Genomic DNA, 144,179 nt, shown 5'->3' with positions numbered 1-144,179 from the left:
ATGCCCCTAAGCCCTAATCCTAACCCTAGGTTGGTTTCTGAGCGGTCTGTCCCCAGAGCCTGGCGACAAATCCCCAAGGATTCGGGACACCCGAGCAATATCAAGGGACTCAGGCTGCCACCCAGAAGGAAACCGCACCATTGGGAACTCTGGAAAGCTTTCAGAGCAGGAGAATTCTGAATGCCCATCCCAGGGAACTCACAAATTTTGTGCCCTCTGATGACAAACCCTGAGCCTGACACTCAACCTGACCCGCCCTCAAGATGGACCCCCGGTAAGCAGGCCACAGTGCTGGCAGATTGGCCCTGTCGTGCCCCCAGGACCTAACCGTCACCCTATGAGGGCTTCTGAGGTGTCTGTCCCCAGAGCCTGGCTCCAAAGCCCCAGGGATTTCGGACACCTGACCAGCACCAGAGGACTCAGCCTGCCACCAAAAAGGAAAACATGCCATTTGGAACTCCAGAATGCATTCAGAGCAGCGAACTGTGCCGGTCCATCCCAACGAACCCCAAGTTCAACGTGCGCAGGCTGCAGTCCCTGAGCCTGACACTCCCCCGTGACCCACGGCCTCAACTCAGACCCCGGGGAGCTCATCACAGGGCTGGCACATCAGGCCTGTCATGCCCCTAAGCCCTAAGCCTAACCCTAGGTTGGCTTCTGAACAGTCTGTCCCCAGAGCCTGGCGACAAATCCCCAAGGATTCAGGACACCCGAGCAGTATTGAGTGACTCAGGCCGCCACCCAGAAGGACACCCCGGCATTTGGAACCCCGGAAAGCATTCATAGCAGGAGAAATCTGCATGCCCATCCAAGCGAAACTGCACTTTTAGGGGCCCCCTGGAGGCCAACCCTGAGCCTAACACTCCTCCTGACCCACGCCCTCAACTCAGAGCCCCGGGAAGCTCGCACAGCATGGGCAGATCTGGGCCAAAATGACCGGAGGCCCTAACCCTAACCCTAATTTGAGTTCTCAGGGGTCTGTGCGCAGAAGTCTGGCTCCAAAGCCACTGAGATGGGGACCCCTGAGCAAGACCAGAAGACTCAGCCTGTCACCCAGAAGGAAAACACACCTTTGGGAACTCCGGAATGCATTCAGAGCACAAGGATACTGCATGCCCAGCCCAGCGAACCCCCAGTATCATCGGCCCCTTGCCCGAAATCCATGAGCTTGACGCTCATCCTGATGAACGCCCTTAAGTCAAACCACCCGTATCTCACCACAGCGCCGGCACTTGGGGCCTGCCATGCCCCCAGGCCCTAACCGTCATCCTGTGGAGGCTTCTGAGGGGTCTGTCCCCAGAGGCCTGCCTCCAATCCCCAGTATTGAGGACACCTGACCAGTACCAGAGGACTCAGACTGCCCCTGAAACGGAAAACGCGCCATGTGGAACTCTGGAAAGGCTTCATAGCAGGAGTACACTGCATGCACATTAAAGCGTACATGCACTTTCATTGGCCCCCTGGCCGCAAACCATGAGCTTCACACTCACGCTGACCCATGCCCTCAACTCAGACCCCCAGGAAGCTAGCCATAGCGCCCGTAGATTCAACCTGCCAAGGCCCTAGGCCCTAACTGCAACCTAGCTTTGAGTCTCAGGAGTCGATCCTCAGAGGCCTGTTTCCAAAGCCCCAGGAATTGAGACCACCTGAGAAGTACCAGAAGACTCAGCCTGACACCCAGAAGGAAACCTTGCCATTTGGACTCCAGAAAGCATTCAGGGCAAGAGAAACCTGCATGCCCACCCCATCAATCTCCCACATTCAGCGGTCGGGCCTAAAATCCTCAGCCTGGCACTCACCCTGACCCACGCCCACAACACAGCCCCCCGGGAAGCTCGCCACAGTCCTGGTAGATCGGGCCTACCATGCACTTAAGCCCTAACCTTAACCCTATTTTGGCTTCTGAAGGGCCTGTCCCCAGAGATCTTCCTCTAAACTCCAAGGACTGGTGACAACTGAGCAATACCAGAGGACTCAGACTGCCACACAGAAGGAAACCTCGCCATTGGGAACTCCGTATGCCCATCCTAGCGAACCCCCGCTTTCAGCGGCACTCTGGCCAAAATCCCTAGCATGACATTCATCCTGATCGACGCCCTCAACTCAGTCCCCTGGAAAGCCTGCCACGGTGCTTGCAGATCGGACCTGTTATGCCCCTAGTCCCGAACCCTAACCCTGGCTTGGGTTCTGATGGCTTTGTCCTCAGAGTCCTGGATACAAAGCCCCAGGCACTGGGGACACCTGGGGAATAGGAGAGGACTCAGGCCACCACCCAGAAGGATCCCGTGCCATGTGGAACTTCGGAAAGGTCTATGACCTGGAGACATCTGCATGCCTATCCCAGCGAGCCCCCACATTCAGCTGTACCTCAACAAAAATACTTGACAGGTTCAATATACATTTGTGATAAAAACTCTAAACCATCTGGGTAGAGAGGGAACACCTCAAGACAACAAAGTCCATATATGAAAAGTTCACAACTGACATCATACTCAAGGCTGAAAAGCTGAAAACATTTCCACTAAGATCAAAAACAAGGCAAAGAGGCCCACTCTCATCACTTTCATTCAACACAGTATTGAAAGCCCTAGCCAAAGCAATTAGACAAAAAGAAAGAAAGAAAAAGAAAAGATGAAATCCAAATAGGAAAACTGTCAGTATTTGCAAATGACATAATACTATATATAGAAGTCCCTAAAGATTCCACCAAAAAACCGTTAGAATAAACAAATTCAGTAAAGCTGCAGAATACAAAGTCAATATACAGAGACCTGTTGCATTTCTTTTTTTTCAAGATTTTATTTATTTATTTGACACAGAGAGAGAGACAGCACAAGCAGGGTACGTGGGAGAGGGAGAGGGAGAAGCACACTCCCCACTGAGCAGGGAGCCCAGTGTGGGTCTCGATCCCAGGACCCCGGGATCATGACCTGAGCCAAAGGCAGACGCTTAACTGACTGAGCCACCCAGGCGCCCCAACTTGTTGCATTTCTGTGTACCGATGACAAACCTTCACAAACAGAAAATAAGAAGGCGATGCCATTTACAATTGCATCAAGAAAAAAAAAATCTAGGATTAAAAGTAACCAAGAATGAGAAAGAGCTGGTACACTGAACACATGGTGGAAAAGGAAGGAAAAACACGGGTGTGTTGACGGGGAATGGATGAGTCAAACAAACGGAGGACGACACAAATAAGTGAAAGCATACGCCATGCTCGTTAACCGAAGAGTAATCATGTTAGCATGTCCATCGCAACCAAAGTGATCTACAGATGTGATGAAATCCCTATCTGAATTCCAGTGGCATTATTCAAAGAAATAGAACACAGTCCTAAAATTCGTATGGAATCACAAAAGACACCAAATACCCAGAGCAATCAGGAGAAAGAAGAAGAGAGCAGGAGTCACCACACTCCCTCATTTCAAGCAAGATGACAAAGCTGTAGTCATCGAAACTGTATGGTACTGGCCTAGAAACACAGCTCAGTGGAACAGAAGAGAAAGCTCAGAAAATGATAATCATAGCACTTTTGGCAAAGTTTATTCATAGAGTCGGTACATTAAAGGTATATTTAAACTTAGTTCTGATACAATTATTATTAACTCTGAATGGGAATTAATATTTATGTCCTCTTTCAACAGCTGATGCCAATAAATGCATTTCTTTAAACTTGTTTTATATAAATATATATTATTAAATAAGGATGATTTAGAATCCATGTTTTTAAGAAATATTAAAATCGCTTTAATAAACCTATCATGGAAAAGGAAACAGAGATATCAATCAACACAACTGATTGCATCACAAAAGACGACCAGACACAGTCCCTTATCTGATGGAAGAATATAACATTTATTGAGTAGTTCTACCCAAATGTTAAACCTGTTGAAAGCTATAGATCCAGCAACTCATTGACAAAAACACACATGTCAGAGAAATGTCCTAACAAATAGTATGAACATGTAATCAAAAAAGTCCACACTGCATATATTCCAACAAGAAAAATACTTTCCCAAAAAATAAACTGTAAAACAAAAAAATAAAGGAGGACGAGAAGGAGGAAAAGGGGAAGAGGAAGGGGAAGGAGGAAGGGGAAGAGAAGAGGAGGAGGAGAAGAAGAACAAAAAGAAACCTGAGAAACTAACCCACACATATATGGTCTTAACTTACGACACAAGAGCGGAAAATATACAATGGAGAAAGGACTGTCTCTTCAGTGAATGGTACTGGAAAACTGGACACTAAAGGCAGAAGAATGGAACTAGATCACTTTCTTACAGCACACATAAAAATTTTAAATGGATGAATGACTTGAATATAAAATCTGAACCCATAAGCCTCCGAGAAGAAAACACAGGTAGTAAGTGTCTCCACATTGGTTTTGGCAAAGAGTCTTTTAGATCGCACGCCAAAAGCAAAGGCAACAAATGCAAAAATAAACAAGTGGAACGACATCAAACAAAAATTTCTATGTGGCAAAAGAAACCATCAAAACTTAAAAGGCGACCTACCCAATGAGAAAAAACAATCTGCAAATCATATGTGGGAGAAGAAACTAATATCCAAAATACACAAAACACTCCTACAAATCAAAAGACACAAACAAAAAAGACCTGTACAAAGAATGGGGAGAATATGTGAATACATACTTTCCAAAGATGGCACCCGCATGGCCAACAGACACAGAAAAAGTTGTTCAACATCACTAATCGTCGTCAAGAAAACCTATGTCAAAACCGCAATCAGCTATCATCTCACAACTGTAGGGATGACAATCATCCCAGAGACAGACACCAGGTGTGGTCAAGGGTGTGTAGACAAGGGGACCCTGTGCACTGTTGGTGGGAATGTAAACTGGTGCAGCCACTGTGACAAACAGTATGGAGTTTCCTGAAAAAATAAATACAACTATCACATGACCCAGGAATGGCTCTACTGAGTGGATTTCTTTGGAGAACACAAAAACACTACCTCGAAAAGACAGATGCATGTTCACTGCAGCATTATTCACAGTAACCAGACATTGAAACAGAGACCTTGGGAGCATTATGCTAAGTAACTCAGACACAGAAAGACAAATACCAGGTGCTGTCATGGACATTCCACACGGAAACAAAAATACTGAACGCATAGATACTGAGAACAGATGGGTGGTTGCCAGGTTCGGGGATGGGGGGGGCACGTGGGAAGGTGGTCAAAGGCACATGTTTGAGTGATAAAATGCGTAAGTCATGGAACGTTTTCTGCAGCATGGAGACTAAAGCTAACCCTGCAGGATGGGGTACAGGTCCCCCCGCTATTTGGAAGTACAGTGTTCCTAGGAAACCTTTCACAGCAGAAATGGTGTAAACCAAAGGAGGAATTACCATTCATTTATACAGAAAAAATAGTGAGCGTGCTCACACTCCAAAAATGACTTCTCTTTGGCTTTTCCTAGGCCTCAGGGCACAACTTCCTAAGGGATGCCCAAAATAAATGGAGATGAAACACAGCAGATGCTCACAGACACGATTCAAAGTGCTGAGGGCTGGACGCAGAGAGCGGTTCCCAGGAAGGAGCTGGTTGGGGTGCAGGCTGCCTCTGCAGTGGCTCCCCGCAAAACAGATGCTGAACGCGAGGCTCACTTTTCGACTTCTTTCATAAGACGGAAATCCTCTTCAGGTTTCTTCCTGTTACTGAAGCCGAGTAATGACGTAGATCTTTCAAAAAACCCAAATGTCTTACCATGAACTTTTAAAAAGTGGGGGATACTTGTACTTGAAAGTTGCTGCGGGAGGAGATGTTAAATGTTCTCCCGGACACACGCATCAGCAGATCCACCGTGAGAGGCACCTTCCTCAGCATGGGGAACACGGACTACCTCCTACCCCCAGAAACCTCCTCCTTCCCATTCCTCAGGACAACAAACCACAGCTGGGAGTTACCCCAATTCCTCCTTTCTGCCACTCCCAATATCTAATCCATTGGCAAATCCTGTGAGCTCCATCTTCAAAATGTACTCAGAATAGGACTAACCACTTCTTCCGAGACCACCTGTCTGGCCCACACTGGAGCCCATCTCTTGCCTGAATTCCTGGAAAAGCTTCATCATGGACCTCCCTTGCCCATCCTCAACCCTCTGTCACCTGTTCTCAGCACTGTAGCCAGGAAGGCCCAGTGAAACAGGGTCCCATGGGGTCACAGCCCTGCAGTGACTTTCTGTCTCCCTCTGTCCCCTCCCTGAGGCCATGTCCTAAGCTGTCTCCTGTGGCCACAGGGCCTTCTTGCTGCTCCTGGACATACCTGGTATGCTCCTGCCCCGGGGCCTTTGCACACGCTTTCCCTTCCGTTTAGAATGCGCTTGATGTGATATCACTCACCTTCTTTAGATCTTGACTCAAGGATCACCTTCCTAGTGAAGTCCCACCTGGCCCCTACGTGAATGGCAAGCACCACCCCCACCTCCCCTTCAGCATGCCAGCCCTGTCTCCTGCTCTATATTTCCACATATAGAACTTATCACAGTCACCAGTCCATCTCGGCAGGGCAGAAACGGAGGCCTACACGGATGGTTTCACCATGGACTACCTCCAATTTCCTGGTCCAAAGCCCCGGGGAAAAGGTGCCCCAGAGCTCTTGCACAGCCAGGATGCCCGGGACAAGGGGGTCCACCTACTGCACCCTGAACACCATCAGGAAAATGAGCCATACGAGGACTCCACCTGCCCATGAGACCTGAAACCAGACACTTTCCTCGATTACAGGTGAGCACACACACGTCCTCTCCTTGCCTGAGGTGCTCATCTGAGAAAGCTGAGCAGAGACCCGTCCCAGGACCCAAATCTCCCTTTGCCCAAGGTCCTGGGAAACAAACATCTCTCCTCCCTGCACCAACCACCTGTGATTAAAGTCCGGAATCCTCCTGTGGTCAAGCAGAGTGGTGCACCTGTCCCTCTTTCCTGTGATGTCATCACAAACCAAGCTTTGCTGCACAGGACATCTGCTGTGCCTCCTCTGAGGAAGCAGGGGGCACACTGCACAAGAATCGATAATGCTGCGAGTGAGCTGCTTCCCACCAACCACCCTGCTGAGCCAAGGGTTCGAGAACCAAACAGGAAGCAACTCTCTTATCACATCTGCAGCAGGAGGGCTGGCCAGGGAGGAGAGCCCAGTCCCTATCCCTGGAGCAAGCTGGCCTGCCCATCGTGAGCGATGGTCCACCACCACGGCGTCACAACCTCCCACCTATCTGATCCGACTACCCTGCCAGGCTCAGACCTGCTCACACAGAGAGTCATAAGACCCAGCGACTTCTTTCCACTCCAGCTCAATGCTTCTCACGGAGAAGCAAACTCCAGCCTCACATATGTGCTCATCGTTACCTCTGGAATTCCCTGGGTGGTGTCTACACTGGCCCACACAGCTGTCCCATCCAGGCCACTCCACAAATGCCCTAGGGTTTCAAGCCACTTCCAAGCTGCCCTTAGAAAGGCAGGAACTGGCCCGATGAGGCACACCAGCCAAGTGACTCCATGTGCTAGAAACTCGGACAACATCCTCGCTGAACACCAACGCTTCCGAGTCCGAGCTTCAAACATTCGCTCACTGGGCACTGAGCACCATGTCAACATCAACACTGCTCTTTCAATTCACTTGTCTCCCATTCCTTAAAGTCGGAAACCAAGCTCCAGTCACCGCTCTAGTTTCCCTTCAGAGAAATAAGGCAAATGAGAGAATAAAACACTATGTGTGCACAGCACACTTCTATCAAAATATAACTCCTTCGTCTTTCTCATACGGGCAGCCCTACATGACCCATACGAATGAGACATGCCACGAGTTGAGTCATTATATATATATATTTGACCTTGTGTTTTTCCTTTTGATATTTGTATCTCGAAGTCAATGTCTATATTGCTCTCTTAAAATAATAATAATAATAATGACATGGTCACATAAGGGTCTGGATCTCCATAGCCACACACCCTGGCTCTGGTCCAGATAAGGAGGAAGACACAACCTCAGCCCAGGAAGCGAGGCCCACACCCTCAGGGATCCCGACACGCCTCACGGGTGATGGGTTCCTTTGCGACATGCAGTTGTCCGAGCACAAAGGATGCAGGCACCCTCCAGGATTCCTTGTTTTCTTCATAAATTCCCCAGCTCAAGTCGCAAGCGATTCACGGGGTCAAGCTTCCAGAGCCCAAGATGGGCCACCAGGTAAGCAGCCCCATTGGGAAGGCTAACAGGGGGCTCGATTTCCTTTGGGAGCACGACGAGACACTCCCCAAGCTCCTAAAGAACCTACACTCCTTCTCCATGTGTCCCTCTCACAAAGGGCACCGTACCCTGTTACAGATCTGCGGCTGTGTTTTACTTTAAAACATAATTTCTAATATTGGAATGTGGTACATGGAACAGGAAAACATGAACACTCACAAAGGATTCTTTTAATATCTTTGAAGATTGTTTTCCCATTGTTTAATTAAAATGGGAAATAAAAACACACAGATAGCCCCTTCCACTAGCAAGAATGATTCTCTTTGGTGATTGAAAAAAAAGCAGGATAAAAAAATTTTTAAAAAAAAAAGTTGCTAAATAAAAAATTTAAAAAAAATTTTAAAAAAAGAAAAAAGAGCAGGAAATGAAAGAGTAACAGATGTTCTGACGACCCGTCATTTCCATAATCAAAGTTTTGAAACTTCACACACAAAGAAAGAAGCTCAAACAAACGTCTCGGCCTGGCAACTCTGAGACGTCTGAACTGGACTAACAGGGACAGATGATGAGGTTGTGTGTGTTGGGTGAGCCTGGTGGCAAAGAAGAAGGTGCTCGGCCAGCTCTCCACCTGGGCCTCACCTGTCCTCAGCCAGGAACCTGCTCACGGCCCTCACCTGTCACAACTCTCACACGGGAGACCCACAGCCAGCCCTGGAGCCCGCCCTGCCCACACCCTCCTGCATAATGCACTCAGCTCTCCTCTGAGGCCCCTGTCAGCTTTACCCAGACCTGGAACTCCCCCATCTGCTGCAGAGCTCCAGGATTCCCCCTCTTCTTCCAAAATGACACTGGCCCAAAGGTAGAAGGCTACTTAATGAATGGTTCACACCTACTTTCCCCTTCTGTCGTATTTCTCTCCATTTACCTTCCTACCTGTGCAAACTGTAAGTAACATATCAATGGAATATGAACATGCTCTGAGATCGGATTCTTTCACTGCAACCTTCTGAGGACTCCTTGTATAATAAAATACCATATCCTATGACGGGGGGATTAAAACTATTATTTACAGAATAATTCAGCCCAAATCACCTCAATTTTAATGGCTCTTCATTAGGCAGAACAGTTTCTGTGGAAAAAGACTTTCCATAGAGGGGCGCCTGGGTGGCTCAGTCGTTAGGCGTCTGCCTTCGGCTCAGGTGGTGATCTTGGGGTCCTGGGATCGAGCCCCGCATCAGGCTCCCTGTTCAGTGGGGAGCCTGCTTCTCCCTCTCCCACCCCTCCCCCCGCTTGTGTTCCCACTCGCTATCTCTCTCTGTCAAATAAATAAAATGTTTAAAAAAAAAGACGTTCCATAGATATTACCTTCCACAAATTTCATAAGGAGTCAACGGAAGCTCTGTGGGATAACCTGACGCACCTAGGCTCAGGCAAGCAGTTCCAGAACTCAACCCAGTGCTCCTGACACCAGCATACCTCCATCCAGAATTCCCAAACACTCTCCTTCTGACTCCATCACCAAAGAAACTACAGAGAAAATACGGCATGTCAAAATATCTAGATGATACATTTAGAAAAACTAGAAACTCAGGCTCAACTTTTAAACAGTAAAAGCCTGCTTTGAATAATTTTGATTTTTCCCTTGACCCTAACTGTAATTCTTCTGATGAAAACACTAATCAATTATGAAACATCACCTTTGACAAATGACAAGACATCATCCGAATCTGTATCTGACGACAAAAAGCCACCTAACTCTAGATGCTGGCCGCTCAACCATATCCTAGGCCCAATTGAATAAACGCTATTAGATTGAGGAACAAAAGATATCTTAAAAACACACAAAGAGTAAATTTCACCTTCCCTTTCTAATAAAAGTTACTTCTAGGAAACAGATGATCAGAATATATTTTGTAAGCAATAAATGAACAGAGAAAATCAGATCCCCTGCAATGTTCTACCCGCAGGGAAAGTAACTCTTGAACCAAATGGAGAATGCTGAGAGCTACTTAAGTTTTACTTCGTAGCTCAACTAGAAAAAAGAGGAAAGCCCAGGAGGTTTGGGGTTAATCAGAAGTTTTACCTCCAGTCCTGACTTGAAGATGACATTGTGCCAAATGGACCTGCTGCTCTCTCTGAATGCTGACGTCCTGTGACAAGCAGCATCACTGACTCACATGCTGATGTTCAAAACTTCGGGTCTCATGGAGCCAGAGGGGAGAAGTGCTGTCAGGTGGGGATAAGTAGGACCTCCGACCTATGGCAAGCACACCTGCTTCGGTTTCTGGGAGAAGGGGAAACACATACTTGTTTTTTAAGTACTAATTATCTTCATTCTAAAGTAGACCAATGACTTTGACATTTTTGGAAACGCGAAATGACTCTTCCAAATCAACACCTCAACTCATCTGTTCCTCATGCAACTTGAGTAGGGTCTAGTTTACTCCAGCCTCCAGGCCCCCACCTGGAGGACCCTCCTGCACAATCCTGACAGCCCATTACCACCATACCCGGGGAACATGGGGCACAATGCTAAGTTGGAGGACGGCTCTGGGGCTTGTTACCGCCACACCTGTGCCTGGGGGAACAGGGGACACCCTGCTGAACTCGGGGTGCTACTCAAGGTCCATTACCTGCACTCTGCCAGGGGACAGGGGGCACCCCACTGAACTTGGGGACTGTGTGCGGTCCTTACGTGCACTCTTCCAGGGGAACACGGGAAACCCTGAAATGTCCGCAACCCATCCCAAAAAAGCTCGGGTGAGCGGAGCCCTGGAGTTCACGGGGCTGGGGGATACGGCCCGTTGAAGGACTTTCAACGATTAGGAAACTCATCTGAGTTCGCGGGATTAGCTCGCTCCCCGCCTCCTTCGAGGACCCAACTCCCACCCGAGGTGCACCCTACCCCCGGGACCCCACCCCGGCCCACAGCGTGGTCTCACCCAGCCGGGAACTCTACAGGTGAACTCTCCGGGAGCTGGCCTTCTGCCCCACCTCTGCATCCGGGGCCGCTCCGGGTCCTCCCTCAGAGAGGTAACTCCACCCCCACGCGGTGATTGGTCGGGGAGGGTGGTGCCCCGAGCCCATTGGATGCCGCGCCTGCCTCTACCGGCCAACCCGCCCTCAGGCCCGCGGCTCCCTACGTCGGCAGGTGGTCCAGGAGGCCCGTCCTCACGCCAACACCTGCTTGGCGGCGCAGGCGTGGGCGGGGGCTATGGGAGGGGTCCGCCCCCCCCACACACACCCGGCCCATTCCGCGGCCGCCTCTGGCTGCAGACCACCCCCAGAGCCCTGCCCCTTCCCTTCCTGCACCAACCCCTGCCTGCAGAGCTGTTCCCGGCTCCCGGCAAGATCAGCTGCGCTCGGACCTTCTGAGGCTTTGGGCTTTAGGAAATGCAATGGTTTCACGCATTTCCAAGGCAGTTTTAAACCCAAAAACTAATGCTCTAAACGTGAAGAGCTTCGCCTTCTGGTCTCACCCATGGACTGGATAGTGCTTCTTGGACCTTCAAAGCATCCTTGTAGGATGAGCCCGTTTATGCTGGAATATATATACATATGCTTGGTTCTGCAGGGAAGCTCCAGGATGAAGAACAGCCGCCCTTCTCTGCTGTTGGAGTTGTGAACGAGGAACATTTATTTTTCACTTAAAAAGAAAACATATTGTTATTCTCGACACTGAATGAACAAACCCTTTTAAACACTTTAGAGAAAAAAGAAGAGAGTTTTATTCAAACCCAAGTCAGGACAGCTGCCTGCCTGGGAGACACAATCTTCACAAAAAAGGGAGTGCTCCGGGGAAGGAACATTTGAGGCAGGTTTATATATTTGTTCTGTGTTGATTTACATACAGAGTTACATATCATCATGAGGAAGAACATTCAAGAAAGTTACAGACTTTCTCTTATGTTTTCAGTTTGTACAAGTTGGTATGACTCTAATCTTATGGAAGCCAGAGAGGTTCTTTTGTTTTTCTTATCTTTATGTTTGCAATGGCATTTTGGGATTATCTTTTTCTTCTCAAACCAGATGTACAATATGTGCTTGGGACAGAAATAGGACCCATACTCTGAGGCTTGGCCCAGTCATTTTGACCTTGGTAAAATGTTAAAGGATAGCTTCTCTGGGAGCCCAGGATCCAGGCCCACGGATGGTAAAAGATAAAAATTTCCATTATCATTAGAATTGCTACTAAAGGGAGGAACTTGAGACAAAAGTACCTTTAACAATAGTGCCAAAAAATCAAAATGATGCCTAGAGAAGTTCACCTGTCCCACGGTCAACACAGGTAACAGAGGTGTTCACGATGAGGTTGTGTGTGTTGGGTGAGGCTGGTGGCACAGAAGAAGGTGCTCGGCCAGCTCTCCACCCGGGCCTCACCTGTCCTCAGCCAGGAACCTGCTCACGGCCCTCACGTGTCACAACTCTCACACGGGAGACCCACAGCCAACCCTGGAGCCCGCCCTGCCCACACCCTCCTGCAGAATGCACTCAGCTCTCCTGTGGGACCCCTGTCAGCTTTACCCAGACCTGGAACTCCCCCATCTGCTGCAGAGCTCCACGATTCCCCCTCTTCTTCCAAAATGACACTGGCCCAAGGCTCTCATTAGAAAGGTGGAAGGCTACCTAATGAATGGTTCACACCTACTTTCTCCTTCTGTCTTATTTCTCTCCACTTACCTTCCCACCTGTGCAAACTGTAAGTAACATATCAATGGAACATGAACATGCTCTGAGATCTAAATCTTTCATCGCAGCCTTCCGAGGACTAGTGTATCCTAAAACAGGGTGTTTTAAAACTATCATCTACAGAATAGTACAGCCAAAATCACTACATTTTAACCTCACTCTTCATGAAGCAGAACATTGTCTTTCTCTTTTCTTCTTTTACTTAAATTCCAGTTAGTTAACATGCAGTGTAATATTCACTTCAGGTGTAGGATCTAGTGAATCCTCACCTGTATATAACACCTGATGTTCATCCCAACAAATGCCCTAATACCCATCACCCATATAACCCTTCTCCCCACACATCTGCCCTCCAGCAACCCTCAGTTTGTTCTCTACGGTTGAGTCTGTTTCCTCGTTTGCCTCTCCCCCACCCCATGTTCATCTGTTTTCTTTCTGAAATTTGATATGAGTGAAATCATAGAGTATTTGTCTTTCTCTGACTTACTGATTTTGCTTAGCTTACTATACTCTAGATCCACCCACATCCTTGCAAATGGTAAGATTTAATTCTTTTTGAAGCTGGGTCATATTCATCATATATATATGTACCCCACATCTTCTTTATCCATTCATCAGTGCATGGACTTTGGGATTCTCTGCATAGTCTGGCTATTGTTGATAATGCTGCTATAAATATCACAGTGCTTGTACCCTTCGAATCTGCATTTTTGTATCCTTTGGGTAAATACCTAATAGTGCAATTGCTAGATCATATGGTTGTTCAATTTTTAACTTTTTGAGGAACCTCCACACTGTTTTCCAGAGTGGCTGCACCAGCCTGCATTCCCACCAACAGGATGGGAGGGTTCCTCTTTAAGCAGAACATTATCTGCCAGCAATTTCATGAGGAGGCAACAGAAACTCTGTGGGATGACCTGACTGACCCAGTGTCAGGCAAGCAATTCCAGAATTCACCCTGGGGCTCCTGACGCCAAGCCCCTCGAAGCCACCAGCATGCCTCTATCCAGGAGAATTCCCGAAGACTCTCCTTCTGACGCCACCACCAAAGAAACTACAGAGAAAATACGGCACCTCAAAATATCTAGATGATACATTTAGTAAAACTTGGAAGTCAAGCTCAACTTTAAAATGGTAAAGGCTACTTTGAATAATTTTGAATTTTCCCTCTATCCTAATTGTAACTCTTTTGATGGAAAGACTAATCAATTATGAACATCACCTTTGATAAATGACAAGACATCATCCAAGTCTGTATCCGACGACAAAAAGCCACCTAACTCCATATATTAGACACTAAACCAATATCCTAGGCCCAGCTGAATAAACACTGTTAGATTAAGGAACAAAGTAAATGTTAAAGAGGCACAAAGAGTAAATTTCATCTTCCCTTTCTAATAAGTTATTTCTAGGAAACAGATATTCAGAATACATTTTCTAAGCAATAAATGAACAGATAAAATGTTATACCCTGCAATGCTCTACCTGCAGGGAAATTAAGTAACTCTTGCACCAAATCCAGAAGGCTGACAGCTACTTAAGTTTTACTCTGTGGTTCAACTAGAGAAAAGAGAAAAGCTCAGGAGGTTTGGGGTTAATGAGAAGTTTTACCTCTAGCAAAAGTGAGTCCCTGACATGAAGATGACATTGTGCCAATTGTACCTGCTGCTTTCTCTGAACACTGTCGTCCTGTGACAAGCTGCATCACTGACTCACATGCTGATGTTCAAAACTTCGGGTCTCCTGGAGCCAGAGCAGAGAAATGCTGTCAGCTGGGGATAAGTAGGATTTCCCACCTATAGCCTGCACACCTGCTTCGGTTTCTGGGAGAAGGGGAAACACATACTTGTTTCTTAAGTAGTAATTATCTTCATTTTAAAGTAGACCAATGACTTTGTCTTTTTTGGAAAAGCAAAATTATTCTTCCAAATGAACGCCTCAACTCACCTGTTCCTCATGCAACTTGAGTGGGGTCTGGTTTACTCCAGCCTCCAGGCCTCCACCTGGAGGACCCTCCTGCACAATCCTGACAGCCCATTACCACTATCCCTGGGGGGACATAGGGCACAATGTTGAAGTTGGGGGACGGCTCTGGGGCTTGTACCGCCACACCTGTGCCTAGGGGAGCAGGAACCTGGAGAACCCTCCTGCACGAATCTGACATCCCATTACCACCATTCCTGGGCGGGGGGAGGGGCGGAATTCGGGGCACAATGCTGAAGTTGGGGGACGGCTCTGGGGCTTGTTGCCACCACACCTGTGCCTGGGGGAGCAGGAACCTGGAGGACCCTCCCAAACGATCCTGACGGACCATTACCACCATCCCCCTACGGACACGGAAGTTGGGGACTGTGTGCAGTCCTTACGTGCACTCTTCCCGGGGAACACGGGAAACCCTGAAATGTCTGCAACCCATCCCACAAAAGTTCGGGTGAACGGGCGCCCTGGAGTTCACGGGTCTAGGGGTACAGCCAGTTGACCAACATCGGCAGAAGAGACTTTCACGGGAAAAAGAAAACTCATCTGAGTCGCCACGCCCTTCGAGGACCCCGTCTCCCACCCAGGGTGCACCCTATCCCCAGGACCCCCACACCGGCCCACAGAGCGTACTCACCCAGCCGGGAACTCCACAGGTCCACTCTCTCAGAGCGCCTCTTCACCTGCCCCATCTCTGCATTCCGGGGCAGCTCCGGGTTACAGAGAGGTAGCTCCACCCCACAGAGAGGTAGCTCCGCCCCCATGCGGTGATTGGTCGGGAGGGTGGTGCCCCGAGCCCATTGGATGCTGCGCCTGCCTGTACTGGGCGACCCGCCCCTACTTCCGCGCTTCCCGGCGACTGCAGGTGGTCCAGGAGGCCCCTCCTCACGCCAACACCTGGCTTGGCGGCGCAGGCATGGGTGGGGTCGTGGGCAGGCCTCCCCTCCACGCCAGATATCCGGACCCTTCCGCGGACGCCTCTAGCTGCAGACCACCCCCAGAGCCCTGCCCCTTCCCTTTCTGCACCAACCTTGCCTGCAGAGCTGTTCCCGGCTCCCGGCAAGGTCAGCTGCACTCAGACCTTCCGAGGCTTGGGCTTTAGGAAATGCAATGGTTTCCCGCATTTCCAAGGCAATTTTAAGACCCAAAGTGGGAAGAGCTTCACCTTCTGGTCTCACCCATGGAGGGAATAGTGCTTCTTGGACCTTCAAAGCATCCTTCTAGGATGAGCCCGTTTGTGCTGGAATATATATACATACGCTTCGTTCTTCAGGGAAGCTCCAGGATGAAGAACAGCCGCCCTTCTGTGCTGTTGGAGTTGTGAACCAGGAACATTTATTTTTCACTTAAAAAGAAAACACATTGTTATTGTCGACACTGAATGTGCGAAACTTTTTAAATAGTTTAGAGAGAAAGGAAGAGAGTTTTATTCAAACCCAAGTCAGGACGGCGGCCTGGGAGACACAATCTTCACAAAGAAGGGAGTTCTCCGGGGAGGAACATTTGCGTCAGGTTTATATATTTGTTCTGTTTTGTTTTACATACAGAGTTATACATCATCATGAGGAAGAACATTCCAGAAAGTTACAGACTTCTTACGTTTTTAATGTGTGCAAGTTGGTATGACTTTAACCTTTTGGGAGCCAGAGAGGTTCTTTCGTTTTTCCTATCTTTATGTTTGCAATGGCTTTTCTTAAGTTATCTTTTTGTTCTTGAAGCAGATGTACAATATGTGCTTGGGCCAGAAATAGAGCCTATGTTTTGAGGTTTTGCCCAGTCATTTTGAGCTTGGTAAAATGTAGATGGACGTGCCATAGAACAAGGAGACCACTGTGATGTGGGACCCACATGTCCCAAACCTTTCCTCTGCCCTGCAGCTGACCTTCTTCTTAAGACAATCTGACTGTTGGAGAATGTCATTAATGCCACAGGTGTGAGGAGAATGATTACAGTGACAAGATCTCTGACTCATAAACAGTGGTGCCAACACAGGCAAGCCTGAGCAGCCAGGGGACCTTACAAAAAAAGTGATCTAGTTTATTTCTCCCACAAAGTGGTACAAGGATGATGAGCACTGTCTGCAGTGAGGAGTTGGCAAAACCAAGGAACCAGGATGCAGAAGCCAGCAAGGCACAGAGATGGGGGTGCATCATCACTGTGCTGTGCAGGGGCCTGCAGATGGCTGTGTAGCGGTCAAATGCCAGGACCCCTAAGAGAATGCAGTCTGTGCCTCTCAACCTTAGGGAGAGGAACAGCTGAACTACACACCCACCAAAGGAGACAGACTTGTTGACTCCACTGAGCTGAACCAGGAGCTGCGGGACAGTGCTGGTCGTGTAACACAAGCCCAGAAAGCTTAGATTGGAGAGGGAAAAGTACATGGAGTCTGAAGACGTGGGTCCAGTTGGGAAAATGCAATGACAGTGGTGTTTCCCAGCAGAGTAAACATATAGAAGATCAGGGCGCCTGGGTGGCTCAGTTGGTTAAGCGACTGCCTTCGGCTCAGGTCATGGTCCTGGAGTCCCGGGATCGAGTCCCGCATCGGGCTCCCTGCTCAGCAGGGGGTCTGCTTCCCCCTCTGCCCTCTTCCCTCTCGTGCTCTCTGTCTCTCATTCTCTCTCTCTCAAAAATAAATAAATAAAATCTTCAAAAAAAATATATATATATAGAAGATCAGAAAAACCACAAAGAGGACTAGCTCCAGTTGAGGCCGCTCAGAGAAACCCAGCAGGATAAACCCAGTGAAAGAGTGCCATTTTTCTGTTCCATCCTCTGTTAGCACATGTTTCCTGTCAAGACCAAGCATTTAGCTCCTTTCTCCTTTTTGCCACCATCCTGGTGTGTGTGGTTGACTGTTCCTCGCCATGTCTTCTCACAAGACTATCAGGATCAAGTGATTCCTGACCAAGAAACAAAAGCAGAATTGTCCCATTCCCCAGTGGATTTGGATGAAAACTGGTAATAAAATCAGGCACAACTCCAAGAGGAGGCACTGGAGAACCAGGGTTAGTCTATAAGGCATCGCACATCATGCGATGACACACCTAATTGGCACACATATTTAAGCTGCATGAAGATCACGTGTTCCTATCTTATCACTCTGTAAACATCCCTCCTACCTGGCCAATAGACATGTTTTATCAGGGAAATGATTTTTGTCTGTTACTGTGCCTCTACACCAGTAGGTGGGTTCAGTAATAAATGTGAGAACTTGGCCGAACAGCTGCTGTGTTCTGATTTGTGAAGTACTGAATTCCCCCTCATATCAGAGCTCACATATCACTGTCTCATAGAACTTTCTGCAGTGATAGAAATGTCCCTTGACAACCAAGTACTTAAAGTGTAGTTGGGGGTGCCTGGGTGGCTCAGTCGGTTAAGTGTTTGACTTCAACTCAGGTCATGATCTCGGGGTCCTGGGACCAGGCTCCTTGCTCCAGCGGTTGTCTGCTTGTCCCTGTCCCTCTGCCCCTCCCCCCGGCTCATGCTCTCTGTCTCTCTCAAACAAAATCTTGAAAAAAAAAACAACGAACATTTTGGGGCGACTGGGTGGCTCAGTCGTTAAGCGTTTGCCTTCGGCTCAGGTCATGATCCCAGAGTCCTGGGATCAAGCCCCACATCGGGCTCCCTGCTCAGCAGGAAGCCTGCTTCTCCCTCTCCCACTCTCCCCATTTGTGTTCCCTCTCTCACTGTGTCTCTGTCAAATAAATAAATAAAATCTTTAAAAAAAACAACAACAAGCATTTAGCAATTTATTTTCTAAAGATTTATTGATTTATTTTAGAGAGAGAGAGAGCACACAAGCAGGGGATGAGGCAGAAGCAGAGGGAGAGAATCTCAAGCAAGCTCTGACTCCCTGCTGAGCACCGAGCCCAACATGGGGCTCAATCTCACCACCCAGAGATCACAACCTGAGCCGAGATGAAGAGTTGGACGCTTCACCGACTAAGCCAAGCAAGAGTCCCAAGCATTTAGCAATTTTTAAAAGAAATCTTAAAAAAAAAAAAAAAAGGTGGGGCGGGTGGATTTATCGTAAGACATGGCCATGGGATTTCATCAGTAACTACTGAATAAATGATGTACTCATTGAAATTACATAGGTTATTACTAATTTAGTTCCACATTATCATAAAAAGGAAATCATTATGATTTAATATACAAAAAATCAAATAATGGACCTTGTGTTGGCATCAGTCATAGGTATAAAAGACCTTTCAGTCTGAGCTTAATAGGACTTAAAGTACTGTAAAAACATACATACATTTTAGAGAGAATGGGGATGAGGGAAAAAGAGGCAGAGCAATCAGAAAGAATCAGGAAGAGATGCAGACAGAGGGAGAGACTTTATTGTAAATATGTATCTCATGATTCTACACAACTGGATTTGCACATACCTCACATGCAATAAAACAGAATACAACATAATCTTGAAGAAAATACATTCAGAGATAGGAATTTATGACCTAGAATGTACTTATACAAAGAATTCAATTATGGGTAAAATATCACCACTAGTTCTTTATATAAACATTGTGTCAAAATTACCTCTAATGTATTTTTGAAAGCTACATGTTTGGTTTTTGTGTTTTTGTGTGGCAGTAAAACAATTAAATACTTGATCAGAGAGAACCTGAAAACAACACCATTCAATCACAGTGCTTAACTTTTGCCCAAAAGATGCTTAAAATTACCGTACCAATTTATCAGGAACTCTGAAAATTCATTGGCCCTATACCCTCAGTTGGAATCAGAACTTTCAAATGCAGTGGCCAACACTTTCCTCTTCCTTCTGCAGATTTCTGTTTCACACATTACCAAAGTAAAGTACATAAAATTCCTGAGTTTGGATTATTCACTATTAACATTTTTTTAAATTTTATTATGCTGTGTTAGTCACCATACATCATTAGTTTCTGATGTAGTGATCCATGATTCATTGTTTTCATATAACACCCAGTGCTCCATGCAGTATGTGCCCTCCTTAATACCCATCACCGGGCTAACCCATCCCCCCACCCCCCTCCCCTCTAAAACCCTGTTTGTTTCTCAGAGTCCATAGTCTCTCATGGTTCATCTCTCCCTCCGATTTCTCCCCCTTCATTTTTCCCTTCCTTCTCCTAATGTCTCCATGCTATTCCTTATGTTCCACAAATAAGTGAAACCATATGATAATTGGCTTTCTCTGCTTGACTTATTTCACTTAGCATAATCTCCTCCAGTCCCATCCATGTTGATGTAAAAGTTGGGTATTCATCCTTTCTGATGGCTGAGTAATATTCCATTGTATATATGGACCACATCTTCTTCATTCATTCATCTGTTGAAGGGCATCTCAGCTCTTTCCACTATTAACATTTTAATCAGAATAAACACTTTAACAAGTTATCCAGTTGAGTAATCTATGTACAAAGTGTAATATTGACATCACTCTCTATGATACAATAATTAAAATGGATAAGAACTTGGAGATAAAGACAGATACATTCTCAAAGCAATGACAGGTCAAAGCGCTATAATGCAAACTTTAAAGTACTATAAGGAAAGGTATAAAGAAAAGGATATTTTGGTATTATATGAATCTCAGACATCCATCAACATTAGGTTAATTATCATGTTTCTGAAAGCTATCTTGAAGAGTTAGTGACACTGGACTCAACAAATTGTCAGCTCTAAGGCAGGTCTGATGACCATTTTCATCCAGCTACTTAGTACTGAAGAAGCATAGTTATATACCAACCAAATAGACATCAGAGAATGAGCATTTCAGTTCCTTCATATGCAAATGTTCAGGAATACAGCACATTTTTAAGTATTCTAAGACTTTCAAAATCTGAATTGGGTTTGGGTGTAGACCCATTGATGTATGAAAGAAATTGATACAAAACTGGCCTAAAATAAATGTTCATAAAACGTGAATAGGAGATGTGGTATTTCACACTATTTTATACCTCCTTTGATTTCCTCTAAGGATGTGTTCTCTGGTATCCACAACAAAAATCTATGCTCAGAAAATTTCTTAATGGGATTAATTATAAAAGTATCTGAGACCATCTAAATGTGCAACAACAGGGTATATCCCCTGACTCACACCTGCTTGGAGGAGCAAATAAAAACAAACCATGGTTCAGTGTCATGCACATACACAGAGATACGGAGACACCTGTTTAAATAACTTCCTGACAGATTTTTAAATGGGCCTCATAAAGGAAGCATTCACCAAAGTGAAGGAGGGCAAAAATAAAATGCTAACTCTTCCAAGGAAAACACCAATATCATAATGCACCACTAGAATAAAGCAATGATATGTTTTAACATTATCCTATCAGTAAGAAATAAGAAGGTAGTTGAGAAAAGATAAAACCCTGGTGAGAGGAACTTGTACAAATGTTTTGCTGCTTTACAGGATTTTGTGTGTGTGTGTGTGTGTGTAATTATATAGATAGATGATAGATAGATGATAGATGATAGATAGATAGATAGATAGATAGATAGATAGATAGATAGATAGATAGAGATAGAGATATGAAGGAATGTTGAATAGCTACCTATCTTACAGGTATAAAAATGAAAACCATTTTAAGTTGAAAAACAAAATATCAGGCAAAGGAGATGCCCACTAAAAGAGAAAAACGAATGCAATTGTCTCCCTGTTACAATTGCTTCCAGTGCTCTGCTGGTGAGCACACTGGGAGGGAACTACCATACTCATGTCATAGTCTACAACCTTACTTTTTTTTTTCTCATCACATTCAGGAAAATTATTATCCTTTAGTAATGCTGGATATATGAGAAAGATCAGGCTGCAAATGGCATTTTCCCATCACTTCTCAAGAGTATGTTCTGCTGATCTAGGTCACTTTGCTCCCTTCTTCCTCCCCAACTAGGCATGCATCCCTCTTCAATCTCTGTGCACCACCACAGAAAGCAATCTTCCCAGAGAAAGGATAAGTCTTGAGTAAGATTAAATGAGAAATTTCATTTCATTTCCTTCTTATCATACTTAAAGAATTGTGTGAGTACAATGAGATACAACCTCAAACCGGTCACAGTGGCTAAAATGAACAACTCAGGAAACAACAGATATTGGCAAGGATGTGGAGAAAGGGGAACCCTCCTACACTGTTGGTGGGAATGCATGCTGGTGCAGCCACTCTGGAAAACAGTATGGAGGTTCCTCAAAAAGTTGAAAATAGAGCTACCCTACGACCCAGCAATTGCACTACTAGGTATTTATCCAAAAGATATAAACATAGTGATTCGAAGGGACACAGGCACCCCAATGTTTATAGCAGCAATGTCCACAATAGCCAAAACATGAAATGAGCCCAGATGTCCATTGACAGATGAATGGATAAAGAAGAGGTGGTATATATACAATGGAATACTACTCAGGCACTGAAAAGAATGAAATCTTGCCATTTGCAATGACATGGATGGAACTAGAGGGGATTATGCTAATCAAAATAAGTCAGTCAGAGAAAGACAAATACCATATGATTTCACTCATGTGGAATTTAAGAAACAAAATAGAGGATCATAGGGGAAGGGAGGGAAAAATAAAATAAGATGAAATCAGAGAGGGAGACAAACCACAAGAGATTCTTAACTCTAGGAAACAAAGGGAGGGTTGCTGGAGGGAAAGTTGGGGGGGGATGGGGTAATTGGGTAAAGGTCATTAAGGAGGGCACCTGAAATAATGAGCACTGGGTGTTATATGCAACTGATCAATCACTGAACTCTACCCCTGAAACTAATAATATACTGTATGCTAACTGAATTGAATTTAAGTAAAAAATTTCCAAAATGGGTGTACAAATATCTCTTATATACCCTGATTTTAATTATTATGGTTATATATCCAGAAGTGGAATTGCTGGATCATGTGGTGATTCTGTTGTCAAGTTTTTACAAACCCCCCTACTATCTTCCACAATGGCTGTGCCAGTTTACATTTCCTCCCAAAGTGCACGGATTCCAGTGTCTCCACATCCTCTCCAACACTTTTTATCTTCTGGGGTTTTGTGCTTAACTTTATTATTATTTTTGTGGGTTTTTTGATAGTAGCCTTTCTGATGGATGTGAGTTGATGGCAAATTGATTGTTGGCAAAGGTGCAAAAAGCAATTCAAAGAGAATTTGCTGAGCGGTCTTGTTCTCCACCTTTCTCTTCTTGTCGCTGAGGCTGTTCTGCTCTTGTCAGCCTCTGGCCTGCAGCCTCCTTGAGAGGGAGCACCATGCCTTCAATTAAGCTGCAGAGTTCTGATGGAGAGATATTGGAGGTTGATGTTGGAATTGCCAAACAGTCTGTGATTATCAAGACCCATTTTGGAAGATTTGGGAATGGATGAGGGAGGAGATAATGACCCAGTTCCTCTACCAAATGTCAACACAGCAATATTACAAAAGATCAATTCAGTGGTTCACACAACCACAAGGATGAACCTCCTCCCCCTGAGGATGATGAGAACAAAGAAAAGCAAACAGATGATATCCTTGTTTGGGACCCAGAATTCCTGAAAGTTGACCCAGAAACACTTTTTTAACTTATTCTGGCTGCGAGCTACTTAGACATCAAAGGTTTGCATGATATTCCATGCAAGACTGATGTCAATATGATCAAGGGGAAAACTTCTGAGGAGGTTCACGAGACCTTCAATATCAAGAATGACTTTACTGAAGAAGAGGAAGCTGAGGTAACAAAGAGAACCAGTGGCGTGAAGAGAAGTGAAGTGTGGGGCCTGACACTGTAACACTGTAAGGATAGTTCCAATTACTAGTTGCACTGCTCTGCTTATAATTGTTAATATTAGACAAATTAAAAAAAACCCAAAAATCAATAAAGGAATTTAGTGATTTGAAAATTCAAAAAAAAAAAATTAGACAAATAGTAGACAAATGCAGCAGAAAATCAGTTGCTTGAGCAAAATACTGTCTTCCTTGCATGTGTAGCTTGAATAGATTCCAAATTTATCGCTGAGTTTCTTCCAGTATGATCAAAAGTTTCTTTTTTATTTGCCCTGAATAAAACTGAACTATGGATTCTCTATAGAAGGTGGCATTTGGGGCTTTCCCTCTCTTTGTAGAGTGATTTCTGCCTCGTTTATTGTGTAGTTAACTTTAGTTTAATGACCTTTTTAAAGTTGGCATTGTAGATAAAATATGTTGCAAAACATTTTCTGAAATAGAATTAACAATGTATCTTTATTCATGAGTTGGAAACTGGAAGAAGGCTAATTGAGGTAAATGTTTTGAGTGGGGTTATTAGGTTGTCTTCCAGCTTCCTATGGTTAAGGAGTACCAGCAGAATCGATTAGCCTGTTATGTAACAAGGCTCCCTTAATTGGATCTAAGGACTTTTTGCATTTTTAATCTTCAGCTTTGAATATGTTGGTCGGAGACTCAGTGACTACTCAGTTTGTGGTTTGGAAGGAAATATAACTAGATAGTCTGTTAGCTTTTCAATTAAAAAAGATAGGGGCACTTGGGTGACACAGTCGATTAAGCGTCTGACTCTTGGTTTCCACTCAGGTCATGATCTCAGGGTCCTGGGATCCAGCCCTGCACTGGGGTCTGCAATCAGCGTGGAGTCTGCTTGAGACTCTCTCTCTCCCCCTGCCCCTCTCCAGCCAAAATAAAAATAAATCTTAAAAAAAAAAAAAGACAAATACCCCCTCCTCCCTGCCAAAAAATGAATTTGCCTTTGTAAAAATAGTGTTGTAACACAGGTCATCCTGGAACACAAATGAACCTTGACCTAAACCTCACTTTATACAAAAATTAACTAAAAATTTATCATAAACGTAAATGTAAGAGGTAAAATTACAATATTTTTTGAAGAAAACAGAGAAGAAAATCTTCATTACCTGACTTTAGGCAAGAAGTCCTTGAATATGATGTGAAAAGCCTGATCCATTCAATAATTGATAAATGGAACTTCATAAAATTAAAAACCTTTGCTCTGCACAATACACTGTTAGGAGAATAAAAAGACAAGCCACAGACTAGGGAAAATATTTGCAAATCCCTTATCTGGCAGAAACTAGTATCCAGAGTATGTAAAAACCTCTCAAATTACAACATTGGATAACAAAGACTTCAAGTAAAAAATATGCAAAAGACTTGAACAGATACTTCTTCAAAGAGGATATACAGATGGCAAATGAGCACATGAAAAGATTATCAACATCATCAGCCATCAGGGAAGTGCAAATAAAAACATACTGAGACCACACAACACTAGAAGGACCAAAGTAGAAAACACTGACATTACCAAGGGCTGTCAAGAATGTAGAGCGACTGGAATTGGCAGGAATTGCCAGTGTGAAGGCAAAATGGTGCAGCCACTCTAGAAAATGTTTCCCTACTTTTTAAGTAAAGCTAAACGTACACATACTATATGATCCAGGATCCTACTTCTAGGTATTTACCCAGGAAAAATGAAAACTTATGTTTACAAAAAACCTTGCACAGGAATGTTTCGTAGCAGCTTTACTTATAATATCCAAAAATAGGAAACAACTGAGAGCCCTTCGTGGGGGGAATGGATAAACAAATTATGGTGTAGCTGTAAGGGGCTTGCAGGGTTCTTGTCTCACCAAGTCCAAGAATGAATCTCACAGACACAAAAGGCTAAAGTGAAGCGAAAGTTTGTTGAATGAAGGTGAGAGCAGAAAGGAAAGGAAAAGCTCTCTAGAGTGACAGGGATCCCGAATGGGTGGCCACTGAGGGCTGTCACCGGTGGTCTTTATTGAGAACTGACCGGGAAACTTGTGGCCTCGAGATTCTGAGATTCTGGTGCCACCTTGGTCTGAGCAAGGACTGTTGATAACATCCTTAATGCCTTACTTCTCTGAGGTTTGGGCATCTTCTGTGATTACAATGCAGCTGCCAAAGAAAAATACTCCTTAACATCCAGGGCCGGGTGGTCTGGTCTATTCCCTTATCTCTTGTCTTAGCGCTTTTGCTGCCAGGGATAGTTTCAGAGCCTAGTAAGCACGCCCCCCACCCCCCCAAGTCTCCCTGCCTATACCTTAACCCTTTCCTTACTCATAGCCATCCAACGAATGGAATATGATTCAACAATAAAAGGAACCAACAACTTGACTGGATCTCAAAGACATAATGTTGATTGGAAAAAGCCAGTCTCAAAGGTTACATGCTACATGATTTCATTTACATGACAATCTCAAAAAGACAAAACTATAATGATGGAGAACTGACCAGAGGTTGCCAGGACTTTGGGGGAGAGTTTGTAGGAAGGGTGTGACTACAAAGGCGCGGTACCAGGGAATTTCTTAGGGTGATGGGTCTGTATCCTGATTATGGTGGTGACTATACAAATCTATATTTTAAAAAACTTATGGCATTGTGCACCCCCAAAGAGTTCAGTTTTACTGTAAATTAACTTTAAAAAATTAAATTATAGAACACAAAATAACAATAATAAATCTATTACATGTTAATATAAATAACACAGCTTGTGGAAAGTAGTTATATTGTAACAAGGAGAAACTGGGCATGTCTGACTCCATTTGTTTCTATTTCCCTTGGTGCTGTGACCTATAGCTTAGAAACCTCTGCTTAACCCTGCATGTAGGCCTGGTGTCATCAAAGGAATTTTGCTTGCAGCCATGAATTACAAAATTGATTTCTTACCCAAAACCTACCTCATCCAAGGAGGTAAGAAATTACACACAGAAAAGACTATGCTATGTTTAAGGTTTACGGGAATGACATGACCAGAATCCTGTAACAAAAATCAACTGACCCAAGACAAAGGAGCTACAAACCCTCCCTCAGTTGTCAACAGACATCAGTCACCCTTTGACTCCCACCCCTCCCACTTCCCTGCTCAAATCTCATGCTCAGGGAGATGGTTTTTTGGGACAATAGTCTGCCATCTCCTTGGTTTGCTAGCTTTCCAATTACAGTCTCTTTCCCTGCCCCAACATCTTGCCTCTCGACTGACTGGTGTGTTGTGTGGCAAGTAAAAAAGGCTTGGACTTGGTTACAATATTCCCAAAAGAAAAAAAAATGTAGTGAGAAAGTTGGCATTGTCTTACAATTTTGCAAATTTCTTTAATGTCTGCCTTGATAGATGACAATTGGATTCTCATATCTGCTTCTGCATTCAATCTCTTTTGGTTTTGCACATCATGTAGTCTCAGAAAAATTCAATTGTACACTCATAAGAGTAAATTAGACAAATATTAGTATTATTCTGAGAAGAGTCTGACCTCATGTTCCCCCAGAAAAGTGTTGGGGACCCTTTGGCTTCCCTAGACCACACTTTGAAAACCACTGGCCTATGTTATAACTTGGCATCAGAGGAAGTGCTTTTCTTTGTATGATTAATTTTCTAAAAAATATTCATCATTTAACATATTTATTGTGTGATTATGATATACAGTCATAATCTTTAAAGTCAAACTTCGATGTTTATTGTAGTTAGAGGAACACTTTGATTTATGATTTCCAGCAATGAATTGCCCAGGAACATGCCAAAGATGTTATTTTCATTTTATGGGATTAAGAATATTAATTATCTGCCATCAAAACTTTAACGCTGTCATTATTTGAGTAAGTAATATCTGTTGTAAGAAGAAATACTTGTAAGAAATAACTCACCTTGGGGCACCTGGGTGGCTCAGTCGTTAAGCGTCTGCCTTCAGCTCAGGTCATGATCCCAGGGTCCTGGGATTGAGCCCCGCATCAGGCTCCCTGCTCAGCAGGAAGCCTGCTTCTTCCTCTCCCACTCCCCCTTCTTGTGTTCCCTCTCTGGCTGTGTCTCTCTCTGTCAAATAAATAAAATCTTTAAAAAAAAAAAAAAAAGAAAGAACTCACCTTGGTTGAAAAGATGTTTCCATAACTGCAGGTCATAACTGCAATGTTATGTGGGCAGAACTGTTTTGCTTAGAACCCATTTACAGTCTGTAACTCAGAAAGCCTTACCTCCTCAGAAACTGTGAAATCAATAAGCAGCTTATTTGAGAATGGCATTAGGTAATCTGCATATATATAAATTGGGACTGATTGCAGCATCAGAAAGAACAGATTTCCCTGCCTCTGTGAATGTTGGGCAATGCAAAGTTAGGGCAGGTGCCAATGCCCTGGGGCTCTGACTTATCAGGTTTGCCTGGGTTTCAGCTCTGAAAGTTCACCACTGTCTCAGGTAACAAAGACTGTAACAAGATAATTTGACATAGTCTAAACTATATTTGGAGTTGTTTTTCCCCAGGAACCAGGCTCATTATCCAGGATTGGAAACTTACCATCTAGCTAACATTTACGGATGGTTCGACTGCATTTCCAGCCAATCTCACAAGAAGTCAAGGCAACCAGGCCTTCAGTGGAAAAGGAGAGAAAAGAAAGACTAGGCTAGCAAGACTCTCCTTTGTCCTAGAATATAGAGAATGAAGGGGAAGTTTTTCTTCTCTAACCAGTGTTGAGACACTTGAGAGTCTAGACTCCCAGGGAAGACTCCATGGCCCAAGATCTCCTTTAGAGGGAATCCTGGGTCTAGTATGCAGGATATGTCAAGAACTCTCACAGAATAGAATGGTGATTGCCAGGGGCAGCCAGATTGTGTGGGTGGTACAGGAAGTGGGAAGAGTTGATCAAAAGGCACAAACTGCAAGTGATGGGATGACTAAGTTCTGGGGATGTACTTCAGAGACAGTGACCACAGTTAGCAGTACTGTATTATGTACTTGAAAGCTGCTAAGAGTAAATCTTAAATGTTTCACCATACACCAAACAATGGTAATTACGTGAGGTGATGGAAGTGTTAGCTAACCTGATTGTGGTCATCATTTTGCAATATATACATGTATCAGGTTGATGCAGGCTGTCTGGGTCCAAGGACCCACAGGGGGTCCCACAGGACCCGCCAAGAGGGTGCTTGGCTTTGTGCAGGATGGAAATCAAATGTGAGCTGAGAGGAGGTGAGGGCAGAGTTTATGGAAGCTCTAGAAAGAGAGCAGATACAGACAGAGGGTCGGGGAGACTCAGAAAGGAAAGAAGAGTGAGTCTCATCTTCGCTTGGTATCTGGGGTTTCTATTGAGGGTTATGTTCTGGTGCACGTGTCCTCTCGCATCCAGCAGCAAAGACGAGTGTTTCGGTGTCCTCTGTAAGTCCTCCATAAGATCCCTGGAGCCAGGGGTCTGGTGAGTCAGTGGTCTTGGCATGATGACCCGCCTTGTCACTCCTTAGGTGTTCTCTATTGTGCTGGGAGACTTCAAAGAAATCATTAAACTCTTTGACCTTTACAAGGAGGACACACATTATCTGTCCTATAAGGCATGTGTAAGGTGGGGGTGCAGGTCCTAGCAAGGGAAGAAGCAGGAAAGGGAGCAAAAAAGCAGCCATTCATGGGGTCCCTTTAGTTTCCCTGCCTCAAAATCTCCTGTTGTACAACTTATACGATAGTATATATCAACTATATCTTAATAAATCTGGGAAAAATCATCTTTCAAGAATTAAAATAAAAGAGCCCCTACAAGTCAACAATAAAAGGACAAAGAACCCAATTAAGATGTGAACATAGACTTGAATGGACATTTCTCTGAAGAAGACCTACAAACACTCAACAATCCCATGAAAAGATGTACAGCATTATTAATCGTTAGGAAAATGAAAATCAAAGCCACAGTGAGGTACCATTTCACACACATAATAAGTGTCAGCATTAAAAATAAAAGAGCCGGTTACCATACTAGCAAAATGAGTTTATTCAGTAATAGCAGAGGAATTGCGATTTGGGACAAGCAAACTATGTAAACCGCGGGCAAGCCTGGAGAACAAAGGGAAGGTTAACTTTTTTTAAAAGATTTATTTATTTATTTGAGGGGGGAGGGGTAGGGGAAGAGAGAATCATAAGCACAGTCCACACTGAGTGGGGAGCCCACCACAGAGTTTGATCTCACGACCCTGAGATCATGACCTGAGCTGAAACCAAGAGTCGCACGCTTAAACGACTGCACCACCCAGGTGCCCCAGGAAGGTTAACCTTAACGAGGTTTTAAGAGGAAATTGGGGTAACTTGTTTTGAACAAAAGTTTATTTGAGAAGAATAAGACTCTGAGGTTGTGGTGGTTTCTCATCAGCAAGCAGTGATTAGTGTGCTGCTGGGGCAAGGAGAGAGCCTCCTTCTTTTTTTATGAAATTCCTACCTGTGTCCTCCCTTGTCGAGAAAGGAATTCTCCTCCTTCTTGCGGCTGGTTATGCAGGCAGCAGCAAGTGGTGCCCACCCAGGGCTTCCCAACTCCGTTCTTAACTGAGGCCTCTTTTTTTTTTTTTAAAGATTTTATTTACTTATTTGACCGAGAGAAACACAGCGAGAGAGGGAACACAAGCAGGGGGAGTGGGAGAGGGAGAAGCAGGCTCCCCGCTGAGCAGAGAGCCCGATGTGGGGCTTGATCCCAGGACCCTGGGATCATGACCTGAGCCGAAGGCAGACGCGTAACGACTGAGCCACCCAGGCGCCCCAACTGAGGCCTTCTTATCTGTTTTCACACAACTATAACAAAAATAAGAAAAACAGAAAATAAGTATGGGAGAGAGTGTGGAGAAATTGGAACCCTCTTACATGGCTGGCAGAAATTTAAATGGTGTAGCCAGTGTGGAAAACAGTTTGGAGGTTTCCCAAAAAGTTAAACATAGAATTATGAACCAGCAATTGCATTCCTAGGTATACCTGAAAGAACTGAAAAAACTTTGTACGCAAATGTTCATCGTAGCACTATCAATGACATTCGAAAGGTAGAAAAAGCCCAAACACCCATCACATGATACACAAATAAATAAATGTTGTATGTAAATACAATAGAATGTTATTTAGTTTAAAAAAAAACCAGAAAATTCTGCGATATGCTACAGCATGAATGAAACTTGAAAACATTGTGCTAAGTGAAATAGGCCATTCACACACATACACATACACACACTACTACATATTTCCATACAATTTATGAGCTTCCTAGAGTAGTCAGATTCATATAGACAGACAATAGAATGCTGGTTGTCACAGGCTGGGGGACAGAGAAGTGAGCAATTACTGCTGGGGAATGATTGCTTGATGGGAACCCAGTCACCTTTGGCGTAATACAAATGATGTGGAGCTGGGTAGAGGGGATGGTTGCACAACCTTCTGAATGTACTACATGCCACTGAACCCTATGCTTTATCTTTTTAAAGATTTATTTCTTTATTTTATAGAGATAGAGCGAGCGAGAATGAGAGCACAAGCAGGGGGAGGGGCAGAAGAAGAGGGAGAGAGAATCCCAAGCAGACTCCCCACTGAATGTGGAGCCAGACATAGGGCTTGATCCCACAAACCTGAGATCATGACCTGAGCCAAAATCAAGAGTCAGACGCTCAATCAACTGAACCACCCAGGTGCCCCTGAACTGTACACTTTAAAATGGCTAATTTTATGTTCCATAAATTTTACCTCAGCTTTAAAAAAATAGGTGGGGAGCGGGACAGGCTCCTTCATGGTGAGGAAAGGCCTGGAGATCAGTGCACAGATCATGAAAAAGAAAAGAAAAAAGAGATCTTTGGAACAATATAGGTGTGCAGGCTAGGAGCTGAGAAGAGGTCCCTCAGCCAGCCGGCCTCCCTTATTGAGCAGGCGTTGACCTTTGTCATCCTTATCTGAAACTCAGGTTTTATTTTGTTATTTTCTTATCATAAGTACCTAGTGTTATCCCCAAGTCTGTACTCCTGCTTTCTTCACTGTTGCAATCAATATCTTATCTTGAGAACGGAGATGCTTGGAAAACCAAGAAAAGGAATTGTGTATTGCACACAGCTTTGGCCTGGAGAAGAGGTGATATGCAGAAATGGAGCAAGAGTTGAAAGTAAGGATGCAGACAGCCTTCCGGAAAACCTGCGGGACAAGCACACATTCAGAGGCCTGAGAAAAGGCTAGACTTCCAGCATTCACTCAGGTGGGCTAAATAGACTCTTATTATGTGGAAATCTAGAGAACTTGGGGACATCTGGTTTATACTGAGATGCACACACATATGGCAGAAATCTGCCTGTGGAGTCGAATTCTGGAAAGGCTCATGGTCCAGAACATAGTGCATGCCTCCAGGTACAGCACCTGCCAATCCCGAGAAGACTGACAATTCTCTTGGCAACAACTCTCCCATCACGTTTAGGGAGAGGAATTCACACAAAGGTCAGACCAGCATCTCAAAATCTGGCTCACAATCCTTGCCTTTGAAATCCCAAAAGTTTCAGGAGAGATCATATGAAAAGGGCCACAGTAGGAGTTTCCTGGGAAGGCTGGAGCTTGGTAGAAACTCATTAGTTCTGGTTGGTGGCAGCCTGCCCTAGCACCATGCACATGGACTCTCTGGGGTATCCAGGATTGTTGGTGACGACACCAAAGTCCAGGTGGGGAGACCCATGGGACACAGGCTCCATGTGGATAGGATGTTGGCTAATACCAAGAACACTATCTGGCACGTAGGAGGTAATAAAAATACTGATATGTATCTGAGTGAGTGAGAGATAGAGAAGAGGGCTTGTTCCCAGCTGCAAAGGAAGAGACCTTATTGAACCCTCACATGCACGTCACTAGGGAGCACGGAAAAGAAAGCTGCTGAGTCAGAGCCCAACCCCATCTAAACCCAGAGTGGGGAGCATCACTGCAATTCCTTCATTATAATCCATTCAAATTGTTGTTGTTCTTTGGGGTTTTTTGGTAGGCTCCACACCCAGCATAGCTCCCAATGTAGAGTCCAACGTAGGGCTTGAATTCATGACCTTGAGATCAAGACCTGAGCAGAGATCAACAGTCAGAGGCTTAACCCACTGAGCCATCCAGGTGCCCCTGTTTTGGTTTGGTTTTAATCCTTCTATTTTCAGATACTAGTTTGTCACTTATGGTCCATAAAAATTCTCCACAAAAAATTTAAAAAGGAGTCAGAAAAACATGGCTTAAGGAGTTTTTTGTGTCTTCTTCTGGTAGTTTCTTGTATACTCCACAACAGTTTCACTTTTAATATTGGATAAGTACCAGCTGTGGGAATTGACTCCTAGGTGTCTTACTGCCCACACCCGGTGAAGGCCTAAATACTGAAATAGATAGAATGTACTCCAAATGCTAGGAGCTCACCGAGACCTCACATGATTGGCGCTAATTTGCCTTCACATGATTAGCCCTAATTAATGGGACCATCAGGAGCTTGCTAAATTCCTTTACAAAGTAGTGAAGGAAGCCTAAGATTAAGGACAAAACCCTTAAAAAAAAAAAAAAGACTTATGGATTTATTTATTTGCGAGAGCGCAAGAGAGCAGAAGCAGAGGGAGGGGCAGAGGCAGAGGGTGAAGGAAAAGCAAGCTCCCCACTGAGCACAGAGCCCCATCCCAGGACCCTGAGATCATGACTGGAGCCGACGCTTAACCGACTGAGCCACCTAGGTGCCCCAGGGACCAAATTCTTATCCAACAGACTATCAGCTGTCAGTTACTAGCATCCAGTGATGTACAATCCTGTGTAGTCGTAGGCTCTAAAACATCCTCTGCTCCCTTCTCAGCCAAAACATCTATATTTTCATAATAAACATTGTGCACAGAACATTAGTAAGCCCGTAAGATTTCCATGACTACATTTTTTGGAAGGCAACTTGACACTATTAATTAATTATAATTGACAACACATCTTTACACCCAGGCACCCATTTCAGGCACTATAAAAATGTATGTGCATACTGACTAATGATGTGCACACCCCCCACAAAAAAACACTCAAAAAATAAAAAACTGAAAAAAAATTAGAAACAAGTTAATGCCTACCCACAGGAGAAAGATGAGTTAAGTAAGGATGTATGCAGACTGAGATACGTGGATGCTCACCAGAGGGTCAGGGCCATGCCGGCTGCCCGGGCTTGGTTCTCTAGAGAATAACAACACCACCAGGGCATCGAACAACTTGGCAGTTGCTTCCTTGCTGAGACTGGTGAGCTCTGACCTCCATACTGTCCTCCTGTCCTGCTCCCCTTTGTCACAGCAGAGGATACCAGCATCCTTATATAGTGAAGATCCACATACTCTGCCTTGATCGGACTTGGCCTCACAGCCTAATCATCAGACGTTTCCTCTGAAACACTTTAGAATTCAGCTTACCATTCCCACGGTCATTTCTCACCTAGACCCTGGTAACGCCTCCTAACCAGTCCCTTTGTGTCCACTCTGCCCCTATATCCTATTTGCCACACGAGTATTGAAGAGGTCGTTTCACAACGCAAATTATTGTGTCATTCTTGAAACCTCTGATGGACTCCACCGCATTTGGAGAGAAGTTGACATTGCCTCATGGAGGCCACCCCTCTTGGCTTTATCTTCCTCTCTGTTGTTCTCAGTAGTCTCTCAGTCACCCCAAACTCATTCCCTTTCTGGGGGCCTTACACAGGCTGTTGCTTGTGTTCCCAACACTCATCTTTCAGATCTCCCCAGAGCTACTTCCTCATCATCATTCAGATCTTAAAGTATCTGCTTTTCAGAGAGGCCACCTCAAACATCAGATAAAAAGCACTTTCACAAATTCTTATCTTTCCCATGGTAGTTAGCAGTGCCCTTCAAGATCTTATATTTTTGTTTAAATGTTTATTCCTTATCTTTTCAGAAGAATATAAGCTCCTGTGGGCAGGACTCTGGCTTGTGATTAGAACAATGCCCAGCCCACAATGGGGAATCAAAACACGGAGGAAGAGAAAAAAGTAACAGAACAAATTGCTCACACTGGTTTCCCTGAGCATGGGGAAGGCAAGAAATATGAGAAAAAAATAAGATCGTAAAATTTTTTTAAATGTCCATGATAAGAATGAATATATAGGGATAACAGTTTTGCACATACATAAAACTGAGCATGTGTGAATGTGTGTTTATGTTATTAATGAAAAATTAGTTATGACTTTTGTTAAAGATAGTAAGGAAGACTTTATTTAAGGTGGCTACTACAACAGGGTTGTATTGTTGGGGGAGAGAGAGAGGGTTGACTCAGAATACAACAGAGAAAAATGGGAACTTATAGCCTAGCAAGTCAGTAGATAGAAAACTAAGAGGAAACATCAAGGGCAGAGGGGATTCTGGCCAAAGAGGATCCTGCTGAATCCTAACAGGATTCCTGCTGAAAGCAGGCCAGGGTGATCAGATATAACCTCAACACCCTTGAAGAGGCCATGCCTTGAGCGTCAGTAGTTGGCATAATCGTCAATGAGCTAAAAGCATGCTGAGAGCAAGTAGTCCCTGTAGGGGAGTGTCTGTGGGCATGAGTCAAGGAAATACGTGCAGGGGCCCTGCTGGGGGTAGGAGCCAAGGCTGTCGACAGTGAAGGCAAGAGTATCAAAGACAAAAGTCACCCAGGAGAGCCCTGCCCCAACTGCCCAGCAGCCTCTGCCTGCCCTCAGGAAGCAAGATCACCTGGAGTTATGGTTCCAATGAGGAGGTGGATGCCCCAGAGGTATGACTGATTCCTTAGCCCTCTCCACCATGCAGCTCTAGGACTGCCTGGGAGAACTTTACATGCAAGCATAAAAGTCCCAGGATAAACATGTATGAATCTTCCATACATTTTTTAAAAGATTTTATTTATTTATTTGACAAAGAGAGAGAGAGAGAGTGAGCACAAGCAGGGGGAGCAGCAGAGGGAGAGGGAGAAGCAGGCTCCCTGCTGAGGAAGGACCCCAACATGGGGCTCGATCCCTGACCTGAGACAAAGGCAGCTGCTTAACTGACTGAGACACTGAGGCGCCCCGAAACCACATCACTCTTTGAAAATTTGATAAAATCCCTGATAATTTCCCTGGCCATTCAATATTTTATTATCTATAATCTTTCAACACACCTATTTGGATGAAGTGTATTCAGTAATCAATGGATGGCGTATACATCCATTTTGGCAATTTAGATTGTATTTTCCGCTGAGTTTCTAGTCTCTGTTTTATGGGTTTCAATAGGGCCAATGGCTTTCAAGGTGGATTATAAGAAACCCTAGCTTTCTATACAGGGTACAATTGGCCATTGGTCTTAATTCAGAACATGGTAGTTACTTATTTATTTACTTCCGTTATAATAAACATACAGTGTTATGTTGGTTTCAGGTGTATATAGTTGCATTTTTATGGAAACAAAGCTGAACTTGGGATTGCACTCTAACCAAAGGCTCACTAACAACAAACAAATCATAACCTGTTAAGTAATGTCTTAAAGGCAAAAATACTGTAGTAATCCACCTTGAACATTTATGTTGGTCATGATCTCTGTCATTGTCTTTGAGATTATGAAAGAATAGTAGAATACAGATCATCCTTGTTTAATAGATAAGAACACTGTGTTTCATGGATATGAAGTAACTTGGTCAAAGTGACCCTGGTTTTAGTGGCTGAACTTTGAAAACTGGAAAATAATCAGAGCATTTCTGGAGATTTACAATGGTGTTGTGATCCAGTTTCAAGCTGTTAAGTCAATGTATGAGTGTGAGGACTTCATAAATACAAAAGAAAAAATGTTCTGATAGGAAATGAGAGAGAACTTTATTCAGCACTTTTTTTTGCAAAAGATTTAAAATAAGTATAAATGAGGTTGATGCACTCAGAGAACTATAGAATACTTTCATAATTTCTTAAGGAATTGTAGTGAAAACAGAGTATCCCAAGATTTCCCAGCTGTTAGTAACACAGTGCTCCCGTGTGAACATGAATGCCAATCTCACAGCTCTGAGCATCCTACCACCACAAACACCCGCTCACATCTGGATTCGATGTAAGCCCGTTGTACTCTAGGGCCTCTCTCAGGTGGTGGTATTTTTCACCGTGATGCTCTCATGCCCTTGAAGCCCTGGATGCAAGGCCAATGGTAGAGGTTCAGCTTCCTTGTTGCCCCACAGCTCTCAGATGAGATGAATGTTCCTCTCTTAATTCAGGTCACAGTGGGTCATCTGAGCCACAATCTTCCCAAAGCCTGTTGAAACCATATCCGTAACATGGAGCTGTTTTGTTCATTACTTATCCAATTCGAAAAATCCAATTTGTGAGATAATATCAAATTGTGGTAAGGAACTCCGGGGTCATTCTACCCCAGTTTGAGCCCTGGCAGCACCACTCATTATTGGTGGCATGGCTTTAAGTGCCATAACCAATCTATTTCTGCTTTCCTGCATTTTAAGTGCAGACAATGTCCACAGGTTTCTCCTGATGCTCCGACTGTGTATTAGTGGGTTAGTACAGGCTTGACATTCCCCAGTTAACTCTCAGTAAATGTGCTATTATTCTTTCTGTGTGTTGACACTGGCACAAATTGTGAATGAGACACAGACTTGTTCTTAAGATATTTCTAGTTCAGTTCAGCTTATTTGGGTCAGTTGAGTTTATTCCAATTCAACTATTTGTCAATGGATAATTATAAAAAGTATTTTTCTCAAAAAGATGAGAGTCTACAGAGAAATACAGGCTGTTTGGTAAACAAATAGTTGTAATGAGTACAATAAAAAAGAAGTGTGCACAAGGTAAAAGGTAGCAGCCACAGAGAAAGACACCAGGAACTTTAAATTTTATTGTAATGTTAACCTTAAAAATAAAACTGTCAGTTATTTTACCAGCAAAATGGTTTTATTTGGGAATAACAGAATCGCAATTCAGAACATGCAAGCTATAGCAAAACCAAAGGCGAGTCCAACAAACAGAGAACTATGATTTCATGAAGAAGATGGAGGAAGTTGGGAGGGGTTGTTTTGAATGAACATCCACTGAAGAAAAGCAAGAGTTCAAGGTGGTGAGTTTCTCACTGGCTGAGTTGCAGTGATAGTTGATTTCTTGGGGAGATGCAGTCAACATCTTTTTCTTTTGGGGCCTGAAATTGACAATTCTTTCCTGCTGAAGATTCTTCTGCTGGAGCCTGTAATTGACATTTCTTTCTATAATTAATGTTGAATAGTACTGCTCTCCCCTTGGAGCTTCCCCTTCCAGCCTCTCAAGTCTACTTTAGTGAGGTTTCCCTTTATTGATTTCCACAGTAATATGGGCGAGGCTACATTGGTTGACCTGCCCTTCCCAACCACACTCCACAGAAAGCCAGAATGGGATCAAGTCCTAGGAGCATTCTACTGTTCAACCAGAGACAGTGATAAATGGGGACAGAAAGGTGAGCTTTGAGCCAACATTCAGAGTGCTAAAGTCATATCGGTGGAGCTAAGATCAGCTGACCAGGCTGAGGGAAGAAGCAGCACTAAACAAGGAAAGCACCACAGTGCTCAGTGAGTCAACGGCAGGAAGATGAGGGTGTTGGCTATGGCGTCAGATGGAGTTTGGAGTTCTTGAATTTTCTTCCCAGGCAATTGGCTTCAGGGTTCTGATCTTGTTCCTTAAAGGAATGTTAAGTAACAAGCAAACAAACAACCTATTCAACACCACACACATTTTTAGGTTATTTAAATTTGCCTTATCCTTAGTTTACATATACAAAGAATTTATTTGCCAGGTATTGCAGACAGGCTTTTAACATAGTATTGTCAAACTCTTGGAACCAATTTGACTCGTCTGCTTTATAGAAAATAACCACCCTTTGACCTACTTGCTAAAGCCGGTCCTCATCGTCAAACCAATCAGCCAAATCCAACTCACGTTCTGACAGAAAAATCTTAATTTTTTTGTTTAATTCAAATGAACACGGTATTAAAAGTCTGTGACGGGAGACTTGACAAGAGCCTGTTGCTTAGATAAAACACTCTCTCAGGGGTGAGGCATTCTCAAACTATCCCCTTGTTTAGCCCTCAGAAGTATTTAAATCCATGCTCCACAATCAGATCTGGAATGGGTGAGGGGCTTTGGTGAAGTAGGAGAAAGATGGCTGTGGAAGCGAAGGTGAGAAAGAAGAACTTGCAAAACAGAGATGCTTTTTAGAGCAGGTTAGCTGTAGAAAAGAGTACACACCTAAGGTGAGAATCTGGAAATTGGTTATCTAAAAGCTATTCATGGCCATGGAACCTCTGGAAGTCTTCCCAAATCCCATGGGGTATACATATCCCTGTTTGAACACCAGTGACCTAAGTTCCCTTAAGTTTGTAGTGTGTGCCTGGATTGAGTGGATTAAAAAGTACACTATCAGAGTAGTCACTGATAGTGCTAGGAAAAATTTCCCCAACTTGGAAATTAAAAAGAGAGATGCCATATCCATCAACATTGTACTAGAAGACAATTGCTCAACAATCCCACCTAAGGGTCAGCTAACTCTCTAGGAAAAGAACTGATTATTTATTTTTAACTATTTATTATTGATTAGGCCCAGACATGTACAGCCCTGTAAAGTTAGAAGTTAGACTATAAGAAACTGATCAGTTGCTTTTTTCTATGGTGGGAAAATTAGATAACCCCAAATATTACAGTTTAATTGCCCTACAGGACATTAACTAAGGCTGCCTCTAATTTAGCAATCATTATTCCTTTTGTTCTCACTCACTTTTGTTCTCACCTACTTTTTCAGATTCTCTTCTGAACTCACTTTGTGTTCCCTTATTAATAAAATAAATGATTTCACTCATATGTGGAATTTAAGAAACAAAACAAACGAGCAAAGGGGGAAAAAAGAGAGAGAGAGTGAAACCAAGAAACAGACTCCCTTAATTATAGAGAACACACTGATGGTTAGCAGAAGGGAAGTGGGGGAGGGATGGGTGAAATAGGTGACGGGGAGTAAGGAGTGCACTTGTGAGGAGCACCGGCTGATGTATGGAAGTGTGGAATCACTATCTTGTACACCTGAAACTAACATAACACTGTATGTTAACTAACTGGAATTAAAATAAATGAAATATTGGCATGTGCTCACTAACCCTTTGGGTGAGAATTATGTTTTTAAACATTTAGACAATTACATGTTGGCAGAGAAATTTACCTTGCATAAAAATAGGATACCTTGAAGAATTTCTAGCAAGGAAATGACCTAAGATGGATTTGTATTGGAAATACCAGTTTTGTTTGAAGAGTGCATACATAGATGGAAGTAAACCCAAAGATAAAGACACTAAATTACTGAGAGATGAGAACATCTCTCAGTATTATGTGTTATGAACTAGGGCAGTGGCAGTGGGAGTGAGCAGGTGCAGAATGAACTTGAGATATAGAATAAATAGGGCATGATGGTTGCTTGGATGTGTGGGTAGGGAAAGAGAGGTAGGTGAGAAAGGCTGTAAGTAACATTCGATAACTGATTATGAGGGGGTGGCAAGGAAAAGGAGGAGCTGACCTACATCAGCAATAATTCCTGCGTTAGGCATAGAGATTGTATCAGGTGGCAGCAACACACATTTAGCATGTGAAACAGAGAGAAGTAGGGCAAGGAAGAAAGTCCTTAAGTTCCTCGCCTTTTACATAGTTCACACACATTATAGAATAAACTCTTTGTCTCCCTGGCTCACTCAAAATTCCATCCTTCCTTCTGAAATGTTTGCCTGTCCCATCTGATTTTGAATCATCCTAGTATCCACTACAGCCTAATATACACTTTTTTTCAAAAAGGTAAATCACGGGACACCTGGGTGGCTCAGTCAGTTAAGCATCTGCCTTCAGCTCAGGTCATGGTCCCAGGGTCCTGGGATCAAGTCCTGCATCAGGCTCCCTGCTCAGCGGGTAGCCTGCTTCTCCCTCAGCCTGCTGTCCGCCCCGCCCCCCCCCCACCCGCTTGTGCTCTCTCTCTTCTCCCTCTCTCTCTCTGACAAATAAATAAATAAATAAAATCTAAAAAAAAACGTTTAAAAAAAAACAAAAACAAAAGGTAAATCACATTTACCTTTTAACCAAATTTGCTAAATGGAATTACTCTGTAATGCAAGGAATTAGGAAGATTAATTAAGGATAGTTCTCCATGAAAAAAAGGGGGGACCAACTGAAGTGAATCCTTTCAAACAACAGACAGATATAGAAATACAGATATGTGCACACATGAAAGGGCCAAGATACATTGACACCTCAGTAGCAACAAGCACCCCACCACCCAAATCTTGGTTTTTAAGTACCACTCTAATAAAAGGAATCAGAAACAGCTGACTCCAGGGCTGGGCTGAGAAAATACAAGATGAAACTGGGGCATCTCGTAGTGTCGGAAAATAACAAAGTTCTTATTTAAAAAAGTGATTTCTCTAGAGGACATGGGAGAAAACCTGAAAGAGCCCCAGTGGCCAAAGATGAAACAACTTGAACAAAATAAATGTTAGAATTCTAGGTTGAGGTTGACCTTTCCTCTTCTTTCAATACTTTAAAAATATTGCTCCACTGTCTTCTAGCTTGCATTGTTACCAAGAAAAACATGCTCTCGTTCTCATTTTTGCTCTTCTGTATATGATGTGTCTCTTTCTGGGGGCTGCTTTTAAGATTTTCTGTTTATAATTAGTTTTAAACAATTTAATTATGATGTGCTTTGCTGTAGTTTTCTTCATGTTTCTTGTCCTTAGGGATTCTGGAGCTTCTTGGATCTGTGAGTTTATAGACTTCATCAAATTTGTAAAATTTTGGCTATTATTTCTTCAAACACTTTCCGTGCCCCTCGCATTCTCCTCTAGGGCCTTGAACTGTATTTTAAGCTAATGTGTGGATCTGCACACACCGAGGCGCTCCACTTTGTTTCCAGTTTCTGTTTTCAATCTGTGTTATTCTGCGTAGCCTCTATTGCTATTTTCAAGTTCACTACTCTTTTCTGCCAAGTCTAAAATGACATTAATCCCATCCAGGGCAATTTTTATCTTTGACATATTTTTTTTTTAAGATTTTTATTTATTTATTTAACAGAGATAGAGAGAGAACACAAGTAGGCAGAGCGGCAGACAGAGGGAGAGGGAGAAGCAGGCTCTCCGCCGAGCAGCGAGCCCGATGAGGGGCTCGATCCCAGGACCCTGGGATCATGACCTGAGCTGAAGGCAGCCGCTCAACCAACTGAGCCACTCAGGAGCCCCTCATCTTTGACATCTTATTATAAATTACTAACTCCAATGGAAACCACAGCAGGATTTCATTGTATAACCTGAATGGCTGATTCAGTTATTCTTCTTAGAAAATATATGGTATATAGAAGCTATTTCTTCAGAACTGGCATTTTACTAGGCACCTTGCCTTCAAAGACCTCTTCTAGGAGCTGCCTAGAAGAAATACTGCAAGTCTGTGTGTGCAGTTAAAGAAGTACTTTTTTTTTTTTAAAGATTTTATTTATTTATTTGAGAGAGAGAGAGAGAGAGAGCACATGGGGGGGAGGGTCAGAGGGAGAAGCAGACTCCCCGCTGAGCTGGGAGCCCGATGCGGAACTCGATCCTGGGACTCCAGGATCATGACCTGAGCCGAAGGCAGTCGCTTAACCAACTGAGCCACCCAGGCGCCCCTAAAGAAGTACTTTTGAGCAGGTGTGCACATATGCGTGTGTGTTAAGGGGAAGGTGATGTGGAGTGAGAAGGTATGCTGGGGTATCAAAGGAATTAAGTCTTGCACCGGTGATGGGATCCTAGTGTGTTTCACTCCTGCACTCCTGAGTACAGTTCCTTTTACTTTTTGTTTTCTTAATGTCTGCCATGGTGTTACACTCATAGAACCTCAGCAATTGCTCTATTTCGCTTTCAAGGCCCATGACCACCAGAAGCACCACTGTCTTTAGTAAGCAATTCCCAGACCCTAGTCTCAGTGAAAATCCCACCATTCTAGGTATTTCACTTGTGCACAGAGGATCTGAGCAACCCGGCTATTCTAAGCACACTGCTCCTATATCCAGTTTTTAAATAAGCCCTTTTGGTTCTGCCTCCAATCTGTATCTTTCCATCCCCACTGCCATCACCCTATTCAAGTCACCACCACAACTTACATGGACCACTGAAGTAGCCTCGTACCTGGTTCTCTTACTTTTGTTCTCACCCTTCTCAAATTCATTCCCTACAAAGCTATGGAATGATTGGGGGGAAGTCTATTTGTTTTATTATTTCCTTTGGGAATATTGATCGACTTCTGCATGTTGATTTTTGTGTCCTGCAACTTCACTGACTGTGTTTATTATTTTTTTAAGATTTTATTTATTTATTTGAGAGAGAGAGTGAGCACAAGTGGGGGAGGGGCAGAGGGAGATGGAGAGGGAGAAGCAGACTCCCCACTGAGCAGGGAGCCCAATGTGGGGCTCAATCCCAGGACCCTGGGATCATGACCTGTGCCAAAGGCAGGCCCTTAACTGACTGAGCCACCCAGGCACCCCGTGTTTATTATTTCTAATAGTTAATTTTGTTGTGTCATTAGGGTTTTCTCTATATAATATCATGTCATCTGCAAAGGTAATTTTACTTCACCTGTCATTTAGATGTCTTTTATTTCTTTTTCTTGTCAAGTTTCTCTGGCTAGGACTTCCAGTATTACATTAAAGAGAGGTGGCTAAAGTGGGCATCCTTGCCTTGTGCCAGATCTTAGATGGGAAGTTTTCATTTTTTCCCCGTTTGTTATGATGTTAAATTAGGGCTTTTCATATATGGTCTTTATTGAGTTAGGCTCCTTCTATGCCTATTTTGTTGAGTTTTAATGATGAAAGATACTGCATTTTGTCAAATGTTTTCTCTGTATCTGTTTAGATGATTATGTGGTGGGCTTTTTTTCTTTCATTTTGTTTATGTGGTGTTATCATATTTATTGTGTACATTGAACCATCCTTGTGTCCCAGGGATAAATTCCATTGGTCATGGTGTATGGTCCTTTTAATGTGCTCTTGAATTCAGTTTGCTAATATTTTACTGAGGAGTTTTGCATCTGTATTCATTAAGAATATTGGCCTGTACTTTAGGTGCTCAGATGCTGGGTGTGTATATTTTTGTAATTGTTGTATCTTACTGTTGAATTGACCATTTCATCATTATGACCTTGTCTTTAAAGACAGGTTTTGACTTAAAGTCTATTTTGTATAATATAATTATACCACCCCTACTTTCCATTGGTTACCGTTTGTATAGAATATTTTCCCCATCTTTTCTTTTTTTCTTTCTCTTTTAAAAAGTTTTGTTTAAAGATTTATTTTTTAAGTAATCTTCACATTCAAGCCCCATGAATTCATAATCCCAACATCAAGAGTTGCACCCTCTTCTGACTGAGCCAACTAGGCGCCCCTCCCATCCTTTCGCTCTTAGCCTATGTGTCTTTAAATCTAAAGGGGGGGTCCCTTGTAGACAGCATACCACTACATCATATTTTTTTAACCATTCAATCACTCTATGCCTTTTGACTGGTGTGCTTAATTCAAGTATATTTAATTATTGATAAATTAAGACTTAATATAGCCCATTTATTTACTTATTAAGATTTTATTTATTTAAGAGAGAGAAGGAGAGAACGAGCGAGAGAGCACAAGCAGGGGGAGCGGCAGAGGGAGAGGAAGAAGCAGGCTCACCACTGATCAGGGAGCCCAATGTGGGGCTCGATCCTAGGACCCTGGGATCATGACTTGAGGCCTAAGGCAGACGCTTAACAACTGAACAACCCTGGACCCCCATCCCTTTTATTTAAAAAAAATTTTTTTTTTTAAAGATTATTTATTTTATAGAGAGAGGGTGAGCGGGAGGGGCAGAGGGACAGGGAGAGAATCCTCAAGCGGACTCCCCGCTGAGCACGGAGCCAGACATGAGACTCAATCCCAGGACCCTGAGATCATGACCTGAGCCAAAATCAAGAGGGCCACTCAACCGACTGAGCCACCCAGGCGCCCCTCTTTTGTTTTGTTTCTCAGTTGTTTTGTCTCTCTCTTCCACTCTTGCTATCTTCCTTTGTTATTTGATGATTTTAGTGATTTTCTTTGATTCTTTTATCTTTTGTGTATTTACTATAGGTTTTTTCTTTGTAGTTAACTGGCGCGAGCCAAGCTACTCATGCTGTTTGATAAAGTCCAAGTATGGGGGACGATCCTGAAAACAGGAGACTCCACAGCTGGCTCCTGCTATTCTCTTTCATTTTGTTTATGGCAATCTTTATAATTGTGGGAATATTTCTGGGCTGGCTCCTGCTATTCTCTTTCATTTTGTTTATGGCAATCTTTATAATTGTAGGAATATTTCTGGGGTTTCATGATAAAATGACTACTCATCTTAGTTACGTCTATCTAAGCAATCATAATGAAACTAATTCCACGAAGATTTAGTTTCTATAGAACAAAATAAGATGGTCACGCTCTGTCTAGCACCTTTCTCTTTGCGTACTGTTTTTTAGTTTTAGCGAAAGCCAATAAGCGGAAATCAATAAAGGTCATGTTAATCATTACAAAGGAAAAATGAAAGAAGGCTATGGCTGTAATCCAGAAAATGATCTAAGATTTGGAAAAACAAAAATATCCTAACATATAAATAAAGTTCCTCCGAGGCTGTCAGGAGGAGATGCTTGCAACCTGATCCTGTGTCTGTGTCTCCTCATTCGCCGACGCCGTCCTTTCCTACGAGAGACCCACCCCGGCTGGAGCTGGACTCTGGCAGTTAACTTGAGGCTTGCATAGAATATCCTGTAGTTATAACCCTCGGTTTTAAATTTCAATTGCATACAAAAACTCTACACTTTTATCCTCCCCCACATACTTTGTGTTCTTGTACTCAGAGTTTACTTCATTTTATATTGTGTATCCATGAACAAATTTTTCTCTTAACCCTTAAGTTAGGGTTAAAAGTAATTTATAAATAACCATTACAGTGTACCATTTGTTGTATATTTACCTTTACCAGTGAGATTTAGGATTTCATGCTCCTGTTGAGCATGTTTTCATTTCAATTTGAAGACTCCTTTAAGCATTTCTTTTTTTTTTTTTTTTTTAAGATTTTTTTTTTGACACAGAGAGACAGCCAGAGAGGGAACACAAGCAGGGGTTGCGGGAGAGGGAGAAGCAGGCTTCCCGCAGAGCAGGGAGCCCGATGTGGGGCTCCTTTAAGCATTTCTTGTAAGGCTAGTGGTGATGAACTCCCTCAGTTTTTGTTTGTCTTGGAACGTCTTTATCACTCCTTCATTTTCAAAGGAAAATTTTGCTTCATTTCAAAGGTGTAGTTATTCTTGGTTGGCAGCTTTTTCTCTTAGTACTTTGAATATATCTTCCCATTCTCTCCTGGCTTGCAAGGTTTGTGCTGAGAAATCCACTGATAATATTAAAGGAGTTCCTTTATATGTGATGAATGGCTTTTCTCTTGTTGTTTTCAAAATACTATTTTTGTTCTTAATTTTTGGCAATATGATTTTATAATGTATCTTGGTCTATTCTTTGGATTTATCCTATTTGGAAACTTTTCAGCCTAATTAATTTGGATGTCTATTTCCCTCCCAAGATTTGGGAACATTTCAGCCATTATTTCTTTAAATACACTTTCTACCCCCTTTTCTCTCTTCTCCTTCTAGGATATATTGCATATCCCATATTCAAACATTTTTATTTTGTTGATGCTTTCCCATTAATATCACAGACTTTCTTCACTAATTTTCATTTTATCCCCTCTGAATGGATACTTTCAAATGACCTTTGAGGGTGCAGATTCTTTCTTCTTGAATGAGTCTGTTGTTGAAGGTCTCTCTTGTGTTTTTCATTTCATTCATTGTTTTCTTCAGCACCAGAATTTTAGTTCTCTTTTATAAATTCTGTCCCTCTGTGGAACTCATTTTACACATGTATTGTTTTCCTGATTTTGTTGTCTGTGTTCTTTTGTATGTTCACTGAACTTCTTTAAAATAATTATTTTTAATTCTTTCCCAGGAAATTCACAGATTTCCACTGGAGACTGTAAATGGAAAAATATTCTTTTTTTGTTGGTGGCTTCTTATGTCTTCATTTTTTTTTAAAAGATTTTCTTTATTAGGGAGAGAGAGAGAAAGCATAAGCAGGGGGCGTGGCACGCAGAGGGAGAAGCAGACTCCTTGCCACGCAGGGAGCCCAAAGTGGGACTCAATCCCAGGACCCTGAGATCATGACCTGAGCCGAAGGCAGATGCTTAACCGACTGAGCCACCCAGGCATCCCATTTCCTTGATTTTTTTGTGTGCGTGTGTGTTTCTTATAGCCTTACATTGATCACCTTGCATTTGAAGGAGAAGTCCCCTTTCCAGACTTTAGAGACTACCTTTACTGGGCAAAACAACTGAGAAACAAAACAAAAGAGGGGCGCCTGGGTGGCTCAGTCGGTTGAGTGGCCCTCTTGATTTTGGCTCAGGTCATGATCTCAGGGTCCTGGGATTGAGTCTCATGTCTGGCTCCGTGCTCAGCGGGGAGTCCGCTTGAGGATTCTCTCCCTGTCCCTCTGCCCCTCCCGCTCACCCTCTCTCTATAAAATAAATAATCTTTAAAAAAAATTTTTTTTTTAAATAAAAGGGATGGGGGTCCAGGGTTGTTCAGTTGTTAAGCGTCTGCCTTAGGCCTCGAGTCATGATCCCAGGGTCCTAGGATCGGGCCCCACATTGGGCTCCCTGATCAGTGGTGAGCCTGCTTCTTCCTCTCCCTCTGCCGCTCCCCCTGCTTGTGCTCTCTCGCTCATTCTCTCCTTCTCTCTCTTAAATAAATAAAATCTTAATAAGTAAATAAATGGGCTATATTAAGTCCTAATTTATCAATAATTAAATATACTTGAATTAAGCACACCAGTCAAAAGGCATAGAGTGATTGGGTGTGAGGGTGCTGGGTGAGGTGGGATTTGGCAGCTCCAGCTCTGGGAGAGTGTAGCAGTGTGGACTCTCGGTAGCTCTGTCAGCTGAGGTTAGCATCAGTGAATACTGTAGAGGTTGTTGGCAGTCAAGGCTGCAGATGAACATGGTAGCAGCAAGGACTGGGGGAGTCCTCAGTGACAAAGAATGATTGAATGGTTAAAAAAATATGATGTAGTGGTATGCTGTCTACAAGGGACCCTGAGATAATACCTGGGTGCTGACTTAAGCCCCTAAGTTTGTGGTAATTTGCTTTGTAACAATAGGAAACTAATAAAAAGTGTATAATTCATTGTATTTTTTTAGATTGGGAAATTGGTCTGTTTTCTTTTTCTTATTATAAAAGTATACTATTACATATTCATAGTCCTAAATCAGAAATTTATATGAAAAATATTCTTGATTCTAGAGCCAATCATTATTAAAAAAACACTTTCGTTCTTTTTTTGATTAATGTTTTTAAAAAGATCAGACATTGTTTTGCAATCTTTCTGTGCTACAGTATTGTATGCATATCTTTCTATATTTCATGTTCATGTATATCTTTAAAAATCAATAAAGAGGGCGCCTGGGTGGCTCAGTCGTTAAGCGTCTGCCTTCGGCTCAGGTCATGATCCCAGGGTCCTGGGATCGAGTCCCACATCGGGCTCCCTGCTCGGCGGGAAGCCTGCTACTCCCTCTCCCATTCCCCCTGCTTGTGTTCCTGCTCTCGCTATCTCTCTCTCTGTCAAATAAATAAATAAAATCTTAAAAAAAAAAAATCAATAAAGATAAAAAGGCAGCACTTCCCAAACTGTGTCCTACACATCTACAAGATATTAATCAGTGTTTCAAGAATAAAAATCTTTGAGAAACACTGCTTACTATATTTTCTCTTTGGACAATCAGGATACCCATCAGCATATTAAAACTAGAGGAAATCTGGCAATAAAAAAGAAAATATTTTAAATTTGTTATTATTTAACACACAAAGTTATTTCCTACCAGCTCTTGCATACCTATTAACAGAGGAGCATCTTTTCCTTAACAATATGATTTCAAACAATGGAGATATCTAAACCTTCTTGGATGAAACAAGGTATCACATGTATCTTTCAGTGAGCACCATTACTTTCCTAGAATCTAAGATGTTGAATTAAATTATGTGGACTCCCAAGTCTTTGACCTTGATTAGTACAGAATTAATTAAAAGGTAAGGATAATGGTCTATTTAATTCCTATGGTATAGCTGTCAACATAATGTAATTATACAATTCACCTCTTTATGAGTCTCCAGATCAAGAGACCTGACCTTACAGTATCATCATCAAATGCTATTTATAGTGTTATATTTTTGGCAATGCATTTTAAGTGGGATTTTCATAAACTGGTATGCGTTTGGAGGATAATCAGGAAAGATGGCAGGTTTATCTTGACATTTTAAACAACTGCAATTAGACATAGAAGGCAGAAGCAGAATCAAAGCACAGCTGAAAGAATCAAGCAGTCTTTAGCTCAAAAAAGAACATAATTCAAAAAAATGACAGCTATCCATAAGTGAACTGGGTGTATTTAACATTACCTCTTCTCTGGCTATATTTAAGTAGAGGTTAGATGACAACCTGCTTGAGATATTGTTGGGAAATTTCCTACTCTCAATTCAATGCTGTTGACTTCTAAAATCCAATCAGTCTCCTATTGTGAACTAAAGGGTCTTCAAGAAAGGCCAAGTAACAGTACAGTCCCTGCATTAAGGGGCAATCCAGGTTGGTTACTTGAGATCAAGAAAAGAACGGTGTTCTTTCAGGAAGAAAAGCCAGTTTTGGAGATCCATGTACTCTGGGAGACAATGTCTGAACAGTAAGTATAAATTAAGCTATAGCTCTGTACACCAAGGGCTATGAACTAAATTGTATCCTTCCCCAAAATTTAGATGTTGAAGCCTTAACCCCCAATGTGATGCTATTTGGAGAGGTAGTTAGGTTTAGATGAGATCATGTAGGCGGGAGTGCTCATGATGGGTTTGTGCCAACAGAGAGCTTGTCCTTGTGAGGACACAGTAAGGTGGCCATCTGTAAGCCAGGAAAAAAAGCTCTCATCAGAACCTGATTACTGGCGCCAAGCTCAGACTTCCAGCCACTGGAACTGTAAGAAATAAATTTCTGTTGTTTAAGCCATCCAGTCTATGGTATTTTGTTACGACAGCCTGCACTAAAACACCAAAGTTATACTAGCTCAAGTCCTGGGAGGGACCTAAGCCAGTGGGTAGACCAAGTCGGAGCACACAAAAATCTTTAGAATTGTGCATGAACTGTTTGGAATGTTAACTTTAAAAATAAAACTGCCAGTTATCTTACCAGCAAAATATCGGAGAACTGCAATCCAGCAAGAAAGCAATGTAGTGTCAAAACCATAGACAAGTCCCAAGAACCAAGGAGAGGAAGGTTCTCCTACAGAGGAAGTTGGGAGGGCTGTTACAAGCAAAAAGTCCACTGCAGTAAACCAGGGGTTTGAAGTATAATGGCTTTTCATTGGTTGGGCTGGTGGACGTGGGGAGAGAACCGTTCTTCCTCCTGCTGGAATAATATAGTAGCTAAAGCGCCGTGCACTTACAAGGTGAGTCTCTTCCTGCTGGGCCTGCAGATGACGGGAAGTGAAGGGCATGAGAGCTCGCCCTTCTGATTTACTAATTCTTACAGTAAATCAATGGTTGTAAATCAGTGGTGGACTGATTGGACTTTTTCCATTGTTAGTTAAGTCCATCTGGGTCTCCCTAATAAGGAGAAAGACATAAGGTCTTCAGGTTTTCAAGGTATTCCTCTTCTTTCAAGGAGGCATTGGATGCTCAACCATCTAGCAGAAAAAAATATTCTGACTATATTTGTACTCCAAATTGGTGCAACAGTCCTGTTTGTGACCTTAGCTTTGTAACTACCAAGTCACTTTCCTTTCGAAGCTTGGGTTGGCAACTGCAAAACAGGATGTGGTATCTCACAAGGTCCTTTAGGGCCAGTAACCACGATAGCAGCATTCATGAAGCCCAGATTAGGGTAGTTTGCTTCTGCACATCATCACCATACCCGGAGCAGGCTATTATTCCTACTTCTCACACGAAGCTCCGCTGCTGAGTAATCGGCTCATACCCTTCGGTTTGCCCCAGCGGGCGGCGTCTCAGGAAACAGAACGGCTGGGGAGGTCCTGGGAGATGACGTACTTCCGGCGCGCGGCGGGGGCCTGGCGCCCCGGCGGCTCCGGAGACGCGGAGGCGGGGCCCGGGGTGGGCGGGGCGCTGCTGGAGGCCTCGGGTGCGGGCGGGAGCTTGAGGCGGGAGCTGAGGCGCGGGGCGGGCGGAGCCTCTTGACCGTCCGGGGCAGCCGCGAGAGCCGCGGTCGTTGCGGCGGGTGCGGCCGGTGGCTTCTGCACCTGCGCTCCCTTCTTCGCCTCGTCAGCGACTCCAGCCCCAGCCGCCCTTCCAGCTCTCGGCGTCGCCGCTGGCGCCGCCGCCCGACCCGCAGGCCGCCGCGGGCCGCGGAGCCCATGAGGGCGCGGGCCCCGCCGCCGCGTCAGCGGCGTCGCCGTCGTCCCGGAGCGTCCCGAGCCGGCGCGGGCATGGCCGCGGCATGAGCGCGGAGCCGCCGCCGGAGCCAGAGAACAAGGCGGTGTCGGAGCCCGCGGCGGGAGCCATGCCAGAGAAGCGCCCGGGCGCGCAGGCCGCCGGCTGCGTCTCGGTGAGCGCGGGTGCGGGTCCCGGCCGCGGTGCTGAGCCCGAGGCCGGGGTCGGGGGAGGCTGGGCGGGGCCGGGCCGGCGCCTGCGGCCCCGGGGGTTTGGGGAGACGTGGGGCGTTGGCTCCGGCCCTCGGGAAGCCGGTCCTTTCCGGGGTCAGCCCTTGGATTCCTCCCTGGGCTTTGCTAGCGCCGCTGCTCTCCAGACAGAACTCGAGGGGCTTATTGTTTCAAACAGCGCCAGACACCGGGCCCCGAGGAGAAGTAGTTGAGTTGTTCAAGAATTTCCAGACGTGGGACTGGCGATACCATTTCCGTGGTGCAGTTTCTGGCCGAGCCTGCAGGGATGTGTGGGGGCCTCAACCGGGAAGTTGGCGGTGGAGGCTGGGCAGCACCCCAGCCGCTGCTTCCTTCTCCCGGCGGCCGTGCCGTCGGAGCGCAGGATCTCGGAGCAAGCTGGGGGTGCCAGGGCCCGGCTGCGGAACGCGTATAGGCCGGTCTCGCGCTCCGGTTGTACGCCAGGCTCGGGTGGCTTGCGAAGCCCTGACTTAATTGGCGCGGATTCGGCAGAACAGGCCTTGTCAGTGGCGCTTTGGTTTGTTGTGGTGGAATACTAAGCAGAGAGGGCCAGTCCTTTCTTAAAGAGGTTTTTTTTTGGTCTATTTAGGACAGGAAATACAGAAACGTTACAGTGAGTAGAAACTAACGCAAAGAAAACTAGAAATTTTAGGAAAAGTGTATGCAGTCAGCTTCGCATTTTAGCTTACGTGTCTATATTGCTTTTAAAAAATACTACATGATTATTCCTTGGTGATGTGAGTCCCCATTAGTAGAATTTGGCGGGTGGGTGAAGTAGAAGGAGCAGTAAGTAGAATGGAGCCAGAAGAGCTGGTTTCTAGTCTTGGTTCCGAGAACCAAGGAAGGTTCTCCACTGAAGAACCTTCAGGTTCTTGGCTAGGCAAGGTCCCGACACAACCCTGCCACTCAGTGCCTCACCTGTGGCAGGAGAGCTTAGTAATGTGGAAGGACCCTCCTTGCTCAAGTGAGTTCTAATTTTTAAAAAAGCATTAGGAGTTTTTTTTTTTTTTTTTAAGATCTTATTTATTCATTTGAGACACACAGAGAGAGCATGAGCAGGGAGAGAGGGAGAGGGAGAAGCAGGCTCCGCGCTGAGCCGGGAGCCCGATGTGGGGCTTGATCCCAGGACTGTGGGGTCATGAGCTGAGCCGAAGGCAGACGCTTAACCATCTGAGCAACCCAGGTGCCCCAGGAATTCCTCATTTCAAAGATAAGATTTCCGTAAAGGGAATTTTATCTTCAGTGGGGAAGATAAGAGAATAAGTTTTTCTCGTTTTGTTTTTGATTATTTAAAAAGTAGACTTGTCATCTTCCTCCTCCTCTAAACTAAACCAAACTGCCAGGTCCTCCTCCTGTCTTTGAATTGATAGACCATAATTACTAACCAGACGCCATACCAGTAACATGAGAGGTAGCCTCCTTCATTCCTTGCCATGCTTACAACATCCAGTACATTCCTAAGTCTAGCTAATTTTACCGGGCAAAGATTTTAGGTTTTTATTCTCTGCATCTCTATGGTTCATTTCCTTAGCATTTTGACTTAGATTTTGACTTATCTTTTGGGACCCTCGCTTACTTCACCATTGGTCTGCTGTCCACAATGTTGATCAGTGTGATCTAACATGTAAATATAATTACTGCTGTCCTTAAATTTTTTCATTGGCTCGCCTTGGTTTATAGGATAGAAAAAATAACCTGGCAGGTTGAAGCATTATAGCATAGTGATTAGGTGAGCATGCTCGGAATCCCAGTTCCCACCTTTTATTACCTACATAACTTTGGGCAAGTTACATAATATCTCTGAATTAATAATAGTATTTACCACAGAGGATTGTGAGGGTTACTGCAACCTTGCACCTAGTAAGTTCTCAATAAATATTAGCTGTTATTAGTTCTCAATATTTTTGGCATGAATGATTGGCCAGAGTGTATAGGTGATCCCTGTCAGTTATTCACTAAAAATTAAAGTTGCTAATTTTATGCGCTTAGAGCTAGAACTTTTGAGGGATGTTTACCCAAGGAAACTTAGACTCTTTATTCCCTGTTTCCTTCTCCTGTGGACCCTGATGCTAACCTAGTTTGGCACAAGTACAGTCCTGCTCAGTCTTCCCTTGTCTCTGAGGGTCCATGAGTCAGTACTGATAAACTGCTGTGAAACTGACTTGAGTTTTCTGATGCTTGCTGTACTTAGTGAGTGACCCTAGCATGGGCAGGTGGCACAGTTCAGACACTGGTGCTTTTTGGAGTGTGTGGTGGCTGGGAAAGCAAGTGAATGCCTTTAATCATACGGGTTCATGTTGTATGCCGGTACCCCAAAATTATGCGTCTTTCCTGCTTGCACTTTCTGTCTAGTATCACTTCCCAGGAGCTATGTTCTGTAGCCTCTGTGACTTGATTTCATTTTCATGTATTGGAATTTCCTTATAGCTTGAGTCCAGTGATACTCATGGTTTCAGGTTCTTAGATGCTAATAATTACAGGGAAAACTGCCCATACACAGGGAACCTGCTGGCAGCTTTTCAACCTTGTTTGGCAAAGAGATGTATTGACCTGAAAGAGATTGGCAGAGAGATGTATTGATCTGAGTAATAGAAGGGAATCAAGTATTTACTTCAAGGGATCATAGCCTTGTAGAAAAGGGATGTGTGTTTAGCAAGTAAGTTCTTGTTTTATTATTTCCTCTTTCCTCTTTCCTTCCCTAACTGTGTGTGCAAACAACTTGAGATGTTTCATCAGAATTGTTTGCATTATCATTAAATGTATGTTTTCCATCATACTTAACCTTCATAACCAGGTAAGGGGAAAGGTTTTTGTTGTTGTTGTTGTTGTGTTTTGGTTTTGGTTTTGGTTTTTTTTGGCATCATTTACCTGTGAGCATCTGATGAAAATTAAGGATTTGCTGCAAAGAAAACACAACTAAGTTTAGCATACTATTTCAGGATGTTTTTGGACTCCCAGAAGCCAATGCTCGGTAACGGGTTAAGAGCCCTGATATAAGGCCTCTCATGATCATTGTTGTTCTGGTGACATTTGATGTCTCTTAAGTTGATTTTCCTAAGACTGTTTCAGAGGGTTTTCCGTAAAGGCTAATTTTAATTCTGATTTTTGAGAACAAGAATATTATTTATTATGTAGGCAAAATGGAAATAATACTGAAGAGTAGCTTCAGAAAAAAAAAATGCTAAAATGACTCTGTTATGTTTATAGACATAAAAGAGGGTCTAGGCACATATTAGGGAAAATGAACTATAAGCTTTCAATTCTTTCTTGACACTGTTAGGGACCAGTATGATCATTTCAATAATAAAATAGTACTGGGACATTGGCATAGCAACTTCTCAAGTAAATTCTAGCAGATAAGGGGAGAAACTGAAAGCATTTGTGAGCATTTGATATACTGCAATTTAGAAAAGCCAATTGGTGGTGCTTTCATCGAAACATTTATTATGTTTCATATTTAGAATTATGCAAATTTCTAGTCAGCTCACTGTCATCACGGCTAGCCTTTGTCATAACACAGGCTTATCCTTGCTGTTGTGTTGTTCTTAGGCCTGGCATAGGCAGGATTTTGTAGACCTTGCTTCTTAGGATATTTGAGCATCCTTTTCCACCATTTTTCTTACTAGATTAAGTCTTTGAAGGTAGGGACTACAGCTGTGTATCTTTTAATCTGAAATAGTCTTTTGGGGATGATCAATAAATATTAATAAAGAAAGAAGTCATTCAGTGTAGCTTTAAGCCAGTTTTTTTGGCTTATTAATGACAACCTTGTCTTTTACCTTTTTTTTCCCTCTTATCATTTATATAATATGCTTTGGCCTTATAAAACAAGTTGAGGGGGAGACCTGGGTGGCTCAGTCATTAAGCGTCTGCCTTCGGCTCAGTCATAATCTCAGGGTCCTGGGATTGAGCCCTGCATCGGGCTCTCTGATCAGCGGGGAGCCTGCTTCTCCCTCTCCGGCTTCCCCTGCTTGTGTTCCCTCTCTCACTGTCTCTGTCTCTGTCAAAAAATAAATAAAATCTTAAAAAAAAAAAATGTTTGGTAGTTCTGGTTTCTTCTTTTCTCTGAAGATTTTGTGTATGGTAAGATAATTTTAGAACTTAATGGTTTTTAGGCTGGGGTAATGTAGTTGTATAACAGTCGAGGTTTTCTTTTTCTTTTTTTTTTTTTATTTAAAGATTTTATTTATTTGACAGAGAGAGACACACAGAGAGAGGGAACACAAGCAGGGGGAGCGGGAGAGGGTTAGAAGCAGGCTCCTGGCTGAGCAGGGAGCCCAATGCAGGGCTCGATCCCAGGACCCTGGTATCATGACCTGAGCCGAAGGCAGACGCTTAACGACTGAGTCACCCAGGCGCCCGAACAATCAAGGTTTTCTATTTGATTTTCTTTTTTTTCTGTTTTAGTAAGTTGTATTTTCTTAGGAATTTGTCCATTTCACCTTCAAATTAACTGGCATAAAGTTGTAATAGCCTCTTAGGCTTTTTTAAACTGCTATAAGATCCTTACTGTTTTTATTGCTGACATTGGTAATTTTCAACCTCATCTTTAAAAAAAAAAATAATAATTCTCCAGTGTATTCTGGGTAATCATCAGTTTTGCAAATGGGGATAATTTTGCGTCGTCTGTATTTCTGTGTTATATGAACTAGAATATCCAGGAAAAGGTTCGGTAGCAGTGGTGAAAGTTCACAACTTTCTCTTCATAACAGAAATACATCTTTTTCATTGTTAAGGATGGTGTAAACTATATGTATGAGATAAATAGGCTTTATTACATGACGGAAGCATCTTTTTATTCTTACTCTCTTTTTTGTATGTGTTCCCCTCTTCCCCACTCTTCCTCTTTGCCTCCCTCCCTCCCTTCCAGTCTCATAGAGCCTTTTCATAGAGCCTTCTCACAAATGGGCTACAAAGTCTGAGATGTCCCTTGGAGAAATAGGTTGTGGCATAGTAAGGGCATTGTTGTATGAGAATTGGAGAGAAATTTGACATTAATCCCTGTAATCAACTGTAATAAATAACCTGCTAAAACATATAATATCTGTGAATTATGTCAACTTCTTTCTAGCTGCCTGACTTTTTAATACATAGTTCTATATTTGCTTATAGTTCTAAAATAGCTTTATTGAAATAAAATTGACATAGTAAAAACTATATTTAGAGTGTACAGGTTTGTGTTTTGACATGTGTATACACTTGTGAAATCATTACCACAATCAAGATAGTGAATATATCCATCACTCCCAGAAGTTTCCTTGTGCCCATTTTTACATCCTCTCTCTCCACCTACTCCCTAGGCAAGCATTTATCTACTTTCTGTCACTTTATATTACTTTTAATTTTTTAGCATATACTCTTTTTGGTTTGACTTTATTTTTCCTCAGCATAAGTTATTTTGAGATTTATCCATATAGTATATAAATCAGTGCATTCTTCTTTTGTTGCTGAGTAGTACTCCGCTGCAGGGGTGTACCACAATTTGTCCATTCTGCATTGATGAACATTTGGTTTATCACCAAGTTTTGGCCAATATAAATAAAGTTGCTATGAGCATTTGTCTACCAGTCTTTGTGTGGGATATACTTTTATCAGAGTGGAATGGCTGAATCATAGGGTACGTGTATTGTTTAACTTTTTAAGAAAACTGCCAAACTGTTCTTTAAAGTTATCGTTCAGTTTTACATTGTCACTAGCACTGTGAGAGTTCCACCTCATCTACATCCTCAAAACTTAGTTTTAGCCCTTGTAATAGATCTGTAGTAGTGGTATCTTACTGTGTTTTTAATTTGCATGTCCCTGTGGCTAATGATGTTCAACATCTCTCCATAAATTTATTTGCCATCTTTATATCTTCTTGGTGAAGTGTCTGCTCAAGTCTTGCCTATTTTTGTTGTTGTTGTTGTTAGGTTGTTTATCATCTTAAAATTGATTTTTGAGAGTTCTTTATATATTTGGGATGGAAGTCCTTTATCAGATACATGCTTTGCAAATATTTTCTTCCAAGCTGTGCTTTTAGAAGAACAGTTTTTAATTTTCATGAAATTTAATTTATTAATTTGTTTTTTTTATGGATAGTTTTTGGTTTTACATCTAAGAAATGCTTGCCTAACTCATTATCACAAGGATTTCCTTCTCTGTTTTTAGAAGTTTTTTAGATTTTACAATTAGGTTTATGACCATTTTGAATTAGTTTATAATATGGTGCAAAGTGTGGGTGGAAATTTGTTTTTTGTGTATGGATAATTGATGCATGATTTGTTGAAAAGACTTTTTTTTTTAAGATTTTATTTATTTGAAAGAGAGAATGTGGGGGGGAGGGGCAGAGAGAGGGAGAGAGAGAGAATGTCAAGCAGATTCAGCGCTGAGCACAGAACCTGATGTGGGGCTCAAGCCCAAGATCATGACCTGAGCCAAAACTAAGAGTCCAGTGCTTAACCAACTGAGCCACCCACGCCCCCTGAAAAGACTTTTTTTCACTAAATTGTCTTTGCATTTTAGTCGAAATTCAGTTTCAGTTGTCCATATGTGTCAGTCTATTCTGGATTCTCTGTTTCATCTATTTGTCTTTATATCAATACCACTTAATCCTTATTACTGTAGGTACATAATACTTGAAACAAATAGTGTTAGGCTTCCAACTTTGTTTTCTTTTAAAAATGTTTTGGCTAAAGATGTCCATCAACAGATGAATGGATAAAGAAGATCTGGTATATATACACAATGGAATATTATGCAGCCATCAAAAGGAATGAGATCTTGCCATTTGCAATGACATGGATGGAACTGGAGGGTATTATGCTGAGCGAAATAAGTCAAACAGAGAAAGACATGTATCATATGACCTCACTGATATGAGGAATTCTTAATCGCAGGAAACAAACTGAGGGTTGCTGGACTGGGGGGTGGGGTGGGAGGGATGGGGTGACTGGGTGATAGACACTGGGGAGGGTATGTGCTCTGGTAAGCGCTGTGAATTGTGCAAGACTGTTGAATCTCAGTTCTGTACCTCTGAAACAAATAATGCAATATATGTTAAGAAAAAAAAAAAAAGAAGAAGAAGGTAGCGGGAGGGGAAGAATGAAGCGGGGGAAATTGGAGGGGTGGACGAACCATGAGAGACGATGGACTCTGAAAAACAAACTGAGGATTCTAGAGGGGAGGGAGGTGGGAGGATGGGTTAGCCTGGTGATGGGTATTGAGGAGGGCACGTTCTGCATGGAGCACTGGGTGTTATGCACAAACAATCATGGAACACTACATCTAAAACTAATGATGTAATGTATGGTGATTAACATAACAATAAAAACATTAAAAATAATAATAAATAATAAAAAAAGGGAAAAAAATGTTTTGGCTATTCTGGGTCCTTTGCATATTAGAACTACAGAATCAGATTGTCGACTTTTACAAAAATAACAAAAAACCCTGCTTATATTTTCATTGGGATTGTGTTGACTCTGAAGATCAGTTTGGGAAGAATTGAAGACAACATGGAGTCTCCTCATCCATGAAGGAGGTACTGCTCCATTTATTTTAGATCTTCTTTTAAATCTCCCACCTTTATTTTGTAGTTTTCAGTATATAGGTCTTTCACATCATTTGTCAGATTATACCCTATTTCATATTTTTTGATGCTATTGTACATAATAGTGTAAATGTATTAAAAATGTGAACTCTTAAAAAATTCAGATTCATAATTGTTTGTTGCCAGTATATAGAAATATAGTTAAGAAATTCCTAACATTGTGATATAATACACGTAACACAGAATTGACTATTTTAACCTTTTTTTTTTTAAAGATTTTATTTATTTTTGACAGAGAGAGAGAGAGAGAGGGAGTACAAGCAAGGGAAGCAGCAGGCAGAGGGAGAGGGAGAAGCAGACTCCCTGCTCAGCAGGGAGCCGGATGCGGGGCTTGATCCTAGAACCCTAGGATCATGACCCAAGCCGAAGGCAGACGCTTAACCGTCTGAGCCACCCAGGTGCCCACCCAGGTGCCCTTTTTTTTAAGTGGGCTCCATGCTGGGCCCAGTATGGGGCTTGAACTCACAACTCTGAGATCAAGACCTGAGCTGAGATCAAGAGTTGGATGCTTAAATCACTGGGCCAACCAGGCACCCCTTTACCTTTTTTTTTTTTTTAAGATTATTTATTTATTTATTTGAGAGAGTGAGTGAGAGAGCACGAGCAGGTGGAGGGGGAGGGAGAGGGAGAAGCAGACTCCACACTGAGCAGGGAGCCCAACATGGGGCTCGATCCTAGGACCCCGGGATCATGATCCGAGCCAAAGGCAGACACTTAACCACCTGAGCCACCCAGGTGCCCCAACCCCTTAACCATTTTTTAGCATGCAGTTTAGTAGTGTTAAATATATTAACATATATAGAAACCAATCTCTAGAACTTTTTCAGTTTGTAAAACTAAGCCTTTACATCCATCACACAGACTTTACCCTGTCCCCTGTTCCCTAATAACCACCTTTGTGCTTTTAGTTTCTGTAAGTTTGACTACTCTAGATACCTCATATAAGTGGAATCATAGTCTTGTTGTGACCATCAGCATAATGTCCTCAATGTTGTTGTTGACACATGTTGAAATATGTTGTCTTTAAGATTGTTGAAGACGTGTAGTGTGCCTCAGAATTTCCTTCAAGACTGAATAGTATTCCATTTTATGTATATACCACATTTTGTTTCTCCATTTATCGGTTGAGTATTTCATTGTTTCTGGGTTTGTTTGTTTTACTATTGCAAATAATGCCTTTGTGAACATGATTGTACAAATAAATATCTCTTTGAGAGCCTGCTTTCAATTCTTTTGGATACCTACCCAGAAGTGGAATCACTGGATCATTGGATAATTCCATTTTTAATTTTTGAGGCACCGCCATGCTGTTTCCCTTTGTGGCTGCACCATTTTAAATTCCTACCAACATTACACAAGGGTTCCAGTATCTTTACATCCTCACCACACCTGTCATTTTCTGGTTTTTGTTTTGTTTTGGAGAGTAACCATCCTGATGAGTGTGGAGGGATATCTCATTTTGATTTCGCATTTCACTAATGATTAGTGATTTTGAGCATCTTTTCATATGTTTATTGGACATCTGTATATCTTCTTCAGAGAAATGATAGTCCTTTGCTCATTTTCAAATTGGGTTGTTGTTGTTATTTTGAGTTGTAGAGGTTCTTGATAAATTCTGGAAATTACCTTCTTATCAGATAATGCATTGCAAATATTTTCTCCAGAGGTTGCCTTTTCATCTGTTGATTGTATCCTTTGATGTGCAGAAGTTTTAAATTTTGGTAACATCCAGCTTACCTGTTTTTACTTTTGTTGTCTTTGTTTTTTGGTGTCATATCAAGATATCATTGTCAAATCCAGTGTTATGAAGCTTTCCCCTTTTGTCATTTTGTAAGAGTTTTATGTCTTACATTTAGGGTTTTGGTTCATTTTAAAAGTTTCTGATTTTGATGAGGCCCAATATCTACTTTTTCTTTTGTTGCTTGTTTCTTTTTGTTCCTTTGAGTCATGTCTAAGAATCTATGACTAAATCCAAGATTTACCTCTGTTTTCTTCCAGGAGCTTTGTGGTTTTAGCTTAGATCATTTATCTGGTCTGAGTTAACTTTTGTATATGGGGTGAGGTAGAGTTCCAGCTTCATTCTTTATATGAGGAAATTCAGTTGTCTCTGCCTCATTTGTTGAGGAAACTGTTCTTTCCCTTTTGAATGGATTTGGCACTTTTGCCAAAAATCAGCAGGACATAGATGTATGGGTTTATTTGTGGAAACTCAGTTCTAGTCTGCTGGTGTATATGACAGCCTCTGTCTCTTCTGCTCCCATGTTGGCAGCTCACTGATGTTTTCTGTGTACTGTGATCTTTGAGTTGGGGATCATGTTTGGGACAAACGGGAGTAGCTTTCAACCTTACCTTTTTCCAGTTGAAGGCAGATGACCTGATGGACGAAAGCCAGATGCTCTAGTTCATTTGATGTTTTCAGGTCACGTTGATAAAGCAAGTGAGGGGTTTAGTGGAGATTGTTGTTTTGCCCAGATACACACTAGCCAGGCCAGACTCCTTAGTGTGGGAAAGTGGGGGTGGTGGGTGAGTAAAGGGCTGCACTTCACCTGAAGAACTGTCTGCATTTGGCTCCTGTCACCTATTACTTAGGTTGCTGCAGTCCAGGCTACCTGTCATACGTATGTGCTGATTCTGTTTGTAGAGAACTTTGGGCTCTAAGAAAGGAGTAAGTAGTGTAAGTAGTACAGTGGTTAGTCACGTACACTCTGGAGGTAAGTGATTGTCTGGATGGAATACCAGCTTAGGCACTTAGTAACTGCAAGATGAGCAAGTTACTTGAATTCTCTGCATCTGAGTTTTGTCACCCACAAAATGGGAATAATAATAGTTTCTATCTCAAAGAATTCAGTGAAGATAAAATGGTAGGATCTGTGATAGGCTTTCATCAGGTCTTGGCATGGTATCTGTTGTTGCTTCTGCTGCTACTGTAGGATAGTTTTTGCCTAAGTATAGCTTAGGATCTTTTGTGGTAGACCGTCCCTAACCTGTGTCCTTGTTCTTTAGAGTGTTTATTTCCATTTAAAATTTTATATTCCATGAAACAGGAACAGGGATAGTATCCTCTGTTGATACCATTGCCCCCAGCATCTAACTGACATAATGGGACTCAACAAACATATGTTGAGTAAATTAACCACTTGGAATTGAATATTTTCATTCTTTTTTTTTTTTTTTAGATTTTTATTTATTTGACAGAGAGAGACACAGCGAGAGAGGGAACACAAGCAGGGGGAGCGGGAGAGGGAGAAGCAGGCTTCCCGTGGAGCAGGGAGCCCGACGTGGGGCTCGATCCCAGGACCCTGGGACCATGACCTGAGCCGAAGGCAGACGCTTAACGACTGAGCCACCCAGGCGCCCCGAATATTTTCATTCTTAAAGAAGATTGATAGAAATAGAAATATTTACAAAAGCAGTCCTTGGCATCTTGGTTTGCTTTAAGTCGGGTGGTGGTTGGTAAATTATAGAGTTTGAAAAGTTGAGTTAGAAGCAGTTATCTTACAAATGTTTAATGAATGCTTAATCTCTCCAACATCATAGTCATTGCATTTATTCAACTATTTAATGCAGTGCTGAGAAAATTTTCATAATTTTTATGGAAAAGTTATTTCATCTAAAGAAGCCGTAAAATTGTTTTTCCTACTGGCATTCCAGTATTAGGAGGATGAAAGCAAAACTTTCAGGTATAATCCTTTATTTGTTTTAAAACTATTTGTGTTTTTCATCTTTGTGTTTATATTTTAAAAGATTTCTGATAAAGAATTTATTGTTGATGGAGCATTTTACTAACCAGATAAATACAAATGATGTAGGCAAGAAGTATTAAATGTCTGAATTATTAAAATACTAAGAGCTTATAGTGAAACATACTTCTCATAAATGTCTTCAGTAGTACTGCTGAGATGACTTTGAATCTTATGGCAGTACATTCCAACTGTGGAGTACCAGTTTTCAATTAAAATGTATTTTAAAATAATTTTTCTGCTTAGAAGTACAATGGAGCCAACAGTTTACAGTTACAGCCTTAGTTGCTTAGCTTATCCATAAAAATCAAACTCAAATATTTCATTTTTAATAGCTTAACATTGTTCATGGTGTAATGATACACTTGATGATAAAGGGAATTTTTATTGCACATAATAGGAAATACAGGAATTGTGTGCTTATTTTAGCAGTTTAATATCACCAAAGACCTAGTGGGCTCATTACATTCATATGCTCTGCTCTTCCCAGGGTGCTAGTTTTTGGTCTTTAGGATTGACCACATATGGTCTCAAGTTGGCTGACGTTGCTAAGTATCACATGCTTACACAACAGTGCCGTCACACTGGAAACAGTAATGTTTTGATATTGTCCCTAGAAGAATGAAGGAAAGTCCATAAACCCTCCCACATATTTCCCCTCATATCTCCCTGGCCATAATGTGGTCATGTGGTTCATTCCTTTTTTTTATTTTTTTTTAAAGATTTTATTTATTTATTTGACAGAGAGAGGCACAGCGAGAGAAGGAACACAAGCAGGGGGAGTGGAAGAGGGAGAAGCAGGCTTCCTGCCTGAGCAGAGAACCTGATGCGGGGCTCGATCCCAGGACTCTGGGATCTTGACCTGAGTCAAAGGCAGACGCTTAACAACTGAGCCACCCAGGCGCCCTACTCCATCAGATCCTTAACAGAAAAATGTTTGCTGGCCCCAGTGTGAGTAAGTGGAATACAAAGGGGTGTTCATAGATATCAGTAACCCGATAAAATATCTGAGAAGCTGCTGACATTCCTTAACTACCCTGAGCAGAGGCGGGTCCTTCCCTACCAAATCCCTGTAGCCTTTTTTCCACATACAACTAGTCTCCTATACTACACAACACTTCTCGAAGGCAAGGATCTTAATAGTATTCCTCTAAATGTACCCTGAACTCCGAATATAACAGGCTTTTGTGACAGAAAAAGTTGACTTCCCATACCATCCAAGACATTTGCTAATAAATTCCCAACGGTGTTAATGTTTCAGCAACTGTGTGCATAAAGAGACTGTAGTCACCTTCTGACACTGCAGGCTTGAGAACTCTTCAGGTCCAGAAGTTGAATCTTAACAAGCCAACTTGACCAGGATAATTCAATGACTTAAAATAGGAATGAACCGGGGCGCCTGGGTGGCTCCATCATTAAGTGTCTGCCTTCCGCTCAGGTCATGATCCCGGGGTCCTGGGATCGAGCCCCGCATCGGGCTCCCTGATCCGCGGGAAGCCTGCTTCTCCCTCTCCCACTCCCCCTCCCCTGCTTGTGTTCCCTCTCTCACTATCTCTTTCTCTGTCAAAAAATAAATAAAATCTTAAAAAAAAAAAAAAAAGCAGCCGTAGACATACATACATGAATGAGCACTGCTGAATTTCAGTAGAACAATTTACAAAAACTGGTGGTAGATTTAGACTGTGGGCTATAGTTAGCCAGCCCCTGCTGTAGTGTTTCCCATACTCTTTACTTTCCTCCTTCAGGATGTGTTTTTGATATTCTTGTCCATTTATTTTTTAAAACTTTATTTTAGGGGCGTCTGGGTGACTCAGTCAGTTAAGTGTCTGCATTCGGCTAGTCATGATCCCAGGGTCCTAGGATTGAGCCCCGCATCGGGCTCCCCGCTTGGCAGGGAGTCAGCTTCTCCCTCTGCCTGCCGCTCCCCCTGCTTGTGCTCTCTCTCTCTGACAGATAAATAAAATCTTTAAAAAAAAAATAAATAAATAAAACTTTATTTTAGGGTAGTTTAGACTTACAGAACAATTGCAGAGATTGTATAGAGAGGTTTCATAAACCCCACACCCGTTTCCTTCTATTATTAGCATCTTATATTAGTATGGTATATTTGTCAAAATTAATGAACCAGTATCCATACTTTACCATCATCTAAAGTCTACACTTTATTCACATTTTGCTGGTTTTTACTGAATGCCCGTTTTCTGTTCCAGTATTTCTTTACATTTAGTTGTCATGTCTCCTTAGGTTCTTCTGGGCTGTGATAGTTTCTCTGACTTTCCTTGTTTTTGATGACCTTCACAATTTTCATGAATCCTGGTTAGATATTTTGTAGAATGTCCCTCAGGTGGGATTCATCTAATGTTTTCCTCAATATTAGGGTGAGATTATGGGTTTGGGGGAGGAAGCCCACAAAAGTGAAGTGCCATTTTCATTACATCAAATCAAGGATACAAATCACTGTTGATGTTTGTCACCTTTCTTTATAAAGTTACTCTTTTCCCCCTCTTCCTATACTGTGCTCTTTGGAAGAGTATGTGCAGCCCACATTTGAAGAATGGGAAGTTATGCTTCACTTTCTTGAGTACAAAGAACCTATGTAAATTATTTGGAATTCCTCTGCATAGGAGATTTGTCTGTTCTCCCCCTTTTGTTTACTACATCATCTTATTAGTATAAACTTAGAAATATTTATTTTATAATTTGGTTATAATCCAGTACTGCTTTGTTCATATTGTTCCAGCTTTAGCCATTGGGAGTTCTTTGACATATCCCCATGTTTTTGTCACTGTGTTAGGTTTTGTTTATTTGTTGTTTTTTGTTGTTATTGTTTTAGCACTTATATTCTGGCACTACAAGATGCTCCAGGTTCCTCTTGTATATTTCCTGCCTTAGTCCTAGAATTAGCCATTTCTCCAAGGAGCCCTGGCTCCTTTTGTTGGAAAATTGTATTTGAAACCAAGACCTGGGTACCAGATACTTAAAGTGCTGTTGGGCTGCCACGGTGTCATTACTTTTAGGTTCTCAGGTGACAGGTCAAGGAAAATATATGTGTGTATATTAGCCTGTGTATATACATATATCTATAAATATTTCTATATGTGGTCGCCTGTATCATTGTAAAGCTAGAATGAGGTCATAATGATACCCAAATCTAATCTGTTAGCACATGGCTCATTCTGTCTCTCCCCCCTTGTTTATTTATAACCTTCCACTGGGGCGGTGAAAAAAGTAACTCCCACCATTTGTCATCCGTTTACTTAATTGTTCAGTTCCAGGACACTGGTTTCAGAATTGTTGTCTGTACCATTGTGGGGAACATATTTATCAATTAGAGTACAGTGCTTATGTGAGGTTCCTTTTGCCTTCAGTCTTGCAGACTACTCATTCCTAATGTTATTTAGATCACTAACTTTCCCCCCATTCTTTTCAATGAAGTTGAGTCATGCATTCTTTTTTTTTTTTTTTTTTTTTAAAGATTCTATTTATTTATTTGACAGAGAGAGACACAGCGAGAGAGGGAACACAAACAGGGGGAGTGGGAGAGGGAGAAGCAGTCTTCCCGCGGAGCAGGGAGCCCGATGTGGGACTTGATCCCAGGGCCCTGGGATCATGACCTGAGCCAAAGGCAGACGTTTAATGACTGAGCCACCCAGGCTCCCTGAGTCATGCATTCTTAATACAGTTAGCTCTTTGTCACATTCTGCAGTCCATGCTGAGATTCTCTGCCCTCTTAAACATTTTTTTTTTTTAAATTAACATGTACTAAGGTTCACTCTGTGTTCCGAAAGTCTGTGGGTTTTGACAAATACATAGCGCCACTTATCATCTACCATTACAGTGTTATACATAAGTTTCACTACCTGAAAAAGTCCTTTGTGCTTCAACTGTTTAACCTTACCTCTTCCACCCCTAGCAACCACTGATCTGTTTACCACCTCTGTAGTTTTACCTGGAATCATACACCATATAGCCTTCCAGACTTGCTTCTTTTCACTTAGCAATGTGCATTTAAATTCTGCCATCCAGCAATTGCATTGTTTTAATTTGCATTTTTAAATGATATATGCTGAGCATCTTCTCATATAGTTATTTGCCATGTCAGTTTTGGTTAGGAGTCTGTTCAGAACTCCCCCCCCAACCCTGTTTTATAATTAGGGGATTTATTAACTCATTTAACAAGAAATCTGATGGAAAGACAGTTTCAGGATTGGTTCATTTAGCATGTAAGCAGTATAATCAAGGACCCAGGTCCTTTGTGTTTTCTGTGTATTGACTTGTCTGGCTCTTCTTGTCTCAAGGTGGCTGTCATTGTTCCAGCCTTCACACACCATCAGCAAAGTCCAGAGGCAGCCAAGAGACAGAGTCAGCCTCTTTGTTTGTCTTTCTCTCATCTCTTTTTTTACCACTGCATTTTTTTATTGAGATATACTCACATAAAATTGACTGTATTCCAGTGTACAATTTTTAGTATATTCACAAGTTTATGCAGCCGTCACCACTGTCAGAACATGTTCGTCTCCCCAAAATGAAACCCAGTACCCATTAGCAGTCACTCTTCATTTTCCCCTGCTCTCAAGCCTTGGTGACCACTAAGCTGCTCCTTCCCTTTGGAATTGTGTAGTCTGGGCATTTCACTTAAACGGAATGATACTATATGTTGTTGCCTTTCCTCTTGGCTTTTCTCACTTAGCATTATGTTTTCAAAGTTCCTCCATGTTGTAGCATGAATTTATACTTTATTTCTTTTTATAGCTGAATAATACCGTATTGTATGGATATACCACTTTTTCTTTATTTATTCAATCAGTTGGTAGACATATGGGTTGTTTCCACACTTGGTTACTGTGAATAATGTTGTATGAACATTTGTTTACAAGTTTCTGTATGAACGTATATTTTCAGTCATCTTGGGTATTGGAGTACAATTGCTGATAATTATATGGTAACTGTTGAACATTTTGAGGAACTGCCAAACTGTTTTCCACAGTGGTTGTACCGTTTTAAATTCCCAACAGTTCTGTATGAGGGCTCCAATTTAATTCCTCATCAATGCTTGTTATTATTATTTTTTTTATTACACCCATTCTAGTGGTTCTGAAGTGGTACATCACTGTGGTTTTGATATTCATTTCCCTGGTGGCTAATGATGTTGAACATCTTTTCATGTGTTTATTGATCACTTGTATATGTTCTTTCTTTTTAAGATTTCATTTATTTATTTGACACAGAGAGAGAGACAGCTAGAGCGGGAACCCAAGCAGGGGGAGCGGGAGAGGGAGAAGCAGGCTCCTGGCAGAGCAGGGAGCCCGATGCGGGGCTCGATCCCAGGACCCCGGGATCATGACCTGAGCCGAAGGCAGACGCTTAACGACTGAGCCACCCAGGTGCCCCGCCCCTGTATATCTTCTTTCAAGCAATGTTTGTACAAGTCCTTTGCCCGTTTTTAAATTGGGTTACTTGTTATTTTATAAGTGAGTTGTAAGAGCTCTTGATTCAAGTCCCTTATCAGGTATGAGTTTTGCAAATAATTTCTTTGACTCTATGGCTTTTCTTTTTGTTCTTTCAGCAGTGTTTTTCACAGAGTGTAAGTTTTTAATTTTAATGGAGTTCAACATATCAACTTTTTCTTACATGGATAGTGACATTAGTGCCGTATATACAAACTCATTGTGAAACTAAGGGACCTCCTTTTAGTTCTGTGATCTATTTTGAGTTCCTTTTTTTTTTTTTAATTGTGGTAAAATATACGTAACGCAAAATTCACCAATTTAGGCATTTTTAAGTGTACAGTTCAGTGACATTTAAGTACATTAACATTGTTGTGCAACCATTACCATTGTCCATCTCCAGAACTTTTCATCATTTGAAACTGAACTCTGTACCCATTAAAAAATAATTTACTGTTTCCCTTTCTCTCTATTCCCGGATGACCATCATTCTACTTTCTGTCTCTTTGAATCTCATATAACAGAATCATACAGTATCTGTCCTTGTATGACTGGCTTATTTGACTTAGCATGATGTCATCAATATTTAGCCATGTTGTAGCGCTTATCAGAATTTCCTTGTTTCATGGCTGAATAATAGTCCATTGTATGCACATACTATATTTTGTTTATAAATTTATTTGTCAGTGGACATTTGGATGGCTTCCACCTTTTGGCTACTATAAATAACGATGGTATCAACATGGGTGTACAAATATCTCCTTGAGATCCTGCTTTCAATTCTTTTGGATATGCACCCAGAAGTGGAATTACTGGATATTTGGTAATTCTATTTTTAATTTTTTAGGAACCCCCATGCTGTTTTTCACATTGGCTGTACCATTTTACAGTACCACCAACAGTGCACAAGGGTTCCAGTTTCTCTACATCCTTGACAACACTTGCTGTTTTCAGGTTTTTAAATATTTTTTCTTTTTAATCATAGCCATCCTAATGAGCACAAGGTACTATCCTTGTTGTTTAACTTTGCATTTTCCTAATGATAAGTGATGTGGAGCATGTTTTCATGTGTTTTTTTTGTCCTTTGCCCATTTTTTAATCAGTTTGGTTTCTTGGTCCTTGAATTGTAGGAGTTTTTTATATATATAATCTGGGTAATCCTCATTGGATATATGATTTGCAAATATTTTCTTCCATTTTGTGGGTTGCCTTTTCACTCTGTTGATAAGACCCCTTGATGCACAAAAGGTTTTCTTTTTGATTAATAAGATTATCTGTTTTTTTCTTTTGTTGCCTGTTCTTTTGGTGACATTGAGGAAAGCATTGTCAAATCCAACGTCAGGAAATTTTCCTCCTATGTTGTCTTCTAAGAGTTTGTAGTTTTACCTTTTACATTTAGGGCTTTGATCCATTTTGAATTAATTTTTTGTACATGATGTGAGGTTAGGTCCAGCTTTATTATTTTGCATATTATGAATGTCCGGTGTTCCCAGCACCATGTGTTGAAGAGACTACTCTTTCTCCACTGAATGGTCTTCGCACTCTTGTTGCAAATCATTTGGCAGGTGCTTATTTCTGGACTCTCTCTTATTATATTCCATTGGTTTATGCTAGTACCACACAGTTTTGATGACTTTGTAGTATGCTTTGAAAGCACGAAATGTGAGTACTGCAGTTTTGTTCTTTTGTAAGATTGTTTGGCTGTTATTTCAGGGTCCCTTGAGATCCCATGTGAATTTTAGAATGGGTTTTTCTGTTTTTGCAAAAAATGTAATTGGGATTTTTGTAGGAATGACATTGAATCCATAGATCATTTAGGGCTATTCACATCTGGACAACATTAAGTTTCCTGATTCCTGAACATGGAATGTCTTTCTGTTTATTTTTGGTCTTCTTAATTCCTTTCAGCAATGTTTTGTAGTTCTCAGTGTTGAAGTATTTTGCCTGCCTGGTTCATTTTTCCTGAGAATTTATTCTTTTTGATGCTATTGTGAAAGGAATTGTTTTTGTAATTTCCTTTTGGATTGTTCATTGTTAGGGTATAGAAATGCAACTGAGGGGTGGCTCAGTCAGTTAAGTGGCTGCCTTAGGCTCAGGTCATAATGTCAGGGTCCTGGGATTGAGCCCTGGGTCAGGCTCCCTGCTGAGCAGGGAGCCTTCTGCCCCACCCCTTCCTCGCTCTTGCGGTCAGTCTCTCAAATAAATAAATAAAATCTTTTAAAAAATGCAACTGATACTTGCATGGTTTTTTGTTTGTTTTGGTCCTGCAATTTTGCTGAATTCATTTATTAGCTCTAAAGTTTTTTTTGTAACCTTTAGGGTTTTCTATATGTAAGATGATGGCATCCCCAAACAGAAATGATTTTACTTCTTCGTTTCCAGTTTGGATACTTTTTTTTCTTATGTAATTATTGTGGCTAGAACTCCCAGTACTACGTTGTATAAAAGTGTTGAAAGCAGGCATCCTTTCCCTGTTCCTGATCTTAAAGGAAAAGTTTTTTCAGCCTTTCACTATTGACTGTGATGTTAGGTGTGGATTTTTCATATGTGCCATTTATCATATTGAGATAATTTCCTTCTATCCCTTTAAAGATTTTTTTTTTATCATGAAAGGCTGTTAAGTTTGTCAGATGCTTTTTCTGCATCAGTGGAGATGATCATGTGTTTTCCCCCCTTCATTTTAATGTGGTGTGTTCCATTGATTGATTTTCATATGTGAACTTTTCTTACATTCCAGGAGTAAATGTCACTTGGCCATGGTATTAGAACCCTTTTAATAGGCTGCTGAATTTAATTTGCTAGTATCGTGTTAAGGATTTTTGTATCGTTAGCATAAGGGAAATTAATCTGCAGTTGTCTTTTCTTGTAGTACCTTTTTCTTTGGCACAGGTAAATACTTTCTTCATAGAATGTTTTAGGAAGTGTTCCCTCCTCTTCATTGAGAGTGATTGATTTTAATTCTTCTTTAAATGTTTGGTAGAATTTACCATTGAAGCTGTGAGGGCCAGGGCTTTTCTTTGTTGGGAGGTTTTTGATCACTGATCCAATACCCTTACTAGTTCTAGGTATATTCAGATATTCTATTTCTTCATGATTCAGTCTTAGTAGATTGGGTGCTTCTAGATATTTGTCCCATTTCATGTAGTTTATCCAATCCATTGTCCTACAGTTGCTCATAATACTCCTTTATAACCTCCCTTTCGTTTCCAATTCTAGTAATTTAAATCTTCCCTCTATATTTCATAGTCAGTTTCACTAAAGATTTGTTAATTTTTTGATGGTTTGAGGATTCTTTGTTGCTTTTCTGTTCAGTATTGCATTTATTTCTGCTCTAAGCCTTTATTATTTCTTTCCTTTTTCTTGCTTTGCTTTAGATTTGCTTTTCTAGTTTCTTACAGTGAAAAGTTAGGTTATCGAAAGCAGATTTTTTTTTTTTATAATAAGGCATTTACAGCTAAAAACTTACCTGTAAGCACTGCTTTAACAGCATTCATCAAGCTTTGATATGTTGTGTTTTCATTTTTGTTCATCTGAAAGTTTTGTGATCTTCCTTGTGATTTCTTATTTGACCTATGGTTATTTAGGTGTCTGTTGTTTAATATCCACGTATTTGTAAATTTTCCATATTTTTTATGTTACTGATTTCTAGTTTCATTACATTGTGGTCAAGAGAACATAGTTTATACGATTTCAATCCTTTTAATTTATTTAGACTTGTTTTATGATATTTCTGTGTACACATGAGAAGAATATACTGCTGTAGTTGGAGTGTTCAGGTAAATGTTTGTTAGGTCTAGTTAGTGTAGTGTTACTAAAATCTTTCCTTCCTTGTTGATCTTCTAATTGTTCTATTCATTACTAGAAGTGGGTATGGAAGTCTCCAGCTATTATTATTGAATTGTCTATTTGTACCTTTTATTTTATTTTATTTTATTTTTTTAATTTTTTTAAAAGATTTTAACAGAGAGAGAGATAGCGAGAGCAGGAACACAAGCAGGGGGAGTGGGAGGGGGAGAAGCAGGCTTCCCGCCGAGCAGGGAGCCCGATGTGGGACTCGATCCCAGGACCCTGGGATCATGACCTGAGCTGAAGGCAGATGCTTAACGACTGAGCCACCCAGGCGCCCTGTACCTTTTATTTTTAAAGGGTATTACAGTTCTGAATAGCTAGAGTGATGTTAAACCTCTAGTCACTTCTCTTTGGGAGAGAATTATGGTCAGCTTAGTTAACAGGACTGGGTCTAGAAGTTGTTTTCCCTTTCAGGCAATACAATGTTAATTCCTCAAATTAGAAAAAAAAAAAATTCAGTGCTTCAGTATTTCCTGTGATGCATAGTATACAGACAGTCTTTTAAACAGAATGCTGGGGACCATGTGTTTTATTCACCTACCGGCTAACTTCAGTATGCTAGGAAAATCATCAGTTTGCACCCTGGAGCGAGGGCCTTCTGGCTCCATTTTAGGGCGGTTTCCCTTTATTGATTTTCATGGTTATATGTGGACCGTGGGATGAGATTGGAGAACTACAAAAGGGATCTCAAGAAAGTTTTGAGTTTAAACTTAATCATGAGGGCAAAGGGGGGGCGGTTGTATCACTTAATGATTGCTACATAAGAAACTACCCCCAAATTTAGTGTTTTTAAAACAGCAACCATTGGGCTCCTGGGTGGCTCAGATGGTTAAGCCTCTGCCTTCGGCTCAGGTCATGATCCCAGCGTCCTGGGATCGAGTCCTGCATCGGGCTCCCTGCTCCTTGGGAGCCTGCTTCTCCCTCTGCCTCTCTCTCTCTCTGTGTCTCTCATGAATAAATGGATAAAATCTTTAAAAAAAAATAAAATAAAATAAAACAGCAACCATTTATGACAATTCTTTGGGCTAGGGTCAGCTTGGGGTTCTTCACTGGATTTGTTTGGAGTTACTCATGCTTCCGTAGTCATCTGCAGGCTTGATGGAGTTGGGTGATCTAAGACAGCCTTGTTCCTCTGTCAAGCAGCTGGTAATGGCTATTCACTCGTTGGCCTAGGTGGCCTGAATAGGGAGGACTTAATATGCTTGTGCCAAGAAGGCATTTGCATGTGGTCTTGAAGACCTCTGGAGGCCTTGGTTCAGAAGTCCATGTTGTCACTTCACTTGACATCTCTTGGTTTGAGTCAAGTTGTTAAGCCTGCCCAGATCCAGGGAAGTGGAGAAATAGACTCTACCTTTTGATGGCATAGGCAGCACATATTGCAAAAAGATTATGTGCACAGGAATGAGATTCAGAAATTGTAGCTCAGTTTTTGCAGTCTTCTGCAGGTGCCATAGGAAAACATAGGTATTTTAGAATGATCACTCTGAGTATGGTATCAAGAAAGATTTGAAGAAGGAAGGGAAGAGAAGTCAAGTTAGAGTTAAGAGGCCATTGCAGTCCTCTGTAGGAGAGATAGTCGTATGAGTGAATAAAGACATCACCACATACTTATCATCTAAACATCTCAGGTTGTTCCATACTGATTTATAAAGGGGCAAATGGAGAGAGGAGACGTTGAACTGATCCAGAGAGGCTGCACTAGATCAGGCTCAACTGGAAATAATTGGTTAGGTTGTATTAAAGTTTTTCTGATTAGCTCAGATAACTTAAGGGAGAAACTTGTGATCCTTTTTTTTCATCAGCATCCTGGCCACCAAGAGCTTAGGAAGAATTGGAAGGAAGGCAGATTTATTTGTGTCACCTTCTTATATCCAGTTGCCCACACTAAGTTCCCACCGTACCAAGGCCTGCCTGCCTGTCATAGTACATTTCTCTCATGTATCACTGGTACTGGCTAGGAATAGTTGATAGTTCAATTAAAGTAATTTATGTAGAGGTGAGAATAAGAAAGTGTTTGCATTTTAGAAGAGATGCTTGTTAAACAACTTCTAATTGATACATCTAAGCATATAATATATAAACAAAATGTAGGTTGTCTGGTTTTTTTTTTGCAAGGTGTTAAAATAGCATAATGTCCTAAAATATATCACACAGATTAAAGTGTGTATCTGTTTTTATGTTTAATCAGCATTGCCACTACATGGATCTCTATCCCAGTGGTCTCCATAAATAGAACTTTATTGCCTACAAAAGCACCAAACCCTGGAAACTGCAAATGAGAAATAAGAGTTACCTTCTTATGCTTCCTATGCGCTGTTCTCAGAGTTTTTTGAGATTCTTGTATGCATGATGCTTAATAAATAAAATGATTCAAGAGCAGTATTGGGCTATTTATTGACATGCTCACCCAGTGTTCAGAAGCAATTGTTTTGTAGTGTGGAGTTGGTGACTATCAGAATTTTTACCCAAATAACTAGAAATTATTAGTAAGTGCATATAGGCTACTTTACTTTTTTAAAATTCATTTTTGCCACTGCTTCTAGTTTTTTTTTTCTGTAGATTTTAAAACAGATTCCAAACATGCTGTCAGTTCACAAACAAATGCATTAGTGTGTATCTCTAAGAGATAAGGATCTTTAAAAAACACACCTTACTTCAATACCATTATGTTACAAAGAGTATAATTCTTTAGTATCATCTAATATCCAGTTCATTTTCAAATTTCCATGATTGTCTCAGAATTGTCTTTTTTCCAGATAGTTTGAGTCAAACCCCAAAGTCCCAGAATATTGCTTGTGGTTAATATTTCTTAGATTTCTTTTAATCTATATACTAACATAGTTCTCCCTCCTTTTTCTTTTTTTCTTTGACCATACCATTTCCTTGTTGAAGAAACTGGGCCATCTGCTTCAAATTTTTTTCTACATTTTGGGTTTTGCTGTTTAAAAGATCAGAGAAAAGATGTTAGTCTCTGAAGAAGAGATCCTTCTTCCATCTCATAAATTTTGTAGAGTGCTTACTACTATAGTGGGGTGAGAGAAGGGCTATTTGGATACATCATTGAACAAAGACAAAAATCCTTTCCTTCATAGCATTTAAATTACCATTCCATGGGCAGTAGACAAAAATGAATCCTAAAGTTTGTTGGAAATCCTCTAGGAAACAGTAAGAGCATAACAAAAGGGGATAGGGAGGTGTGGGACCTCCTTGGACTAGTGGTATGTGGGGCTAACTGCCCTGGAAGTCTAAGAGGGTGGAGCAGAGGAATTGCTGGGATCTGATTTACATTTAAATGGGGGCACTGTGGCTGCAGTGCAGTGGGTGAAGGAGCAAGGGTGGAAAGCTACTCAGTAACCTGGGCAAGAGGTGGTAGAGGATTAGATGGAGGGCAGTGTGGGGAGAGCCAAGGGTGATGGCAAAGTTTCTGTCTCTAGCGGCTAGAACGACTTAACGAAGAGGGTCTCAGAAAGCTTAATCACAGGCAGAGGCTGAATAGTTGCTGCCATTTCCATTCACTATTCTGTTGGTAAAGGACTATTGAAAACTATTCCTTTTTGGAAGATTATGTTAAAGGCCTTTTGGTTTGGAGGGGGTGAGTTGTTAGATGCTTAAATTTTTTTTTTAACTTTGTAAAATGCTTTCTGTTTTTGCAAATGTCTTATTTAATGGCATTTAAAGGTACTTTTCATTGGACATGGCAAAAATTTAGAAATTCACGAGTTTGTATTTTTAGTAACATTTGTTCTTGACTCTTTGAAAATTTTCAAAACTACAAAAAAAAGTCAAAAGTAAAATTATATTCCCTTCATCTAAATTCAGCAGTTGGCATTTATTAACATTTGCTTTAGGAAGTATGTATGTATCTTTTCCGTTTTTTTTGTTGTTGTTGTTTTGCCAAACCGTTTGACGGTAAGTTGCAGACATCAAGAATACCCAAATGATTAATATAAAGTCCATATTCATATTTTATCCTTTTGTTCCCTTTTCCTCCAGGATCCCCCATTTTGTTGTGTGACTCTCGCCTCCTTCAATATGTATGAGTCTCCTGACCTTTACTTTCATCTTTTATGACATTGGCATTTTTAAGGAGACCACGCCTGTTATCTTGTAGAATGTCCCACAATCTGGATTTGTCTGATTATTTCCTTACGATTAAATTCCAGTGAAATGTAGATTTACTTCTACCTTTTAAAGACTTAAAAATATAAGCATAAGAATAGTGAGGGCTTTACAGAGTCTTTTGCAAGCATCACTTTCAGTTACTACCAAATGGTAGCAAGGTGCCTAATCTTGTAATAAGCGTTGTCACAGAATCAACATTAAGTTGAAGGGAATTTTAGATTTATCTCCAGAAGTCATAAACTGCAGACAACTGGCAGAATAGATACAGTCTTAAAATGTAACAAACAGAAAGTTGGATTTTGACCCCCTGGTATGGACTGTGTTTTCCTTATTGTTCTTCCTCCCCCATCATTTAAATCATCTCTGCTGCTCCTGAAGCTTTTGAGCAAGTGACCCACATGCCCACCTCTCTCTTTACAAAGCTAGAGAAACCAGGCTTAGTAAGGCCAAGTTTCTGAGGGACACAATTAGTAAGAGACAGAATAGTCAGGTCTTGGAACCTCAGTCTCTTAAAGACCCAGTTGATTCTCAACCAAAGCTCAGTTATTTGCAGTCATGGGACAAGTGAAAAAGTTTATAACTTTGCCACCTTCTGTGATTAGGCAAGGAATCAGGGATGCCACAGAATGAAGTTTTATCATATATAATACAGGTAGGTCCTAAGCTTACTTTATACAGTCTTTATTTTGTGTGTTAGATACCATTTTAGCAAAATTGATTACTTTTATCTGTCTACTATTTTTCATAATAACTTTCTTCCTTTTTTAGCTACAAGGCTTTGGCAGACCAAGTGTATATCATGCTGCTATTGTCATCTTCCTAGAATTCTTTGCGTGGGGCTTGTTGACAACTCCAATGTTAACTGTAAGTATTGCTGAACAGGTCTTTGTTTATGAAAGCAAAACAGAGGTTCTTAAGCATATATCCCCAGGGCCAAATGTTTAGGTATGTGTTTGAGAGAATCTCTTGACAGCGATTTAAGACTGCTTATTCCACTGTGCTGTTTCCACTGTGTAGACTAAGAACTACCTGCAACAAAACACCTGGGCTGCACCGTTAAATATTCTTGGGTAGCAAGGCACTCCCACTGAGCCAGAATCTTAGAAGTGCTGTGAGTGAACTGTAGGTATTTAGGAAGACCATAAGGATGCACAAGGGGAAATTATTGCAAAGCTTTGTTGAACTTTGTAACTTACTTTGTATGGATGTAATGGCCTTTGACTAAGAACATAGGAAATAGATTGGTAAGTACCTTGTAACAGTGATCATTGTCATATTTGGTAGCTAACTTACTGTAGCCACTTCTTTGCAGAGGCTGTACTGAATTTCTTAGCAAGAACCTGGATATTTGATACGTGTTGTGGTTAAAGGGAAGGGAAATGCTTAAGAAAGGTTTGGCATGTAGATTTGGGGTGCTTAATTACTTTTTATTTTATTTTTTTAGAAGATTTTATTTGAGAAAGTGCACATGCACGTGTGTGCACGAGCAGGGGGAGTAACAGAGAGAGCGAGAGAATCCCAAGTGGACTGAGGACAGAGTCCGACACAGGGCTCAATTTCAGGACCCTGAGATCATGACCTGAGCCAAAATCAAGAGTCAGACACTTACTCGACTGAGCCACCCAGGTGCACCCCAATCAGTAACAATTCTAATAAAAATATTTTAAAATTGAAGAAAAAGGTATTTTTAAATTGGCTTTACATTTCAGTTGTCTTAAAAATCATTGGTGGTTAACTCTTCCCAATCACCATTTTGCCTTACTGGAGAATCCCTTTGGATACAGATAAACTCTGGTCGCAAATTAGCTTTAGAAAACAGGCAACTGTAAAGGGTGACTGTTAGCCTTACATAAGACTTTGCTATTTTTAATTCTTCTGGTGCATTTAAAATAAAATTTGATTTAATTAAAATGACAGCTTGGATGGAGCAGTCAACTTAAAAGGTTGCCTGTGTTTTTAAACCTCTATTTTATTCTTTCTCATTATACTACGTTTTCCTTCCTAATGCTTTACTACAGAAGGTAATTGGTTATTAGTTAATGGGGGTAAGTGGTCCCTGCTTTAAGTTTCATGAGCCTGCTGTGTTCACCCCTGTTTGGGCTGCCTATGACACAGTTGGTGCTCAATAGATATTTTCTTTGAATAATAAGTATATGAACTGTAGGCACACGTGTGTGTCCTTGAGGGATTGTTTCTTTGAGACCTATTTTCAGTATGAATATAGACACACCAGGCTACTGATTGTAAGGAACTATGTTACTTAATTTTTGGTCTAGGCTCTCTGGCTCTGTCCATGTCCATGTCCCCCCAACCCCCATGTGTTAAGCGTTTTAAATAGTTTAAATAGTATTTTTCTAAGGCAACCAGAAATCTGCCGTAGTGGTTCAGCAGGTTTCTCAATATAGAGTTAATCCTATAATCATGCTCTAGTAAGAATTCAAAGTGAAGAATACTTTAATACTTTTGAGGCCTTGTTAGAAATTCTGAAACCACCTTCCAGACAGTTAAAATCTTTGGGGACCTTTTTGGCCCTAGACCAGGTTGTCAGATCTCTTTTAATTTTAATTAATTAGTTAATTAATTTTAATATGCATGCAAAGACTGATGTGCCTTTTTTCTTACTGCCCAATGCAGATAATTTTCCTAGGGGTTCTTTGTCCTCGTTAGACCCTGGAATGCAGCCTTAGAAGCCAGCTAAAATGCTGCTTTATTTTCTCTTTGCAGTTTCTGAGCAGTTGTGCTGCTTTCAAAGATTTGGTTACAATAAACCTGTGAGGAGTACAGCGTTCCTCTGACACACTATACTGTCATAGAAAAAGTGTTGCTGAGTCAATAGATGGGCTCATTCTCTTTTTTCTGAGCTCTTGGTGTTGCTAAATTAAGCTAAATGTCCTTTACTGTCCTATCTCCCTTAGCCTTTACATCACAGTTTGCTACCTCTGTTTTTGTTCTGATGTGGCAGGGCTGGTTCCTTTCACCTTTTTTACGGGGGGCAGGAGGGGGAGATTTTCTCTGGCATATCCCCTCCACTTTCTGCCTTTTCTGGTTGTACAGAAAACTGATAATGTTAGGTTGTTTGATAAGGAAGGGACAGAATTAGGGTTTGTTTATTACAGCAGGAGTTCGTTTATCCTCTTCCTTTATGTTGGGGTTTACTGTTGTCAGATAACTAGTTCTTGGCATCCTGCATCTATCACCCACTATGGTGTAACTGTTAGGATGATGGTTCATGTGTGGGTTTTTTTTCCTTGCTATAACTAGTGGACAGCACTCTGTCCTGTTCCATCAGGTGAGAAAAACAGTCTGAAATAAGGATTTGGAGATACAGAACAGTACCTACATATTAGTATTTTGTCCAGTCAGACTGTCTGCATCCTAGCACTCATTAGAAGTGCTCTGTTTGAAGTAGTACAGAATTGGAGACTTTCCAGGATGGCGGAGAAGTTGGAGACCTTAGTTTTGTCAGGTCCCAGGAATTCAGCTAGATTGCTATCAAATCAATCTAAACACCTGTAAACTCATCCAGAGATCTAAGAAAAGAATTGCTACAATTCTACAAATAGAAAAGAGACCACGTTCTGCAAGAATGACAAGACAGAAAAACTCACCTCAAAAAAGAACAAGAGAGGGTACTGACAGCCAGAGACCTAATCAATATGGATATAAGTAAGATGTCAGAACTAGAGTTTAGAATAACGATTATAAAGATACTAGCTGGGCTTGAAAAAAGCATAGAAGACACTAGAGAATCCCTTTCTGGAGAAGTAAAAGAACTAAAATCTAATTAAGGCAAAATAAAAAGGGCTATGAATGAGATGCAATAAAAAATGGAGGCTCTAATTGCTGGGATAAAGGAGGCAGATAGATGCCATTCCCATTGGAAATATGGACTTGGCCCTGCTTATAGTCATTCCCACCCCATTGCTGCTTTTCTAACTAGGTCTTAGTTTGCATTTCAGGGCCTTGGGGCTGTTACTTACACAGCCAGGGTGCCAAGACTGGTGGCAAGTTCCCAGTCAGTCCCTGAACGCTTGGTGCTTAGCTGGCTAGGGTATTCATGGGGATGGGTAAAGATTGAATTTTCTGTTACACTGGTACATGAAACAATTTGTGTTTTGACCTTGTGTCTAGTGATTTTGCTGAATTCACTTATTAATACTAAGTGTTTATCTGCAGATTTTTACATACATGTTCATATATTTTGTGAGTGACAGTTTTTAAACCCTTCCAGTCCTTTTTCTTTTTCTTTTTCTTACTGTATTGCTGTGACATCCAGTACAGTGTTGAATAGAAGAGATCATAGTAGGCATCCTTATCTCACAGATGATCTCTGTTGGAAAGTGATCTAAAATTTAAAATTCACCACTAAGTATGTTATTTGCTATAGATATGTTTTTGTAGATACTCTTTGTCAGAGAAAGGGAGTTCTCCTCTATTCCTGTTTTGCTTAGGTGTTAAATTTTATCAAATGAATTTTCTGCATATAACCAGATAACAACTAGATTTTTCCTTTATTTGAGTAATGTTGTCAGTTATATTGATTTTTTTAATTAAAAGATTTTATTTGAGAGAGAGAGATTACAAGAAAGGGGGTGTAGAGGGAGAAGCAGGCTCCCCGCTGAGCAGGGAGCCTGACGCAAAAACTGGATCCCAGGACTCCGGGATCATGACCTGAGCCGAAAGCAGACGTGTAACCGACCGAGCCACCCAGGTGCCCAGTTACACTGATTTTTGAATATTAGGCCACCCTTGCATAAATCCCACTCACTTAGTTTTGTTATATATTTATAACTAGAAGCTTGTACTTTTTTTCATCCCCTTCACCCATTTCACCCACCGTCCCCTGCCTCTGGCAACCACCAGTCTGTTCTCTGTATCTGTGAGCTTGTTTATTTTGTTTTGTTTTGTTTGCTTCCACATATAAATGAGATAATATGATATTAGTCTTTTTCTGTTTGACTTATTTCTCTTAGTGATATGCTCTCAGGGTCCATTAATGTTGTCTCAAGTGGCAGAATTTCCTTCCTTTTTATGGCTGAATAATATTCCCGTGTGTGTGTGTGTGTGTGTGTGTGTGTGTGTGTGTGTGACCGTTTCGTTTATTTTTAATTGAAGTACAGTATGATACATTAGTTTCAGGTGTACAACATTGTGATTTGACAGTTCTGTACGTTACAAAATGCTCACTGTGATAGTTACCATCTGTCACCATACAGAATTATTACAGTCTTAATGACTCTATTCCCTATGGTCATAGATTGTTGCATGTATATTATCTTAATTTCTAAACATTTGGGGACTTTTCTAGATTGTATTATCAGAGATCATATTATGAATTATTTCAGTTCTTCAAAATTTGTTGAAGCTTGTTTTGTATACTTGCATATGGTTAATTCTGATAAATTTTCCATATGATCTGAAAAGAACAAGTATTCCCTGGAGTAGTGTTCTCTGTGTGGTAAGTATGTTAAATTTGTTAATTATGTTTGATGTCTTTTATATATTCACTCATGTCTTTTGTCTGCCTGTTCTGGCATCCTTCAAGAGAGATGTATTTCTCTTCCACTTTTTACATTATTGTTGTGCAGCTAAATTCTGTATTTTTTTAAACACTACAGTACATTGTAATATTTTATACAGTCAGTATTTACCCTGATACTTATCCATTCTGATGTTCTTACTTTTTCTGTATTTCTGTGCTTTCTCCTATAATCAGTTCTTGAAGACTTTTTTTTTACTTGTTTTGCTTTGGTGCAGGTCCCTGTGCAGCACATTGTTTTTAATGTGCATAGCATTTTTTGGAATGTCTTGGAGGACACTTACTTATTTTAAAACTTTCTTCTGTTTCCTACCATAATTTGGTTATTTAGCAGTGAGGCAGATTATCTTTTCCTGTTTGTGTTCTTTTTGTGCCTTTCAGTGATTTTCAGATTTGTTACTGAATTTTATACATGCTTATATTTACAAATGAGGGGGTAGATCAGAGATTGTGAAAACAAATTTTTCTGGGGCTAGGCAAGTAATGTAAATGTCAGAAGTGGGATAGGAATGTTGTCGTTGGAATACATGCTCCTTCAGCTGTGGCAGCCACTGTCTGCTTACTCAGCTAATCAGTGATGTGGCAACTGAAGCCCCATGTTTTGAAATCTTCTGACTTCCTGTAACATGCTAGAAAATCATATGGAGTATGATTTTTCCTAAAATATACACACTGACAATTATCACACTTGGGAAAACACAAATACAAGTCAGAAAGAATATCAGCTTGCCAATTTGCTGCCTGTGCCCTATACACCTCTGGTAGTTGGAGTACTGCCCAGGTGGAAAGGCCTGTTCCTCAGAATTGAATGCAAGCATTGCTTGTAGGAGCTCCTGATTGATGCCAGTGTGGTTGTTCAGAGATCCCTGTATAAGGATGAAGTAGTTTATTGTGTGATTGTAGGGCTTTATGCTACTCTTGGCAAACATAAGGAACCTGGGGCATTATCATTTTTTTAATCCTACCCATTTGATTCTGCAAGTATCCCCTTTAGTAATGTCAGTTCAGAGAATGTGCTGTTTGATTCTTATGTTGGGCACAGATACGGAGGTCAGCAGCCTTGAGAGCAAGATACCAGGAGCTCATTTTATAACCTTTTAAAAACCTCTTCAACTGTGGATGTTTTTCCTCCTCCTCCAGTTCTGAATCTTCTTTTTTTTGTTTTAGTTTTTTTCCTGGACTCTGGGAAATTTACGTTTTCAAAGATCTTTTTTTTTTCCCCTACCTTCACATGTTATTGTTGCTTCAACTCTTCCAGGGTTTCCCGTCTGCTGTGTATCATCCAGAAGTACTTCACTATTCTTAGCTTCTCAGGAATACTGTAAATTTAGTTTCCTATCAGTGGAATTTTAGGCAGAAGTACAGAAATACAGCTGTGTGTGTGTGTGTGTGTGTAATGTGTAAGCATATATACATACTTATGCGGTTATTAGCTTCATTGTACTAGAAGTCAGTTCAACTCTCTAAACTTTCAGTTATTAGGAAATACTATTATAGGGGCGCCTGGGTGGCTCAGTTGGTTAAGCGTCTGCCTTCAGCTCAGGTCATGATCCCGGGGTCCTGGGATTGAGCCCCACATCAGGCTCCTTGCTCAGTGGGGAGTTTGCTTCTCCCTCTGCTGCTTCCCCTTCTGCGAAATAAATAAATAAATAAATAAATAAATAAATAAATAAATAAATATCTTTTTTAAAAAAAGGAAATACCATTATATTTAATGCTTATAATAGTTTTGAAGAATAAAGGCAATATATTCCTTAGGTTTTTTTTTTTAATTTTTTAATTCTTATGTTAATCCCCATACATTACATCATTAGTTTTAGATGTAGTGTTCCATGATTCATTGTTTGTGCATAACACCCAGTGCTCCATGCAGAATGTGCCCTCCTCAATACCCATCACCAGGCTAACCCATCCTCCCACCCCCCTCCCCTCTAGAACCCTGTTTGTTTTTCAGAGTCCATAGTCTCTCATGGTTCGTCTACCCCTCCGATTTCCCCCCTTCATTCTTCCCTTCCTGCTACCTTCTTCTTCTTCTTTTTTTTTTTCTCAACATATATTGCATTATTTCTTTCAGAGGTACAGATCTGAGATTCAACAGTCTTGCACAATTCACAGCGCTTACCAGAGCACATACCCTCCCCAGTGTCTATCACCCAGTCACCCCATCCCTCCCACCCCACCCCCCACTCCAGCAACCCTCCGTTTGTTTCCTGCGATTAAGAATTCCTCATATCAGTGAGGTCATATGATACATGTCTTTCTCTGTTTGACTTACTTCGCTCAACATAATACCCTCCAGTTCCATCCACGTCATTGCAAATGGCAAGATCTCATTCCTTTTGGTGGCTGCATAATATTCCATTGTATATATATATACCACATCTTCTTTATCCATTCATCTGTCGATGGACATCTTGGCTCTTTCCACTGTTTGGCTATTGTGGACATTGCTGCTATAAACATCGGGGTGCACGTACCCTTTTGGATCCCTACTTTTGTATCTTTGGGGTAAATAGTAGTGCAATTGCTGGATCATATGGTAGCTCTATTTTCAACTCTTTGAGGAACCTCCATCCTGTTTTCCAGAGTGGCTGCACCAGCTTGCATTCCCACCAACAGTGTAGGAGGGTTCCCCTTTCTCCGCATCCCCGCCAACATCTGTCGTTTCCTGACTTGTTAATTTTAGCCATTCTGACTGGTGTGTGGTGGTATCTCATTGAGATTTTGATTTGGATTTCCCTGATGCCGAGCGATATTGAGCACTTCTTCATGTGTCTGTTGGCCATTTGGATGTCTTCTTTGGAAAAATGTCTGTTCATGTCTTCTGCCCATTTCTTGATTGGATTCTTTATTCTTTGGGTGTTGAGTTTGATGAGTTCTTTATAGATTTTGGATACTAGCCCTTTATCTGATATGTCATTTGCAAATATCTTCTCCCATTCTGTCGGTTGTCTTTTGGTTTTGTTGACTGTTTCCTTTGCTGTGCAAAAGCTTTTTATCTTGATGAAGTCCCAATAGTTCATTTTTGCCCTTGCTTCCCTTGCCTTTGGCGATGTTTCTAGGAAGAAGTTGCTTTGGCTGAGGTTGAAGAGGTTGCTGCCTGTATTCTCCTTTAGGATTTGGATGGACTCCTGTCTCACACTGAGGTCTTTCAACCATTTGGAGTCTATTTTTGTGTGTGGTGTAAGGAAATGGTCCAGTTTCATTCTTCTGCATGTAGCTATCCAATTTTCCCAACACCATTTGTTGAAGAGACTGTCTTTTTTCCATTGGACATTCTTTCCTGCTTTGTCAAAGATTAGTTGACCATAGAGTTGAGGGTCCATTTCTGGGCTCTATTCTGTTCCATTGATCTATGTGCCTGTTTTTGTGCCAGTACCATACTGTCTTGATGATGACAGCTTTGTAATAGAGCTGGAAGTCCGGAATTGTGGTGCCGCCAGCTTTGCTTTTCTTTATCAACATTCCTCTGGCTATGCGGGATCTTTTCTGGTTCCATACGGATTTTAGGATTATTTGTTCCATTTCTTTGAAAAAAGTGGATGGTATTTTGATGGGGATTACATTGAATGTGTAGATTGCTCTAGGTAGCATTGACATCTTCACAATATTTGTTCTTCCAATCCATGAGCATGGAACATTTTTCCATTTCTTTGTGTCTTCCTCAGTTTCTTTCATGCGTATTTTATAGTTTTCTGAGTACAGATCCTTTGCCTCTTTGGTTAGATTTATTCCTAGATATCTTATGGTTTTGGGTGCAATTGTAAATGGGATCGACTCCTTAATTTCTCTTTCTTCTGTCTTGTTGTTGGTGTATAGGAATGCCACTGATTTCTGTGCACTGATTTTATATCCTGGCACTTTACTGAATTCCTGTATGAGTTTTAGCAGTTTTGGGGTGGAGTCTTTGGTGTTTTCCACATAAAGTATCATGTCATCTGCAAAGAGTGAGAGTTTGACTTCTTTGCCGATTTGGATGCCTTTTATTTCTTTTTGTTGTCTGATTGCTGTGGCTAGGACTTCCAATACTATGTTGAATAGCAGTGGTAATAGTGGACATCCCTGCCACGTTCCTGACCTTAGGGGGAAAGCTCTCAGTTTTTCCCCATTGAGAATGATATTTGCTGTGGGTTTTTCATAGATGGCTTTTATGATATTGAGGTATGTACCCTCTCTGCCTATACTCTGAAGAGTTTTGATCAAGAAAGGATGCTGTACTTTGTCAAATGCTTTTTCTGCATCTATTGAGAGGATCATGTGATTCTTGTTCTTTCTTTTGTTAATGTATTGTATCACGTTGATTGATTTGCGGATGTTGAACCAACCTTGCAGCCCAGGGATAAATCCCACTTGGTCGTGGTGAATAATCCTTTTAATGTACTGTTGGATCCTATTGGCTAGTATTTTGGTGAGAATTTTTGCATCCATGTTCATCAAGGATATTGGTCTGTAATTCTCCTTTTTGATGGGGTCTTTGTCTGGTTTTGGGATCAAGGTAATGCTGGCCTCATAAAATGAGTTTGGAAGTTTTCCTTCCATTTCTATTTTTTGGAACAGTTTCAGAAGAATAGGTATTAATGCTTCTTGAAATGTTTGGTAGAATTCCCCTGGGAAGCCATCTGGCCCTGGGCTTTTGTTTTTTGGGAGATTTTTGATGACTGCTTCAATTTCCTTAGTGGTCATAGGTCTGTTCAGGTTTTCTATTTCTTCCTGGTTCAGTTTTGGTAGTTGATACATCTCTAGGAATGCCTCCATTTCTTCCAGGTTATCGAATTTGCTGGCATAGAGTTGCTCATAATATGTTCTTATAATTGTTTGTATTTCTTTGGTGTTGGTTTTGATCTCTCCTCTTTCATTCATGATTTTGTTGATTTGGGTCATTTCTCTTTTCTTTTTGATAAGTCTGGCCAGGGGTTTATCAATCTTGTTAATTCTTTCAAAGAACCAGCTCCTAGTTTCGTTGATCTGTTCTACTGTTCTTTTAGTTTCTATTTCATTGATTTCTGCTCTGATCTTTATTATTTCTCTTCTCCTGCTGTGTTTAGGCTTTATTTGCTGTTCTTTCTCCAGCTCCTTTAGGTGTAGGGTTAGGTTGTGTACTTGAGACCTTTCTTGTTTCTTGAGAAAGGCTTGTATTGCTATATACTTTCCTCTTAGGACTGCCTTTGCTGCATCCCAAAGATTTTGAATAGTTGTGTTTTCATTTTCATTGGTTTCCATGAATTTTTTTAATTCTTCTTTAATTTCCTGGTTGACCCATTCATTCTTCAGTAGGATGCTCTTTAGCCTCCATGCATTTGAGTTCTTTCCGACTTTCCTCTTGTGATTGAGTTCTAGTTTCAAAGCATTGTGGTCTGAAAGTAGGCAGGGAATGATCCCAATCTTTTGGTACCGGTTGAGACCTGATTTATGACCTAGGATGTGATCTATTCTGGAGAATGTTCCATGGGCACTAGAGAAGAATGTGTATTCCGTTGCTTTGGGATGGAATGTTCTGAATATGTCTGTGAAGTCCATTTGGTCCAGTGTGTCATTTAAAGTCTTTATTTCCTTGTTGATCTTTTGCTTAGACGATCTGTCCATTTCAGTGAGGGAGGTGTTAAAGTCCCCCACTATTATTGTATTGTTGTCGATGTGTTTCTTTGCTTTTGTTATTAATTGCCTTATATAATTGGCTGCTCCCATGTTAGGGGCATAGATATTTATAATTGTTAGATCTTCTTGTTGGATAGACCCTTTAAGTAGGATATAGTGTCCTTCCTCATCTCTTATTACAGTCTTTGGTTTAAAATCTAATTTGTCTGATACAAGGATTGCCACCCCAGCTTTCTTTTGGTGTCCATTAGCATGGTAAATGGTTTTCCACCCCCTCACTTTCAATCTGGGGGTGTCTTTGGGTGTAAAATGAGTCTCTTGCAGACAGCATATCGATGGGTCTTGTTTTTTCATCCAATCTGATAGCCTGTGTCTTTTGATTGGGGCATTTAGCCCATTTACATTCAGGGTAACTATTGAAAGATAGGAATTTAGTGCCATTGTATTGCCTGTAAGGTGACTTTTACTGTATGTTGTCTGTGTCCTTTCTGGTCTATGTTGCTTTTAGGCTCTCTCTTTGCTTAGAGGACCCCTTTCAAGATTTCCTGTAGGGCTGGTTTTGTGTTTGCAAATTCCTTTAGTTTTTGTTTGTCCTGGAAGCTTTTTATCTCTCCTTCAATTTTCAATGACAGCCTAGCTGGATATAGTATTCTTGGCTGCATATTTTTCTCATTTAGTGCTCTGAATATATCCTGTCAGTCCTTTCTAGCCTGCCAGGTCTCTGTGGATAGGTCTGTTGCCAATCTAATGTTTCTACCATTTTAGGTTACATATCTCTTCTCCCTAGCTGCTTTCAGGATTTTCTCTTTGTCTATGAGACTCATAAGTTTTACTATTAGATGTCGGGGTGTTGACCTATTTTTATTGATTTTGAGAGGGGTTCTCTGTGCTTCCTGGATTTTGATGCCTGTTTCCTTCCCCAAATTAGGGAAGTTCTCTGCTATAATTTGCTCCATTATACCTTCTGCCCCTCTCTCTCTTTCTTCTTCTTCTGGGATCCCAATTATTCTAATGTTGTTTCGTCTTATGGTATCACTTATCTCTCGAATTCTGCCCTCGTGATCCAGTAGTTGTTTATCTCTCTTTTTCTCAGCTTCTTTATTTTCCATCATTTGGTCTTCTATATCACTGATTCTCTCTTCTGCCTCATTTATCCTAGCAGTTAGTGCCCCCATATTTGATTGCACCTCATTAATAGCCTTTTTGATTTCAACTTGGTTAGATTTTAGTTCTTTTACTTCTCCAGAAAGGGTTTCTCTAATAACTTCCATGCTTTTCTCAAGCCCAGCTAGTATCTTTAAAGTGATGATTCTGAACTCTAGATCCGACATCGTACTAATGTCCGTATTAAGTAGGTCCCTGGCAGTCGGTACTACCTCTTGTTCTTTTTGTTGAGGTGATTTTTTCCGTCTTGTCATTTTGTGCAGAGAATAGATTAATGAGAGAACAAAATGCTAGCAGAGTAACAACGTCCCCAGAAAATATACTCTAAACAAATCAGAAAAGACCTGAAACAGTGGGAAAAGAAAGGGAAAGAGAGAAAAAAGAAAAAGAAAAAGATAAAGATAAAAACAAACAAAAACAGAACAAAACAAAACAACAACAAAAAAACAGAATGTGATCAAATATGATCAGGCTGGTATATAGATCAGTGCCACACACTAGATTTTGGGTGTATTTTGGTCTGTTAGAAGAAAGTGCCTCCCAAAATTTTAAAGAAAGAAAAACTTATATATGTACAAAAATAAGGGTTCATATGATGAAGGGATGGAATATGACTGTAAAGATAGAAATTATAAAAAATTTTATAAAAGGAATTGATAAGTTGTTTGAAAAAAGAAAGAAGAGGATTTAAAAAAAAAAGGAAAAGGGAGAGAATGTGATCAGGCAGGGGAGTAGGAAAAAACCATATACTAGAGATTTAGGGTATATTTTGATCTGTTAGAAGAAACTATCTCAAAATTTTAAAGAGAGAACAACTTATATATATATGCCAAAAATACGGGTAACTACTATGAAGGGATAGAATATGACTCTAAAAATGAAAAATAAAAATGTTTTTTTAAAAAAGGGGTTGATAAGATGTTGGTTGAAAAAGGGAAAAAGAAAAATTCAAAAAAAAAGAAAAAAAGACAGTTAAAAAAAAAATGAACTTTGAAAGACTAAAGAATCATGGTAAAAAAGCCATGAATTCTATGTGTAGTATTCCCCTAGCGCTGGAGTTCTGCCGTTCTCATTGATCGGTAAACTTGGTCTTGGCTGGCTGTTCTCGCTGATCTTCTGGGGGAGGGGCCTGTTGCCGTGGTTTCCAAATGTCTTTGCCAGAGGTGGAATTGCCCCCCCACCGCCCGGTCCGGGCTAAGTAATCTGCTCGGGTTGCTCTCCAGAGCTTTTGTTCCCTGTGAGCTTTAGGTACAGCTTTGGAGGCGGAGAGTGGAAATGGCGGCCTCCCAATCTCCGCCTCGGAGGAGCCGAGAACTCGGGCATCGCTCCTCAGTGAGGCCCCAGAGAAAAGCAGTCAGTCACTCCCGTCTCCCCGGTCTCCGGCCGCACTCCGTGCTCACCCGGCCTGTGACCGCGCGTTTCTATCTCTGGCCCCCGACCCCGTGTGGAGTCTCCAAACCCAGTAGATCCCTGCAGTGCCCTCCCGCGCGGCTCCTCCAGGGGCAGGGAGGTGAGTCTCCCCGGATCGGCCGCTTGTTGGGTCCCTGCTGGAGGAGCAGTGGCCCGACTGTGCCGCGGATCACGATTTATGGCAACCCCGAGCTGAGAGCCCGTGCCTGGGCTCCGCCTCTGCAGCCGACTTCCCTGCTCCGTTACCTGGGAGCTCTGCCGCCCTCAGGCACCCCTGGTCTTTCTGTGACCCCGAGGGTCCTGAGACCACACCGTCCCGCAAGGTTTCCACCCCCCGCTTAGCCACCGGAGTGACGTCCCTCAGCGGAGCAGGCTTTTAAAAGTTCCGATTTTGTGCTCAGTGGCTCTCTCACTTGCCAGAAGCGGCCTACGGATGCCCCTCCCCCGCCGTCTATCCTCCCGAATATCGCCTCGGATTCACCTCTCCGCTCGTCCTACCTTCCAGAAAGTGGTCGCTTTTCTGATGAGAGAGTTGTTGCTCTTCTTTTCTTCGATCTCCTGTTGAGTTTGTAGGTGTTCAGAATGGTTTGATCCCTATCCAGCTGAATTCCTGAGAGGAGACGAAATCCAGGTCTCCTACTCCTCCACCATCTTGCTCCGCCCCCCTTAAGTTTTATTTTATATAGGAAGATGTTAAAAATGAAAGCTTTGATTTTTATCAGAAATGTTTAATAAACTTTTTATCGTCAGGTTAAATTATATACTGTATTTAATTTTTTTTAAATTTATAAAATGGGTAGAATATTGCTGTTTTCTTTACAGCTGCTTTATTTTATGAAGATTTGGCTTTTATTGACTTGTTTTGTTTTACTTATTTATCCAATAAGATTTAACTGCTTTCTTCTCCACCCCCACCCCCCATTAGGAAAATGTAGAAGAATTTTGGAAAGCACAGATTGAAAATTCTTAGAGGAACTTCCTGCATCATGGCACTGTTGCCCAGAAATGGTCCCTCACATAGCCAGGCATCCCATTAGATCTCTTCAGTTTAATGTACAGCCCAATAAATGCATACTTCATTGTTTATACATGCTGATGGTTTTGCCAGATTTAAGTGGTTGTCTCCTGTTTCTGGATTGCATCACCTGCACAAATGAATGCATGTTTGGGTCGTTTTGAGGGTAGAGTTGTTTTAGGGGAGATCAGAGGACAGAGCCGGAGACAGTGGAGGATCAGCACCGGTGCCCCTTTGACAGCAAGCAGGCAGCCCTGGAGTTGGTGTAGTATTCACGGCACTTCTCCACCTCTCTTTCACCCTCAGAAACTGTGAGGAAGCCTCTGCTCAAGGGGAGTCCGAGAAATGTCTGTATGCTCTCAGCCTCAGTTTGACAGAATATATAAGGGGAGAACAGAGGGTTGTGAGACAGTAGATACCCACACCCAGTGGCACACCCAGGATTAGAGAAACGTTTTTTAAAATATACTTTCTTGTGTTTTGCTGTTTCGCCATATTTTTGTGATGCATGTAACAAATGAAACTGTTAAGGAGTTCTGATAGTGATTTGCATTCCATTTTCTTTAAAGGAAATTTTTATATCTCTGTATCCTATGAAGTATGTTATTTTTGAGATTTTTCTGAGAACTCTAAAGATTTTTAACTTGTGATATTTGCTGTCCTTTATCTACTTTCCTATTATTCCAGTATAAATAGGTAGAGTTCAAATGCACCTAGCTGAGATGACAAACCTTTTCTAAATCTTAGGAATAATCTTGTTAAGGGAAAGGTTGGAAATAATTTCTGTGAATACATTTTACTTTCATAGCATTCCATGCAAACTTACTGAAGTCTAATGTTAGTATCTTCACCCTCATCCAGGACAGCAGTGTCAGCACGAATGAGGTGAAGGAATGTAAACACTTCGTTTAGTTACCTCGTTTATTCTAATGTCATTAAGTCTTCTAATTCCACACAATTAAAAAAACCTACAGGACACATCATTTTGTTGGGTGCATCAATGTTCATTTATATTCACCATTTTCTTTGCCGTTTATTTCATGTTGCATCTCACATCTTAGTCTAGATTATTTTCCTTCTTTTGGAAGTACATTTTTTTATATCTCATTAGGTGGAGTCCATAAGTTAGTAGACTCACTACTGTAAGTTTTTGCTAGGTTAAAAATTGTGCTCAAAGCACATTTTAACCAGGTATAGAATTGTAGGTTGGCATTTGTCTTTCTTTCCTTGTTATGTTGATGATAGGATAGCATGCTTCTTGTCTGGGCTCCACTGTTACTCTTACGAAGACATCTTAAATGCTGCTCATAAATAGCCAGTCTATTTCTCTTGCTGCTTTTAAGTTTTTGTTTGTTTGGTTTGGTTTGGTTTTCTGATTGTGAGTTTGGATTTCTTTTTATATTGCTTAAAATTCATTATGTTGCTTTAATATCTTCCCTGATGTCTTGTCATTGGTTCTAGTACATTCTCAGCCATTGGCTCCTGAAATGTTGTGTTTGCCTCATTCTCATTACAAGACAAGTTTAATTGAAGTTGTGTCATATTTTCTTATAGGATCCTCTGTGTCTTTTACTTTCTCTTTTATTTTTTGTCTTTTTGTCTCTCTATGCTGCATTCTGGATAGTTTCTATTGATCTACTTTTGGGTTCAGTAATTCTCAGCCATGTCTAATCTTGTCAAACATCTCCATTGAGTGAGTTCCTGACTTAAGTCAATACATTTTTTCTGTTTTGGAATTTCTTTTCTTTTTAAAATCTGTGGACTTTCTTACAGCTTCTAGTTCAAAAATTTCAAGCTTATTTTCTATATCTTGGAACATAGTAAGCATATTTTTTTTTAATTTTATTTATTTGAGAGAAAGAGAGCATGCACGTACCAGTGGGGGGAAGGGGCACAGAGAGAGAGGGTCAAGCAGACTCCCTGCTGAATGAGGAGCCCGACACAGGGCTTGATCCCAGGACCCCAAGATCATGACCTGAGCCAAAGTCAGATGCTTAACCGACTGAGCTGCCTAGGTGCCCCAAGCATACTCTTTTTACATGATTTCTGTTAAGTAATTCCAGAATGTGAAGTTGTTGAGAGTCTGTTTCTGTTATATACATATTCTTTGTTGCTGTTTCTTGCTTATGGTGTCATATTTCATTTTGTATCTGATTACCTTTGATTATGTCCTGGTCATTATATTTGAAAAAAAATATATGTATGGTTGATTTGAAACCTAGATGATGCCATTTCAGGATTGATTTTAGATTTTTTCTGTTAGATATCCAGAGGTGCTACCAGTCTGGAATCACTGAGATCCAAATTGAAGGCTTGAGGTTTCCTGGACTACCTAGGTCACATGAAGCTGGGCTGCAGGTTCATACTTGAGCTTATATAACCTTTCGTGGCACCTGCTTAAAATTGTTGGTGGTGAAGGGTGTAGCCCATTAACAGTTTGTGTTTGCTGCAAATGCTTTTGTAAGAAAAGCACCTGAGTGCCCCTGTGTATGTTCTTGCCTTATTTAGATTTCTGCGTCATTATTTTTTACCTTTTCATACTTTAAGGATATTTTCCATATATCGCTGATACTTAAAATGTTTTCATTCCAGGGTTCATCTTATTTACCTAACCTAACATTAACAGAAGCAAAATCTTTCTCTTTAATTTGTTTTTGAATTTCTCTTGATGTTTGTTTGCTTTTTGTAGGTTCTACATGAAACATTCCCTCAACACACATTCCTCATGAATGGTCTCATTCAAGGTGTAAAGGTAAGAACAGTTTTTGTGTGGTTCACAAGGAACCAAAGGCAGGAATCCTTTAGTAGTTTAAGTCTGGAAGTTTAAGTGGGAAGTAGGGAAATAATCACTGTTTGTTCTGGAGCCCTACATCTAAACTTCTACCTGGATTATTAATGTCAAAATGAAACACAACCCAAGCCCATAAGGCATAGAATGGTTTACTGGTAAAAGCAGTATTTCATTTTTATTAACATGTATACAGCAGTTTATAAAGAGTTTAATTATGTGAGGCTTTTAATTGCCTTGCCTATCATATTCTTGTCTGCTTTTGAGATTGACTTTGATATTGAGGAAGAAGGCAGCACCAAGATTTCATCAGCTATATGGTCTTTTGTCAAAGCTTGTTTGTGTTCTAGTCACAGCTAAGTTCTCAACCATGTAATTAATTAGCCTAATTCATTGTTTAAATTTTAATGTGATATTTATCAGAAAAGCTTATGAAAGATTAAAATAGAATGTTATGTTCCAGTCCCACTTCACAGTATAGTTAGTCTATGGGAATAGTGTCCTGTGTGTCCCTCCCAGCTTAGATGGTATTGATCTGTGAGCTGAGGAGCACACAAAATTATACTGTAGTAATTTGCTGAATTTATAGCTGGGAGCAGCATTATTTGTAATGAATGCTATTTATTCTTTTTCCTAGTTTCAAAAAGAATTTGATAATGCTTACAATAATGGCATTTTATTTTTTATTTTTTTAAAGATTTATTTATGTTAGAGAGCAAGCATGAGCAGGGGAGGGCCAGAGGGAGAGGGGGAGAGAGAGAGAGAGAATTTCCAGGAGACTTCCCACTGAGCCTGATGTGGGCTCGATCTCACCACCCTGAGATCATGACCTGAGCAAAATCAAGTCGGACACTCAACTGACTGAGCCACCCAGGTGCCCCTAAAATGGCATTTTAAATAAAGGTTGAAGCAAGAAGTTTTTAGTACTCATTGAGAAGAGGAGTATTATCAAGAATCTGGCATGTGGTCATTTAAGCACCTGTTTGTGATCAGCATAGATTAAAAGAAAAGTGAGAGAAAGCATTGATAAAAATATAACATAAATTTATCTTTATAGTAGATTCTTGGGGAAGTTACTCCATAGACCTTTTTATCTTATGGACTAGCTAATAAAATGTGTTTTAGTCTGGTTCTGCAAAATAAAACCAGCTAGATCTGTACTCTGAAGCCGAGCAGTGTGCTACACTTGGACCTAGAGACACCTCCAATGTTATTCTAAAAAAATGTAAACACAAGGTATTTGGATTGATTCAGGGGCTTGGACAGTGGCTTATTCCACTTCAGTATATACGAACTTCGGCTCATTAAGCTTTATAGGACTTCTGTCCTGTAATGATAGGTTATTGTGTCAGGGGTAGGGATAAAATGACAGCACCTACAGCAAAGTGTAGCCCTATTAAGATAGTTTAATGTGAGTGTGAGCACAGTGAAGGGAATGTGGCTTCACACTGTGGGATCAAGCCCCGTGTTGGTCTCCACACTTAGTGAGGAGTCTGCTTGAGATTCTCTCTCCTTTCTCACCCTCCCCTTGTGCTCGCTCGCTCTCTCACATAAAAAAAACAAAGTCTTGGGGCGCCTGGGTGGCTCAGTCGTCAAGCGTCTGCCTTCGGCTCAGGTCATGATCCCAGGGTCCCGGGATCGAGCCCCGCATCAGGCTCCCTGCTCAGCAGGAGGCCTGCTTCTCCCTCTCCCACTCCCCCTGCTTGTGTTCCCTCTCTCGCTGTGCCTCTCTCTGTCAAATAAATAAAATCTTAAAAAAAAAAATCTTTAAAAATAAATAAATAAAAGATCTTTCTAACCACGGTGATTATTACAGATTAAATGAACTAATGTATGTAAACCTATTAGCACAATATCTTCCTGTGCTGACTAAAATGTTACAAGGAGAAATATGTAAAAAACAAAAACTATTAGAAGGAAATCTTGGTGACCATTTTCTTACCAGTTTGGGAAAAGATTTTCTTTTCTTAGAAAAAGAATTTATAAAGGAAAAGATTGAGGCATTTACATCAGTATTTTAACTTTGGTAAGTCAAAACCACCATCATAAAAATTAAGACAAATGACAAAAAGTTATTTGCAGCATGTGAAATAGAAGGAGAAATACATAAAAGTGCTCTCAAAGTAAAATGTTATGAAAATGATTGATATCCTAGAGGGGAAGGAAGGACATAAACTAGCAGTTTACAAAAGATGTCAGTGTAGAAATAGGTTTATCACTAGTAAGCAGTGAATCCCAAATGAAAGGAGATTATATTTTCTTTTTTTTTTTTTTTTAAGATTTTATTTATTTATTTGACAGTGAGAGAGAGAGAGAGACAGAGGGCAAGCACAAGCAGGGGAAACAGCAGGTAGGGGAGAAGCAGGCTCCCCGCTGAACAAGGGCCCGATGTGGGGCTCAGTCCCAGAACCATGGGATCATGACTTGAGCCAAAGGCAGCTGCTTAACTGATTGAGCCACCCTGGTGCCCCGAGATTATATTTTCACGTAGACATTGGTAGAAAAGTTTAAACTGACAATAACTAGTTCATTTTGTGGTAAATTGGGTCCCATACATGGTTGATGGAGGATAAATTGGTATAGCTTTCCTGGAAGGCAGTGTTTAAAGAACCTCAAAATAGGGGCACTTGGGTGGCTCAGTCGTGAGGCGTCTGCCTTCAGCTCAGGTCATGGCCCCAGGGTCCTGGAATTTAGCCCCATATTGGGCTTCTTGCTCAGCGGGGAGCCTGCTGCTCCCTCTCCCACTCCCCCTGCTTGTGTTCCCTCTCTCGCTGTCTCTCTCTGTCAAATAAATAAAAATCTTAAAAAAAAAAAAAGAACCTCAAAATATTCACTTACTTTAACAAAGCAATTCCATTTCTAGAAAATTGTTCTAATCAAATAGTTATTCAGAGATTCAGGTAAAGGGCTGTTTGTAATAGTAAACATGGAAGCAATTAAAATGCCTTAAAATTAGAAGAAGTACTTTGTGGCACAGCCGTATGATGTAATACGGGTACATGAAGAACACATTTTTGAAGAATACTACATAATGTGTGAGCCAAAAAGGTTGTAAAACTAGAGTATGGCTTTGGTTTTGTTTTTACCAAAATACGTGTGTATAAGCAGGGGGAAACGTGATTAAAACAGAGTCCCCTGAAGTGTGAAAGCATATGGATTTATGGATGATTCGCAGTTTTCTTCTTTACGTTCGTTCTTTGTAGATTTTCCACAGTTACTTGTACTTTGTAAGTTTACTGTTGTAATGCATGGGTGAGAAAGCTCATATTTGGGGTGAGCACCCATAAAAGATACAAGAGGAAACAAATCTGTGAATTCTCCAGTTTCAGGTTTTTTCCTCTGGCAGCTTTATTCAGATGAAATTCATATACCATGCAAGTCACCCAGTAAAAGTGTACATTCCATGGGTTTAGTGTGTTCACAGACTTGTACAGCCATCAGCACAGATCTCCTTTCTGCTTCTATAGATTTGCCTGTTCTGGACATTTCATATAAATGGAGTCATACTGGGACGCCTGGGTGTCTGTTGGTTAAGCGTCCAGCCTTGGTTTTGGCTCAGGTCTTGATCTCAGGGTCACGCTCAGCATGGAGTCTGCTTGTCCTTCCTGCCTCTGCGTGCTCTCTCTCTCCCTCTCTCTCTCTCTCAAATAAATAAAATCTTAAAACACTTAAAAAAAAAATGGAGTCATACTGTAAAATAGTCTTTTGTGACTGTCCTTCACTTCCACGATATCATCCAGGCCCACCTTGTTGCAGCACATGTTAGTACTTCATTTTTTTATGGCCAAATAATATTCTGTTGTGTGAACATGCAAGTTCATCTGTTCATTAGTGATGGACATTTGTATTTCTTCCACTTCTTGGCCTGAGTAATGATACTGCTGTGAACATTACATTTGTGTACAAATTTTCATGCGGCCCTATGTTTTCACTTTGCCCTAAGAATACACCGAGGGGTACTAGAATTGCTGGATCATATGATAACTTGATTGTTTTAATTTTGTTTTCAAATTAACATCTTTCCTAACCCTCTCTCTGGCAAGTCATATGTGTTCCTCATCCCCTAGACTTCCGAAATACGAATGACTCAAGCCTTGGACAACAGTTTCTTCTAACTCTACACTCGTTTCCTGGATGACATTATCAGACTTACCACTTTCAGCTCTCAAATATCTTCCTAGACCTTAGTCCAGAACTCCAGATTTATATACCCAGTTGCCTTATTGTGACACCTCTATTTCCTGGTCTGATAAGCATCTCAAAGTTAACATGCCAAAACTAATTCCTGATCTTCCCCTTTGGCCTGACCTGCTCCCAGGCCTTACTTATTTCAGTTACTGGTCATGCCATTCTCACTCAGACCAAAATCCCTGGAGTAAGTGTTGACTCCTTTCTCTTCCCAAAACCATTCCATCAGCAGATTCTGTGGTTGTGCCTTCAAAATAGATCTATAATGAGAAGACTCCCTGGTTTCCTTTCAGTAGAGATCCTGATAAAATATAAGCCAGCTTGTGGCATTCTTAACCAATCCCATCCCCACTCCATTTTCTCCTCTGGCATCATCCCTGTGCTCCCTGCTGACCTAGCTCCAAGCAAGCCTGTGTATGCCTGAGGGCTTTGCCAGTTCTGTTTTTTTCTGCTTGATTGCTTTCCCCCCAGATACTGACCTCACTCCATAACCCTTAGCTTTTCACCCAGATGTCATTTTTTAGTAAAGCCTTTACTGACTATTGTCTTGAATAATGTAACCTGTTCTCATCACTTCAGTCCCTCTTCTCTGTTTTTTCTCCAAAAGCATTATAATTTCACCTCTGACATGCTGTGTTATTTTGCTTTATGTTGTTATTGTGTGTCCTTCTCAACCTTTCTCTTTTAGACTAGAACCTTCTTAAAGGCATGAATTTTTGTCTGCTTTGCTTACTGCTGTCCTCAGCACCTAGAACAGTTCTCAGCAAATGACAGGTGTTCAGTAAGTATTGTTGACTTACTATTTTTTTCCAGTCTTTTTCTATGCATTTTTAAATAGTCAAGATCCAGCTTACACGGAGACTGTAACAATTTATCTTTGTTCTTGTATCAGCAATCACTAATTATATCATCATAATTTCTCTATGACATTAAAAACTCCATTAAGTATAGGCAGTCCTCTTTTTGCACATTACAGTATGCACAAATTTCAGTTGTATCTAGTTCAGTTAAAAAATACCAGCTCCCTACAACAATACAGCTCACATTTCCATTACCGTGGTGTAGTGATTATGAGTAATCGCATAAAGTACGGACTGCTCCTAGCTCCTCAGGCCACAGAACACTGCATACGTCACAGATGGCATCATGCTCAGTGACCAGTGATGCCACTTCTTGCAGAGTCTGTTGGGGACCGGTCACTGCACATCTCAGTTCGTGCACAGACAGCAGAGCATGTAGCTGTGTTGCCTCCTTGTCTCCAGTGATAAACCTACATGACAGTTCACAAAAATAGATCATTGAAAAGGAACTGGCCAATGAGGGTGGAAACGCAGTGAAGAAGATAATGCTAGAAGTGAGATTCAGATAGAACCTCTGCAGAGTTACGGAAGAAATGAGCTGGTAATCAGAGTAGAGGAGAGCAGTGTGATGAAGAAGATGTCCCAGGGGAAGTGATGTCAGCAAAATGCTTCACCTTGAAGGAGCTCTCAGAGATGGTATTTCATGACACTGAAAACACAAAGGACAAAATGTTGGAAGTTGATTCAGATTTAGAAAGGTGTCTGACAGTTTGCCAATACACAGAAGATACTCCTTGCACATCATATGTTATAGGTTCTATGTTAGTAGGAAGGCAAGCACTGTTCAGGTGACTCTTGTAAGTTTTTTATAAGGAAATAAAATGCTTTCTTAAGGTTTTCAATTACAGTGTAAATAAATATTAGTAAATATTTTGGGTTTTTTTCCTTTTCATTAGTATTAAGAGATTAATAACATTAAAAGATTTATTTTAAGAAATGGACTCACATGATTTGGGGGCTAGCAAGTCTGAATGAAATATGTAGGTCAGGCTGAACTCAGGCAAGGGTTGATGCTGCAGTCCCAAGGCAGAACTCTGTCTTCTGGAAACCTCAGATTTTGCCCTTAAGGCCATCAACTAATTGGAAGAGCCTCCCCCCCCCATATTATTGAGGGCAATACCCTTTACTTTAAAACCAACTGCAACAAAATACCTTCACAGGAACACCCACACGCACTTGATTAAATAACTGGATACTATAGCCTAGCCAAGGTGACACCATCACAGTAGTTTTAGCTACACTTTATCCAAAATGTAACACCAGACTGAGACGCCATGGTGTGACTTGGCAGATGAAGTCTAGTTATGATGCTGGTTAATAGCAGGTGGAGAGTGACTGTAATCATTTTCATCATTAAAACCAATTGGTCTGGGGCGCCTGGGTGGCTCGGTTAGTTGGGCGTCTGCCTTCAGCTCGGGTCGTGGTCCCAGAGTCCTGGGATCGAGCCCCGCATCGGGCTCACTGCTCCGAGGGAAGCCTGCTTCTCCCTCTCCCACTCCCCCTGCTTGTGTTCCCTCTCTCACTGTCTCTCTCTCTCTCTCAAATAAATAAAATCATTAAAAAAAAACAAAAAACAAAAAAGGGTCTGATGACCCAGTGTCTGCCTTGTAACTTCTTGAAACTTTTTTCTTTAGCAGCTATGTTTTATATTTATTACAAAATTAGACATCTTTATCAGTGTCCCAAACTCAGCAGGTCATGTGTCCAAGGTTGGTTTATGCCTAGAGTGATCAGTATGAAGAGGGTGGCTCTAAAGCAGGGAAGTGATAATCTTGTCTAGCTTTGATGTCACAGTGAAGGCTTGGGAAAGGGGAGAAAGTAGAAGACCCAGCAGGCCAGCTAATGGGGTAGACCCTCTGCCAGGATGCTCTTCCAGGGGTATTTAATACGTCATGTCTGTAGTCCCAGGAGTTGCTGCTCAACTGTCTCATCCTGCTGTTTAAATGAGTTAAATCATCAAGCAGTGCTTAGAGTAGCTTAGCATAAGGACACACGGAAACTTTTGGTTGATTTGTTTTTTTTTAATGTTGATTTATTTATTTGAGAAAGAGAGTGCACAGGAGCAGGGGGAGGGGCGGAGGCGGAGAGAGAATCTCAAGCAAACTCCCTGCTGAGTGTGGAGCCTGGCGCGGGGCTCAATCTTAGGACCCTGAGATCATGACCAGAGCCGAAATCAAGAGTCAGACCCAGGCACTTCTTGTTCGATGTTTTTAAGAATTAAAAAACGAGATACCTTTAAAGTTCCCTCAAACTACTCTTTGGTATTAGTAAGTACAGAATGGTTTCCCTACACACACACACACACACACGCGTGCGGAATAATTTTTAATTTGCACAACAATTTAAAGATTATCCTTTTTATTATCTGTAAATAAAATTATTAGACAACCTACTTGAGAAATGACTTCATAAGTTTTAAGTAGTCTTTTCACGACAGACTGCTAATTTATCCATTTAATAAAACAGGTGTGGGGCACCTGGGTGGCACAGTCCGTGAAGCAGCCAGCTCTTGGTTTCAGCTCAGGTCATAATCTCATAGTCGTGGGATAGAGCCCTGCATCAGGCTCCACACTCAGCATGGAGTCTGCATGGGGTTCTCTGCCCCTCCTGCTTGTGTGCTCTCTCTCACTCTCCCTCCCGCCCCCCTCTCTCTAAAATAAATAAATTGGTAAGATAAAATAAGCATGTAAGAGTGCCCACAAGTAGAAAAGACTAGTACTTTATGTGCTTTAGGTTGGAGACCCTGAAATGTTAACAGATTAGTTTAATAATGGGTTTGAATTGTGGGCTGAGGGGTTAGGACTCAGGTTCTGGAGCCACCTCACATCTGAGCTGAATCCTGCCTCTCTGCTGCTTCTGAGCCTTGGGCTAGCTGTATACCCTAATAGAACCTACCTCACAGTGTAAGGGCATGTGTGTGAAAGGCATGGAAGAGTTTGGCATAGGTGAATGCTAGCTATTACTGTTATTATTACTTTAAAACATACACTGAGCTTTCTTGGAGTCAGAATTTATAGTGGCCCTACTACTTCTAAGATTAAGGAAAAGTCTGTTATATTTTAATTAAAACAATTTAATTTCACTTTCATCTGCTTTTTGTTTCTTCTTTCTTTTAGTGAATCTTCCCTCCTTCTCTCCCTTTACCTCAGAACAAAACTACATGCCCTAGCCCTCCTGCCCATTTCGTTCTTTCCTTGACGTTTTGGGCACCAACTGTTTTTTGACCCTTCTCCAGCTTTGCAGATTCCCTTTTCCAAACTTTAATTGAATTAAAATCACCTTATATGTCACATTTCTCATTTGCCCTCTTGCACTCATTGATAACGTTCCCTGTGAAGGGAAGCTGTGTACTGTGCAGGGTCTCAGTGGGCCCCAGGTCAGAGAGGTGACCCTGTGTTAATATTGTTTTTATGTGAAAATATTTGTACTAGTCAACTATACAAATAAAAACATGGTTCCATTGGTGTATGATTTTCTCTTTGATCTTTTTGAGATAAAAGTCATTATTAGTAAATTACTATATGAAAGATCAAAATGAACAAATCTAATTTTGGGGTAACCAAGTCTACATGTTGCAAGTTCCTCAGAGCTTATTGAAGAATACTGAAAATTTCTTACAGTATGTGAGCTTTTTCATGGAAAAGTGAGAATTTTCAGAAGTAGTTAAATGACCTTGTACGCTATTCTTCAGTGGAGCCATTGCTCACTCACATTCATTTGCAAAGTTAATTACGCTATTTGGGAAAAAAATTTTTTTTAGTTTTAAAAATATTGACCCAACTGTTCTAGTCAAATATTTGCCAACCACCTATGTTAAGGAAAACGTATGCTTAAAGCTTTTATGATGGCTCTATGAAGTGTAACAGTCTTGTGTGTTTGCTTCAGGTAAGTTGTATTTGTCATTGTGTGCTTTAAAATGTTTATTGGATAATTGCATTTAATTGAACAGTAAACTCTAATTAGAGCCTATAAGTCATGTCAGAAATACTGGCCAGGGCACCTGGGTGGCTTAAGTCAGTTAAGTGTCTGCCTTCGGCTCAGGTCATGATCCCAGGGTCCTGGGATCGAGCCCCGCATCGGGCTCCCTGCTCAGCCGGGAGCCTGCTTCTCAGCCTCTCCCTCTGCTGCTCCCCCTGCTTGTGCACTTATGTGCTCTCTCTCTCTCTCTCTCTCCCTCCCTCTGTCAAATAAATAAAATCTTAAAAAAAAAAAAAGAAATACTGGCCAATTAATTATGCCACCTTAAACACCATGTCTGCTGGGAAGTTAGCGAACTAGTGACTGTGTGAACCATTGGTGAGTTTCGCCGTCTGCACCTGGACTCCTGCACACCATGTTGCACCTACTCTGGTTGGGCTGTGATAGTGTAGTAACCGTTGATCCTCACTATGTTTGGATTTCGTAGTTGCGAATCCACCCACTCACTGAGTTTATCTGTAATCCCAGATCAGCACAGTGCTCTTGTGGTCATTCGTGCACCCAGGTGGGGGGGGAGCGTGAGTTAACAGCCAACTCGTTTCTAGCTGAGGTCGAATTTCTGTCTCCTTGTTTGAGGTCTTATACTGTACATGTGTCCTTTTTGTGGTCCATACTTAGTGCCACATTTTTTGCATCTTTGTGTCTTTTGTTGGTGAATTAGCTGTTTAAAATGTCCCCAAGTGTAGTGCTGAAGTACTGACTAGTATCTCTAGTGCAGGAGGTCTGCGATGTGCCTTACCCAGAATATGCTGTCAGATAAGCCTCATTCAAGGCATGAGTCATGGTGCTGTTGACTGAGAGTTCAATGTTCATAAGCCAACAATGTATATTAAATAAAGTGTCTTTAAACAGAAACACACATAAATCATGGTTGTGTATTGATCGGTTAATGAAAATAGGTGACCAGAGCCTTGCTAACACTGTGTTTCCCTAAGGAGCAGTGGTTCCACATTCTCTAATTCAGTGCTTGTGGTAGCCTTATAGAACATAACTAGTGTGGGTAGTGAGAATCAGTGATATTTCTTTTTTCTTTTTTTTTTTAAAGATTTTATTTATTTATTTGACAGACCGTGAGAGAGGGAACACAAGCAGGGGGAGTGGGAGAGGGAGAAGCAGGCTTCCTGCTGAGCAGGGAGCCTGATGCAGGGCTCGATCCCAGGACACCGGGATCACGACCTGAGCCAAAGGCAGACACTTAACGACTGAGCCATCCAGGCGCCCCTGTGTGTGGATTTTTGACTACACGAGGTAGAGCGTGTTGGTGCCCCAACCCTCGTGTTCTTCAGGGGTCAGCTGTATGAGATTGTATGTTAGCATCTTAATAAAAAAGTAGGTTGTCCCAGAAGATGTTTTCAGTATCTATTATTGTCACTCAGAATTTGATTTAAATAATATTTTTAATGGATAGATTAAATTACCATTTAAAATCCATAATCTGGAAGATAGTATATTTTTTCTGTAAAAACTGTATTATTTTAAATATAACTTTAATGCTTGGCCTTTTTTTTTTTTTAAGATTTTACTTATTTACTTGTCAGAAAGAGAGAGAGAGCACAAGTGGAGGGTGGAGGGTGGGGGGCGGCAGGCAGAGGGAGAAGCAGGCTCCCCGCTGAGCAAGGAGCCCGATGTGGGACTCAGTCCCAGGACCCCAGGATCATGACCTGAGCTGAAGGCAGATACTTAACCAACTGAGCCCACCCAGGCATCCTCCTTCTCATTTTTTTGTTTAAAAATGGCATACATTCCATATTTTAAAGCATTGTGTGAAGTCTGGAATTAGAACTGTCCAACTTTCCCAGAGTTCTTTGTGGTTTAAAGAGTTTTAGTTACCATTCTTGTGGTGGTGGTGATTTTTACTCTCTTGTTCTCTTAAGTTTCTTTACATATTTTTGTTGACCAGTACTCTACTGCCCACATATTCTGGTACTTGAGATTTTGAGAGAATTTTGAAGCAACATAAAAGATTATCTTTCCTAAAATTCATAAAACCGATAGTCACAAGTCCTGAATTTAAGCCCCACTTTCTGCAGTTACTTGGCTCTTTGTTAAGGGAAAATCATTTAATCCTTGATCTGTTACTTTCTTGACACAAGGACAGGCTAAATGGAAATCCACTGTGGCTTAGAAATTACATTACAGGGTTTGATTCCTGGGCATGGATTGATACTTTATTTCAGAAGAACTAAAAAGCTTTTCTTCTCACCCTGCCATCAAGTCTCCCTCTTACCTCCCCTTACTTCAGTTTGCCTGACACCTAGTTGGTGGACTCTAGGTTTACTGATGGCTGATAGGAGATTGGAATCCTGTACCCCTTCTTCCCCGCTGTGTGACTTTGGTTTCCTCTTAAAGTTCAGTTCACCAGACCTTTTGAAAGCCCTTACCAGGCTTGTGGTAGGCACCAAGGGTACAGAGATGTGAAGAAACCATCCCTCTGACATTAATCTCCATTTTGAATCGGAGAGAGAAGATGGACAAATAACAAGTGTTGAAATCACAGTAGAAGAGAGAGATATGTACCAGGCAGGAGGAGTTTGTTTCGTACCCCACAAAAACTAGTGTGATTAATTCTGTTTGTGTAGCTAAGAGAATAGATAGAGGAGGAAGTTGGGAAGAATGACTAGTAGTTTACCCAGTCTAAGTGTGGGAAATGTACGCAGGCACAGCGAAGGCCAGTTGGCAAAAAGGAAAATAGTTTGCTCAGAAAACTAAGAAGTACTCCATACAGCCAAAGCATACAATGTGTCTTAGGTGCCAGATTTTGGAGGGTACTGTTTGTGTGCGATGCTGAGCAATTTCAGATAAACGACAGTAGAAAATGTAATGAACACCCTTGTACTTATCACCCAGTTTCATTATCAACGTTTTCCTACTCTTGTCTCCTCTGTCTGTTTTCCCCCACCCATTTTTTTTTATAAAAGCAAAGTTCAGAAACTCATTATTTCACCCATAAGTACCCGCTGAAAAATTTAAACTGCACAGTGGAGACCACAGCATGGTTTTAAAGAATTTTTATTATTATTTTAGAACAAGTGTGAGTGAGGGGGGGAGAGCAGAAGGGAGGAAGAGGAAGAGAATCTGAAGTGGACCCTGCGCTGAGCGGAGAGCTTGATGCGGGACTCAATCTCACGATCCCAAGATCATGATACAAGCTGAAACCAAGGGTCTGATGCTTAACTGACTGAGCCACCCACGTGCCCCAAGACCATACCAGGGCATTAAAGAAGGGATCAGGACAGAGGTTTGCAGCTCATCAAGGGGAGCACATAATTGTAGGGAGGACCAGGGTTGGGGCCAAGTAGGCAAGAAAGTGTCTTCAGTGCAGCAGATGATTTGGAACTATGCATATTTATTAAACTGAATTAAGTTTCTGGCCTCTTCCTGTATGCTTGGTGTGTGTTCATCTCATGGGCCATCTGTAGGTATACATAGTTCATATCCCTGCTTCTCCAGAAAAACAAGCTCTTTCCCCCACTTTTCCGTTTTCTAACAGCATGCTTAGAAATTCATTAGAATTTTTTTTTTTTTTTAATTTCCAATCCTGCTCTTTTGTTTGGGCAATAAACATGAAATTTTAGTGATAAATTGATTGCTCTGTCTTGGGCTGTTAGACATGGACATGCTAATGGGCTGACTTGCAATTATGTGGGGTTTTTTTTTTTGGTTCAGTTAGCCACTGTATATGTACATCATTAGTTGTTTGTTTTTTTATTTTTTTTTTTTTTAGATTTTATTTATTTGAGAGAGAGACAGAGAGCACAAGTGGGGAGGAGAGGGAGAAGCAGGCTGCCCACAGAGCAGGGAGCCCGATGCGGGACTCAATCCCAGGACCCTGGGATCATGACCTGAGCCGAAGGCAGACGCCCAAGCAACTGAGCCACCCAGGTGCCCACATCCTTAGTTTTTGGTGTAGTGTTCAATGATTCAGTAGTTGCATAGAACACCCAGTGCTCATCACAACACGTGCCCTCCTTAATACCCATTACCCGGCTACCCCATCCCCCCACCCCCCTCCCCTCGAAACCGTCGGATTATTTCCTGGAGTCCATAGTTTCTCATGGTTAGTCTCCCTCTCTGACTTTTCCCCCTTCAGTTTTCCCTCCCTTCCCCTGTGGTCCTCCATGCTATTCCTTATGTTCCACATCTGAGTGAAACCATATGATAATTGTCTTTCTCTGCTTGACTTATTTCATTAGAATGTTTTTAAATGACAGTTTGTATTTAATGCTTCAAATTATTCTCTTTGGGGGCCAGTAAAAGAAATGGAGCATTTAGAAAGGAAAAATTGCAAGTCATTGGGGGACCATGATGTAAATTTGAACTTTGTTGCTACTTTCCTCTGCAGGGCCTGCTGTCTTTTCTGAGTGCCCCCCTCATAGGCGCTCTGTCTGATGTGTGGGGGAGGAAACCCTTTCTCCTTGGCACCGTGTTCTTCACCTGCTTCCCAATTCCACTGATGAGGATCAGCCCTTGGTGAGTGGCTTGGCCCTGTACCATCATGACTGCCTGTTTTGGGTCACATGTGAATAATACATCTGCAAAGCATTTCTTAACCATTTCAGAGCAGTCGATACCTGTATTTTTATTTGATATCTTTTGGTAATACTGAAAGCCAGTTTGGGTTCTAAGATGTTTAAAGATGTCGCTAAGGGCAGCTGTTGTTGCCATCAGGTCACTTAAAGGATTGGGTCCTGGGAGGGGGCTGACGGTCCCTGTACGCACCCCTGCGGCTCAGCTGACTGCAGGTGTGTTGTCATCTCACTGCTCTAGGGTACCAGAGGAACATAGTTTACACCAAAAGACTTTTGAGTACATGGTAGTTAGACCAAGAGCCTGTTCTATCTAAATCATGATATGAATTTGAATTTGATCTTATCTTTTCATGATAAATAGGGAGAGAATATTTAACATATAACCAAGTACCAGAGATGGTTTGGAATTTGCACCTGATCTGTACCTTAGTTGTTTTTCTTGGTTCCAGAAGATGGTATGTGGCCAAAATTTCTGTTGCTGAGATGCTCGTCCTAAGGTGTGAAGAACACACCTTAAAATGGAAGGTTTTTTTGTGTGTGTCTATGTTTTTATACATTAATATTTCTTTTTTGGCTCATGTGAAAATGTCATCATTTGATTATCTGATAATTTTATGTCAATATTTGTTACATTGTAAATATGTTGGTTACCCATAGTGGATCATTTTATTTTCTACCAGATGATGAAGTTTTATCAAATACTTTTTGGTATTGACTCTTTCCAAGAACAAGTCATGCTTTTCCAATAAATGAGGGCTTTTTTTTTAATGTCCTCTCAATATTTTAAAATATTTTTTCTTTAGATTTTGAAATGATTTTGCCTCTTCCCTTCCAGTTTTCATGCTGTTGCTTTTGCACTGCTAAGTAAAAGTGATAATGGACTTAACATCTCATGTATATAAAGGGAATGTTGTGATTTTTCATCATTCGAGTGTTAAGGTAGCTTTTGCATTGAAAAATATTATGTTACAAGGGGCACCTGGGTGGCTCAGTCGTTAAGCGTCTGCCTTCGGCTCAGGTCATGATCTCAGGGTCCTGGGATCGAGCCCCGCATTGGGCTCCCTGTTCTGCGAGAGCCTGCTTCTCCCTCTCCCACTCCCCCTATTTGTGTTCCCTCTCTCGCTGTGTCTGTCAAATAAATAAATTAAATCTTAAAAAAAAGAAAAATATGTTACTATGAAGAATTATATTAATAGATTTTCTAATAGTGAAATATCCTTATGTCCTAGGATAAGCCCTACTTTTTGTTCTGGGGAATTTTGTTTGGTAGTATCTTAACTAGATTTTTTTTTTTTTAAGCACCTGTGCATATGATTGAAGTTTTAGTTTTAAATACATTAATATTTTTTGTTGTGATTTCTGCTTTTGTGTAGCTCTTTTATTTATTTTTAAGATTTTACATATTTGAGATGAGCGTGAGCACATGTGCACACAAGGGCCAGGGGAAGGGCAGAGGGAGAGGAGAGTTAGACTCCCCTGAGCAGGGGGCCCCACATGGGGCTCAGTCCCAGGACCCTGGGATCATGATCTGAGCCGAAGGCAGACACTTAACCAGCTAAGCCACCCAGGCGCCCCTGTAGCTCTTTTAAAGGTACTTGCTGTATGTGTCTTTTTCTTAGCTAAAGCTAAGAAATTTTAAGTTTTTCTCTTCTGTTGGCTGCCTTTAAAACTATATCTTTACTTAATCCCCTTATTCTTTCATTTTTTTCAACTGCATGTACTGACACCCTTTAAGCAATTACAGACTTGGTGTGTTTCTTCTTCCCCATCTTGATTATCATTTTATTAGTTGTCCGTTCTATCTTTAAATATACAATACATGTATTTGTTCTTAAATTTATTTCTTGGTTTATAATCTTTACATGATAATCTTTGGGTCTGGTTATAAAAGTGTATGTACACTACCTCTCTCCCAGGTAATTAAAATAATCTCTTTATAGGTGGTACTTTGCGATGATTTCTGTGTCTGGAGTCTTCTCGGTCACGTTCTCTGTGATATTTGCCTATGTAGCTGATGTCACTCAAGAACACGAGCGAAGTACTGCTTATGGATGGGTAAGATTATAGTTTATGTTTTTTAACCAGAGAAGTAATTAGGGTTCTATTTAAAAATGTACTGGAAAGCAAGATTTAAAATAAATTACAAATACTGACTTACATAAGAGAAAATCTAAAGCAATTGAAATCAGAAAAGGAGATCTATGAAGTTTAAAATAGTAAGATGGAAATTACTAGTAATGTATCCTCTGGTTTTAGGGTGAGTTGTCAGCTGCAAAAGTGTTTCAAAAGTGTTGATTTGGTTCATATTGGCTTATCTCTTGAGGAACCATAAACAGTAAACAGGTGCTAAGCACAGAAGTCCCTGTGCACCTCGTTCATATTGGAGGTGCTGCACCTCAGCCCTGTTAATCCACTGTTACTGTATTGCTGGTTGTGTATCTCAGGCACTTATTTGGGACATGGTACTGTAGAAGAAGGACTACATTTATTTGGCAATTAATTTTTGAGTGCATAACAAAAGTTATAGGAGACCTTGTTTTGGATAATTGAGTATTAGAAAATCTAATTTTCTGAGGTGTAATTATGGCTTTGTGGTTCTGTTGGGGAAGAAAGACTCACAGGATGGCAGGCTGAAGCCCTTGAGGTGTGTCATGACTAAAGTTGTTTTGGGGGGCGGGACAATGCCATGTGAGCAATCTGTGGGTATGTGTCCAGTGCATGAAATTGCTGAGTCATGTGGGTGTTTTTGAGGGGGGAAATTTTCCCTTCTTCCCTTCTAGGTTCTTTGGCTACCCTAATAATAATTAAATTGACATAGATTAACAGGAGGGAAACATTTAATTTTGTACAGAGCTCCACAAAGACCTGAGAGAGCCAAGGGCATTTGGACAGTTGAAGCTTATATGCCATCCTTAGCATTAAGGAAAAAGGGGGTAGAGGTCTGGGACTTCAGAGGGGACGAAAGCCATTCACAGGAAGATGAGAAGAGCAAATGTTTGGTAAATAAATGTTTGCCATGCCATGCAAATAAATCTTTCTGATAGAAAGTTATCTCTGGCGATAGCTCTCTTCCTGATACAGGCCCCCATCGAAATTCTTTTAGGCTCTGAAAGAGAGGCAAAAAATCTTACCCTGAGTGTGCTGGGTCTTAATTGCCTTCAACCAAAACAGTCTACGTGCAAAGGGGTATAGTTGGGGTGCTGCATTCTCCCCTTCAGCATGCACTGTGCTCTTCTTTCAACTTCCCTGTGTTGGAAAATGTTTACAGTGAGAAAAGGTGGAAGAAGAAAACTGGCTGGGTTGTTGAACAGGTTGGAGGAGGACTGAAGGCCAGAAACCCAGGTTACTTCTCTCCTTTCCCAAGCCTTTCTCTTCCCTGTAAATCCTACATCCTGGAAGACAGGAAGGAGTCATAACTGCACAAAGATCAGTTGTTGCTGTTCCATAAAACACAACAGCAGCTTTCACTTTGTTGACTTTAGACATTAGTTTAAAAACAACTTCTTCAACATTACTTCCCCTCTACCTACTACCTGCTTTCCCCTCCCATTCATCTTCCCTGCTACCCTGAATGTCTCTCATAGCACATCCTAAGACTGTCTCCATCTGCCGTCCCCACAATGCCGTGGAAGAGGACACAGGGAGGGGCTCTAGGAAGCCTTCAAAGGAGGCAGGGGTGTGCAGGGTGGCTCATAACAGTCAGCCAGAAGCTTCACTTACCACATTTGTGCAGCTTTTCTGTACATGATGGGAAATACCCATGGAGATATTAATTCCCCTCCAGTTTAAAAACAATCTGTGTTCTTTGCTTTCAGCGAAAACAAACAAACAAACAAAAACCACTCACAAAGCTGTGGCCTAGCATTAATGCTTTCAGGACAGGGTTCAGAGAAAGAGCATGACTTAGGCACCCTTGCTAGCACACTTCATCTGTAAGATGGCGGTGACGCTTAGGGTGTTCATCGGGCTGCCGAGAGGAATGCGAGAGAGGAGAGCTGGCTGTGCGGTCGGCCAGCGGGTAAGGTGCCTGGACTTGGTCACAGGAGTCAGGGTGTTGGCCCGTGACCTTTACGTGTGCCCTAACTCGTCAGATGTGAAGATGACAGAACTAAAAAAAAAAAGGAAAGGAAAAAAGCTTGCAGGCTGCTGCGTATCTTAGAGATAAAGGAGGATTTATGGCCAGTTATTTACGAGATTGTCAATCAAGTCTAGCTGGGGTTTTAGAGCCGTTAAAGAATGTATAAAGTATGTACACCTTCCTTCCTTAATGAAACTCCTCCACTACACCAAGAAGGTGGCAGTTCTTTCAGGGCTGCAGCAAGGAATAGTCCTATTAACTGAGTTAATGTTCACTGAGAGATTGTGGTGGTGAAGTCAACCTTTAGATTTATTTACCAGAGCCATGCTGAGCGTGAGGTGAATTAGGGATTTAGATAAATACTAAGATAATACTTGCAAACTAAGCAACAGTGCGGCTCTGAGTTTTAAGTTACTGCATTTTATATAGAAGTTCATGGGGTCACAGATCCCAGAAACTCAGTCATCCAGCAAGTATTGAGCCTCGGCTGTTGGAGAGGAACAAAACTGATCGGATGGAACAATTTAGGGAACTGCGGCTGCTCTCCACCCTTTCTGATACTTGAAACTTGGCAACTAGCTTTTTACTTTTATTTCCATATTCCACATGATTAAATTGGCTCTCAGAATATTCACTGTTATTACATAGAGGTTTTCACACTAAATTCTGTTTCTCACTATGAAATACATCTCTATGTTTATTTTTCGCATATTTGAAGAAACTGATCTCTCAAGTGCTCTACCTGGTTCGGTGTCCCACTTAGGGAGGAAAAAAATATAGGTGCACGGCAGCAGAGGGGTTGATGGCAGGAGGGAGTCCTGAGCGCTGAGGGACCTAACGAATCAGGGCTGCATTAGGAGGACTGGTAGGCCTGCCCCTCTGTGTCTAAGAACATCTGCCCTGCTGTCTAAGTCATTTTATGGGGCTTTCAGCTCTTCAGATACATAGACTCTGAAGTCCTAAACTCATTTCTTTTTCTTTTTTTTTTTAAGATTTATTTTATTTTAGAGAGAGAGAGGACGAGAGGGGGAGAGGGGGAGAGAGAGAGAAGCAGACTCCCGTCTGAGCAAGGAGCCCCACGCAGGGCTCGATACCACCACCCTGAGATCATGACCTGAGCTGAAATCAAGAGTCAGACACTTAACCGACTGAGCCATCCAGGTGCCCCCTAAACTCATTTCTTAACCTCTGTTTTGAAAGCTTAAAAGAAAAATTCTCATCAAGATTTCTGCCTATGCCAATTTCAGGTTTTCTCTGTAGCAGTTTACAAATAAATTATGGAAATACTAGAAAACAGAGCACTTCTTTCTCAGAGCAGTGTTGCAGGGTACATCACATGGATGGGAAAGATGAATTAAAAAGTTTGCCATGGTTTGGAGTGCATGCATTACTTATTAATGAGCATTAATCTCACTACATCCAAAGTAGCTACTGTATCCCTTCCAAAATTTTCTGAGGGGGAGCTTAGTAGAATGCAGTCATTTTCCATTCAAAACTCATGTATCAAATGTATTCTTATATATTAAATCATTGTTCTGGAATAATAAATTTAATTCCATCGTTTGTAATGACTGAATCTTGAGTTATTGAAAAGTTTTTATTTTATAAAATGTCCATTTGGCTAGAAGACAATTAACGATGGTAGATTTAGAAATGCCATTTTGACAAATAATGAAATAAATTCTTTAAACTCGAGTGATTATTAGATCCTTTAGACTTGGAATGCTGTGGGATTATAAAAACCAGTTTCAGCTGAAATTAAGCAGCTGTAAGTCTAACTGTACGTTTTGGTGGGAAAGATGATTTTCGAGATTAGAAAATGGCTTCTCATTTTTGCTTATCATATGAACTTGAGTTATTTAACTTTTCTATTGCTGTTTATTTGTACATTGAGTAGTAATCTTGTTTACATGCAGAAATGTGGTGAAGATTAAGGAAATGAAAAACTTACTAATGAATGACTTATTGACCCATTTTGTGCAGAAATGAGGTGGTTAGGCGCTGGAGGACCCTGTGGCAGTGCTCCCATAGCTGCCTGCATGTCACTGCCATTTATAATGTGACTTATGTGACTGCCTTGATCTTTTCAAATAATATGGAAAAACCTGAAGGGCAGGAGCTCTGTCTTCTTTTTCATCAGGTACAGAGTGGGTACTTAGTAAATACTGAACCAAGACATTCCTGTTCCCCAAGTTGGAATTCTCTATGCCTCCTTTTCTCCCCCAGACAGTTGTTATTGGACTTTTGGCTTCTATAGTATTTTTAGTATAATACTAAGATCAGGTATATTGTATTTTCACATTCGTTTGCGGGTGCTGGGTGAAGGAAGAATGTCATTGGCTAACCAGGTGTTGTCATAATTTTGAGCACAGGTAATGATTTCAGTGGTTTCTTTTAAAACCCATTGGAAGTTTAGATAACCAGTTTATAAGTCTATTTTTGGCATTCAATCTGGTTATAATTTGGAGACTGTCCATTTAAGCTTCTGAACATTCAGATTACATTCCAAGACAAAGGAGGCGCTCTACATTAGGAAAACCATGTGAAGAGGCTCCACATGGATTCAGGTGCAAATGTGTCTCTGGTATAGAATGGAGGTGGGGAGTGACAGAAAGTAACAGCCCAGGGATCTCAAGGTAAAAAGCTTCAACGGTCTCTCAACAGATCTTTGTTGTTGTTGTTACAGCTTTTTCTCTAAGAATATCAGGGATTTTTTTTTTTCCCTTCTCTGTGCTAATGCAATGGTCACCAATAATAAAATGGTAAAACTGTGCATGTTTTTAGACTATGAAATCAACACAGTCCCTGAGTAATTTTTAGGTTTTACCATTAGCCCTGCAGACATTGTTTTTTCATGCCTTTCTCCCCACATCCCTGTTTTCCAATTAAAGAAGACTAAAGTGTGTATGTTTTATTCATGGGGAAGTTTTTCTCAATTTTTATTTCTAATAAGATATTTTTTTACTCTTGTAGCTTTTCAGGATATCTGCAGTTAGTTCATAGTTTGGGAACAAGTCCTTAAAAGGAAATGACTTTCTCTTTCATTCTTAAAATGTATGTGCAACACGTTCCTTTTGTTTTCTTTAAAGCCAGGGAGGGATGGCTATAGGTACATATCTGTGGGACCCTGCGTAAGAAGCAGGAACATAGGTGTGCACCTGCGGCAGGTGGGGTGAGTGAGTGTGCGCTTTCTGCATGTGCGTGTGGTAGAGGATGGGACCCAGGGTGAGAGAGTGCTTTTCCACAGGTCTCAGCCACCTTTGCAGCCAGTCTGGTCAGCAGCCCAGCCATTGGAGCATACCTTTCAGCCAGTTATGGAGACCGCCTTGTTGTGCTGGTGGCCACAGTGGTGGCTTTTCTGGACATCTGCTTCATCTTATTGGCTGTTCCAGAATCTCTGCCAGAGAAAATGAGACCGCTTTCCTGGGGAGCTAAGATTTCTTGGAAACAAGCAGACCCTTTTGCGGTAAATATCCATTTCTTTCTCCAGTAAAAATAAAAAAAAAAATTTGCACATAAGACCTGAAGGTGTTTGTGCACCAAGGAATATATAGAATTTATATTTCTTTCCTTTTTTCATTTTTTTTATTAGGGAGGAAGAGAGGGATGGGCAGAGGGAAAGTGAGAGAATCTTACGTGTTCCATGCCCAGCGTGGAGCTCAACTTGGGGCTCAATCTCATGAGTCAGACACTTAACCGACACCAGGCACCCCTAGAATTTATTTTTAAGTCAAGTGTGTGGTAGGTATCCTAAGGAAGGAGAGAAAAAAGGTCCACTTAATCCCTGATGAGGGTGTAGGAAGGAAGTTGTTTTTTTCTTATTGCATGGTTTTTTGGGGTTTTTTTGTAAACAAAACGAAGGTGGCCGCTTGAATTGTTCATTTTATTCACTTAAATTCAGAAAAGATGAATAGATTCGGTCTGACTAGTTATTTTCTAGTTTGTTAATATATATCCACTTTGACCAGAGGCTTTGAACTTGTATTTTCCAAGTTGAATGGATTCTTTGTTTCCTGTAACTTTTTAAAATTTTTGGCATTTAAAAATTTTTTTTGGAAGGATTCTATTAAGAAAAAGTACTGAGAAGAAGAATCTTATCCCTCCCCTTTTCCCACTTTATCTGACTTGAAATTGTTCTTGAAGAAAATACGTGCAGAAAAAAATAACCAGAGATTTGATTGCTGTTTTTAAACACCCAAGTTTACTTTTTTAGGAAAAATGTGTAAAAGAAAAATAACTCATCAAATTCTTTTCTAAAAAGGTCCCTCAGGTCATGACCTGCGGACCCTGCTCGTTTTGTTTGTGCCATGATGTCAGACATTGAGAAGGAGGTACTTAGAGAATGGACCCGGGCGCCCGTCAGGCCTCCCATTTTCTTGTCATGTAGTGATCAAGTTATGTGTGGAAACTCCCGACTGCTGCCGTGTACTCTTTCAGGCCTACTGCAGGGATTACAGTAAATTAACTAGTCTCGTGTCTGGTGTGCAGCCAGTCCCCATAGACATGAGCTGCTTTTGCTGTTCACACATGAAGGTTACAATTACGGTGACCCTAGAATGCACTGAAGCACTCTCCAGTCCTTAGAAAACCACACACTTCTTGGTCTTCTCAGCAATTCTGTGTAAAAAGGGATGTAAGAAGGACTTTCAGACAAAGTTGTAACATTCAAAAGTTACTGGTCAGAGAATCTTGTCACTGACCCCATGACGAGCATACTTCTTTCTCTACCAGTTTTACAGGCAAATTGAATATTATTAACATCTTAAAGAATATAGTAAATTTATATATTGTAAAAACCCTGAACTGTTTATGGATTTAAAAGGGTTACATTATGAATGAGAGAGATGAGATTTTCTTAAAAGGTTCTGGAACAATGTTTTTTCAGGGTCTGTTCATAGGATGTGAACCAGTATGGTTAACAAAGATGAGCAAGTATTTGTGGGGGAAACTTGTTTTGGTTTTAAGCTGTAATACTTTAAACATAGAGGACTTGTAACCATAGAGTTAATGTTTACCTGCTTTTGTAATCCCTTCAACTTTTATAATTCACCTTAACAGAACAAAACAATGAAGCCAATATCCTGGAATATCAGTGACTTTAGTGTTGCCTGCTTTTTACATGTTTCTTTCTGCTTATTCCTAGTCACTGAAGAAAGTTGGAAAAGATTCTACCGTCTTATTAATTTGCATCACTGTGTTTCTTTCATACCTTCCTGAAGCTGGACAGTATTCAAGTTTTTTTCTCTATCTCAGACAGGTGGGTAATGTGTGCCTAGTAGGTTTAGAACATGAAGAAAACCAAAGGTTAGGATCTTTTAAAAAGTATTGTGGGGAAAACGGTATATAGAGAAAAAAAATGTGTGGAGTTGCTTCTAGTTATAGTAAGTATAGGCACTGATGTATAATTAGCAGTCGGGGGACCTATAATATGATGTTATATTAAAATATTGTAAAATGTTTAATCTGGGAAAAATTTCCTTGAGAATTAGCATAAACAAAGTTTATCATAATGTTTTAAATCTTCATTAAATTTCAGAGAGAGGTCAGGTTTGTTTGATGTGACCTGACCTGGGACATCTTCAGTAGGCCATATAACTCAATGCTGCCGTAGACTTCAAGGGGGCTCACAAGCAATAATCATAGCAGTTGACTTAAGGCAATTTAAGAACAAGCTCCCTTTCCAACTGTTGTTTCAGTTCTCTGGGATTGCAGAGACACAAGGTGCCTTCCATAGCAATCCTGCCCTGGTCTTTTACTGATTTCCCTGTAAGTCCTTCTAGGGGCTTACTCCACGTGGCAGAGCAGGCCTCCTCCTAAGATAAATTCCTCTATTTCTGGAGATATCTTTAGTTGAAACTTGTTAAATTCACCAATCTCACAGTTTTCCTGAAAGTGTGAGACTACTATTTTATATGGTGACATATAAGTAAAACTGTTTTTCAACCAGTCCTTTTTCCGTTTTGCTCATTTGGGGTGGGCAGATGCTGGAGATTTAGTGGGAAGACTGGTGAGGTAGCATGTTTAATGTAGAAAATTATATGTGCATTTGTAATTATGCATTAAATTAATTGTACATTTAATGTAGGAAAAATGGGAAAGCTTAGGGAAGTGAAAAATCCTCTCATTCCTTCAGAAAAAACAACTACGGATATTTTCTTTTTCTACCTTTTCCTATACATATTGCTTATGTCACTACCACCAGCACTTAACAGTAAATCAGAATCATTTTCTGTTGTTTTATATTTGTGCTTTTAAGAGCAGTTCACACCCACACATTTGAGTTAAAATTGCATTTGGTATTTGTAAATCATATATCTGATAAGGAACTTGTATCAAGTATTAACTTTTGTAAGTGAAGAATAAAAAGACAACCGAACTGAAAAAATTCAGAAAAAGATTGAATAGATACCCGTCCAAGGAAGCACATGAAAAGATGCTTAACATTAGCCATCAAGGAAATGCAAATCAAAACGAGATACTTCTTCACACCTGCTAAATAAGATGGCTGTAATCAAAGACAGACAGAGTTATGGAGAAATGCAAACTCTCACACATGGCTGGTGGGAATGTAAAATGGGGTGGAAGAGAGTTCGGCAGTCCCTCAAGGTGTTCAAACTAGGGTTTCCAGCAAATCTATTCCTACGTAAATAGCCAAGAGAAATGAAAACACATTGTCTATGTAGAAACTTTTTTTTTTTTTAAAGATTTTATTTATTTATTTGACAGAGAGAGAGACAGAGAGGGAACACAAGCAGGGGGAGTGGGAGAGGGAGAAGCAGGCTCCCCGCGGAGCAGGGAGTCCGATGCGGGGCTCGATCCCGGGACTCTGGGATCATGACCTGAGCCGAAGGCAGACGCCTAACGACTGAGCCACCCAGGCGCCCCTATGTAGAAACTTATACAAATATTTATAATAGCCAAAAAGTAGAAGCAGCTGATGAAATGTATTGACAAATGATCTGTATGGCAGGATGTTACTGTTTGGCAATAAAAAGCAGTAAAGTGCTGGTACCTGCTGCAGCATGGACAGCCTTTCAAAACATGCTAAATGAAAGAATCCAGGACCATATATTGTTTGATTCCATTTATATGAAAGGCTCAGAAAAAACACAGGCAGAGACAGGGAAGTGTATCACTGGCTGAACAGAGGAACAGGCTGGAGGAGTGGGACTCCTGATGGGGTACCATGTTTCTTTGAGGAGCGATGACATTTTCTACAATTGACTGTGGTGATGGTTGCCCAACTCTGTGAATATTCTCAAACCACCGAATTGTATACTTCTAATGGGTGAATTGTAGGATACCCAAGTTCTTTCTTGATAAAGCTGCTTTAAATATGTATATGTTTATGTTTATATTTATATTTACAAATACAGGCTGAAAAATAAGGCTACTTCTCAGGTTCCAGTTTTTTTTAGTTGGGTTTCATTAGCAAGTAATAGGCTTATTTGTCAGCATCACTGACTTGGGAACCTGAGATTCTAGCTCTTTTATTAGCTAGTTGTAGGGGTGCCTGGGTGGTTCAGTCGTTAAGCGTCTGCCTTCGGCTCAGGTGGGATCGAGCCCCGCATCGGGCTGCCACTCACCCTGCTTGTGCTCTCTCTCGCTGTGTCTCTCTCTCTCTCTCAAATAAATAAAATCTTAAAAAAAAAAAAGATTATTAGCTAGTTGTGTGACTGGAAGCAAGACACTCATTTATTAAATGAATAGAATGCATACAATAATGTTTAAGTCCTTTTCCTGATTTTTATAGGATTTCAATAGAGGGCAAAAATATTTGACTTTTTAAAAACTTGATATTTAAAACCTAAAGTTTTAGGCCTTTCAGAGCTTCTGTTAAGGTTGAGAGGCTTAGAAATTATTGCCAGCTCACTTTAATTGCTTCTAGAATCACCATGGAAGCTTTTTAAAATATGCCTGTGCCTGGGCCCAGAGAGTCTGATTTAATTAGTCTCAAGTGGGTTACAGCATTTCATTGCTTACCCCCCTCCCTTTCTGTGTTGCCCACATGATTTTAATGTGCAGCCAAGGTTGACAGCCATTGACTTGGCTAATGAGCAGATTCTCTTGGTAGTACCAAAAGTCAGATCATTTTCTTCATGTTCTCTCTAGTGTTTGGTGATGTTGTATTTGTCTCTTGGTGGGTTGGAGATGGGGATTATTTTTTATAGTATCTATAAAGCGTTTTCTTTCCATTTCCACAGGTCATAGGTTTTGGATCTGTTAAGATTGCGGCATTCATAGCTATGGTAGGAATTCTGTCTATTGTGGCTCAGGTGAGTGTCATTTCATCCATTTTTTTCTTTATCATTTTTATTTGGAAATAACTAGATTTACAGTAACTGCAAAGAAATAAATGTTCATAGGGAACCCTGGCACCCCTCTGTCAGTACTCCCCTCCTCCCCTGCCATGGTAACATCTCTTATATCTGTGGTACAATATCAGACCCAGTAAACAGGCATGGATACAGTCTACAGAAGCATCTTTTTTTTTTTTTTTTTTTTGAGAGAGAGAGAGGCAGCCCGGGGTGGGGGGTGGGGTGGGCAGAGGCAGAGAGAATCTCTAACAGACTCCACACTGAGCTCAGAGCCCAACACAGGGCTCGATCTCACGACACCAGTCATGACTTGAGCCAAAATCAACAGCTGGATTCTCAACTGACTGAGCCACCCAGGCACCCCAGAACTTCTGCATCATTTTTAATAGAATGTTGAGATTGTAATTTAGGAGGAATTTAATACAGCTTTTCAGTACTTTTTAGGATACCTGTTACCTCTACTGGTCATTTCAGCAAATAACAATTTGCTTTTACAACCACCAATAGTCTAACTCCATATACTGCAAAATAAGCTTAAAATAAAGAAGCACTCTCCTGGTTAATGAGGAAAGTTTAGTTAGCAGTGGGAAACAGAAATGAAATCAGCAACTGTTCCCAACCCTGCTATCCCCAGGACTGAAGAGATGTGGTAATGAGTGCATTAGAATATATGAAATGAGTAAACATTAAACATTTCCCCACCTATTATAAATAGAAGACCACAAAAGGCAGGGTATATGACCTTTAAATGAACTCACTGACATGCCTGGGTGCACTCACAGTATCACATGGGACTGCCTAGAGGCTACTCCCTCAGACGGCTTCATGCTGCTTTATAGCATGGGGCCCAGCAGAGTGCTCTTCAAGGAGAAACAAGAAGGCTCTGAAACGGTTTTGCCCGAACGTTAGAACTGACAAGGCTCAAAGGACTGCATCAAGGCAAAAAAGCCTTTTATTTTTTCTTACCGAACTTTTTAGTGAATGTAAAGTATGTTGAACTTTCAAGTTGCTCATGATTTTGGTTTGCATTTATAGCAACTCTGGTTAGTCAGTTAGCCAGAACTCATCTTTTATCCTCTGCCTTTACAGACTGTATATCTGTTAAAGTCAAATTCATATTAGTCCAACTTTCTGACACCGGTAACTTCCAGCAGAATCCCACATAGTCTGTAAATGTTCAACAGGGGTTTGCTCTTCCCTGGTGGTTAAGTGATTGGCATTTCTCCAAAGCGTCTGCGTCATGTGCTTCTCAATCATGATAATGGGTGAACAGCTATGACGACCTTTGGAAAGTGCTAGCAAAGCATTAGATAAACAGGCTTTGGAGAGGGCTCTGAAGGCCCTGAGCCCCAGGTTAGCCTTGGAACCCCCACAGCTCGACTCGAAAGCTCCGTCAGTATTGCGTGGCTTCCCCACTCTCAGGCCAGGCTGTGTACCCATAGAGGCCCCTGGTCATTGTAAATGGGCTCCCCTCATCAAGCTTGCATCGAATCTGTGCACTCACATGGTTTCTCAAGATTATCTCCTTTGTTTTTACAGACCGTCTTTCTTACCATCTTGATGAGATCATTAGGGAATAAGAATACTGTCCTCCTAGGCTTGGGCTTCCAGATGTTCCAGTTAGCCTGGTATGGTTTTGGATCTCAGGCCTGGTAAGCCTCTCCTTTGAATCCTCATAAAGTAATAGACGGAAGCATCTTTTAGAACTTGAGTTGGTTGAATGTGATGTGAAGGAAGGATTATTTTGCTGGTTTGGTGTACTCAGTATTTCAAAAAGGATGTTCAGACTTAATGTGGGGAAGGATGGAGTTGGTAAGTACTTTCAGATTTTTGTTAAATTGCCTTTGCCTCATCGGTGAAGTTCTTATTTAATTGGATGTGTGTGCGTCCTCCAACGCCTCAAGAAAGTTTTATGTCTGCTTTTTAAACACATTTGTCAATTTTTATTTTTTATTTATTTTTTTTTTTAAAGATTTTATTTATTTATTTGAGAGAGAGAATGAGATAGAGAGCATGAGAGGGGGGAGGGTCAGAGAGAGAAGCAGACTCCCTGCTGAGCAGGGAGCCCGACATGGGACTCGATCCCGGGACTCCAGGATCATGACCTGAGCTGAAGACAGTCGCTTAACCAACTGAGCCACCCAGGCGCCCACATTTGTCAATTTTTAGTGACCTCACATAGTCCACAAGAAGAAAAAATGACTGGTTATGATGGGGTTCACTGCCATAATCAGCTGAGTGACTTTGGGTAGTGACCTAACCTTTGTAACATAAAGCATCTGAGTTAGACAAACACAGAGATCTCCAAAACCATGTGTGCCCTGAGGCAGTTATTACTGCTAGCACATTAGATGCCCACAAACAGGAAGGAAGTTCAAAATAAGCCCTGAGGAGTTAAGAGGAAATACATGTGCCTGCTTACCAAATACCAGATTTTCTATCTCTGTTTTACATACGAGAATTGATCCTCACTTTACACATGCTTAGAGGAGCTAGAAATGTGGTCAGTGGTTCAATGGTTGATTCTTCTTGTTCTTGAAGATTCCGGTCCTGTGAACTTTGGTTCAATAGCTGATTCGGTCAGACCTGTGCTATGTTTCAAAGATTTTGTTGACATGCAGGGGTTTTTCTTTTCAGTAAGGACGTGCACATTAGCCTCCCCAAGGAAAGTCTGGCCAAACAGGTTTTCAGCCTGATTAGGGCCTCACTTTGCTCACACTCTAGTTTCTTTTGTAGTGACCCTGAACTTCAGGTCTCTGTTGTTTCCGTTGGTGGCACATGACACTTGCTTGAGGGGTGGCAAACTGAGCAGCCCGAGGGCAGTGTGAAGGTGAGAAACACAGAGAGAAAAGTGGAAAATCAGTGAGGAAGATGTGGTGTTTATAGAAACAAATCCTTTTGAACTTCATTGAGCTTATACATCTTAAAGATGGTAATGGGCAAACAAGGAGGAAGAACGGATTTCGAAGGAGGTAACATAAAATAATGAAATCTTCCCAGCTGTGAAGTAATCATTATTAACAGTATGATGTAGGACCTTCCAGGTTTAAAAAAAAAACAAAAACAAAAAACCATTTTTTAAAGAGGGAAAAATAAATACAACCTAACAGAAAGCTTTTTGTGATTCTGTCAGATTGTACTCTGAACGGTAAGCTCCTTAGGGCTGGCCTGCCACCTGACTGCAGTCGCTCTTGTCATTGCAGGATGATGTGGGCAGCAGGGACGGTGGCCGCCATGTCCAGCATCACATTTCCAGCAGTCAGCGCCCTTGTCTCTCGGAACGCGGAGTCAGATCAGCAAGGTGAGGTCACTGTCCCCTTCCTGTTTTCCTCCTTTAGCTAAGATATACTCCAGGTCATGGAGCAGGTGATAGCCATGTGGTCCCTTCTCAGCAATTACAGCTTTCTCTTTTCCCTCCTGCTTCTGGACTTTCAGAATACTAAGGATTAGAAATAGAACTATCCAAAATAAAAACAAAAAACAAAACCAAAACTATCCATTTTCTCTCTTCAGTTTTGAGTCTTTTACCACCAGAATCATTTTAACAGATGTATGTCAAATTAGGAAAGACTGGTTAGTAAAGCAATGAGTTCTTTATTTAATCACCATAATTACTGAAATTTCTTTAATTTGGAATCAAAGTCCATTAGCTTAAATTAGGAAATGATTTTTTGAGGGGATAAATAAGTAAATATGTATACTTTGGAAACAAAATGGAGACGACCATGTGGAGAATAGCGCTCTACCGTCTAGACTCATCATGAACCTCTGGCTTCTGTCAGGCAGTTCCCACTGCCAGAATTAATCCTTTCCTTCTCCATCTGTTAATGGCTCACCTAAAGTAGGCAGGAAGTAGTGAATTTTAGAAGGAAAATCTTTTAAATTCACTAGAGCCTTTTTAAAAGTTCTAACAAAAACTGGACTGGAAAAGATTAATTCATTGCACCTACTTTTCCACATCAGAAATTAGCCATCTTATTCATACCCATTTTTAAAGTGTCACTTGAAGACGACAGATTCTGTGTCACCCTGTTTCCCTTGGCTATGTGTCCTTGGGGAGGTGTTATGTCTGAAGAAGTGAGACAGCTGTGGGCACTGCCTTGACGTCTGACAGGCACCATCTGGCCTTTCATGACATGAATTCTCTTTGGCTCTTATTATGCTTGTATGTTCTAATACAGAGGTTTCTAAATGTCAGCGTACAACATTACTGGAACACATTAAGTTGAATCATATTTGAACAATTTTGACTTGTGGAAACATCCATTTTCATATGATTCAAGCTAATATTTTATCTGCCACGTTAGAAACCAGAGATATCTAGAAGTTGGTACTTCTGGGATTTTTCAGTGCAGGTCACCATGAGGAGCAGTGTCTGTGTGAATGTGCCGCGAGTACACAACTTTGGGACTGCTATGGACTCACACACAGGGCTCCAGGAGACAGGGCAGATTTTTCCTGTAAAAGGACCATTAGATGAGTAGAGGAGGAAAATCTCATTCCATAGAAAAGTGGAAACTGCCTATAAATGGAGAATATTAGAGTTTTTTTCATTTTTTATTCCCCATTTATAGGAAGGATCTAGCTGTTACGGGGGGGAATTCAGCCCCAAAAGAGATTTCACAAACATCACTGTCATTTCATCTCCTTATAGATCTTAGGGGGGAGAGTTAGGACATTAACAGGACATAGTAAAACCAGTAATATATTTGTGCACCGAATGGAACTATGATGGGCGAAGTCCCTAATCTACTTCCCTTAGCACAGACTACTCATACTTAGTCCAGCTGAGCAGTGGATCACAGTTTGTAGGAAAATACTGTTAAGTCCCTAATCTCGAGATGCTTTTCTGAGAAGACTGGCTCCCTTCTCTCTATTCTCATGTAGGAGTTGCCCAGGGGATCATAACTGGAATAAGAGGGCTGTGTAATGGCCTGGGACCAGCACTGTATGGCTTCATATTCTACATGTTCCATGTGGAACTGACTGAGTTGGAACCAGAATTGAATTCTGACAATGCTGCCCTGCAGGTAATTTGGTGATAAGTCTAGTTTTATAACAACCATATGTCTGATGAGAGCAGAATCTGAACTTAAATTTGGAGAATGTTCTTGTTCATGTGATGTTTCTATTGTATGTGCTATGTTCAGTGCTTCCTGGGATTGAGGAAGGATCAGTTCAGTGATGTAGTATCTTCTGCAAAAAGCTCTGTCTTAATTTTGTTCAGAGTCCATTTTTACCTACACAAGTACTCTGATCAGAATCCCGTCCTCTGGTGAAGCCCGGCAAAGGCCAAATAAAATGCGAAATGACCTAGATTCCTGCTAGAAATGGAGCTAGAGTGCTTTTTCTACTACATATTTCTTCAGTCGTTCCTTCAGTGTAAATTTCTGTATAAAATTGTCCTTAGTGTTCATGAACATAGTGCGAGGTCACAGGATGGGGACTGGAGACCCACAACTGCCACTTAAAAGCTGTTGAAAAGTGGTGCAAAGAACAATGATTAGTTGCCCTCTGTCATATTCCAAACACAGGCTCTATGGGAATTTGCCTTGATACTTAATGAAACATTCGCTTATGAGAAAATGATTTACTTTTTGATGGTCTGGGGGAGTCCAGGGCTAATTTTGGATTGAAGACTAACCGAATCCTTTGTCTCCATTTGTTTCCCATGCCCCTCAGGGAGCTGTCATCCCAGGCCCACCGTTTTTATTTGGGGCATGTATAGTTCTCATGTCTTTCCTGGTTGCCTTATTCATCCCTGAATACCGTAAAGGCAGTGGGCTTCAAAAACACAGCAACAGCATCAGCGGCAGCCTGACCAACACCCCAGAGCGGGCCAGTGATGAGGACATTGAGCCACTGCTGCAAGACAGCAGCATCTGGGAGCTCTCTTCCTTCGAGGAGTCTGGGAATCAGTGCACTGAGCTGTGAACTGGCAGAAAGGGGAATTCTGCCGATGCCTCCTCTGAGCGCCGTGGGAGCCACGCCACACGGAGACTTCATGGTGCTGGAAGGGAGATGCTAGTGGCACCCTTCAGGGCCAGGTTTGAGGAGTGACCCTCTCCATCCCTCCACGCCGCCCCCCCCACCCCGCTCCTATTCCTTTCCTTCTTTTTGTGGCCTATTAGAACAATATTCAAAGTACTTTCCTGCAAATTTTGCAACTCTCAAAGTCATCTGGAGTCCAAACTTTGAAACGCAAACAGAAAGATGGCTTTCCTTGAATAACTCTGGAGGAAGAGTGATAGCAGTTTTTCCATCTCCTTTTCAGTGGAAGGTGCAGGGTGGGAGTGGACTGCCATCTCTGACAAGATCTGAGGTAAAAAGTCCCTGCTTATTTTCTTCCTTCCTGTTTCTCTGATCTGTGCCCGCTTAGCCCACGGGTGTTCATGAGTGGCCGCCCCAAGAGTCACTCAGTATCAGGGATCTATTGCCTTTGTTCAAAGGTCTCTACTTCCTGTTCTTGGCTAGAATGAAATTCAGCAAATTAATGTACCTCTGGACATTAATAATCAGTGATAACCTTTATTTAGATAAAAGGAAAGTTTTCTTAAAATTTTAAATTATGAAGAACTGGCAACTCAGATCGCTGGACCTGGTGTTTTGGTCAGATCCCAGGTGATTTTACAGAAGAAAAATGCACATCAAGTATTCGAGTAGCAACACAGAATTTGAAGGGAGCTTCTAAGAAAGTTTTCAGTAATACAAATATTCCTAAGTGAGGATGAGAATTAGTGACTGGATACCAGTGGAGTTTATATCCAAGTTCAGACTCCTAGAACACATTATTACCATCTGCTCCTTGCTGCATCTTCTGTCTTCTCAGTTTTTCTCGTTCATCTCACTCCTGCCTTAACTGCTCTATTGTATGCATCGGTTTTTAGTCGGGTCTTTATTTCCATCTGTTTATCTGACTTTTGAATTTCATGGGAATATGCACATCAGATTGTTTTCTAAAATGTGGTTTAGGAAGCTCAGTTTCACAATAAGTGTCTTGCTAATTTTTCGAGATGTTCTATGGAAAGAAAACTTTACAGATTTATACGTATTTTCCTGCACCAATAAATCTACCATTAACTAGGCCCCACCCACCTTTAACAGAGCACTCCTCTGAAAGTTTTATAGGTATGAAATATATGTAGATATTTGTAAGGAGTTTTAAATTTTTTTTGATGGGGTGCTGTGTAAATCTTGTATTTAAAAATGTAATGAAGGTGTTGAAAGAAAAATATATATACAACTTTTATAAAAAGGATTGTGTACTGACTGAATACATTTAAAAGAAAATATATTTTGAAACCTGTTCTGCTATGAACAGAGATAACATATCTTTTTACTATGCTGTTGGTTTTTAAGTTAAGCTTCCTAATGCATAATAAATTTGCAATGGATACCTTTATGTCTTTTGTGTTTCTTTAAAGCAAATAGTACCATTGATCTTTTTGGGTTCTCTTGGGTGGGTATCAACTAAATTCTTAATCCTTAATTAAGCTAAGGCAAAAAAGAGGTATATTTTCAAAAATTTTGATTTTTAACACACTCCCTTCAAAAACGTATCGTAGCTTTTTCATCTAAAATAAAAAAACAGGGACACATATTTGTACACCCAGTTATTGGCATTCTTCACAATAGCCAAAAGGTGGAAGCAACCCGAGTGTCTGCTGTTGACTGAATGGATATAGGAAATACGGCATTTACATACAAGGAAATCCTCAGCCTAGGGAAGGAAGGAAATTCTGACTCACACCACAACATGGATGAGTTTTCAAGACATGATAAGTGAAGTAAGCCAGTCACAAAAGGACATACACAGTGTGGTTCCACTTTAGTCAAATTGAGACAGAAAGTAGAATAGTGGATGCCAGAACTAGGAAAGGGTAAGGGGGAATTACTGTTTAATGGGTAGAGTTTCAGTTTTGCAAATGGATGTGGTGAGGATGGTTCCATAAAAGTATGAATGTACTCAGTGCCACTGAACTAAAAATGGTCAACTCAGGTTATGTGTATATTTTGCCACAATTTTTAAAGAATGCTCTCGTGACATCTTTACTATTGCTTACCAAAATTGCAGTTTCTTTACCCAGTATAACAAATGTCAAAACTGGGATAAAATCTATCATTTTAACTATTTACAATTTAGTGGTTTTTAATTTATTCACGAGGTTGCACAGCTGTTAGGACTATCTCCACAATAGGCTGAGAGAACAGTGTTCACCACTGAATTATTAAACCAGAGCCTTACAGAAGGGCTGCCACCTGGCCAGTGCTGGAATTTCTAGGCTAGGAAGCGAGTTCTGTGGGGTGATGGCTGGGGCTGACAGTGTACCTGGTTCTGCCTGTGCTGGAAAAAACTGCAAACTGGGTTTGGCTGCTACTCTCGGGAAGAACCGCCACTGCCAGCATGAAGCGTCATCAGAATGAAGCTGTGAGAAATTAGAAGACAGGAAGAAGTCAGTCAGTCCCTCCTCTTCTTCAGTATGCAGTTTTTATCTAGCATCCTTCATCAGCTAACACAGAGCCAGCTGACAAAGGAGAACAGGTATGCCAAGTAAAGGACAGGTTGGAACTAAGAGACAGTAACTGGCACCCTCAACATACCTTACTTGAGCTTCTGATCCTCACCAGCACCTCTCCCGTGACCCAGATCTGCATTTACTAAAGGATGTGGATCTTCCACAGGTTGCTATCATTTTCCCCTAACTTTTCTACTGAGCATTAAAGTACAGTTGAATAACATCAAGGGTAAGGGTGTCAAGTCCCTATGCAGTTGAAAATCCACATGTAACTTGACTCACCAAAAACTGAATTACTGATACCCTACTCTTAACTGGAAGCCTTATCAGTAACAACACATATTTTGTATATATTGCATATATTACATACTGCATTCTTACAATAAAGTTAAGCTAGAAAAAAGAAAATGTTAAGAAATCTTAAAATAGGGGCGCCTGGGTGGCTTAGTCGTTAATTGTCTGCCTTCAGCTCAGGTCATGATCCCGGGCTCCTGGGATCGAGCCCCAATTGAGCTCCCTGCTCGGCGGGAAGCCTGCTTCTCCTTCTCCCAATTCCCCTGCTTGTGTTCTCTCTCTCTCGATGTCTGTCAAATAAAATCTTTTAAGAAAACTAAAAAAATACAAGTTATGAAGGAAAATGACTTTTTCATTAGAAATTTACAGTCAAGGGGCGCCAAGGAGCGACTTAAGTCGTTAAGTGTCTGCCTTCAACTCAGGTCATGATCCCAGAGTCCTGGGATCGAGCCCCACGGCTTCTCCCTCTCCCATTACCCCTGCTTGTGTTCCCTCTCTTGCTGTCTATAAATAAAATTTTTAAAAAATCTTAAAATACATTCATAGTATCATTTCTTAAAAAGTCCATGTAGAGGGGACCTGTGCAGTTCAAATCCTTGTTCAAGGGCCAGCTGTACTGAGAGAAAAGATGTTGGAGGAGTAGGGGACCCTATTCCAACTGGTCCCCGGAATTGAGCTGGATATCTACCAGACAACTCTGAGCACCCACGAAATCAGCCTGAGATGTAAGAAAATAGATCCGGATCTCTACAAACAGAATATCGCGGGCGGCTGGTTTCAAGGTATGAAGCTGGGAGCCATGATTCTGCGGGCAGATTTTGGAGGACAAACGGCAGGGGGAGGGAGCCTGGCCGTTGGGATCCTACACCGCCGGTGAGCGACAGCCTCACGCGCTGGGGACCGGGCACAGGCTCACAGACCAGTAGCAGCGGGGAAAGGACTTTAGGGCAGACCACTGACGGAAACCCGGAGCAGCGAGGTCACACGTGTGAACTGGGAGCGGCTGGCGGTTTTAGAAGCACAAAGGGCAGAGACGTGCCCGACCTGGAGGCAGGACTTGGAGCACTGTGGAGGGGCGCACAACCCAGGCTGCTGCAGTTTATAGCACCATGGACAGAAGTGGAGATGGTGTGGCCTGGAGAGCTCACTGAAGAACAGACTGCGGACTCTCTGCTCTGAGGCAGAGGGTTGGAAACGGTCTCTTCTGCTCTGACTCGCAGAAGAGACGCGGAAAGCCGCCAGGGAAAGCCGCCAGAGAACAAAATCCCCCAAAACTGGTTCCCACTCAGCCCATCCCCTGCCACAGGGGGGCAGGGCAACTCCGCCCAAACAGGGTTGCCTGAGTAACAGCGTGGCAGGCCCCTCCCCCAGAAGACAGGCTGGGAAAACATGAGGCCAGCAACCCTAAGGTCCCTAGAAAACAGGTGCATCTTGCTTGGGTTCTGGTCAATAATTTGGACTCTATACATTCCCTCAACCACCCATCAACAGAATGACTAGGAGGAGGAACCCCCAAAATAGAAAAGACTCCGAGATTATGATTTATGCAGCAGATTTACAAATGGATGCAGATATAACCAAGATGTCAGAGATGGAATTCAGACTAGCAACTGTGAAGACAATGGCTAGAATGGAAAAATTGATTAATGGCAAAATAGAGTCTCTAAGGGCAGAAATGAAAGCTGAATTGGCAGAACTTAAAAATGCTATCAGTGAGATCCAATCTAATCTAGATACTCTTAACAGCTAGGGTAACTGAGGCAGAAGAGCAAATAAGCGACCTGGAAGACAACTTAATAGATAAAAAGGGAAAAGAAGCCATGGAAGAAAAACTCAGAATCCATGAAAATAGAATCAGAGAAATAAATGACACCATGAAGCCTTCCAATGTCAGAATTATTGGAATCCCGGAGGGAGGGGAGAGAGACAGAGGACTAGAAGATATATTCGAGCAAATCGTAGCTGAGAACTTCCCTGATCTGGGGAATGAAACATTCGTGTCCTAGAGGCAGAGAGGACCCCTCCCAAGATCAAGGAAAACAGGCCAACACCCCGGCATGTAATAGTAAAACTTGCAAATCTTAGAACCAAGAAAACCATCTTAAGGGCAGTTAGGGGGAAGAGATTCCTTACGTACAGAGGGTGGAACATTGGAATAACGACAGACCTGTCCACAGAGACCTGGCAAGCCAGAAATGGCTGGCAAGACATATTCAGGGTACTAAATGAGAAGAACATGCAGCCAAGAATACGTCACCTGGCAAGGCTGTCATTTAGAATGGATGGAGAGATGCAGAGCTTCCAAGACTGGCAGAAACTGAATAAATATGTGACCACTAAGCTGACCCTGCAAGAAATATTAAGGGGGGGGGTTCTATAAAAGGAGAAAGACCCCCAAGAGTGATATAGAATAGAAATTTACAAGGACAATCTATAAAAACAAGGTCTTCACAGGCAACATGATGACAATAAATTCATTCTTTCAATAATCACTCTCAACGTGAATGGCCTAAATGCTCCCATAAAACGGCACAGGGCTGCAGACTGGATAAAAAGACAGGATCCATCCACATGTTGTCTACAAGAGACTCATTTTGAACCTAAAGATACATCCAGACTGAAAGTGAAGGGATGGAGATCCATCTTCCATGCCAGCGGACCTCAAAAGAAAGCTGGGGTAGCAATTCTCATATCAGACAGATTAGATTTTAAGCTAAAGACCGTAGTTAGAAGCACAGAAGGACACTTTATCATTCTTAAAGGGTCTATCCAACAAGAAGATCTAACAGTTGTAAATATCTATGCCCCCAACATGGGAGCAACCACCTACATAAGCCAACTGTTAACCAAAATAAGAGTCATATTGCTAAGAATACGTTAATTGTAGGAGACCTCAATACTCCACTCCCAGCAATGGACATACCATCTAAGCAGAAAATCAACAAGGAAACAAGAGCTTTGAATGACACACTGGACTAGATGGACCTCATATATATATTAGGGTGGAACAGAACATTCCACCCTAAAACAACAGAATACTCATTCTTCTCGAGTGCACATGGAACTTCCTCCAGAATAGACCACATACTGGGTCACAAATCAGGTCTCAACCAATACCAAAAGATTGAGATTATTCCCTGCATATTCTCAGAGCATAACGCTTTAACACCGGAACTCAATCACAAGGAAAAATTTGGCAGAAATTCAAACACTTGGAAACTAAAACCCACTCTGCTCAAGATGTTTGGGTCAACCAGGAAATCAAAGAAGAACTTAAACAATTCATGGAAACCAATGAGAACGAAAACACATCGGTCCAAAACCTATGGGATACTGCAAAGGCAGTCCTAAGGGGGAAATACATAGCCATCCAAGCCTCCCTCAAAAAAATAGAAAAATCCCGATTTCACCAACTAACTTTACACCTTAAAGAACTAGAGAAAAAGCAACAAACGATGCCTAAGCCACGCATTAGAAGAGAAATAACTAAGATTAGAGCAGAGATCAATGAAGTAGAAACCAGAAACACAAAAGATCAACAAAACTAGAAACTAGTTCTTTGAAAGAATTAATAAGATCGATAAACCACTGGCCAGACTTACCCAAAAGAAAAGAGAAAGGACCCAAATTAATAAAATTACGAATGAAAGGGGAGAGAACACGACTAACACCAAGAAAATAGAAACAATTATTAGAAATTACTGTCAACAACTATATGCCAATAAATTGAGCAACCTGGAAGAAATAGATGCCTTCCAGAAACCTAGAAACTCCCAAGACTGAAACAGGAAGAAATTGACAACCTGAATAGGCCAATAACCAGTAACAAGATTGAAGCAGTGATCAAAAACCTCCCAAAAAACAACAGTCCAGGGCCTGATGGATTCCCTGGGGAATTCTACCAAACATTCAAAAAAGAAATAATACCTATTCTCCTGTTTCAAAAAATAGAAACAGGGGCGCCTGGGTGGCTCAGTCATTAAGCGTCTGCCTTTGGCTCAGGTCATGGTCCCAGGGTCCTGGGATCGAGCCCCGTATCGGCTCCCTGCTCAGCGAGGAGCCTGCTTCTCCCTCTCCCACTCCCCCTGCTTGTGTTCCCTCTCTCACTGTGTCTCTGTCAAATAAGTAAATAAAATCTTAAAAAAAAAAAAAGAAAAAGAAAAAAAGAAGAAAAGCTTCCAGACTCATTCTATGAGGCCAGCATTACCTTTATCCCCATACCAGGCAAAGACCCCATCAAAAAGAATTTCAGACCGATATCCCTGATGAAAATGGATTCCAAAATTCTCAACAAAATCCTAGCTGATAGGATCCAACAGTACATAAAAAGGATCATCCACTAGGACCAAGTGGGATTTATCCCCGGGATGCAAGGGTGGTTCAACATTCGCAAATCAATGTGATACAACACATTAGTAAGAAGAGAGAGAAGAACCATATGGTCCTCTCAATTGATGCAGAAAAAGCATGTGACAAAATACAGCATCCTTTCCTGATTAAAACTCTTCAGAGTACAGGGATAGAGGAAACATTCCTCCAGTTCATAAAATCATTCTGTGAAAAACCCACAGCAAATATCATCCTCAATGGGGAAAAGCTGAGAGCCTTGCCCTTAACATCAGGAACACGACAAGGATGCCCACTCTCGCCACTATTATTCAACACAGTATTAAAGTCCTAGCAACAGCAATCAGACAACAAAAAGAAATAAAAGTTATTCAAATTGGCAAAGAAGAAGTCAAACTCTCTTCGCAGACGACATGATACTTTATGTGGAAAATCCAAAAGACTCCACCCCCAAATTATTAGAACTCATACAGCAATTCAATAATGTGGCAGGATACAAAATCAATGCACAGAAATCAGTTGCTTTCTTATATACTAACAATGCAACTGTAGAAAGAGAAATTAGAGGAAGATTCCATTTACAATAGCACCAAAAACCGTAAGATACCTCGGAATAAACCTAACCAAAGAGATAAAGGATCTATACTCTAGGAACTACAGAACACTCATGAAAGAAATTGAAGAAGATATAAAAAGATGGAAAAATATTCCATGCTCATGGATCGGAAGAATAAACATTGTTAAAATGTCTATGCTACTCAGAGCAATCTATACCAACGCCATCCTGATCAAAATGCCAATGACATTTTTCAAAGTACTGGAACAAACAATCCTAAAATTTGTATGGAATCAGAGAAGACCCCGAGTCGCCTAAGAAATGCTGAAAAAGACAAAGAAAGCTGTGGGCATCACGTTGCCCGATTTCAAGCTATATTACAAAGCTGTGATCACCAAGACAGCATGGTACTGGCACAAAAACAGACATACAGACCAATGGAACAAAATAGAGAGCCCAGAATGGACCCTTAACTCTATGGTCAAATAATCTTTGACAAAACATGAAAAAATATGCAATGGAAAAAAGAAAGTCTCTTCAATAAATGGTGCTGGGAAAAGTGGACAGCCACATGCAGAAGAATGAAACTCGACCATTCTCTAACACCATACACAAAGATAAACTCAAAAGGGATAAAAGACCTCAATGTGAGCTAGGTAGTAACCTCTTCAACATCAGCCACAGCAACTTCTTTCAAGATGCATCTCCAAAGGCTAGTGAAACAAAAGCAAAAATGAACTTTTGGGACTTCATCAAGATAAAAAGCTTCTGCACAGCAAAGGAAACAGTCAACAAAACAAAGAAGCAACCCACAGAATGGGAGAAGATATTTGCAAATGACACTACAAAGCGTTGATTTCCAAGATCTACAAAGAACTTCTCAAACTCAACACCCAAAAAAACAAATAATCAAGTCAAAAAATGGGCAGAAGACACGAACAGACACTTCTCCAAACAAGACATACAAATGGCTAACAGACACATGAGAAAATGTTCATCATTATTAGCCATCAGGGGAAATTCAAATCAAAACCACACTGAGATACCACCTTACACCAGTTAGAATGGCAAAAATTGACAAGGCAAGAAACAACAAATGTTGGAGAGGTTGTGGAGAAAGGGGAACCCTCTTACACTGTTGGTGGGAATGCAAGTTGGTACAGCCACTTTGGAAAACAGTGTGGAGGTGCCTCAGAAAATTAAAAATAGAGCTACCCTATGACCCAGCAATTGCACTCCTGGTATTTATCCCAAAGACACAGATGTAGTGAAAAGAAGGGCCATGTGCACCCCAATGTTCATAGCAGCAATGTCTGCAATAGCCAAACTGTGGAAAGAGCCGAGATGCCCTTCAACAGATGAATGGATAAAGAAGATGTGGTCCATATATACAATGGAATATTACTCAGCCATCAGAAAGGATGAATACCTAAGTTTTACATCAACATGGATGGGACTGGAGGAGATTATGCTAAGTGAAATATGTCAAGCAGAGAAAATCAATTATCATTTGGTTTCACATATGATAAACCAATTATATGGTTTCACATAAGGAACAGCAGCATGGAGGACATTAGGAGAAGGAAGGGAAAAATGAACGGGGGGAAATTGGAGGGAGAGACGAACCATGACAGACTATGGACTCTGAGAAACAAACTGGGTTTTAGAGGGGAGCGGGTGGGCGGATGGGTTAGCCCGGTGATGGGTATTAAGGAGGGCATGTACTGCATGGAGCACTGGGTGTTATATGAAAACAATGAATCATGGATCACTACATCAAAAACTAATAATCTATAATGACTAACATAATAAAAATAAATAAAATTTTTTTAAAAATGTTCACTCTTGCCACTTTTATTCAACATATTATTGAAAGTCTTATGCAAGAAAAAGAAATAACAGGTCTCCAAATTGGAAAGGAAGAAGTAAAACTGTCACTATTTGCAGATGACATAATATTACATACAGAAAACCCTAAAGACTCTAAACAAAGAATCCAGTAAAGTTGCAGGATATAAAATCAATATACCAAAATTTAAAAACCCTGTCAGTTCTATACAGTAATAATGAACTATCAGAAAAATTAAGAAAACAATTCCATTTACAATTGCACCAAATTGAATACAATACCTAGAAATAAATTTAAGAAGGTGAAAGACCAGGGCGGCTGGATGGCTCAGTTGAGCATCTGACTCTTGGTTTCAGCTCAGGTCATGATCTCAGGGTTGTGAGATCAAGGGGGGCCCCCCCAAATAAATAAATAAATCTTAAAAAAAAGGGGGGGGTAAAAGAACTGTAGACGTGAAACTGTAAGAAACTGATGAAATAAATTGAAGACACAAATAAATGGAAAGATATTCAATGTTCATGGGCTGGAAGAATTTGTTAAATATGCATACTATCCACAGCAATCTTCAAATTCAACGCAATCCCCATAAAATTCCAACTGTATTTTTCAAAGAAATGAGCAATTCTATAATGTGTATAGAACCACAAAAGATCCCAAATATACAAAGGAACCTTCAGGGGCGCCTGAGTGGCTCAGATGGTTAAGCGTCTGCCTTTGGCTCAGGTCATGATCCTAGGGTCCTGGGATCGAGTCCCGCCATCAGGTTCCCTGCTTCTCCCTCTGCCTCTCATGAATAAATAAATAAAACATTAAAAAAAAAAAAAAAGGAACCTTCAGAAAAACCAACAAATCTGCAATATCACATTCCCTGACTTTCAAACAATACTGTAAAAGTACAGTAATCAAATAGTATGATATTGACATAAAAACAGGCACATATAGGTCAGTGGAACACAACAGAGCCCAGAAATTAACCCTCTCATAAAGAGCCAATTAACTTATGATCAAGGAGCCAGAAATATACAACTGGGGGGGAAATACAGACTTTTTTTTTTTTAAAAGATTTTATTTATTTATTTGACACAAAGAGAGAGAGTACAAGCAGGGGGAGTAGCAGGCAGAGGGAGAGGGAGAAGCAGACTCCCTGCTGAGGCTGCGTAGGGAACCCAATATGGGGCTCGATCCTGGGATCATGACCTGAGCTGAAGGCAGACGCTTAACCAACTGAGCCACCCAGCATCCCCGGAAAATACAGACTGTTAAATCAGTGTTTTTGGTAAAGAGGACAGCAACATGCAAAAGAACAAAACTGGACAATTACATTACACCATTCACAAAAATTAACTCAAAATAGACTAAAGACTTCAATGTAGAACCTGAAACTATAAAACTCCTAGAAGCAGTAAGCTCAACGTCAGTCTTAATTGTAAATACAAAGACTTATAGATGGCCAAAAAGTACATGATTCCAACATCACTAATCATCAAGAAAATGCAAATCAAAACAATGAGCTATCACTTCACACCTGTCCGAATGGCTTTTATAAAAAAAATAAAAATAACATGTTGGCAACAACATGGACAAAAAGGTACACTTGTTCACTGTTGGTGGGAATGTAAATTGGTGCAGCCGCTACGGAAAACAGCATGTAGTTTTCTCAATAAATAAAAAATAGAACTACCCCGTAATCCAGCAATTCCACTTCTGTGTATTATCTGGAGAAAACAAAAACACTAACTTGAAAAGATACTTGCATCCCCATTTTGTTTGCAGCATTATTTAAAATATCCAAGATACAGAAACAATCTAAGGGTCTCTCAATGCCTTAATGGAGAAAACAATGTGATACATATAAATATAGATATATAGGTACATAAAATTTACTCAGCAGTAAAAAAAATCTTGCTTTAAAAAAATTTCATTCATAATAGCTTCCCCCCAAATTAGGATTAAATCTAACAGAATATGTGAAGGATCTGTATGCAGACTACAAAGCACCAAGGAAGGAACTCAAACAAGACCTACATAAATGGAAAGGCAGCACGGGCAAAGATATTAATTCCCTAAAACTGATCTAGAGATTTAATGTAATTCTTAACAAAATCCCAGCAGGATCTTTGTAGATATACATAAGCAGATACTAAAACCTATATGGTAAGAATGTAGTAGCTATGATAATTTTGAAAAAGAAACCATGGTACCTGATTTTAAGAAGTACTCTGCAGTGGGGCGCCTGGGTGGCTCAGTCGTTAAGTGTCTGCCTTCAGCTCAGGTCATGATCCCAGGGTCCTGGGATCAAGCCCCGCATCGGGCTCGCTGCTTCGCGGGAAGCCTGCTTCTCCCTCTGCTTCTCCCCTTGCTTGTGTTCCTGCTCTTGCTATCTCTCTCTGTGTCAAATAAATAAAATCTTAAAAAAAAAAAAAAAAAGTACTCTGTAGCTACAGTAACCAAGACAATGTGATGTTAGAAGAGGGACAGACACAGAGCAGAGCAAAGAACCCAGAAACAGCCCCACATGAGAATGGCCAACTGATGACAAATGTGCAAAAACAAAAAGGTGGTTATGTGTAGATCTAATTCTTTACAACTGATGTATATTTTTGTAGCCCTGGGGCTGTTTTATGATTTTGAACTATTCCTCCACATCTTTTCAATGTATTTCCCACACTATAACCAGAGGGGTCCTGACAAAAATCTATGAGATCTTGTACCTCATTTGCCCAAGAACTCTGGCCCTTCATACAGGCCCAGAGACTTCACATGTCCTCCCCCAATTCTGGTACCCCCCTGCACACTGGCCACCCCCAAATCCCTCAAGCTGGCTGCTGCCTCAGGGCATCCTCACGTTGCCCCCCTGATGCCTTTCCTGACTGTCCTATTAAAAATCACCACCCAGTTCCCAGAACAATGTCTACCATTCTGACCTTTAGAGTTGCCTTTTGGAACACAGGACTGTGCTATTCTGAAGACTGGTTTGTTGTGGATATGCACTATGCTCTGCCAAAAGGTGGTTAATTTTTTCCTTCTCCAAAGCCAAAACTGCAAACTATGTGTGAAAATTCATCTTGTGAAGAGCAGTCTGTTCTCAGTCTCACTCTGTGTAAGTCCAGAGTACATCTGCTCACATTTTGATCTTGCACCCACTCTGCTCCCCTGGGATCTACCCTGGAGAGGCTGCAGGGGAGGTCCTTGACAGGTACTCACCCATGGCCTGAGCACTGGGTTGAGAGTCAGGAGCAGCTAGAATGATGTATGGGCCAGAGCAGCTTATGGAACAGAGAGAACAGACAGACCCAGGGGTAGAGCCACAAGGCACTGGAAAGGGGGAAGTGTCCCCTTCCCTGACCTTATGAGTAAAGACAAGCGGTGTGGGCAGGGAACACAGAGAAGCACTGGGTGGAGCTTCTGTGCTGGGACAGCCTGACTGCTCCTGACTGAATATTCCACAAAATAGTTGTAGACATCATGTCTTGCCAGCTGGAACTCTGGACTTCTGGTTTTTTTAATGAGATATATGCCTTCTATCCCTTAGCACATACTTCTTCAGACTATCTGGACTGAATTCATGACTGTTGTATTTAGCATTGAATTTTCTCATGCATTTTGTGATTTTTGTCTGTGTCCCTGTCTAGTGGTGACAAGATGTCTGCTGCCCTTAGCTTCACAGTTGTTCACATTATGGTTCCAGGCACAGAGCTCGTCGGTGTTCCTGAGCCAGAAGCCCCACCAGGCAGCTGCAGCATAGGGCGAACTCAGCCTGAGTCCCAGGCTCCCCAGACCAGGTGCTTGGTGCTGCCACCTTCTCAAAGATACAGCACCTGGCAGGCTCTGAACTTGAGGCTTTTCAGTTTCTGTTCTCTCTCTTGTCCAAGGACATGGCCATCTTGGGCAATGGAGTCTGGATTTTATTCTTTTTATGTTTTTCTTTTTTCACTTTAAGTTCTGTGATGAAGGTGAATGGGGTGAGCATCTTGACTAGGTTTGCCTGTCTCACTTTCTAGTTTTGTTGTGTGTCACGTTTTGTTCTTCCTTTCTTATTTTCTGTATTTGCCTGATCTTCCCTGATGTCAGGCCCAGAAATCTCACAATTTATTCCTATTACCGAACACTCTTGAGCAGTAATATCAAGACAGTAAAAAGTCAAAGCTATACTTCTGAATTATTTTTGTTCTCTTCTATGTTTAATGACCGTGATGAGTTCATATTAAATGTATACAGCACATAAAAAAAGGGAAAAGTGATACTATCGAGTAAGAAAGTACACTAACCTACTTCCTGTTCTGACCATAGTAATTCTAGAAAAAAGCACTGTCCTTTTCTGTCATGAAAGAGCACTTGAATCTCTCCTGTTCTCTTCTTTTCTACCAGCATGGCAAGCTGCCAAAAGTCCACTCAGGGGAGTTCTGAGTCTGGCCAATTGCTGGATATAAAAGTGATCTCAGCAAAGATAACCACATACCAAAACTGCTTGTGGCGGGGGCGCCTGGGTGGCTCAGTCGTTAAGTGTCTGCTTTCGGCTCAGGTCATGATCCAAGGGTCCTGGGATCGAGCCCCGCATTGGGCTCCCTGCTCCGCGGGAAGCCTGCTTCTCCCTCTCCCACTCCCCCTGCTTGTGTTCCCTCTCTCGCTGTGTATCTCTCTGTCAAATAAATAAAATCTTTAACAAAAATTTAAAAAGTTAAAAAAATAAAACTGCTTGTGAATTTCTTGTTTTAAGGCTATTGCCCTGCAGTTACGTAAGAATCAAAAGCCTTTTTTCCCCCTGAATATATTTAGAATCTGTTTTTCTACTTTATTAGTTTAAAAACAAATAACCTTTCCTTTGCAGCAGAGTTTTCAACTGACTGGCACTGTTAACTTATTATAATCTTTCTTTAAAAGAAATCACTTTCAATTATGTTCTCATTCTATTTCCTTCAAGAATGAATGAATGAGGGGCACCTGGGTGACTCAGATGTTTGGGCATCTGCCTTCAGCTTGGGTAATGATCTCCAGGTCCTGGCATCAAGCCCTAAGTCGGGCTCCCAGCTCAGCAGGGAGTCTGCTTCTCCCTCTCCTTCTGCCCCCTCTCCACACCCCCTTGTGCACTCTCTCTCAAATCAACAAAATCTTTTTTTTTTTTTTAAGATTTTATTTATTTATTTGACAGAGACACAGTGAGAGAGCGAACACAAGCAGGGGGAGTGGGAGAGAGAGAAGCAGGCTTCCCGCTGAGCAGGGAGCCCAATGCGGGGCTTGATCCCAGGACCCTGGGATCATGACCTGAGCCGAAGGCAGACGCTTAACGACTGAGCCACCCAGGTGCCCCAACAAAATCTTTTTTTATTTTATTTTATTTGACAGAGAGAAAGAGATAGTGAGAGAGCGAGCACAAGCAGGGGGAGTGGGAGAAGCAGGCTCCCCGCCGAGCAAGAAGCCTGATGTGGGGCTCAATCCCAGGACCCTGGGATCATGACCTGAGCCAAAGGCAGCCACTTAACCGACTGAGCCACCCAGGTGCCCCTCAAATAAACAAAATCTTAAAAAAAAAACCCACACATACAAACACACACACAAACAAAAACAAAAAACAAACCTAAGAAGAAAAAGAACAAATTAAGCCCAAAGTTAGTAGAATGGAGGAAATAGAGTAGAGCAGAAACAGAGAACAGAAAAATAGAAAAGATTAACCAAACTAAGACTTGGTTCCTTGAAAAGATAAAACTGACAAACCCTTAGCTACACTAGCCACAGAATACAGAGAGTACCCAAGTCAACAAAATTAAAAATGGAAAAGAAAACATTACAACTGATACCATAGAAATACAAAGGATTCAAAGAGGCTACTATGAACTATATGCCAACAAACTGAACAATCAAACAGAAACAGAAAAATTCTCAGAAAAATACAACCTACCAAGAATGAATCAGAAAAAAAATTGAAAATGTGAACTAATAAGGAGACTGAACTGGTAATCAAAAGTCTCCCAATGAAGAAAAGCCCAGAACCAGATGGCTTCCCTCATAAATTTTACCAAACATGTACAGAATTAACACCACTCCTCCTCAAAGTTTTCCAAAAAATCAAATAGGAGAAAGTACTCCCAAACTCCATTTTCCTGAACAAAGACACATAAGGACACTACTGGAAAACTGCAGGCCAATATGCCAGATAAATGCAAAAATTCCCAACAATATACTAGCAAAGTAAATTCAACAGCCCATTAAAAGGATAATTCAGGGGTGCCCGGGTGGCTCAGTTGGTTAGGTGTCTGCCTTCGGCTCAGGTCACGATCTAAGGGTCCTGGGATCGAGCCCCAGAGCCCCAAGTCGTCGGGCTCCCTGCTCAGTGGGGAGTCTGCTTCTCCCTCTACCTCTGCCCCTCCTCCCACTTGTGTTCTCTCTCTCTCTCTCGAGCACGCACATGCTCTCTCTCTAATAAATAAAATCTTTAAAAAATAATAAAAGGAAAATTCATCGTGATCAAGTGAGATTTATCACTGGGATACAAGGAAGGTTCAACATATGCAAATCAACCAATATGACATACACTGCATTAATAGAACAAAATCTAAAAAATCCCATCATTTCGATAGATGCAGAAAGAACACTGGACAAAATTCAACATCCTTTCATGATTAAAAAAAACTCTCAAATAATAGGACACAGACAGAACATACTTCGAATTACAAAGGCCATGTATGACAAGTCCACAAAACAAACATACTCTAAGGTGAAAGGCTGAAAGCTTTTTTTCACTGAAGATCAGGACAAGAGTGCTCACTCTTGCCACTCCTTTGAACATAATACTGGAAGTCTAAGCCAAAGAAATCAGGGAAGAAAAAGAAATAAAAGGCATCCAGGGGCGCCTGGGTGGCTCAGTCGTTAAGCGTCTGCCTTCGGCTCAGGTCATGATCCCAGGGTCCTGGGATCCCGACCGGCACTGGGCTCCCTGCTCAGCAGGGAGCCTGCTTCTCCCTCTGCCCCTCCCCCAACCTCATGCGCGCGCGCACGCTCTCAAATACATAAAATCTTTTTTAAAAAATTAAAATAAAGCCAGCAAACCATGAGAAAAGAGCAACTACTAAAACAACCATACAGCAAGTAACAAAATGGCAATAAATACAAACCAATCAACAATTACATCGAATGTAAATGAACTAAACACTCCATTCAAAAGACATGGGTTACAGAATGGATAAAAAAGCAAGACAAACCTGTATGTTGCCTACAAGAGACTCATTTCAGACCTGAAGACACACACCGAAAGTGAAGGGATGGAAAAGCAATAATTATGTAAATGGATGCTAATAGAAAGCTGGGATAGCAATACTTACATTGGACAAAATATACTTTAAAATAAAGACTAACAAGAAACAAAGGGGAGCACCTAGGTGGCTCAGTCAGTTGAGCGGTGGACTCTTGATTTCAGCTCAGGTCATGATCTCGGGGTCCTGGGATCAAGCCCTGCTTCAGGCTCCACACACAGCAGGGAGTCTGCTTGAGGATTTTCTCTCTCTCTCTCTGTCTCTCCCCTTCTCTCTCTGCCCTCCCCCCACTTGCTCGCGCACATGCGCGCTCTTTCCCCCTACAATAAATAAATAAATCTTTAAAAAAAAAAAAAAAAAAAGGATGCTTCACAATCATAAAGGGAACAATCCAAAAGGAGGCTATAGCAATTGTAAATATTTATGTACCCAACATGGGAGCACCCAAATACATAAAGCGACTATTAACAAACATAAAGCAAAGAATTGATAGTAATACAATAATAGTAGGGAACTATAACACCCACTTACATTAATGGATAGATTACGGAAACAGAAAATCAACAAGGAAACAATAGCTTTGAATGACACATTGGACTAGATGGATCTAACAGATATACACAGAACATTCCATACTAAGACAAAATACACATTCTTTTCAAGTGCACAGAGAACATACCCTAGATCATGTCAGGCCACAAAACATGTCTCAACAAACTAAAAAATACTGAAATTGTATCATGCATCTTTTCCAACCACAATGCTATGAAACTACAAATCAACCACAAGAAGAATTCTGGAAAGAACAACTGTACATGGAGGTTAAATAACAAGCTACTAAACAATGGGTCAACCAAGATTATCAAAAAGGAAGTCAAAAAATACATGGAGACAAATGAAAATAAAAACACAACCAGTCTAACATCTTTGGGATGCAGCAAAAGTTCTTCTAAGAGATTATAGCAATACAGGCCTTCCTCAAAAGCAAAACAAAAAGAGCAAAAACAAAACAAAATAAACAACATAACCTTACACCTGAAAGAACTAGAAAAAGAAGTACAAAGCCTAAACCCAGTAGTAGGAAGGAAATAATAAAGGTAAGAACAGAAATAAACAAAATAGAGCAACACCACCACCACAAAAATAGACCAATGAAACCAGAACCTGGTTCTTTGAAAACACCAATAAAATTGATAAACCTTTAGCCAGATTCAACAGAGAAAAAAAAAAGGGACTTAAAATCAAAAATGAAAGAGGGGAAATAACAACCGACACCACAGAAATACAAAGGATTCTGGGGCGCCTGGGTGGTTCACTCGTTAAGCATCTGCCTTCGGCTCAGGTCATGATCCCAGGGTCCTGGGATCGAGCCCCGCGTCAGGCTCCCTGCTCCGTGGGAAGCCTGTTTCTCCCTCTCCCTCTCCCCCTGCTTGTGATCCTGCTCTCACTGTGTCTCTCTCTGTCAAATAAAATCTTTAAAACAACAACAACAAAAATACAAAGGATTCTAAGAGACCACTACAAAAAATTATATATACACATATATATGTGCATACCAACAAATTGAACCACCCAGAAGAAATGGTAAATTCCTAGAAACATATAACCTCCCAAAACTGAATCAGGAAGAAATAGAAAATTTGAAGATTACTAGCAATGAAATTGAATAGGTAATCAAATAATTCCCAACAAACAAAAGTCCAGAAACAAATGGCTTCATGGGGAAATTCTACCATTTTTTTTTAAAGATTTTTATTTATTTATTGAGAGAGAGAGAATGAGAGAGAGAGCATGAGAGGGTGGAGGGTCAGAGGGAGCAGCAGACTCCCTGCCGAGCAGGGAGCCC

General features: G+C 41.3%; 1 protein-coding gene, 1 long non-coding RNA gene and 1 pseudogene across 6 annotated transcripts; 2 read left to right on the top strand and 1 right to left on the bottom strand.

Annotated features, from left to right (window-relative positions):
* Nucleotides 1-10,157: 10,157 nt before the first annotated feature.
* LOC118026405 lies at nucleotides 10,158-15,583 on the bottom strand. Of its 2 annotated transcripts, none has more exons than XR_004683560.1 (4): nucleotides 15,506-15,583; nucleotides 14,554-14,634; nucleotides 11,682-13,945; nucleotides 10,158-10,486 (listed from the first exon to the last, which is right to left on the bottom strand). It is a non-coding gene; the product is annotated as an uncharacterized LOC118026405 (long non-coding RNA). The 2 variants fall into 2 exon arrangements; XR_004683561.1 differs by having other exon boundaries at nucleotides 11,682-11,848.
* Nucleotides 15,584-22,930: 7,347 nt separating this feature from the next.
* Nucleotides 22,931-23,592, top strand: LOC118026258 (annotated as a pseudogene).
* A 27,289-nt stretch (nucleotides 23,593-50,881) lies between these two features.
* On the top strand, nucleotides 50,882-126,920 carry MFSD14B (major facilitator superfamily domain containing 14B). Of its 4 annotated transcripts, none has more exons than XM_035029283.1 (12): nucleotides 51,075-51,243; nucleotides 76,831-76,926; nucleotides 93,475-93,537; nucleotides 106,942-107,069; nucleotides 109,069-109,183; nucleotides 114,454-114,672; nucleotides 116,350-116,463; nucleotides 119,411-119,482; nucleotides 121,064-121,176; nucleotides 122,728-122,825; nucleotides 124,412-124,554; nucleotides 125,207-126,920. In XM_035029283.1, the coding sequence occupies exons 1-12, from the start codon at nucleotides 51,136-51,138 to the stop codon at nucleotides 125,456-125,458; spliced, it is 1,521 nt and encodes a 506-aa protein (XP_034885174.1). In that variant the 5' UTR covers nucleotides 51,075-51,135; the 3' UTR covers nucleotides 125,459-126,920. The 4 variants fall into 4 exon arrangements, with proteins under 4 accessions (XP_034885177.1, XP_034885174.1, XP_034885175.1 ...); XM_035029284.1 differs by lacking the exon at nucleotides 51,075-51,243 and adding an exon at nucleotides 76,664-76,714; XM_035029285.1 differs by lacking the exons at nucleotides 51,075-51,243; nucleotides 76,831-76,926; nucleotides 93,475-93,537; nucleotides 106,942-107,069 and adding an exon at nucleotides 107,510-107,625.
* Nucleotides 126,921-144,179: the final 17,259 nt, after the last annotated feature.

The sequence above is a fragment of the Mirounga leonina genome, unplaced genomic scaffold (assembly GCF_011800145.1).
Source record: "Mirounga leonina isolate KUSES-001 unplaced genomic scaffold, KU_Mleo_1.0 Mir_224, whole genome shotgun sequence".
Lineage (NCBI taxonomy): Eukaryota > Metazoa > Chordata > Mammalia > Carnivora > Phocidae > Mirounga > Mirounga leonina.
The sequence above is the reverse complement of the archived record's forward strand: the minus strand, read 5'-3'. Positions and strand labels throughout refer to the sequence as shown.

Bases quoted from the DNA above. Each gene is read 5' to 3' on its own strand.
- MFSD14B (XM_035029283.1), top strand. From the start codon at position 51,136: ATGAGCGCGGAGCCGCCGCCGGAGCCAGAGAACAAGGCGGTGTCGGAG. The intron at 51,244-76,830 runs GTGAGCGCGGGT...TTCCTTTTTTAG, and splicing joins AGGCCGCCGGCTGCGTCTCG to CTACAAGGCTTTGGCAGACC. The intron at 122,826-124,411 runs GTGAGGTCACTG...ATTCTCATGTAG, and splicing joins CGCGGAGTCAGATCAGCAAG to GAGTTGCCCAGGGGATCATA.